Consider the following 131,156-nt stretch of genomic DNA (forward strand, 5'->3'; position numbering starts at 1 on the left):
AAAGGCCGTCGGCCACAGAGCACTCGTGGGTTGGTGTATCGATGCTGGCAAGCGCGCTCTCTATGCATAACATCTGCATGTGTTCCTCCAAAAACAGGTCCTGGATCGTAGTGTAAATAGCAGCGTAGTCTTGTAAATAATGCTCCCTACCGGCTGTATGTGTAGTTTGAGAATTCTTTCCGCAATTCGGTTATCCTGTGGGTGTGTTTCTGTGAGGAGAAGGGTGCAACGTCGCAGGGGGACATATTTACTCATTTGTGAATATCTGTAAAACTGTCGCACTCAGGGTAGAGTTAATAGTAGAGGGAACTACATTGCGTGCCACACTAAAGTAGGTAAAAATTTATCGGGTCGGGACGCCCCGAGGGTAGAGAAGGGTGCAATGTTGCGAATATGGAATTTGGCCTCCATATCCGCTTGTAAATATTCCCCTATTTCCCCAATACTCCCCAACTATCCCCAATCCCCCATTCCCTAGTCCCATTGTCTGTAAACAACAATCAGTAGAGCCGACCTTCCCCTTATTCCCCCATTAAATGTCGTGCCCAGGTCCACCGCACCACACGTAGACAACTTTCGGACATCTTGCTAGTTATTCTTAGTCTATGTCAGTTAAGGCCTCGTTTCCATTAATTATGACTCTTCGTTGCACCAGAATGTGATTATATGGCATCAGTAGTGAGTTTAGGACCTTTCCCATACCTCCTTCCATCTTCTTCCCCAACAATTACAACAACAACAGAGGAGATGGCGGCGGCGCGGGGGAGGATGCGTCCTCACACCGGCTCGATTAGCGCCATTGACCACGCGCTCCACGGGGTTACCACGGAGGGGCTGGCTGTCAGCTCCTCCTCAAGGGCGGAGCCTGGTAACCCCCCGCACCCAATCAGAAGGGCGGACCGATTCCATCTGGGGCGGCGCTAGCGAGCCGAGGGCGTGTCACTCCCCGCCGGATATACGTGGCGACTTAGCGGACGTGACGAGAGATGCGCCCCCAGCTGGAGAAAGAACGTTGCCTGCGATCGCTGAGAGGAAGAGAACCCGCCTGAGAAAGAACGTCCCCTCCGAGCGCTGTGACCTCCCCGCATCTTTGGACCGGACTGTACCCTGCTTTGAGCCAAGAGTGCACCTTGAGCCATCGCTATCTGCCTTTCCTTGCCGTGTGAGTCAGCCGTTGTCCCGTTTACCTGTCGTCTGTCCGGGGTTAATATAAGAGTGTGTCTAAGTGCTTGTCTTCCTGTGATATACCTCTAGCCCCTGTAATCTAACCTTTCCTTACGAATATAATTGAGAATCGAAACATTGGTGTCTGTCATTATAACCCAGCCAGGTGTCTTCTTTTTCCTTATTGAGCCAGCGTGGCGCGGCTTCGTCAACGTTCGGGTACAATCGGGTAATTTGTGCGGACACGACGGCCATTCCGCTCGGCCCACCTTAACATCAAAGTCGTGTCTGTAACATTTCAGCGAGGCATATTATAAGCATAAGCGCATTTCAGCGAGGCATATTATACACGGAATCTGACCGGTGGCAGAGCAGCGCGCTGATTCGCTCAGAGCGATCACGTGATGTTCCATTCCCGCCGCCAGACCATTGAACATAAAACACAGTTTGTGTGTGTGTAATGTTACCGATAGACTCCTAAACGGAGAGGCTCACGTACTTGATATTTGGCACAGACATGGCCTACCTAAAAATATTTGACGAGATCCATATTTTTTATTCATATTTACCTCAGCGCATTTCAGCGAGGAATATTATACACGGAATCTGACCTGGTGGCAGAGCAGCGCGCTGATTCGCTCAGAGCGATCACGTGATGTTCCATCCCCGCCGCCAGACCATTGAACATAAAACACAGTTTGTGTGTGTGTAATGTTGTAATGTGTGTAATGTACGGGTCTCCCTTCCCCCGCCCGGCAACGCCGGTACTGGAGGGCGTCACAGGATCGGTGAGTCTCCAAAATCCGCTTCGTGCTGTTGCGAAGATGCAGGACGATGTCGCGATTGTTGTGCTACTCTCCGACCATGATAACTGCAACGTCATTGTTGACTGGCCCTCCCCGGCCCTCCCCTTCCCTCCCCCTTTCCCCTCCCCCCACTGTCCTCCCCTCCCCCTCCCTTCCCCCCTCCACCCTACCCTCTCCCCTTCTCCCCTCCCCCTCCCCCTCCCTTTTCCCCCTCCCCTTCTCCCCCTCACCCTCCCCCTCCCCCTCCCTTTTCCCCCTCCCCCTACTCCTCCCTTTTCCCCCTCCCCCTCCCTTTTCCCCCTCCCCCTTCCCCTCCCTCCTACCCTTCCCCCTCCCCCCTCCTCCCCCTCCCCCTAAGCCCCACATTCCCCTATATATATATATCTTACTATAATTCACCAAATGTCCGTCTGTCTGTCTGTCTGTCCATCCGTCTGTATGTCTGTCTGTTCCCAGGTACCACAAAAACGGCTGAACCGATCGCAACAAAATTTTGGGTGGGTAATCCTGGGACCGCCTGGAGTAAAATAGGCTATATTGTTTTTCCAATTTCAGCTTTGGTATCCAGAATTTTCAGGTTTGGACTCCCGCCTAACGTTATTGTCCCGGGTACCGCAAAAACGGCTGCACCGATCGCAACGATACACCTCCATGCCCATGGGATTCCCACGGGTGACCCCACTAGTATATATAATGCACTCCCTATAAGTTTTCCCTTCAGTGTAAAACGACCAATGCGACAGTTAAAAAAGGATTTCGAGCCGATAGGCGTCACAGGCCTTGTGAAGATAGGTGTCAGCCATCAAGGCAGTCGTCTGTTGTCTATACACCACCCAAATAACTATGTGTCATTCCCTCAAACAGGGCTTTGACTGCGGAGGTTGAAGGCTTGGAGTGAGGAAGGGATTGACGTATTAGGGTTTGTTGGTGGGTGGGGGAAGAGTTGAGGACCTGAAGTGACATTTTTCATTGTGTGGATGTTCCACGGGTCCCTGCTAGTAAGAAATAAAATACGTTAAATGGTAATTTATCTGCTGTGAATAAAAGTGAAGTTGGTTCGGGAATTACCCCTTCGTCAGAGCAAAAGTGAACCAACTCCTGGCTGAATACAAAAACTTTTGAACATTGTACCAACAAGAGTGATACTGATAGTATTGAAACAATAAATAAACCAGGTATCTTGAAATTCATAATTAAGAACACATTAGAGTGAGTTTGCTTATACCAATCTTACAAGACTATCACATCGTAGGAACACTTCCAAATTCTTCAGCTACAGCTACAGTCGAGTGATCATTCAGTGGACTCAAACTGATGAAGAATCTTCTTCACTCCACAATGACTGGAGAATGGATTTGTGGGCTGCCATTATAGAAACGGATCTTGCATCAAGAGATTAGTCATCGGTGATTGACAGGTTTGCCCGAATACGCAAAATGTGCAAATGTTTCATGTCAAGGTCAGTTAAAAAAAAAAAAAATTTTTATTATTATTTTTTGTATACTGAATCGAGGCTCGTGAAAGAGCTGACATTTACTTCACAAACAAATCAACCAGACAAACAAAATATATAAAAAGAGGGAGCGGAAGACAAGAGAATGGGAAGCACGCAAACACTTGAGAGCACACAACATTTAAGAGCAGGGAGATGTGTGGGAGGGAGAGGGCTTGGGGGGAGGAGGCGTGGGAAGGGGGGGGTGGGGGGTGGGAGAAGTGATACATCTTTCATCCATATGATACATCTTTAGATTGTTCAGACGTATAAAATTTAGAGATACAAACAAACGGACAGACAGGGGTGCAAACATAACCTCCGTCCACCACTAGAGAGTTCATCGAACACTATACCCCACGCAGTGTCAGGTATATACTTCAACTTTAATAAAATAATGATTTTAAGGATCCTTTTAAAAATCCGGAAGTTTAGTGATACTGAAGTAGTCTTATACACCACCCTTATAAACTGCAATAAGATGACATCGAGTCACAGTTTAGGAGATGGAGGATTTATTGATCACCATCATACATTCATACATAGCCATAATCGACGGCCTCTTCTTCACCTTCTCACATACCACGCCCACTTCCCATTCGCTGCACGTGACAGCTCCCATTACATACACCACCCTATACAACTTGTCCAAGTATTGCAAAACTGAAGGTTCTTGGAAGTATTATGAAGGCAATTGTGTTCTGCAGTGTTTAAGTATATAAATACATCTAAATAAAGGTTTAAAGAAGTTTAAACGTGCATAAATAAATTAATTCCTTTTCTTTTACCGTCGTTTTCCCCTATCTAACACATCACATTAGTAATTCGTGCCCGTTGTTTGTGTCTATTATGACATCCTTAAAAACAGCGAGTTTCCTGTTTGGAATTATTTTCAATTCAGTTTGACTGCCAGACAGGTAGATAGACCAAAGAAAACAAAAAAAAAACTCACTCCTCTGCGCATCGGGACAAATTATGACCCAAACGACAGCAAAAGGGCAAACATGTCTTCCTATTCATGTTCAAAATCTAACATTAAGTTTAAATAAGTTGTTCCTCGATCATAAACGTGCAATCCAGACAGACAGACATGAATCGATTGTTTAACCCCGCTTTTTGTTCAGGTGCAATTGACCTCATACGTTCAGGTGCAACAATAGTTTTGTTCGGATTGACACAAAGTTTGTTACCTTCTGTGTGACTGCTCATACACATTATTTTTTTTAAATCTCCATTTATCAGGTTGTCCACAAGCATCGATACGTGTACTAAACATTAGCGACCGAGGAACAGGACTAAATCGTGCGCTCCATGGGAATAGCAGAATATAATAAGAAAATGAAACCGCTTACGCTGAAATAGTTGAGCTTCAGTGCAAATCCTTATTCAATACTCCAATTACTTTTACTTCTTGTTGTTGTTGTTTTGTATGAAGCCTGTGCCTGCTGGTTGCATCATTAGCTCACCTGGAATGAAGTATGTGATGGTGCGTTGTCCGTCCGTCAGTCCGTCAGTCTGTAAACACTTGCAACTTCTTCTCTGAAACCGCTGATGGGATTGCGACCAAATTTGGCACAAATAATATTTGTTATGTTGTGACTAAAGTTTGTTCACGGCATTTAAAAAATCCGGTTCTAAGGGGTCTACCGGGGGTCAAAGTGCATCCAGGTTTGACCCCCAAAATAGGACTTTGCTTTTTTATCTGAAAGTACAGACACTGTTTTGATGAAACTTTACCTCAACATTCATCACCTGTGATGTACCGAAGTTTGTTAACGGCACGAAGAAAATCGAAGTTTAAAAGGGTCTATGGGGGGTCAAAGTGGGTCCAGGTTTGACCCCCCCAAAATAGATATTTGCTTTCTTCTCTGAAACTACACACTATTTCAATGAAACTTGACCACAACCATCACCACCCATGATGTACCAAAGTTTGTTCACGGCATAAATTTTTAAAAAACAGGCATGAGGGGTCTACTTGGGGGTTGCCCCACAAAATAGGTATTTGCTCTTTTCTCTGAAACTACATACACAATTTCAATGAAACTTCACAACCTTCATCACCTGTGATGTACCAAGGTTTGTTCAAGTAATTAGAAAAATTGGGGTCTGAGGAGGTACACGGGATGGGAGTGGGAGGGGTTGGATTGCCCCCCAAAATCGGTATTTTTTTTTTTGAAGTCTTATGATTATGTTAGTATGATTCTACATGCTGCACTGTCTTCTAGAAACCATTCAAATTGGTTTAAAATACCCTTAGTTAGTGCAGTATACTGTTTATTCTACCAGGTGAGTGCCAGGGGTATTGCCCCTATGTTTCTGGATGTGAGGCTGTGCCACTGATGCATGCCCGTTACCACTAAGCTGGTACTCATTTTTCCGACCTCAGAAGAATGACAGGTTGAATCAACCCACCTGGTGTTGTTTCAACGGCACGACAGGGGCTTGAACTCAAGACTTGAAGATCATAAGCCAGCCACCTTAACCGTTAAGCCAGCACCAGGTTTATTAGTTTTGCTGTGTGAGTCCCATACATTACCAAATACAATCCGTTAACTGTGCTTTCACTTCCGTTAACTGTGTTCACTAACATTTCCGTTTGGTGAAGATACAATCGTTGAAGCTGAAGGGAAAGGTGTATGCTGCATGTGTGAGAAGTGTTATGATTTATGGGAGCGAGACATGGGTCATGAACGTAGAGCAGCAACGAAGGCTGGAAAGGGTGGAAATGCGAATGGTTCGGTGGATGTGCGGAGTATCGTTGAGAGAGAGGAAGACAAATGATGAATTGTGAAAGATGATGGGAATAGAGCCTGTGATGGATGCTGTGAAGAGGAACAGGTTGAGATGGTTTGGTCATGTGTTGAGGAAGTATGAAAGTGACTGGTTGAGAAGAGTGATGGAAATGAATGTAGAAGGAAGTAGAGGACGGGGAAGACCGAGAAAGACTTGGCTAAAGATGGTGGAAGAAGAAATGCGGGCAAGGGGGTTAACAAGGGGAGATGCAGAAAATAGGGCAAAATGTAGAAGATTGTCATGGGGACCGCAAGGCTAACCCCCGCTCTAGCAGGGAAAATGGCCTTAAAATGCCTGTTGTTTGTTGTTGTTTGAAGATGCAATCTTAAAGTGTGTCCAAACATGAAATAAGATACAATCTATCATCTGTTAGAATCACAAATTTTATTCTTATATTGCAACCGACATGAAAAATAAACAAAAACAATAATTTTAGACTTAAGCGAACAAAACTGTGGACAAAAAACATTGAAACTGACAATCGAAGTTGAACAGATGTCCATATTGTGGAATTCCATCAAACGTAAAATTTGAGTGATTTAAAAAAAAAATTTACATTCAAAAGTTTTCACTCCGGTAGGGAATAAGAGGTTCGTGTGATAATCCATCCATTTTCGTTTGAGAAGTCACGATGAAACCTGCAAGGAGCATGGCGGAAAACACCACCAACGCAAACTTGTTACAACCTCAAATTAACAAGCAGATGAAAAGGTACAAATCTTCTGGCCACTCGTGTTTGCTTTAAATTCACATCCATCACTTGTGGAGTAATATATTGATGAATCGCAACTTTCACAAAAGGAGATTGCTAACTGTAGGCAAATTCATTACAGGGCCATGCGTGATATACAAATCTTTATAAATAATAAATAAACTACAACAGCACTCGGTAGGGCGCATACCCCCGCCAGGCCGAACAGTTGATGTTTTGTATCCCACTGATAGGCCGGATCTGGATTCGGACCTGAACCAAAATCGAATCGATTCGTTCTTGTCACACACACTACATCTCTGCCAAATTTCGTCCGAATCCGTCCACAACTTTTTGAGATATCTTGTTCACAGACATACAGACAAACAAACAAACAGACAGACAGGGGTGAAAACATAACCTCCATCCACTTTCGGTGGCGGAGGTTACAAGTCTATTCAGGTGGACAGAAGCAAGATGATACAATGCAGTATTTTAGATTTTCAACTTGTAAAACAACTGTAGCGTCCATCAAAGTGTCATACATTAGCTTCTCAATGATAAAATGTGGATATTATTTTGGCTTTTCTCCGGCATGGGGATTAAATAGATGTGGAAGAGGGTTAACAGGAAGCAGCAGAAGCAGCATGATGTGAATTCCTTCCTGTAAACGTACTATTCATAATTACATCGTTTGTTGTTGTTTGTAGGTCACACCTCTTACATAAATGTTCAGTCCTGTTTTCTTTGGCCTGCTAGTCTGCGTTGCCATTCTCACAAGCTGGTGTGATTATTGTTGAGTAAACAACATCTCAGCCCATCTCACCTGCCCATTGCTTGTGCACTCAGGTTACACAAATCATGGAGTCCAGCAGTACTTCATATGTGGGGATGGAATGGGGGGAAAAATGGCCGCCCCATCAAACGTGCACATAATGATGCGTTGAAAAGCGGTCATAAGACTTTCAAATCCATACCTATTATTCATGCAGATCGAATGAGACTGATGAAGACACCCGCCAGAATACCTCACTAAAGTACCAGACCGGGAGATCGCAAAGTCGCCAAATTGTAATTCTTTCTTTTCTCATCAATTTCGGCAGACATCCCAGAACAATGATGGCTGAAGCGATTACAACGACTCTAACGGTTATTTCATCAATACCGTAGCAACAACACAAAATTTGGATGAAATAAAGACAACGCAACCACAATACAGCACACGCTGTGGAACGCCACTTACACATGCGCAGACTGAGAAACAATCGTAAAACATTCTCCTTATAAAACCCACTTTCTGCTGTTTGCATCATTTTCTGGAAGGGCAGCTGTGCCACTGTTACCAGGAAGCTGGTACTCATTTTGCCGATCTCAGAAGGAAGACAGGTTGAATCAACGCACCTGGTGTTATTTCAACGGCACGACAGAGGCTCAAACCAGCCACATTAACGGTCAAGCCAACACCAGGACTATTTTCTGCCCGGATTCAAGATGGCCGTTCCTCACCACCTCAGATCATCCCCACCCATACTCTTGATCTTTTCCCCCCTCATCAACTCTCCCTAAACCCACCATTTCCTTTTCAGGTTATTGTGATGTCTCCCTTCTCCCTCACCATTCTTTAATTATTTTTTTTTCAATTCCGTTTCCTCTCCAGTTTTCACTTCTTCTTCTTCTTCTTGTTGCTGTGTTTGAGCTTGTTTGTATCCAACTTGTCCAACTCCTGTGTCCCCCTCCTTCCCTTTCTGCTTCAAGTATGACCCTATGCACATTCTTCCTTCAACTGCCCATCTGTTGTGTTCCTCTAACCTGCTGTTGATGTGTTTCCCCCTTTTTCAATTACGTTCCTTTAATTTTGTTAAGTTCTGCTACGTTCTGTATTCTAACCTTTCCACACATCTCAACTTTATTTACAAAAATAAGAACATTTAGATCAGACTATAATAAATCTGCAATTCACTTCTGAGAATACATTCTAAACTTGCAAACTTTAAATGCCCGGAAGTTCTCAATTCCACCTCCAGCAACGAATACACGAATACTTCCGAGATCAAAACACCAATAAGGAAAATCTCACATGTAAAATGCACCAAGGATGAGTCTATCCCCATCCAAGGTGCCTGCGGTGCCAAGAGGTTGGTGCTTTCGCCTGTACAGCACTTGTACATGCTTCAGCTGTTCGCCAGGTTTCAGCATCTGCGACATGAAGAGGAAGCGAATCCACACAGAGGCAAACTTCCCACCTGCAGTCGACAGAATGCATGATAAGGTGTGCTGGCCCTGAACGAAGATTGTTTATCTGTCCATAGCGACACGGGAAAGGTGAACTACCTTTCAAAAGAAAGTCAAATTAAATCAGTGAAAGTTTACAATTGAAAAAGCTGGATTTAACAAAAGGTATGTACATGACACTTTTGTAGTTATAAAGAAGTGTGAACAACCCCTAGGGTCGGGGTCAAAAGCATTCTTAACCATAATCGATCATCGATTCCTGTCTTCTTCAACGGACCTGAAGTGCTTCCTTCTCCTATTGATAAAAGTCAAACTTTTCACTGAGCATTTCGCTGCAAACTCCACACTTTAAGACCACGGACATCCGTTGCCTGTTTGTCCTTTCCGTCTTGACACCAGGCTTTCCACTATCATCGGCACACCCTGGAAAGTTGCTAAGATTATTCAAGGGCTTGACATTTCAAAATCAACAAGAAAGAGCAATCAGAGATTGCAGACCCTCGCCAGAATGTGTTTTCAGTGTTTTTTTAAGGCTTTTGTAGTAAAACAAATATGGTGGCCGAAACCACGTGACCGACAACGTCATCATTTTTTCTCTCCACCAATTTATTCCTAGATTATGCTCAAGAAATTTCATCTTTATCGGATGAAGTGTTGTACTTGTCGAATTATGACGTCATACTGGAGGCACCTACGACATCATCATTAACAAATTTTATTCCCCATGGAGAGTTCTTTACAATGAGCCATGTCTCAATTTTTTTCTATGCAGCGTTTTCAGAGATATAGAGGTGCAAAATTTTTCGGTTTTTCCAAGATGGCGGCCGAACCACGTGACCGATGATGTCATTATTATCTTTTTCTCCACCAATGTATGCCTACATGATGCTCAAGAAATTTCATCTTGATCGGATGAAGTGTTGTACTTGTCGAATTATGACGTCATAATGGAGGCACCTATGACATCATCATTAACATATTTTATTCCCCATGGACAGTTCTTTACAATGAGCCATGTCTCAATTTTTTCTATTCAGCACTTCGGAGATATCAAGGTGCAAAGTTGGTCGGTTTTTCAAGATGGTGCCCATACCACGTGACCTATGACGTCATAATTATCATTAAAAATTATACAGGTGGAGGTGCACCTATGGTGAAAATTTCCTGTCAATCGGACCAACGGTTGAGGAGAAAATCATATTTATTCTGTGCGGACAAACAAACAAACGGACAAAGAAAGAAAGAAAGAAACAACAACAACATGCATTTTAAAGGCCATTTTCCCTGCTAGAGCGGGGGTTAGCCTTGCGGTCCCCATGACAATCTTCTCCATTTTGCCCTATTTTCTGGATCTCTCCTTGTTAACCCCCTTGCCCGCATTTCTTCTTCCACCATCTTTAGCCAAGTCTTTCTCGGTCTTCCCCGTGCTCTACTTCCTTCTACATTCATTTCCATCACTCTTCTCAACCAGTCACTTTCATCCTTCCTCAACACATGACCAAACCATCTCAACCTGTTCCTCTTCACAGCATCAATCACAGGCTCGATTCCCATCATCTTTTGCAATTCATCATTTGTCTTCCTCTCTCTCAACGATACTCCGCACATCCACCGAACCATTCGCATTTCCACCCTTTCCAACCTTCGTTGCTGCTCTACGTTCATTACCCATGTCTCGCTCCCATAAAGAAAGAAAGAAAGAAAAAGAAAAACAAACGGACTCAAATGCAATACCCTCTCCTCTGGCGAGGGTAACTAGACCAGATATAATTCCTGCAAACCGTCTTCTGTTCTCTCAAAACTGTATTGCTTGTGTATGTCAAAGTCTGTGTTTCCACTTCGCTACAAGCAGGCCTCTGTAGTCTGTGTCTTTAAAGGCTCCAGTGAGAAATCAGATACTTCTAACTATCGACCTGTTAGTCTTTTACCTGTTATAAGCAAAGTGTTTGAATCCTTCATTAAAAAAACAACTGACTAATCTGGAAACCCACAACCTCCTAGCTGATGTTCAGTATGGCTTCCGGCAGTCAAGGCCTACAGGTGATGTTCTATCCCTAATCACTGAACATGTGACTAGGGCTTTGGATCATCGTGGAGAAGCCAGGGTTATTGCTCTCGATATCTCGAAGGCTAAAATTATATGGCATTTCTGGAAAATTGCTTGATACAATCTCTGACTTCTTTGCAAATCGTCAAATATCTGTGGTGGACAACGAACAGTCATCCCCTGTCCATAATACGAATGCTGGTGTTCCTCAGAGGTCTGTATTGTGTCCAATATTGTTCTTGTTATGCATCAATAATTTCCCTGATAGTATTTTTTCAATTAAGCATTTAAGGAAATGACAACACTGTATACTGCCTACCCAGGAACCTTCTCTCATCCTACCCATGACCATGTGAGTACCACTCTCAATCAGCACCTAGAGAGTGTGATGAACTGGGGAAAAGACTGGCTTCGTACTTTCAACTAAAAAAAGACCACCTTGTTGTCTGTGTCTAGTTCAAGATCACCTTGTTCTCCGACCCTGTCTATGGATTATTAACCTTTGCATGAAATCAACCGAAACCTCAGCTGGGAAACGTACATCTCTGGTATCGCTAAAAGAGCCTCCCAGGGCCTCGGCTGCTTATTTCGTGCTCGGCGATACCTTTCTCAATCCGCTATGCTCCATCTATACAAGGTAACTATATGTCCTGTCATGGATAATCATTGCCATATTTGGGTTGGTGCTACGGCCTGTCACCTATCTCGTCTTGACAGAATCCAGCGACGTGCTGCCATTCTGGTGGGACAGGAGTTGGCATCATCCCTGGAACCTCTCTCGGTCCGCCGCTCTGTTGCTTCCTTGAGCCTTCTTGCAGATATCACCACAGGATGTGCTCTGAGGGTCCATGACAGGTTGTTCCACCTGAGCATACTTTCAGTCGCTCTACACTTTTGGTAGTTTCTTCCCAAGGAATAAGACGATGAGGTGTTCTTCTCGTTTTTTTTCTCAGTATGGCATCACTCCGGAACAGTTTACCTGCATCCTGCTTTCCCCTCTATCCCAACCTACCTCAATTCAAGAGGAATGTCAATAGATTCCTCCTTTCTGATGAATATCTAACCTTTCCTTTTGTAGCCCCCACCTTGAGTGGCATTGAAGGCCTTGTGGCGGGTGATATCTCGTTTAAAAAAAACCCAAAAACATTGGAGGACGCCCGAAATATGTAACGGTTTTTCGATTTGACTCCCGGTTCATGGCCCAGGGGTAGGGAGTCCAAGGGCTACGGGGTCAAACCGAGGAAAAACGTTTTTGACCTCTAAATTTGATGTTGGGTCATTCCTGGTGCAACCTCTTGCTATCTTTCACCATTGCTTAAGGGGGGAACCATGGGGATTTGCGATGACACGCCATCGACTTCGCTCTAGTTTGAAATTTGAGATTTGTATTTACAGTGTCGAAGGCTGAGTACACATAGAGTAGAAAAGAGAAAATTAAAACATATCGGTGATTTATAAAGGGCTCACAGGATGGTATACAGGTACGCACGCTTGCATCTAAGCTTGGGTTGGAATCCCGACCTAGCTATAAACGGTCATCCCGGTTTTTCACAGGTAAGGCGATTCATAAATGTGCCTGCCGTCCAATCGGATGGACGTTAAACGGGCGTTCCAAAATGCCAGGTTTCGTTGGTGGACGTAAAAGATCCCAAGGTGTCATTAGTGAAGAGTAGGCGATCTATCGCCGGCACAATGGAAAAATTGCAAATTCCTAGCCTAACCAGCAGAGGTCATCGTCTCAGCGGCACAGCCGCACCCTCGGCCAATGACGCCACCCCGCAGCCTTATGCTGCATATGGATGGAGAAGAAGTGGTTTATAATTATTAATAATAATAATAATAATAATAATACATTTATTTTATATCGCGCTTTTCAAGAAGCCCAAAGACGCTTTGACAGAGTACAAAAAAACAAGTGCGAAAAGACAAAAATAAACAGGTAAATAATCAAAGCAAAAGGAAGGAGAAGGAGAAGAGATAGTCAGGGGTTAAATGCTGTGGGTTAAATGTTAAATGCAGTGTTGAACAGGTGGGTCTTGAGTGATGTTTTGAATGTGGTGAGTGAGGAGTCTCTGATGGTGTGAGGTAGCGAGTTCCAGAGGGTGGGAGCAGCGATGGAGAAGGCCCTGTCCCCCCAGGATCTAAATTTGGTCCGGATGGGGGGGGTCAGGAGGTTGGTACCAGCAGAGCGGAGGTTGCGGGTGGGAGTGTGTCTGGAGAGGAGGTCAGCCAGGTAGGATGGGGCCAGGTTATGGAGGGCTTTGTAGGTCAAGAGGAGGATTTTGTACTGGATTTTCTGGGGGATGGGGAGCCAGTGAAGCTTATAAAGGACGGGGGTGATGTGATCACGGGTCCGGGAATGGGTGAGTAGATGGGCAGCGTTATTAGGTGTTAATAAATATACAGCATCAGGATAAATAATGCCGATTCTTCGATCCCCTCACCCAAATGGCACACCAGGATCTATTCCAACCCACACACGGGAAATATCCAAATTAAAATAGGATACGGGATTTGAATCGGGAATCCCAGCACCACGAGCTACTCAAATGGGAATGACAAACAAGCCAATGCAGAGGAATACTGAACTGAACGGGCAAAAAACATATTTTAGAGTTTTACTCAAGAGTCATTTCCAAGGGAGATGTGTTTGTGTGTTGATTAGATTTACAAATGAGCCCTTATTTAAATTCATAGAGAAAGCCCTGGTGTAACTGATATTTTTTTTCAGTCATACCTTTGTCATCAAACCAAACTCCAATGTCCATGGCGTTGATGTTGGCAATGTCCTTCGTAGTGATTGCCAGGTGTCGACGACTTGATTGTGGCATTGCTTCGTATTTTGTGCACATAACTGCTAACGCCTTTCAAGATGGTCAGGGCAAGGAAGGGTGAGGGGAGAAAGACATCTTACACACCAATCATTTCAGAACATTCCTGCATCAAAGCTATCCATCACATCGTATAGACTTTTAGAATCCGGAAATTGGAATTCGATTCTATATTAAGAACATTTCAGCTGTCGTTGTCGCTCCCGTTTCAAGATGCGATATTGTTACTGTTGGTACGGAGACCCGTTTTACGTTTCCCGCATGAGCCGGACACTCAGACGTGTCGCAGCACAGCTGTAATAGCAAGTGGAAGATGGAAAAGGGGAAAAGGGGAAGATGAAAAATGGAAAAGGGGAAAAGGGGAAGATGAAAAATGGAAAAGGGGAAAAGGGGAAGATGAAAAATGGAAAAGGGGAAACACCAAACGCAGAACAGAAGTGAGAGTGAGATCAAGGGAATGGGGATAAGGACAAATGGGGGTGAACAAGCTGCACACAAGCTGAATGAAAGACTGGAAGAAGAGGAAGGGGAAAGTGGGAATGAAACAGAAAAGGAACCAGAAACTAACAAACTAAAGGGGACGAGGGAGAAAAATCACAGTAATCTTGAAAAAGGGAGTGCCTGGAAATGAGGTCATTTGGGGTAGAAGAGTTTTGAGTATCGATGGGAGATTGGGTCTTGAAGCCCTTGAGGTAAGAATGGGACTGAACACACTGGTGATGTTTGGCCCTCGTGTGTGTCACTGGTTGTTATTAGTCCCCTACCGGTGTGCACCGGAGGGGACTATAGGTTTGCACTCCGTCCCTCCGTCTGTCCGTCTGTCTGTCCGTCCGTCCGTCAGTCAGTCAGTCGGTCACGCAAATAGTTTTCCGGACTTTTTTTTTCTAAACTCTTAATGCTAATGATTTCAAACTTGGTACATGGTTTCCTCATGATAAGTTACAGATCAAGTTCGAACTTCACGACGTTTCGATCATTTTTGACAAAGTTATGGCACTTTGAACTTTGGTAATTTCCCCAACAGTTTTCCGGACGACAGACTGCCGGTAGGGGACATGTATTGCAGCGCAATACACAGAATGCTTGTTTCCATATGTAGGTTTCAGAAGGTAGAACAGAGTCCTCCCTGGTCTTGAAGTATCCACCCCCCATTTGGGTAAAGGATCATGATTCATGATGCATCAAACCATGAAGTTTTCTTGTTCAGAGTTTTGTTCCGAGGGCTCTCTTCAGGATTGCCACTGAACCCCGGACAGCTTCCAACTGTAGTTCGTTTGCAGTAATATTCCCAGGGATGGTTTTTAATATCTCCATGAGGTTTTTCTTCATCATCAAGATGGCTTCAACTATCCCTGGTGCAATTTTGGCATTCTTCAGCTTCAATTATATTTTTACTTCATTTTTGGTCATTTAATTGCTTTATGCGTTGTTTAGGCCAACATCGCTGGGAACTGAAACCTCAATTAGAAATCCCTCCAGGGAAAAGAACGAACACACCGTTATGACCTTGCGACACAAACACAGACAGAGGAGATAACAGTCGGAACGAAAGAAAATGATGAATGCAATAATCAAGAAGAAGAATAGCAGGGAGACGAGGGAAATCAGCAGAATAGAGGACAGGAGAAAGATGACGATGATGCAGAACAAAACAACCTGGAAGAAGAACCAGCAAACAAAACAGAAGAGAAAAGAATTTAACCTTTCGGGGAAAGGCCAAAACTACACAGAATACAAAACAACAAATAAAGAGAATGTTTAAAATGTTTACACAGCCAACTGCCTCCATCCATGAAAATAACATGCTCACATTTGCCTCTCAACAAAAAACAACTCTTCTTCTGCCAAGTTGAACAAAGTGGAACTCTTCATATGTGCATGAGCCAGAAACATTGGTATTCAAATCGCGGAGTTTGTCACGCAAAATGACAATAACCAATGGAAGGTAAACTACAGTGAACTGATCACTGAGGCGGACACCGTGTCATGAGACGTGCTGTAGCATAAGAAATGCATCACAGACCAATGGCAAAAGTGTTTGTCAGCAACAAACAAGAACTTTGTCCTAGATGACGCTTGTGATGAGGACAATGAAAGAGGTAACAACTTCATTGCTGCAGAAATGCAGTTTACAGTCGACCGAAGGAATAAAAATATATTCTGGAGAATTTTGTCCCATTGGTGAAGCAGAGAGAAAGACGAAGGTGATGGCAAGTGGTAAAGCATGTGGTGAGCTGGAAAGAACTGGGAAGTGGCCGTGTGCTGTGTGCAGGAAGGGTGTCGGAGTGAACTCCATTCAATGTACAATGTGCGCTGAGTGGGTTCATCAAAAATGTAGTGGTCTGAGAGGGTCATTAACCAGTGTGGCAGCTACATTCAAATGTAAGGTGTGCACAGAGGGAGCTGCAGATGGAGGAAATGTTGAGTTGGATCTTGGAGACGGCGTGAAGCTGGAAGGTGTGAAAACATTTTGCTACCTCGGAGACATGCTGAATGGAGAAGGTGGATCAGACTCGGCAACGGTTGCTAGAGTGAGATGTGCATGGAAGAAGTTTCGGGAACTGAGTGGCGTGCTGATGAGGAGGGGAGTGTCGTTGAAGCTGAAGGGAAAGGTGTATGCTGCATGTGTGAGAAGTGTTATGATTTACGGGAGCGAGACATGGGTAATGAACGTAGAACAGCAACGAAGGCTGGAAAGGGTGGAAATGCGAATGGTTCGGTGGATGTGCGGAGTATCGTTGAGAGAGAGGAAGACAAATGATGAATTGCGAAAGATGATGGGAATAGAGCCTGTGATTGATGCTGTGAAGAGGAACAGGTTGAGATGGTTTGGTCATGTGTTGAGGAAGGATGAAAGTGACTGGTTGAGAAGAGTGATGGAAATGAATGTAGAAGGAAGTAGAGGACGGGGAAGACCGAGAAAGACTTGGCTAAAGATGGTGGAAGAAGAAATGTGGGCAAGGGGGTTAACAAGGAGAGATGCAGAAAATAGGGCCCACCTGCCCTATTTGGGGACCGCAAGGCTAACCCCCACTCTAGCAGGGAAAATGGCCTTAAAATGCATGTTGTTGTTGTTGTTGTTGTTGTTGTTGGTGAAGCAGAGAAACGAAACATTTTAGGAAGATCATAAAAATAAAAAAAAATAAAGATGTGTGCTTGCACGACCATATTGACAGAATCTTCTTCACCCCGATACTATCCTTCTCATGCTATACATCAATATATCTAGCATGGTTTTTGGAAGTATTATGAAGGCGATTTGTGATATACAGTCTTTAACCCAAATGTCTGTTACATCACCTTATCTAACACGTTATATTAGTTATTATTGCCTGCTCTTTGTGTCCTTTATAACATCCTCAAAAAGAGCTTCCTATTTGACAAAGCTTCCTAATTCCTATCAACAAAGCTTCCTATTTGGAATTTTTTTCAATATTGTTTGTTGTTATAGGTAATACAAGTTGTTAAGACAAACAGACAAGTTATTCCTCGATCATAAACTGATAAGATAGACAGACCTGAACCAATTGCTTAACCGTAATTTCCCTTCCTGTGTGCATGGTAATAACAGACTATCTGATCATTACGCTCACATTTATGGCCTATACAAGTCCAAAAATCATAGTTTCATTTTCCAAAAAAACCCAATGGCTCCAATGAGTACTTCCGTAGGTATTCACAAGAGTGATTGAAGATTTAAAATCAGCCCAATATGTGTGTCATATTCTATGGAAAGTACAACATGGTGGGTTAAACACAAACGTACCTCGTCAGAAACGAGTCCTTTTAAATCTTCGTATCTGGACTGAGACAGGTACGTGGAAACCAGGATGAAAGCCTGCATGGAAATCGAGCATGAAAATACAAATATGTATACACACAAACAAAATCAATACGAATATAAAATAACTATTTGGACATTGTCACAATGAACCAACACCAACACAAACTTCTTCCTGGACTTCCTGGACTCCTTCCTGCATCAGATAAACGGTGCAGGGTACACCAGAGGGGAAGAGAAGTTGTTTTGTCAGGTCAGTCTATTGGGACTGACACTGGTAACATGTAATCCAGTGCTACCTGCCGCATGGTCGGCTTGTCGGTGACTAAACCGACACCCCTCACTGGCTTAGCTCGTGGGTAGGGTGACTGTGACACCCTACCAGGACAAAAAATAACACCTGGCAAAGGGCGGATGAGCTCCTGTAGGGAGCCAACTGCCATCCAGTAAGGACATGGTGTCTCCTAAAAAATACCCCTCCGGTTTGGACCGGTTTGAGTCATACCAAAGACTTTTAAAATGGTACGTGCTGCTTCCTTGCTTGAAAAGGATAGAGCACAGACAATCACCGTCGGTTGGCACCATCAATGATCTCTCTGACTCTCTTGAAAATCCTCTCTATCTCTTTGCTGACGACTCTACTCTCTGTCGCTCCATTCCTCATCCCTCAGATCGGCAGTCTGCAGCCTCCTCACACTCTGCAGACCTGGACAAAATCAGAGACTGGTCAAAAAAGTGGAACATGTCTTTCAATCCTGACAAATCTCACACTCTTACGATGTCTCTCCGAAAAGACCGACTGGACAACCCTCCCATCCACTTTCTGAATAATCCTCTCCAAGAAGTTCTGTCGCTCAACCTTTTGGGTCTCACTATCTGCCATGATCTTTCCTGGGAAAACCACATTTCCAAGCTGGCCTCCAAAGCCAGTCGCCGACTGGGCATCCTCCGTCGTGCGAAGTCCTTCCTTGGCACACCCGAGCTCCTCACCACATACAAGCCTTTCATCCGCAGCTCAATGGAATACTGTTCTCCCCTCTGGGCTGGTGCTCCTGCCTCACACCTAGCTCGTCTTCACGCTGATGAAACCAAACCTTTCAGAATCATTGGAATCTCCCGTGATGAAGCTAACTCCGAGGGCCTTTCATTCACTCACCGCAGGTAGGTCGGTGGTCTTTCTGTCTTCTACCGACTCCTATCCGGCCTAGCTCCCCCAGCTCTATCTGTGCTCTGTCCCCCAAATATTCCTGCAGGATACACAAGATCTGCCAGCAACCCTCTTCTGGTGAAACTGCCAAAATCAAGACTCTATGCTCACCTTCACTCCTCTTTACTCCCGCCTCTGGAACAAACTCCCTCACTCTCTTCAATCCCACGCCTCCCTCCAGGTCTTTAAAACAGCTGTTCACCACCATCTCTTATCTTCCCCCATCCAAAACCTTGATCTCTTCTACCCCCGTTAATTCACCCCCAGATCCACTTTTTTGGAAATACCGACTTCTTTCCTGGAAGTTCTAGCAGTGTCCATGTGTTTTATACCTCTCCCACCCCTGCCCCCCACCTTCCCATGCCCCCCCCCAAGCCCTCTCCCTCCCACAGATCTTCCGATGTCCCTGTTCTCTGCTGTTGTACTTGTGTGCTACCCTCTCTCTCTCCCCATCTTGTCTCCCACTCCCTTTGTTGTGTTTTGTGTGGCCGTTTTTTTTTGTTTTTTTTTGTGATTGATGTTAGCTCTTACACGAGCCTCGATCTTGTATACAAAAAAAACTACAAAAACCCCCCCCAAAAAAACATGCAAGTAATTTAAACACAAGCTGAGGTTACTAACCAGTCTCATGTACATATTATGTTCAAGTAGGTACACTTGATACGAGACATAAATTTTACATAAATTTTTTTTTTCTGGGAACAAAATAAAATATGTCCACTTTGTGAAGCCGACAAATAAAAACTTGTGTTGAACAAATTTTCAGAACATACATTGCAATAAATGAAGCCGTGTGTTAATTCCTTGATAGCTCATACTCCGAGGTTTATAAGTAAATGTGGGACTTGACAAGTTTAAGTAATACTACGGTGATGTGAGACTTGTCCTCAAAGACATGAGACTTGGCACGAGTCACATCACTGGAGGCTGCTGCCTGTCTCTCTGAAGAATGAGGGACGTCACGGCAGAGCGTGGAGTCATCAGCAAAGAGATAATAAGGATGTTCCAGAAAGTGGAAGAGATTGTTGATGAATATCAGGAATAATATGGAGCCCAGAACACTGCCTTAGGGTACTCAAGCCTTAACAGGGAGAGGAGATGAAAGGGTTCCGTTGAGAGCCACACCTGGGCTACGAGAGTAGAGAAAGTCAGGAAGTCATGTGTGGAGTTGGCCTTGGATGCCAAGGGCAGAGCTTGGAGAGAAAGGCGGGAAGACAGACTGTATCACAAGCACGAGATATGTCCAGAGAGACGGCCCTGATCTCATGTATCTGACATTGAGGACCTCCATCCATTGTTGGAAGAGTAGAAGCAGAATGTCCAAGGTAGAGTGACCAAGTCTGAATCCGAATTGATGATCTGAGATGAGGTCATCGGTGAAAAGGAATGATTTTATGTCAAATGCGATGATAGATTCGATGGCCTTGTTGATGATTGGAAGTAGGCTAATTAGTCCGTAGTTTAGAGGATCCCCTTTAGTACCGTTTTATGTGGTGATGTGATGTTGGCTGATTTCCAAGCAGTTCGAAGATGACGTACTTAGGGTAAATGACAGGGTGAAAAGGGCAGAGAGTGGATGTGCAAGAGCAGCAGAGCAGGTTTTTTTTGAACAAGTGAGCAGATGTGGTCCGGTGCATTTGCAGAATGAATCGAAGGATGATTGAAACTTCACCTTCTCAGGTGTAAAAGACAGTTCAAGAGTAGTTGAGTGCGACTGGGAAGGGTCAGTACAGAGAGGAAGTTGTTGGGGACATAAGATCTGCAAGCAAACAGAATTGAGGCATTTGGCCTTTTCTCGAGTGGAGTCGGCCATGGTGCCATTTGAAGTGAATGAAGGGATGGAGGGGGACCATGCACCAGAGAAAACTTGAGAAGGCACCACCAGGTTTGAGGGAGACCAGATTGAAAGCGCATTCTTGAGATTGGACAAATGTTTTCTGGCTCTCCTGAGAGGAGACACACTTGTTGTGAGGCTTTGTGGAATTGATCTGAAGTTCCCTTTGGGGGGATTTGCCTTCCAGAAGGAGAATACAAGTTGATTCAAGGCAACAGCATCACCAACATGACTTAGAGTACCAAGGATGGGAGAATGGATGTGATAATTGAAGACGAGATGGGATGAATCCGTGCAAAAGGGAGAGCAGATTTCTGTGGAAGAATTTCCTGTCCGAGTTAATATCGAGCAAAGAAGGGGGCCAGGGGAGAGTGTAGTGGAATGCTGTGATATAGGAGACCAACCTGGAAGAGAGATGGCTACTTTCAGTCCAGTCTACCTGAGTGAATAGCCAGAGTCGCCGGCACGAGTCTGTTCTCTGAGAATAGCTGGAGAGATGTTGGCCTTCCCGAGCACGTGATCATATAAACTGATTGGAGCAGAGGAAGAGGAGGAGGCATTAATGGGGAAGTTGGACAAAAACAGAGATGGGAGAGGGGGGAGGGAGGATTTAGCTAAGAGCAATCGTTCCAATTGGAATTACTGCATCAAAATCCAGGGAGTGTGCTTGCCAGGATTTCAATTGAATTGTGATTGTGAATTGTGATTGATGTGATTGAGGATTTAATTTTTATTTTTTTCTTGTATCCGTATTCGGATCTTCACCAAAATCGAATGAGTTCGTCCTTGTCACACATCCAATCTGTCCACCAAGTTTCTTCCAAATCCATCCACAACATTTTTAAATATCATGCTATATATCGTTTTTGGCCCTATCTCTCAATGGTGAAGAATCACTTTCAGAATTCTCAGATCCAGATCTTCATCAAAATCTAATCATTTCGTACTTGTCACATGCCCGACCTCTCCACCAAATTTCGTCCGAATCCGTCCACAACCTTTTAATATATCCTGCTCAAAGATAGACAGATAGGGGCAAAAACAATCTCCATCCACCTATGGTAGTGGAGGTAATCTGTTTTTTTGTTTTTGTTTTTTTAACCTCCACCACCTAAGGTGGATGGAGGGTTATGTTTTCACCCCTGTCTGTCTGTTTGTCCATTTGTGAACAAGATATCTCAAAAAGTTGTGGATGGATTTGGACGAAATGTGGCAGAGATGTAGCGTATGTGACGAGGACGAAATTATCAGATTTTGGTGAAGATCCGGAATCTGATCCGGCTAGTACAATTTTTAAAGCGATTCTTCACTTTTGGGAGATGGGGCCAAAAACGATAAATAGCAGGATATCTCAAAAAGCTATGAATGGATTTGGATGAAACTTGTTGGACATGTTGTGTGTGACAAGGAAGAATTGATTCGATTTTGGTGAAGATACGGATTCGGATCCAGCTAGTAGAATTTTTAAAGTGATTCTTCACCATTGGGAGACAGGACCAAAAACGATATAGGGTAGGATATCTCAAAAAGTTGTGGACAGACGATTTGGATTCAAAAAAAAAAAAAAATAACCACCTTTAGAGGCCATTTTTCCCCGCAAGCGGGGGTTGGCCTTTTTTGGGAACCATGGTTGTTGTTGTTTTTTGGTCCCCTTTTTGAAGCAATGTTTTACGGCCGGATGCCCTTCCTGACGCCAACCCTTTTTGCCGCCTTTAAACGACAAACAGGGAATTACCAGTGAACTGGTACTCAATTAGCCGACCTCGGAGGGATGACAGGCTGAGTCAACCCCCCTGGCGTTAATTCAGCGATCGACCGGGATTCGAACCCAGGATCCTAGGATCCTAAGCCGGCACCCTAGCCGCTAGCCCAACACCAGGGTTTGGATTTGGATTCAATGTGATTTTCTGGTCTACTCTGGGATACGAAACGTAAACTGTTCACCTGGCGGCGGTATGCTCTCGACCGCCGTTCTTGTTTTTACATGATCCACTGGCTGGTGTCTCGGAATGACTTGCTCAGAAAGGCTCTTGTCGACTCTAAAAGGTTGAAGGTGCACAGGTCGCAGGTGTTGAAAGATCATTGCATTTGGAAGTAATTCCGTTGTGTGAAAACTTGCAGTCAGGTGTTCTGCACATCCCTCGTGCCAGGGAGGTACTCAAAATGAAACCTGGAACAGTTCTTCAACCTCTACATGATCAATTCTACACATTTGGTTTTTGTTTTATGACAGAGCATAGGTGGCAAACACTTGCTCGTCTCGGTTTATTTGTCACTGTGGGGTACCTGCTTTGCACCGATTAGAAAGGCGTCCAAAGTGAACGTGGGATCCATAGAGGTGCGAATGACGTAACAGCCGATTTTCTTGCGAAGCCATCGGATGGGCGACGGCGGCGATATGAACAGGTGCACCTGGTGGGGTTGCTTATCGTCTTGTTCTGGGTGCTCATGGTCGCCGCGGCTCGTTGTTTCACTCCCGAAAGTTCGGCACTGCGGCCTGTTCGCGGGGAGCACACACCGCGCTCGACTAGTACTACTACCAGTAGTAATAGTAGTAGTGGTAGGCGCGCGCAATCTGAGGGTAGAGGGGCCTGCCAGACCCAGAACTCGAGTCGGTAGCCGCGTGGGGCGGAATCTCACAACACCAAAACACCGACCGATCGACAGCACTTTCTCTAGGACAGTGAAGGCGCTTGAAGAGGCCATTCTGTCCTGGCGTCAGGTATCCCGGTACCGATACACTGGTAACCTATTGAACTACCATGGATAATCGCTGCTTCGTATCGAAGGGAACAACATACATGGACAAGTTGTGGAATTAAAAACTTCACACTCTTCACTGTGTAATCAAATTAATTAAAAGGTGTGCGCGTGTACATTCATTATGTGTACAAGTTATCGTTTCACCACGACTTCTTGAATCTAATTTACAGTGAAAAAAAATCAAATAACTTCCTGTACTGTACATATGCCCACGTTACCTATACACCGCCTCATAAAGCGTACTCCGATTTTTTGTTCCTTTAACGATCAGTGCGAATATATATTTAATTTTTATTTTAGAAAAATCGATGTACATTATTTTAAAATCCATTTTTGTGTTGTTGCGTGAACACGAGATAAAGTTGTTAGTGCAATTCGATCTCCGTGGCCATATTTCCTCACGTCTTCTGAGAGCAGTGAACACTTCCTTTGACACCAATGGAGAAGGTTTCTTGTCATTCCTTTCGTCTGGAAGCCAAACCTTAACGGTATGACATGTTTCTCTTGGGTCGTGCAGTAAGAACCTCCTCTCCCTCTCAATTGTCAGATTTTATTTTGATTTATGCACTTTTGTTGTGTTTTAAGATTGTTTATTCAGTTTCTTTTTACACGTACAGTATGACTAAGCATCCATTGGAGGATTTCATCGCGTTGTCCCCTCGTAATATTTAAACAACAACAACAACGATGTGCGCATTGTGAATGAAACCGCACTGTACGCGCAGCATACAGTACAGAAGCTTTGGGTGTTGTAAACACGTCTACACGTTGAAATGACGTTTGATCCTTGGTGACGGTGACCGAACGTCGCCATTCACATCGTGGAATCGTCCAAATGAAACGAAGAAGAAACGAGCTTCGTCTTGAGGAGAAGATCCAGGTGATCCAGGCGAGCGAAAGAGGTAAAAAATCGCGGGAATTGGGCGCCGAGTTTGCAATCGGAAAATCTCAAGTGAATAATATTTTACGACGAAAAGATGAATATATGCACCTGTTCTACACCAAGAGCTCTCTGAAGTGCTGTCGGAAAGTGACGAAAACCGTCAACGAAGAGGTGAATCGGCTTACGTACGAATGGTTCAAGCTGGCAAAGGCCCGGCACCTGCCGCTCACAGGTACCATCCTGCAGGCAAAAGCGAGGGAGTTTGCGGCGCAGATCGGCATCGACACGTTCACCGCCTCCAATGGCTGGCTGCAGTCGTTCCGCAAACGGCATCAGATCGTCGGTCGGATCTTTCCAGCAGGTAAAGCCGGGGAGGCGCGCCCGGGACCGGCCCAGGTACCGTGGATTCGTTCTGACGTCAAACTCGAGGAGCAACAGAGCGCTGCGGACGAGTCTGTACGTCACAGCGACCTGTCCTTGTGTTGTTACGAACGTGACGTCGAACAGCGACCCGTGCTGGGACTTCTTTGCGACATTCAGTGCGTTAAGGTATTTATTTGTTTTGCCGAATGTCACCTCTTTTAGTTTATTTATACTTCACGGAATTTATAATGACGTCATCAGTCACGTGGTTCGGCAGCCATGTTGGATTGAACATAAATGTATGTCATCAATAAACCACACAAACACAACAGCTAATAAACACCACACAAACTACAGACTTGGCATTTAATATGGAATATATTTTTTTTCTTGACTTGGGGTTACTTTCTGAACTCAGTATATAAATCTGGTGAGTTTATTTTACCCTTCGGTGATGTCTTTGTTGAAAGAACCATGTCACTGATTGTCTTTCGCAGCAAGAAGTCAATAACAGGATTATATCACGGGAGCGGCAAGAAGGGTCATTCCTCTTTGTGGTATATAGATTGCAGTCGATCGATGCTCGGGTCTCAAGAACATTGGGTGTGTTCGATTACCAAGTTTCTTGTGGAGAGATCGCCAAGTGGTTTAAGCATTTGAGCAAACATTCCATTCATAACCGTTAAGGAACGACTGGCTTGGCAATCACAAGCTAACTGCTTGGTAAATGAGCACACCCCGGTCTTCGTCCCTTTCAGTTTCATGTTAAACAGCAGTAGCGAGTTTCAAAAGTTCGCTATGAAAAACGCCACGTTGACGGCAGGAAGTGCCATGTTATAAACCCAACCTTTGTGGGGTATATAGATTACAGTAGATCTTCGCTCAGTTCTGTAAGTAAACCTTACCTCACGGATGTCGGGATTCCTCCAAATTTCTTCATTTCGTGTTATTAACAGCATTAGCGACTGTTTAAAAAGCTAATCATACATGTTTGTGGTTCATAATATTCATTACTGTTGATTAATGTTCGTTACTTCTGGTAGAGGCCGTTGCTCCCACGAAAACGCCATGATAAGCTATTTATATACGTTGACTCACCGGAAAAACCCTTTGGGGAGGTGGGATATTATTGGTATTAATATTGTTTTGTAATAACATTAATATTATGCTATTACCGTTAGTTTTGTTATTCGAAGCGATGTTGGAAAAACGCCACGATAAAGTTAACTTAATATGGCTATACACCTCAACACGCAACCCATTGATGGCAATGGTGGGAAAATTACGCTCGGGGGAGAAAACCCCCTTGGGGAGGAGGGCAAATGAATGCGCTACAACCTTCATTATGTAACCCTCGGTCATTCTGCCAAGTTTGGTTGAGATTGGATAAGTAACGACAGAATGTATTGGCGTCAAGAATTCATCAGCCAGACACAAATGGCGTATTTTAGTATGATAATCGCCAGAACTTGCACATTCTAAATAAATTGCTCTCTCTGGTACTGGTGGTGTGTGCAGCGATAGACCGTGGGCCGAGCCCCCGTTTTGTAGTTTTGTGACACATCACGCGTTTCTACCTGTTTCTGTGCTATGTGGTGTAACGATATTGCAGGACTAATATCTGAAACTCGTCAAGCACAGAATATGCACGATGCTTCAAAATATGGAGAAAAAAAATCAGGAAAAGTGACAACATTTTAAAAACAAGAAAGACATCGTGCAAAGCACTTGCAAAATACACCCCCATTTCCCCCCCAAAAAATTAAGTTGCCATGGATACATTAAATTGTCCATTTCATTAAGATTTTAATTGACAATATAAATCGAAGTTTGGTTCAATTGGATTAGAATTGATGATTTTTCAGATGAAAATTGATGGTTTTAGAAGTTTGACCTTGAGTTGACCTTTTGACCTCAAAAATGGTTGGTTTCCCAATTTAGTGACGATATACAAATGCTGTTAAACTTTCAAGTTGATGAGATGAAAAATGCCAATTTTAGAAATTTGACCTGAAGATGACCTTTGACCTCAAAATCTATAGGCCTCTTCCTTATGACCAATTTTACCATTTGGTGAAGTTTCGTGAAGATCAGTTTAAAATTGTGACGTGTAGGCGATAGACAGACAGACTCAAACACAGACAGGCACAAACACAGACAGACAGACAGAATAACGCACAAGTCCAACCAATATACTTGCTAAATCTTCAATTTTTCAAGAAATAAATATTCTCCAATCGCAGCTATTTGACTTTCATTACGAGCACTGACGCGGATGCATCGACCAATCGCATGCTTCGTTGCAGACTGACTGTCACTAGCCATCATGGTGGCAAACATTATGTCAGATGCTCGTGTGGCTGAGGCTTCAGGAGAATTTTCACGGTTTTGTTGCATGCATGTCATTGACACGCACAGTGGAGTTATTCGCTTTGGTGAGAAAAGTGCTCAGAGGTATCAAGAATGTGCTGCCAAGTGGAAAGAAGTAGAAGGAAGCCCCAAAAGTAAGGTCGCAGCATGGGCAGTCAGCGGTGATGAAGAAACTGGAGCACCTGGAGCTGGCAAGTCGGGTCTCCATTAATTTTATGAATTATCGACTGAATCCTTCTGATCGTGCTTTATAGTCAGAGAGCCTACTACACTCTATTTCAACCCATAGCATACAAAAGGTTTGACCCCCTAGAGTTGTTGGGGGTATCAAGCTGAGTAAAAAAAAGTATGTAAGATTGACCCCCCCTGCTGGAACTAGTCACCAGACCCCCCTAAAATGACCCCAATAATGGGTTATTTCAACCCATCTCATACATGGACCAAATTTGGTTACAATATAGTGTCATGTCAGGACATTACAAAAATGTCAAACCTAACAACTTACCCTGCTGGAAAGGTGATGTTAGACCCCCCGCAAAGTACCCCCCAAAATGGGTTATTTCAACCCATCTCATACATGGACCAAATTTGGTCACAATATAGTGTCATGTTAGGACATTACAAAAACATCAAATCTAACAACTTACCCTGCTGGAAAGGTGATGTTAGACCCCCGCAAAGTGCCCCCCCCTAAAAACGGGTTATTTCAACCCATCTCATACATGGACCAAATTTGGTCACAATATAGTGTCATGTTAGGACATTACAAAAACATCAAATCTAACAACTTACCCTGCTGGGTAGGTGATGTTAGACCCCCCCCCCCCCCCGGCCCCAAAGTACCCCTGTTTCAAGCCATCGTTTACATGAACCAACTTCGGTCACAATCATGTCATCAGGATATTACAAATTATCAAATGTAACAACTTAACAGCTTAAGACATGTCTGTACATTGACATACATCATCATTTAATGCCCCTAGTTTAGTAAAAGTATGCAAATGACCTTGCTAGGCCCTCCTTGGTAATATTTTTTGTAAACTACGGAAGCCAATAGAGGACAACCAAAATATTGTTGATGCACTTATAATAGCATGACATGATCAAATATAATATAATAATAGAAGCCTGAATGAAACCAATCAGAGATGATTGACTTGTAGGCATACTATCCTAAATTTCATGAGCATTATATGGTCAAATAGCAAATACATTTTGTATTTAACTTTCACAGATACTGAACGAGCCCCTCCTTGAGGAACTGCATATTCTAGATTTTCCAGTTTTTAAGCAACATGCTTTCATATAGTAAGTATGGAAACTTAATCTGAAGAATTTATGTTTTCCTCTTGACATTCCCCTCTTCTTTTGGTTAATAATGATAACAAAGTTGATATTTGTTCCACATTAGAGGATATTAAAATGTTTAACAATCAAACATTATTTGAAATGCATTGGTTTGATAATTTAAAATGTTTAATCTTATTACAAAGATTAACTAATAAAGCTCAGAAGCCTCTTACAATGGAGATTAATAGTTAAATCAAACTTCTATACTTGTAGTTGTAACTTGTAGTGTGTATGCTGATTTCATTAACCAACACTTGTAGTGTATGCTGACTTTATTTGATTTGTGATATTAATTTTCAGATACAGATGGACTCTGACAGAGATACCACAATGGATACAGTAAAAAAGAATGTACAAGGTACAAAATTACATCCCTTATATTTTAAGAATTTGATGATGCACATTGGCCCGTTTGAAATTTGATGTTGCAATGATGCTGGTGTGAAAGGAATGCAAGTCACTCTGAAATATAAGTCCACCCTCCTATCCTTGATTTAAAAGTAAGCTTGATGCTCAGTATTGCATAGAGATGACTCCCTTAATCTCACCACGCAAGGTTTACCTATTTCATGTATATTCCGGGGGGGGGGGGGCTTTTATTCCTTCCACACAGGTTCAAATTATGACAAATTGAACATGACCAACACAAGCCTCAACAAATTTGCTTACCATATATTTCTTTTGTTTTCTTTTGTTTTCCTTAATTATTTTGTGTTAATGCAGGTCCCATTTGTTCACTGCACGGGGAAGGGACAAGCAAAGCTGTAGATCATGGTGCTATTATTCTCTTCACACCCGACACTTTAAAGAGATGCACAAATATTCTAGAAGTACGAAAGCGTTGTTCTCTAAAGTATGCAGATAGTGTGTTACCTGAAGAGGTAGATGGTATGCATGGATATCATAGAAGCTGCTACCAAAAATTCATCGCTTTGTCTAAAGCACATCGAGATGCGATCAGTAAGGGTACGCCCCCAGACACCGAAAATATGCCATCCAGCAGTGTGAATAGAATGACCAGGTCAAATATCCAAACCCCTAAACCTACAGATAGGACAGGTATATTCCCTGAAGTATGTATTTTCTGCAGTCGTGCAAGAAAGATGGTGAACAGGAAAGAGCTAACGTTAGTGAATGTCACAACAGCCAACTTTGAAGATAACATACGTACATTTGCGGGTTGGAAACAAGACAACCGAATGCTTACTCTGATAAGTGGAGCTGACTTCACAGCAAAAGAAGTGAAATATCATGCCATTTGCCGATCAAAGTATCAACAGGAAGCACAAGCTACAAAACTTGCCATGGATGAAATGAAAAAGGATGGAAATAAAGCTAAAACAAGTGGTTGGCATCAAGAGAGAGATGTACATGCTACAGCATTTGGTGTCATTATCAGCTACATTGAAGACACAATCATCAGAAACAAAATGGTAATGCTTACATAACAGTTTTGGAGTTCTATTTTAACATCAGAAATGTGTAAAATTGTACACAAGCTGTGTAAACATTTCTCTCTGTGTAGCCTTAATAAACTTAATAAACCACGCTGATGATGATGCTGATGACCACACCAATGACCTATTCCTGTATCATTTATTGTTTTAAATGAATTTTAAAACAACGATAAATCATGATGTCTTCCCTAAAATAAGAGCTCTGTTGCTGACAGGAAGTCATGTTTCGTTTATGTTTGAGTCTTGTGATAATAAATAGTAATCCTCATTGACTGATGGTGAGTTTATATATTTGAAGTATCATGTATTTTGTGTGTAGATTGTTTTGAGGAAGGGTCTAACATCACCCACCTTTTCCAGAAGGGTAACGTTAGATTTGTTATATTTGTACATCGTGACCAAATTTGGTTCGTATATGCAATAGGAGATTGCGGGGGGTCTAACATCACCTACCCAGCAGGGTAAGTTGTTAGATTTGATGTTTGTGTAATGTCCTGACATGACACTATATTGTAACCAAATTTGGTCCATGTATGAGATGGGTTGAAATAACCCGTTTTTAGGGGGGGGCACTTTGCAGGGGGTCTAACATCACCTTTCCAGCAGGGTAAGTTGTTAGATTTGATGTTTTTGTAATGTCCTAACATGACACTATATTGTGACCAAATTTGGTCCATGTATGAGATGGGTTGAAATAACCCATTTTGGGGGGTACTTTGCGGGGGGTCTAACATCACCTTTCCAGCAGGGTAAGTTGTTAGATTTGACATTTTTGTAATGTCCTGACATGACACTATATTGTAACCAAATTTGGTCCATGTATGAGATGGGTTGAAATAACCCATTATTGGGGTCATTTTAGGGGGGTCTGGTGACTAGTTCCAGCAGGGGGGGTCAATCTTACATACTTTTTTTTACTCAGCTTGATACCCCCAACAACTCTAGGGGGTCAAACCTTTTGTATGCTATGGGTTGAAATAGAGTGTAGTAGGCTCTCTGACTAACGAGTCCGATAAAGACGCAAACAGCTCACCTTGTTATCCACTGATGTGTTAACCTCGGCGGCCATTGCGCGGGAAACGAACTGGAAAGAGAATCGGAAACAAACCCGGACAACTAGAGCGCAAACTCCGTGGAGGAAGGTGAAACTTCACCTTGAATGAAGAAGAAGAATAACTGATTCCCAACCTTTGACGTCTCCTTATATACACGCCGAACAAGCACGCGTGATCTTCTGACGTCGCACCAGCGTCACGACGTGGCGAAACGCCACCGCTAAATTTTTGATGTTGCTGTTGCTCACCTGGATGAATGTGACAATAAGCTCCTCCAATGTTGACATTTTATTATTATGAGAAGCGAAATTATTTTCTTACAAAATAATATTCCTCTGTTGGAGGTGTATTTGGCAAACCTGAGGTGTTTTCAGTTACCAGGTTTCCTGTAGAGTGCTCGCCAAGCGGCTTAAGCACTCAAGCAAGCACTCCATTCGAGACGATTGATAAGGAACGGCTCGCTTGGCAAGCGCTATGCTTACCTGCTTGGTAACCTGCTTGGTAACCTGAACACACCTGCAAACGTGAAAAACGGGCAAATGTTGTGTGAAGGTAAGGACTTTACACGGAATTGGGGAAGTGGTTGTGGGGGGCGGAGTCTGAAGATAAAGAAAACATTTGATTGGAGTCACCATGGAAACACAATAAGCATTGTTGGAGTCCGTATCTTGAATTGAGGATTTCGACATCAACTGGATTAATGCCACAAAATGAGTACAAATGGTCGTTTTGTCATCACAGGTTTAACATTCGCATGTTTATCAGTCACCGATACCATAAAGAGTGTAAAGTTGTAAACGTGCCTTCTAAACGTGCCTTATAATTAAGCCTCCCCCTATATAGGCCCACAGGCCGTGGGCCTAGATCTGTAGGAGGCAAAATTAGTTTTGTGACAAATTATTGGAGGCAACTTGCAAATTACCTTCATTACATTATTTGAATACTCTGAATTCAAAAATGCAATGTTCCCACTGATTAGATTGCGCATTAATTAGTTATGATGTCATCAAATTTGCAAACACAGCCACAATTGGTAACAAGAAAGAGCAATCGGATTGCAGACTCTCGCCAGGATGTGATTTTAGTGGTTTTTAAGGCTTTTGTGTTAAAACAAATATGGCGGCGGAACCACGTGACCGACAACGTCATCATTATTTTTTATCCACCCATTTATCCCTAGATGACGCTCAAGAAATTTCATCTTGAACGGATGAAGTTTTGTACTTGTCAAATTATGACGTCATAATGGAGGCACCTATATACCAGAAACAATACCAGAAACAATACCAGAAAGAAGGTGGTGGAAGTCAGAGAGATCACCGACCTGTCTACAATGGTGAAGTGATAGACCCATAGACTGAGCTTCATCGTTGGAGATTCCAATAATCTTGAAGACCTGGCAAGGGCTCAAACTCAGGAGCCTAAGATCTCATGCCACCTTAACAGTTAAGCCAACCAACACCTGGCTTCATGTTTCGATATTTGATCAATAAAGAAAAAGAAGCAAATTGCACACGCACATCTCCGTTTAGAGGACGTGACGTGTCAAGCAGCAAATAAAACATGCAGCATCATGTGGGCGTCGACTGTGCACAAAACAACCATCATGGAAGTCATCGAAGCAGGTCACCCACAAAGAAATTGCAAGAGTAGTTTGGAAGATTTATTACAGAAGAAGGCAGGCAACGGTGAGCTCAGATTTTGCGATTTATTAATTTGAGTTTTTTGTTGCACAAGTTTTACTAAGATATGCGTCAAAAATGGCAACACCTGTGTAAATGAGAGACACCAAGTATAATAAATAAAAAAAATGGCTTCCACAAAGGTGTGGCCCATGTGTTAATGAAGCAAATCCCATCCAAGCATGCCTAGAGTCATGTATAAAAATGCTGCACAGGCCTGATTTCCTATAATGATGGCGAGCATGGCTGCAAGAGGAGACCTCTGTGACTTTTTGCAAGACGGGCGATTGTTCCGGTGTGTTTGGCAGGAGCTTCTGAGATAAAGGTAGCTCAATTTGCTGATGTTTCACGAGCAAAGGTGTCTTAGCTGATGTCGGCATGGAACTCCGAGGGAAAGACATCATCAGTAAAGGGCAACAGTTGGCAGAAGCGTATACTCCAGGATTGGTGCATTAATTTGACACGCAAGGCAAAGTAGTGCACAAACTGCTTATCACACCTGGCAAGCATGTTTGTGATCCAGTGGTGCAAAGAGCACAGGTAATGGACTACCGAGCAGTGGATAAATGTGATATGGTCAGATGAATCATCCTTCGCCGTGTTCTCGACAAACGGATGAGTGCACGTGTGGCGCCACCTAAATAACTTTACAACCCTGAGTGCCTGGTCATCAGTGAAGGGTTCTGGGGGTTCTGTAATGTTGTGGTGTGAATTTTCCTGCCATGGTTTGGGTGCAGTCATTCCCTACGAAGGCAAGGTCAATGCCAATCGCTACCTAATGGTCTTGAGTGATCATCTTCACCCCATTGCAGCATTTAATTCCTGCCAGGAAGGGTGTTTTCCAGGATGACAATGCCCCCATCCACAGAGCACGTGTGGTCGCCCTATGGTTTGATGAGCATGATACTGATGTTATCAATATGTCATGGCCTTCTCAGTCACCAGATCTGAACCCAATGAAGCATTTATGGGATATTCTGAAATGACGCCTGAGACAGCATTTTCCACCTCCATCAAACAGGTGCGAGTTGATTGACTTTCTCGTGGAAGAATGGTGGCGCATCCCTCCTGTACACCTGAACGTACTGGCCTGGGCGCACATGGTGACCCAACACCCCATTAAGTGACTTTACATTGGTGTTTCCCTGTTTTTGTCCACCAGCTGTAGATTAAAGCTTTTGTGGAATCTGTACTTTAGCAACAGCAGATAAACATGTGCAGTTCGGCCCAAACATTAAAACAAATCCATATTATATTGTTGTGTGACTACCCTGCGTGGTGAACACCGCAGGGTGACACGGAAGACCAAGCGAGCTTTAACTCCGAGGCGTTCAATTCAATACGGCGGTATTCGTTACATGCGAGGGAAAAGGGGATGACGAACTTACCTGTACGGCTTCCACCCGACTTCTCCACACCTGGATAAATTAAATCAAACTAAGACGGAATTAAAATGTACAAATAAACAGGTTTAATGGAAGAAATGCCGGTAACAAGGAAAGCACGATAAAAATAAATTCCTAACTGGAGCGCTCCCACACAGACCCGTAAACAGACAAAGGATAAAATAATTGGAAAATAAATATGTGTGGTTTGTGGCACTTAGCTCTAAGCTGCTGGTGTATCTCATCAGGAATCATCAAAAATCGTCTAGGGCCTTGGCGGTAAAATGCGTTCGTGGGCGAGAACTAGGCCTCACGCACGGTCCACTCACTCCTGGCTCCGTGTGCAAGGAGAACGGCCTTGGCGTGCAGCTCGCTCTTCCAGCTGCGCCTGTCCTCACGATCTCTGTACGGAAAACCGCAGTTCCCGGCCTGCAGTTCTGCCTCCTCACAACCATTATCAAGATGTCGGAATACGACCGCCCGCGATGAATCCTCCTTACACAAGAGAGCAAAGTGCGACCATTCGCTATGGGGTCCAGAACGAGAAGAACCAAGAGGACGTCGATGCTGAGAGAGATAAATGTCAATGCTCAGAGAGAGCTTTTGGGCAACCGTTCACCAACAAAGTCCGGATCCAAGAGAGAAAATGTCCCCCATTCCACCTATTTTGTACTTGAGGCTCTGACGTCATCCCACGACGTCTCCGTCTCTGCTCCTATCAGCGAGCCTCATCTTACCAATCTCTGTGCCAATCAAATCCCTGCTAATCACTGCTCTTCGGGGCGTGGCTTTCCGGACCTTTTGTGCCTCTGCGCTCACCAAGTCGGTGTTATCAGCAATAGTGCTTGATGCCTGGTTTCTGGTTGGTTTTTAATTAGTTTGGTTAATGGCCGATTTCTTACTAGGTGTCTGTAGTGCGGTATAATAAGGAGCACAGGAATATGTTACAGAGCCAATTACATACAGGGGATTAATTACCCATAATCCCTCGCTAATTAACAAACCCCACCCCTCTCACGTGGACGATGATAATTATAGTAGTCTGCACAAATTTCCTACTTATGATACATTGAGGTTTCTTATTCTTCATGACAGTCGGAGCACACTAATCTATACAATTCTATTTGGACGAAGGTATTGCCTACCCCCTATAAACGTAACACTACGTTTTTTTTCCATCCATAAATGTGTTACATTTCTTACATCCATTGGTTGGACAATTTGCCTGATGCTACCCAGAACCTGAAAAATCATACGGCCGCCATATTGTTGCTTACAGCATTGCGAAATCAGAGATCTTTGGGGCTGTTGTATTCACAATCGCCATGTGTAGAAGCTTTACAAAGGGTAATTGTCATTTCTGTCCAATCCTGAACAAGAGAAAGCAAAAAGCCTTATGGGTAGTTGATCACGAGGGAAAGTGAACTGCATTCTGGGTCCAGCTGCAATTGCTATTGTGTCTTACTTGCTGACCTGTGGGTTTGTGGGCTTTTATGTGACCTTCATGCTGATTGGACGAAGAACCGTTCTGGGTTGGGATTTGCTTTGTTACGAGGGAAGATTTGGGGTGGAGTTAATGGAACCATGGCTGATTGGATTAGGGCATTTGCTGAACTTTTCAACTCTGTTTATGCAAGGAGGTGGGGAGGGGTCATTTCCAGGAGTTGAATTGCCACGTCGCCAACCCACATCCTTATCAGGAAAGCTCACATGCTGTGTGTTCCTTTCAACATTTTCCTGGCTGGGTATAAATACCACTGATTCGACACTCGACTTTTAGAGATTTGTAGGGATACTTCATGTATTCTCATTTTATATGATTACATTTCTCTCCGTGCACGTACTCAATAAATTTCATTGTTACAGTCTGAAGTCGTTGGTGATCCATTTCGTGGTTGGAGTGGGCACCACAACACTCCCTATAAGCGATATATCTACAGTCACGTGAAAAAGTAAGTACACCCCATGTAAAGTTTTGACTTTTTCAACATATTTCAACAAACAGCTACTTGATCTTCATTTCAACAATATCGATAGATAAAGGTGATATAATATAACAAATATCATGAAACATTTACATTTTGTAGTCCATTGTATAATTTATATAAACATAAATGCAAATTTTGCATGTGGAAAAGTAAGTACCCCCCTACATTTATCACTACTTCAAATACCTAAAATTAGAATCAGGTGCACCAGCTCAGGTGCATATGATTAGAACATCGTAAGAGAGGATCTTGGAGGAACCTGTCTTATTTAAACCTCAGACATTTAGTTTGGTTTGCTCTTTGTTGTTGAAGTTTGCAGCGTCACCATGCCTAGATCAAAAGAGCTCTCTGAGGCCTTCACAAAGAAGGTTATAGATGCCTACGAGTCTGGGAAGGGATTTAAAAAGATCTCCAAACAATTTGAAATCAATCATTCGACTGTCCGGAAGATCATCTATAAGTGGAGAAGTTTCCAAACAACTGCCAACTTGTTCAGGCCAGGCCGCCCCAGCAAGTTCAGCCCGAGAGCAGACCGCAAGATGCTGAAAGAAGTCGCTAAGAACCCCAGAATGTCATCACGGGACCTACAGGTAGCTCTTGCCACTGTTGATGTCAAAGTGCACGAGTCTACCATTAGAAAGAGGCTGCACAAATTTGATCTACATGGGAGGTGTGCCAGGAGGAAACCTTTGCTGTCCAGAAAGAACATCAGGGCAAGAATAAAGTTTGCCAATGAACACCTAGGCAAAGACCAGCACTTCTGGAACAATGTGCTCTGGACAGATGAGTCAAAGGTAGAGCTATTTGGCCACAGTACCAGAAGACATGTTTGGCGAAAACCAAAGACAGCATTTGACCACAAGAACCTGATACCAACTGTAAAGCATGGTGGTGGAAATATTATGGTTTGGGGCAGCTTTGCTGCATCAGGGCCTGGGCAGCTCACCATCATAGAATCCACTATGAATTCTTCATTGTACCAGAGGGTGCTTGACCATAATGTGAGGCCATCTGTCAGAAAGTTGAAGCTCAACCGAAGGTGGACCTTGCAACATGACAATGACCTTAAACATACCAGTAAATCCACCAAGGAATGGCTGAAAAGAAAGAAATGGAGGGTTCTGGAATGGCCAAGTCAAAGCCCGGATCTAAATCCCATCGAGATGTTGTGGGGGGATTTGAAACGAGCTGTGCATGCAAGAAACCCCTCAAACATCGCACAGTTGAAAGAATTCTGCTTGGAGGAGTGGGCAAAAATTTCACCCAGTCGATGCCAGAGACTGGTAGACAGTTTTAAGAAACGCCTACTTGAGGTTGTTTCTGCCAAAGGGGGCAATACCACCTATTAGAGCCAAGGGTGTACTTACTTTTCCACATGCGAAATTTGCATTTATGTTTATTTAAATTATACAATGGAGTACAAAATGTAAATGTTTCATGATATTTTTTATATTATATCACCTTTATCTATCAATTTTGTTGAAATGAAGATCAAATAGCTGTATGTTGAAATATGTTGAAAAAGTCAAAACTTTACATGGGGTGTACTTACTTTTTCACGTGACTGTATATATATAAAAGAAAGTTTTTGTTTGTTTGTTTGTCTGCACGAGCTAATCTCCCGAATGGTGAAAGATAGGAGGAAACCTCTAAAACAAAAAATGTCGGGATGGGCCCCGGGAAGGTTATAGGCTCGGTGGCGAGGCCCACCTCAGCCGGGCTGGGCCCATTTCGCAATTAAAAGCTGAGCTGAGTTATAGTAGTCAATCTACTATGGCCGCGAGTAAAAGCTGAATTATAGTACTAAATTCATTCAAAAAGAACTAAAAATGTCGGGACGGGCCCGGGAAGGTTGTAGGCTAGGTGGCGAGGCCGGTCGAGGCCACTTCGGCCGGGCTGGGCCCATTTCGCAATTAAAAGCTGAGCTGAATTATAGTAGTCAATCTTCTACAGCCGTGAGTAAAAGCTGAATTATAGTAGTAAATTCATTCAACAAGAACCTGGGCAATGCCGGGTGCTTTCGGCTGGTATTATATATATATATATATATTATGGTGGGCTTCAAAAAATCAAAATGCAGATGTTCTCCGGGCCATGGTCTATTTTTGTTCCTTTTGGTGTCAAAGGAAACCACACCAAATTTGAATGGAATCCAATAATATTGTTACAGACGCGGCTTTTAGATGTTATATTGACCGAGCGGTGGTGTATTTAACCGCGTCCGAACAGTTACTCCCCGATTAAAACCCGATTTCACCCGACGTTGACCAGATCGCCCCACGGATATTCAATCGGGAAATCTCTAAAGCGATCGCAAGAGAATGAAAAAGAAGAAGAAGAATACGGAGGAAGAACAGATTTATTATACACACACAAGCAAAGGATGGAAGAAACAGTGACACAGCGAATCCTTAACTTACACTATTCATTTTTACTTAGCCCCAAGACAAACGAGCAGGACAGGACGTTCACACTTACACAGGGGATAATGCAGGCAGGTAAGGCTTGAGATGGAGGCAAGGTCGGGAGGCCGCCGTTCGCAATTCCTCGCGGTTTTGGCGGGAAACCCTCCGTCGCGTATCCACTGCGGGAGACGCCACGCGCTGGTTCGGCACACCTGCTCCTTTTCTTGGGGTGGGGCCGTCTCTCTCCTTTCAGCGCGTCTCTCCAAAGCTGGTTTCCTTGCCGAGTACCTCTCCTCTTTGGCTTGGAGCGTTTCGCATCTCACCGCCTCTCTTTGGTGCAGCCTCTTTGCTCCTCTCCCAGGGTCATCTCCAGCTCATCTCCAGTCATCTCGCAAAGCAGTCCCTTACAGTCGCTTTTATCACCTCGGCCGAAATCAAGCCGCCGGCTCCGAGGGCACGCCTACCGGGTCGATCACCGCGGTGTTGATTGGCTGTTAGGGCCGGTTCACTCCTTCCCTCTTCTGACGAGGTGGAGACACGCCTTTCTTCTCCAACCTTACCTCGTGGCCAAAGGTGGTTGAAGAGAAAAACCGACCAAAATGCGGAAGGCAAATGGAAGGGAGGTTTTGGGGAAATTGGAAGGGCCTACGCTTATTTTGTTTGATACAATGCAAAGTCAATCTAGTGGGAAAACACATACTTAGCCTACATGGAATAAGGAAATACACTATTTAAAAGATATATCGTGGCCTGCGTGTACTTTTCATGCAATTTAACTAGGACGCTGACTGCGACCATTATTTACATTACAGGGTGGTACCGTACGTTTGTAACGTTCACATTGTAACGTTTCCACTTCGTTACACTTCCTCCAAAATTGTTACACTTCTCAAATTCGTTACACACTTCTCAAATTCGTTACACACTTCTCAAAATCGTTACAATATTTTGGGGTGCCACCTAGCCTAATATCAGTGATGAATTTTCCCCCATGCAAAAATAGGAATTCCCATTTTTTGGGCTGTATATACACAAAATAAATACATAATTATATATATATACATTAAATATAATATTAAAAATAAATATATAGTAAATATACATTAAATAATACATATACATAAATACACATTATACATTATATATATACAATATATTATACATACAGTTTTGAGACTTCCTATGATCACTATCTGGGCAATTTTCATGCATGTTTTGTACAGGTTCCCGGGGTCAGGGGTACGCTTTTTTAGTGTGTAATATGTAGGCCTAACTTATTGACTGTGGCTCTTTTGTAGAGAGTGACCCTGTGGAGTAAGAATTAACAGGATTTTACCCACATTCTTGCTTATTTTGCAGATATGGCATGTGCTAGTACCAGTGTTTCATTGAAAACTCGGGCTCAGGATAATGTGTATCTCATTGGGTCCACTTCTGGAGATGCCATCAAAGGTGCCAAGCTCCCGACTGTGCATCAATCTCTTGTCCTGTTTTTCCATCACCTGAAGAAGGAGAATCGCACTGCCCGGGAGAGTGCAACCCTCACCATTGAAGAGGTTGTGAAGTTCTGGGAAAAAGCTCACCTACCTACAACGACGAAGCAGCACTGCATCCATCGTTTGGAGAGGCTATATGAAGAATGGAGGAGCCTCCAAAAAGGTGCAAAGCGGGGTGGTGCGACCCAAGAGAAAAAGGAAGCATCCTTCAAGGCCTCCTTGGAGAAGACGTTTGATCTTAGGCATGCAGATTCGGAGGCCATAATCACCAACCCCGAGGACAGGAAGTTTCTTCACGATCAATTCTCAGAGAGGAAGGCTTCAATGGGATCTGTAGACACTGTGTTGGAAGCAAAAACGTTCTTGTGTGTTTGAAAGATCAGCAGCCACGAGATGATTATCGTGAACTCCTAGAACTGACTGTCATCTACATGGGAGGAATCCCACCTCGTGGAATCCGGATCATGGCTCCAGGAGCAATGCACAGAGCCAGATGGATGGCAAAAGCACTATATTCACTACAGGTGTTCATGTTTCGGTCAGAGTTCCACTTGACACTTCGAGAGGCGAGAGAACTCCGAGCCTTCAACATTTTTGTCTGCCTTGTGTATGTACAGGCTTGGTTTCGGGCTCCACAAGCTATTGAGGCTCCCCTGAATGACATTAACCTCTTCAAGAAGTTGGAAAAGTTTGAACAAATCAATCAGAAGATGGCTCAGGCAGCCTTGAAGGCACTTGGCCGCCACACGTGGTACATGAGCCCAGTACTAGTGGCATTTGCATTCTTTGACACCAGAATTGACAAAGAAAGCAAGATCAATATGATTGAAGCATTGAAAAATGACGGTGAAAACCCCTCTCCAAAGAGACCAGCTATCAAACGAGGAACCGCCCTGTCAATCGCTGGCCTCATAACAAAACACACCAAGCATTTCTTCAGCATCCTAGGGACCCCAACTGATTGGATGGATAAGGATCCTGGTTCATGGGAGCAAGAAACCAGCTTTCAGGAAGCAAAGAAAGCCACCAGTGGCGTAGTCGTGGTGAACGACAGGGCAGAAAGGGGTGTCGCATTGATACAAGACTACAATAAGCTCCTTACAAAGGATGAAGAGCAAAAGCAAGCTCTGCTCCAAGTTGTTGCTGCTCACAGGAAGATGTACCCCGATGCCAAGAAGGCAACAGTGGTGAAACAGGCCCAGAAATAGGAGTTACATTTCTCATTATATTTGGGTTTTTTAATATTATGTGATATGGTGTCTCTTCATTTTATGAACTGAACATTTGGATTGTTATCATTGAATTTGAGTTTTCATAGCAATATAGTGCTATTTGTGCAGCTATTTTGCTAACTTGTATTTGTGTAACTTGTGTTTGCTAGAATACAAAGAAAGTGAGTGGAGGGTGGATTTTCATAAAACAAACTTCTGGTTTTGCTTTCGATCCATATATAGAAAAGTTTTGTAGACACCTTTAGTTTGAAGGCTGATGTGGCACCCCTAAATAAAATCAGATTGCTTTCATATTTGGTGTCTTTTCATTTTGGAACAAAAGGAACAACATAAAGCCATGTCCCAGTAAATAATTTAAAAAATTATTTTGAGCACCACCCTAATATATATTGTTACAGACGCGACTTTTAGATGTTATATTGACCGAGCGGTGGTGTATTTAACCGCGTCCGAACAGTTACTCCCCGATTAAAACCCGATTCCACCCGACGTTGACCAGATCGCCCCACAGATATTCAATCGGGAAATCTCTAAAGCGACCGAAAGAGAATGAAAAAGAAGAAGAAGAAGAATACGGAGGAAGAACAGATTTTATTATACACACACAAGCAATGGATGGAAGAAGCAGTAACACAGCGAATCGTTAACTTACACTATTCATTTTTACTTAACCCCAAGACAATGAGTAGGACAGGACGTTCACACTTACACAGGGGATAATGCAGGCAGGTAAGGCTTGAGGTGGATTGCTTGAGAGGGAGGCAAAGTCGGGAGGCCGCAGTTCGCAATTCCTCGCGGTTTTGGCGGGAAACCCTCCGTCATGTCTCCACTGCGGTAGACGTCACGCGCTGGTTCGGCACACCTGCTCCTCTTCTTAGGGTGGGGCCGTCTCCCTCCTTTCAGCGCGTCTCTCCAAAGCTGGTTTCCTTGCCGAGTACCTCTCCTCTTTGGCTTGGAGCGTTTCGCATCTCACCGCCTCTTTTTGGTGCAGCCTCTTTGCTCCTCTCCCAGGGTCATCTCTCAAAGCAGTCCCTTACAGTCCCTTTTATCACCTCGGGCGAAATCAAGCCGCCGGCTCCGAGGGCACGCCTACCGGGTCACTCACCGCGGTGCTGATTGGCTGTTTAGGGCTGGTTCACTCCTTCCCTCTTATGATGAGGTGGAGACACGCCTTTCTTCTCCGACTCAAAGCACATGGGCAATGGCGGCCTGCGGGATTGAAAACAACTCCCACCCTTTTGAAAGGAACTTTGGAGAGCGGAGATGTTTGGGGAAATTGGAAGGGCCTACGCTTATTTTGTTTGATACAATGCAAAGTCAATCTAGTGGGAAACACATACTTAGCCTACATGGAATAAGGAAATACACTATTTAAAAGATATATCGTGACCTGCGTGTAAGTTTCATGGAATTAACTAGGAGGCCGACTGCGACCATTATTTACATTAACAGGGTGTTACCGTACTTTTGTAACGTTCACATTGTAACGTTTTCACATTCGTTACACTTCCTCCAAAATTGTTACACTTCTCAAAAACCGTTACACTTCTCAAATTCGTTACACACTTCTCAAAATCGTTACACTGCACCCTCCTTTCTTCAGGCCCGTGCTCGGGCCTATTAAACTTTAACTTAGTGTGACACGTAGGTGTAATTCCCTCTACAATTAACCTGACCCTGAGTGTGACAATCTTAAAACACAAATAAGTATGTCCCCCTATTGCATTGCACCCTGTCTAACAGACTCAAGCCCACAGCTAACCGAATTACGGAATTATTCTCAAACTATACATTTACGGTGGGGAGCATTATTTACAATGACGTGATTTCTTATTTACAACGCAACCCAGGACCTGTGTTTTTCTTTTCTTTTTTCTTTTTAGGGAACAAGAGAAAGAAATTCCTGTTGGGAGGGAGGAGACAGCACGCATTGCATCGATGCACCAGTACCAGTACCACCAAAGCACCCAAAAGCACCAAACACCACAAAGCACCACAAAGCACCATCCGGTGCGCAGTCACCATGGTTCATAATAAACACAACAAAACAACTGGTGGTGGTCTTCTCTTTCTCTGCTGGGCCGATGTTCTTCCCGACGTCTTCTGGCTTCATGCGGCCTAGTTGGAAATAATAAAAAGCACAACTTGTGTCCATTTTTATTTAGGGCCGCAGGGGCCAACTAAGGGTGGTCCACCTGTTTGGCATAGGTGCCACCTTACCGAGGTCCGCAAGCAAGATTCCCTGGCCACTATGGCCGGTCTCCAACAGAGGTGCCCTGCCCCAGAACCTGGGGTCCATCAAGTGGTACTTGGCCGCAGAACAGCGGTCCATACAGTGGTACATCAACGCAATGCATGCTGGTTCTGGGAATCTCGGGCGCACAATGGCCACCTCACGCACGCTCCCCTCGGCACCCAATGGCGCACAGGTCATGTGGGAGACAAAAGAAAGACAATTGAGCGAGGGGTAAGGTCACAAGGGTGCACGTCAATAAGGCAATGCAAGGCGAAATGCGTACGGAGGGCGAAGTGAGAAAGCTCGTCACTACCGTACGTCACCCCCCTGTCACCTACCCTACCCTTACCCCATTTGTACAAAAAATATACCCATTTACAAATTCGTCACTACTGTCACGTCTCCCCCATATTTCCCCTATACCAAATTCGTCTCCACAATCCCTTTACTTCAAAATTTGCCATCACCAATTCATCATCAATCCTCATAAGGAGGGAGAGATGGAATTACGCACAATGTCACACCCACGTCATGATGCGTCTCACAATCCAAACATTTGCATCATAAAAAATAATCAAAACATGGCATGGTGTGGAGTACCTGTCACCTCAGGTGAGTGGATGCAGATGGTGCGAGGAGATCCTTCATCCTAACTATTTTCTAAATGACTTTAACACACTTTACACTACCCGGGGTCTTTCCCTGCCAATCCATTGGCCAACTTACACTATGGGTTCTAATAACCAATTCCCATTGACCAACTGTGGTGCTTCTCAATTTGGGGTCTCACTCCCCCGATTCATCTCCCGGTGCTCTCGCACAATTTCTGGGCTGCGACGTCTAGCTCTCCCAACAGGTCTACCCACCTGCACACCTCCACCACTGTAGTTGCCACCCGAGCTTACCTAGCTCCTCACCCTAACCTAACTAACTGGGGACAGCCCCTCTCCTGGCTCTGTCACCCCATGGTGCCCTCTGGCACTGGGCCACCCGGGTCCGGCCTCCGGATCCTCAGGCCCCATCCACAACAACTACTACCGGCTCCCAGAGCCCACCTGCGGCCTCACCTGGCCGACATCCTCACAGTGGTGGAGTGCCCAAACCAACTACACACACTAACAGGCTACACGCCCAGCCATTTCCACAACACTAATGCACCCATCCACATACCATTCTGCATCCGCACCACAGATGCCAATATCCAACCACAATTTACCTGTACCCTCTACCTAACACTTACACTACCCGCCCCGGGTATCCGTGATGGGGGTCCACTCTTCCCCCATTCACACCTTCGCACCATCCACTCCACTCCACAATTTCCACCATTCTCACTCCACGACCATCCATTCCAATACTCCAGATATTCCACACTACCATTGATTCCACACAGCCACATACACCTGTTGTTGCACACCTGTGCCCTCACACCTGGTGCCACCTGCACCCTCCTTTCTTCCTGGACCATTTGGTCAACACAACACGCAATCACCACTACTCCCTCATACACTGCTCCACACACCTGTTCAGTTGCACACCTGTGCAATCACACCTGTTCCATTCTCACCTGTTCAATCCTCACACACACAGCATCATCTCAGCTAACTACTCCCCTCTGAAACTTGCGCTTCCCAGTCGTCCCTTTAAACTATTGCGCTCCCACGTCATTATAATCCACACTAATCTACCTGCGTCCCCACTACAGGTATCAGTCACTAACTAAACTTAACGTTACCTAATGTCATCTTCGCTAGATCCCTATCAATATCCTAACCCACCCGGGCTAGTTTTCACTGCCATACACCCCATAAGCTATTGCGCATTTGCCCCACCTGTGAGGGATGGTGGATTTGCCATCCCACCACATCGGGGGTCTCTCACTATCAATTTTGTTCGTCCAGATTCCAACCAATTCAAAAATTTTCCATTTACTGCCAATTCTACTCACTTTTCGAAATTTCGTATCAATTCACTATCACTATTACCATCACCCGTCTACTTATTACATCCTCTCGGTGCGCCAATTCACGTCTACAGCCCGGCTTCGTACAGCCGAGCAATGAACGCGGATTCTTTTGTGCCGGCGGCTGGATGCGTCCCGCATTCGGGGCAGGGGCGGGGGCTTACCCGGGCCGAGATCCCACGCACCACCTCGGCGTGGAGCCATCCAATGTCCCGATCTCGACCTGCCGGCACGTCTCAACAAAACCTGGTCGCCATAACGACCCTTCCTATCCAGCTGCCCGCTCCGCCTAGTGGAGCCCGGCCGCGGCCGTTCCAAGCGAGGCACAGCGTGGGTCGCGTACGGCGGTTCTTTCGAAACCGCCGTGGTTCGGATCCCCGCTGGTCCTCGCGGCACGCGAAGCTGCCCGACGCGCACCGAGGGCCCGATTCGGCTATAAGTCGCCCTAACCGCTAAACCGGTTACCGTCGACGCTTCACCTGGACGCTTACATGCATACGCTACCCCTTTCTTGCTCATACATGCAGCTGTTCCCATTCTCCTCGTACCTTTCCTTACACACTTCGGTACACTCATTCCGCTCGCCGACTTGGTCACACACCTGACCACGGAACACTTTGGCACACATTCGTTGGTCGCACACCTCACCAACACACCTCTTCGCGCCCCCTCCTCGGTCACTTCCTCTGTGACAATCACAGGTGTGCTCTCATTCGCACACCCAACCACGTGCCTCACTACCAACTCAAATGTGCCTTCCCACACACGCTCTACCATTCCAGGTGTGCATCCTTCCATTCCAGGTGTACATCCTTGCTCACCTGTCACAACCAACTCACGCTCCGTTTCACTCTCACTACTCTCACCTCCACTCTTGACAGCGCACTCACCCTTACTCTCGACGGCACACTCTTTCCTCATGCACCCGTCCGTTACACACCTTTCTCGCGCACACCCTCCCGTTACATCCTCTGTAACACTCACCACAGGCGTACACTTCCTCGTTACATCCTCTGTAACACTCACCACAGGTGTACACTCTCTCGTTACATCCTCTGTAACACTCGCCACAGGTGTACACTCTCTCGTTACTTCCTCCGTAACACTCACCACACCGCGCTTCCATGTACCCCCTCGCACACGCGCTTCGACCAACTCACTCTTGACGGCACACTCACTCCTCGGCGTGCACTTTTTCCTCACACACCCCCTGGTCGGACATTCTCGCACACCTCTTTTTTCGCACACCTGACCTGTCACACACTTCACCAACGGCCTTTCACGAACACCCGGATCCAAACCAATCCCCAAGCCGACTGAAGCTTTCCTCACATCATATACATTGCCACTCACCTCCGTACTTCGTCTCCGCACCTCCTTTGCCACCTGCAAACTCTTTATTTGGTTAGTGAGCATCACATTATGAGTTGAGCACCGACCTTGCACATATTCCGCTATCTCTTCCTTTATTTCTCTCTTAGTTTCTGTCCGTCTCTTCTTAATTTCACTCACCTCTTCTTCCACTTCCTCTAATTTTTGTTTAACCTCTTTTATTTCTCGGTGCGTCTCCTCAAGTTCGTCCTCTCAGGCTACCTTAACCGTTTCGATGTGCGTCCTCACCTCTCGGTCCTTCGTCTCCATCACTTCTGTCACCTCCTCCACCCTCATTGTCAGTTCCTCCCGTACCATCTGACATTGCCTCTGTGTCGCTATTAATTCGTTTTTAATTTCTTTTTGTGTCGCCTTTAACCCTCCGAGTACTGCAGTGTTCCTTTGAACCTGCTCCACTAACTTCGTTTGTCCCTCTGTCAGCTGTTCTACTCCCTTCGTCAGATCTTCTATTCCCCCTTGTAACTTAGCCGTATTATTTCTCACCTCTTTCTCCATACGCTTCTCACCTCGCTTTACCTCCTCGCGCAGCCCCGAAACCTCCTCACTTACCCCTCGTCGTATTTCCTCCATCTCTTTTGTAGATGCCACCCTCATCTGTCCCAATTCATCCCTCTGAGCATCCAGTTTGGTTTCTACCCCGATTTTCACCTCCTCTATCTGCTCTCCCATTTGTTTGATTTCCCTGGCAGATTGTTCCCCTATTTCCCGCAATTTGTCCTCCATCCTATTTTCTAACCCCATTAACCCATTTTTCACCCCCTCTAACTGATTCTCCTGGGCAGCCATTCTGTTTTCCACCCCCGTTAACCCATTCTTTACCTCTTTTATCCCGTTGTCTAACCCCTCAAAATTATTGTCGAACTTCCCAAATTTCTTGTCTAAATCCTCACCGGTACCCCTCGCTTCGTCCCTCATTACCCCCATTTGGTTTCCCATTACCCCCATTTGGCCCTCCAATCGCTCACCCTGAGCATCCATCCGGTTTCCCATTACCCCCATTTGGCCCTCCAATCGCTCACCCTGAGCATCCATCCGGTTCCCCATTACCCCTAATTGGTTTCCCATTACCCTCATTTCCTCCCTCATTTTCTCGCTATTCTGGGCCATAAGGGCCTTCATTTGTATGAAAAAAAGGTCCAAATCTACCAGCGGCGCTACTACGGTCGCGGGCGTGGACGCCGTGGCCATGTGCGAGGCGCCATTTTGTGCGTCTGATACCCCCTCAACCGCCTCCTCATTGCTCTCCTCCTCCCTTTCTTTCCCTAAGTCCTGGGTTACCCCTAACCCGTCTATTTCCCCCACCGACATCCGATCGCCTTGATTGTCCATGGCGCGATCTCAAAATTCGGGTTTTATATTTTTGTAAAACAAAATCAAATTTCGCCGTTATAATTTCGAGCGCGTTAAACGCGCTCCGGATCGAATTCTACTTCCCAACACCAATTGTTACCCTAATGGTACAATTGGTGTTCCAAAATTTGGGCCTAACAAATTTAGTCCCAGGTCCGAATCCAACTCCTCGACACCAAATGTTACAGACGCAGCTTTTAGATGTTATATTGACCGAGCGGTGGTGTATTTAACCGCGTCCGAACAGTTACTCCCCGATTAAAACCCGATTCCACCCGACGTTGACCAGATCGCCCCACAGATATTCAATCGGGAAATCTCTAAAGCGACCGAAAGAGAATGAAAAAGAAGAAGAAGAAGAATACGGAGGAAGAACAGATTTTATTATACACACACAAGCAATGGATGGAAGAAGCAGTAACACAGCGAATCGTTAACTTACACTATTCATTTTTACTTAACTCCAAGACAATGAGTAGGACAGGACGTTCACACTTACACAGGGGATAATGCAGGCAGGTAAGGCTTGAGGTGGATTGCTTGAGAGGGAGGCAAAGTCGGGAGGCCGCAGTTCGCAATTCCTCGCGGTTTTGGCGGGAAACCCTCCGTCGTGTCTCCACTGCGGTAGACGTCACGCGCTGGTTCGGCACACCTGCTCCTCTTCTTGGGGTGGGGCCGTCTCCCTCCTTTCAGCGCGTCTCTCCAAAGCTGGTTTCCTTGCCGAGTACCTCTCCTCTTTGGCTTGGAGCGTTTCGCATCTCACCGCCTCTTTTTGGTGCAGCCTCTTTGCTCCTCTCCCAGGGTCATCTCTCAAAGCAGTCCCTTACAGTCCCTTTTATCACCTCGGGCGAAATCAAGCCGCCGGCTCCGAGGGCACGCCTACCGGGTCACTCACCGCGGTGCTGATTGGCTGTTTAGGGCTGGTTCACTCCTTCCCTCTTATGACGAGGTGGAGACACGCCTTTCTTCTCCGACTCAAAGCACATGGGCAATGGCGGCCTGCGGGATTGAAAACAACTCCCACCCTTTTGAAAGGAACTTTGGAGAGCGGAGATGTTTGGGGAAATTGGAAGGGCCTACGCTTATTTTGTTTGATACAATGCAAAGTCAATCTAGTGGGAAACACATACTTAGCCTACATGGAATAAGGAAATACACTATTTAAAAGATATATCGTGACCTGCGTGTAAGTTTCATGGAATTAACTAGGAGGCCGACTGCGACCATTATTTACATTAACAGGGTGTTACCGTACTTTTGTAACGTTCACATTGTAACGTTTTCACATTCGTTACACTTCCTCCAAAATTGTTACACTTCTCAAAAACCGTTACACTTCTCAAATTCGTTACACACTTCTCAAAATCGTTACAATATATATATATACAGTGCGTATCAAAACAAAAGGTAATCCGAATTCAAGGGGTTATTATGGAAAGGTTATTTATTTTGACAATTTACATGTGGTTTACTAATTAAGAGGAGATCCTCAGCTTTCCATTGATACCTTCCATGCATCATTGTTGTCACACATGACCGAGTACATGTTCATTGAAAATGACAAGTTCAAATCACATTTTTACAAGTTTGGCTAATCGATGCAAGTCAGGATAATTGGTGCAAAATGAACATCAGATGTGAACTTTTCTCAGGAATGATTGGCCTTTATGCACCCACACCTTCAACATGTCCACCTCCCATTTCAACACAAAGCTCACAGCGGCGGAGCATGCCCTGAACTGTTCGTCTCACCATAGCCGGGTCATTGCGCAAAGCATCCACTTCATGTCGAATACGGCCCTGCAATTCGTCAAGATCACGGGGAGGAGTTAGGAACTCCTTGTTCTTTAAATGTCCCCAAAGGAAATAATCACATGGTGTGAGGTCAGGTGATCTTGGCGGCCATTCCACTGATGGTTGAGGGCGATGACTCGGTCTCCAAAGATTTCCCTCAGTCGAACTCGGACAGTGATAAGACGATGTGCTGGGGCGCCATCTTGGGCCCACCAGAGATATCTGAAGACACCACGAACCTGTCGCTCAAAGTTCTCCTCCAGCTGCGGTAAAACTTCATCATTGATCATCTGCAGATACCTGTTACCATTGACATTCCTTTGAAAGAAAAATACTCCGATCGCCTGACCACTTCCACAAAGTCCCAACCAAACAGTCCACTTTTGTCGATTCATGTTGGTGTCAAAATTAGATTCCGGGGGTTTTCCTGTCAGTGCATATTCAAAAACATTAAGGGTATTGACCTTGCCGTCCATGGTGAAAGCAGCTTCGTTGCCGATAATGAGATAATATATATAAAAATAACCACATTTAGAGGCCATTTTTCCCCGCAAAGCGGGGGTTGGCCTTTTTCGGGAACCGTGGTTGTTGTTGTTTTTCGGTCCCCTTTTTGAAGCAATGTTTTACGGCCGGATGCCCTTCCTGACGCCAACCCTTTTTGCCGCCTTTAACGACAAACAGGGAATTACCAGTGAACTGGTACTCAATTAGCCGACCTCGGAAGGATGACAGGCTGAGTCAACCCCCCTGGCGTTAATTCAGCGATCGACCGGGATTCGAACCCAGGATCGTAGGATCCTAAGCCGGCACCCTAGCCGCTAGCCCAACACCCAACATAGCACGTTGCCGATTATGAGATACCACAGGAAATTGACATCTGCTTCGCAACGTGCTATCAACCATCTGGCAAGCACCAGCCTCCTGGCAAAATCCCCTGGCATAAGTTGATGCCGGATGTGAATCCGATGTGGATGTTGGTGGAGGTCCAGTCTTGTGATTCGGTTGAATGTTGCCGAAGGCAATCCCATCCCATTTCCTCTTGCGCTGGTGTCCCTAGGATGCTTCAAAACTTGCTGTCTTACTGCTGCAATGTTCATTTCCGATTGCCCAGTGCGCCTCCTACCAGAATTCTCCTTGTTGTGGTTGAGGCTAGTGCCATGCTTTTGGTATTTTCTAACATTCGCCCAGATGGTTTTGGCTGCTGGAGGCTCCCGTTCTGGGAAACGTTCCCTGAACGCATCACGAGTTCACTGCAAACTTCCAGTTTGGTGAAAGGTTATAACCACAAAGGTCCGCTGTTCAGTCGTAAGTTGAACCATATTTTCAATGACTCAGACTGTCTCTAAACCCATACACTGGAGGCCCATCTTAAATACCCATCTTAAACAAAGGATGACGCAACCGACGATTACCAGACCAGCTTAATAATTTTACATAATCAACATGGCAGTCGACAAGTAATGCGTCCATTTAAAACTGTCTTGCACCGATTAGCCAAACTTGTAAAAATGCGATTTGAACTTCTCATTTTCAATGAACATGTACTCGGTCATGTGTGACAGCAATGATGCATGAAAGGCATCAATGGAAAGCTGAGGATCTCCTCATAATTGGTAAACCACATGTAAATTGTCAAACTAAATAACCTTTGCATATTAACCCCTTGAATCCGGATTAACTTTTTTTTGATACGCCCTGTGTATATATATATATATATATACATATATATATATATATATATATATATATATATATATATATATATATATATATATATATATATATATATATATATATATATATATATATATATATATATATATATATATATATATATATATATATATATATATATATATATATATATATATATATATATATATATATATATATATATAGATATATATATATAGATAGATATATATATATATATATATATATATATATATATATATATATATATATATATATATATATAAAACACAGTTTGTGTGTGTGTGTGTGTGTGTGTGTAATGTTACCGATTGACTCCTAAACGGAGAGGCTCACGTGCTTGATATTTGGCATAGACATGGCCATTGAGCCTGGGAAGAACATGGCCGACCTCTAAAAAAAATTATTTCATAATATTTTTTTCCCATATTTTTACCTCAGCGCATTTCAGCGAGGAATATTATGCACGGAATCTGAATCAGTGGCAGAGCAGCGCGCTGATTCTCTCAGAGCGATCACGTGATGTTCCTTGCTGCCATAAACTCACAGTTACGTGTTCGCATGTAATTCAGAGCGAAAAGCGATTGTGTTTTTTCACATTTCAGCGAGGAACATTGCCATCACACCACATAGGTTTTTCTTTCTTTCATCTTTAGATCCATATTTTTTTTCAGCGAGGAATATTATACACGGAATCTGAGGCGGTGGCAGAGCAGCGCGCTGATTCGCTCAGAGCGATCACGTGATGTTCATTGCCGCCATAAACTCACAGCAAGTAGCATAGATTTTAGCATGATTAGCATTTAGCATGATTTAGCATGATTTAGCATAGATAGTAGCATGTTTCACATAGATTTTTTTCAGCGAGGAATATTATACACGGAATCTTAGCCGGTGGCAGAGCAGCGCGCTGATTCGCTCAGAGCGATCACGTGATGTTCCATCCCCGCCGCCAGACCATCTATATATATATTGTTACAGACACGACTTTGATGTTAAGGTGGGCCGAGCGGAATGGCCGTCGTGTCCGCACAAATTACCCGATTGTACTCGAACGTTGACGAAGCCGCGCCACGCTGGCTCAATAAGGAAAAAGAAGACACACGGCTGAATTATAATGACAGACACCAGGGATACGGTTCTCAAGACCTCCGGAGGAGATTATATTAGTGCGGAAGGTCAGATTACAGGGACGAGAGGTACAACATAGAAAGACAAGCACTTAGACACAATCTTATATTATTCCCCAACAGACGACAGGCAAACGGGACAAGGCTGACTCACACGGGGGTTGATGGAAAGGACAGCGGGTATCGATGGCTCAAGGTGCACTCTTGGCTCAAGGACAGGGTCGACCCGGTCCGGTCCAGAGATGCGGAAGGTTGCACAGCGCTCGAGGTGGTAACGTTCTTTCACAGGCGGGTTCTCTTCCTCTCAGCGATCGCAGGCAACGTTCTTTCTCCAGCTGGGGGCGCATCTGACGTCACGTCCGCTACGTGGCCGCGTATATCCGGCGGGGAGTGACACGCCCTCGGCTCGTTAGCTCCGCCTCGTGGAATCGGCACGTTGCTTCTCATTGGGTGCGTGCGGGGGGTTTACCAGGCTCCGCCCTTGACGAGGAGCTGACAAGGAGCCCCTTCGTGGTAACCCCGTGGAGCGCATGGTCTGGAGCGCATCGTCTGGAGCGCATTGTCGATGGCGGCGAACCGAGCCGGTGGGAGGACGCACACTCCCCCCCGCGCAGCGCCGTGCCCCTCTGTTGTTGTAGACGGGGAAGAAGATGGGAGGAGGTATGGGAAAGGTCCTAAACTCACTACTGGTGCCATATAATCACATTCTGGTGCAACGAAGAGTCATAATTAATGGAAACGAGGCCTTAACTGACATAGACTAAGAATAACTAGGAAGATGTCCGAAAGTTGTCTACGTGTGGTGCGGTGGACCTGGGCACGACATTTAATGGGGGAATAAGGGGAAGGTCGGCTCTACTGATTGTTATTTACATGCAATGGGACTAGGAAATGGGGGATTGGGGAAAGTTGGGGAGTATTGGAGAAAATAGGGGAATATTTACAAGCGGATATGGAGGCCAAATTCCATATTCGCAACATTGCACCCTTCTCTACCCTCGGGGCGTCCCGACCCGATAAATTTTTACCTACTTTAGTGTGGCACGCAATGTAGTTCCCTCTACTATTAACTCTACCCTGAGTGCGACAGTTTTACAGATATTCACGAATGAGTAAATATGTCCCCCTGCGACGTTGCACCCTTCTCCTCACAGAAACACACCCACAGGATAACCGAATCCAGAAAGAATTCTCAAACTAAACATACAGCCGGTAGGGAGCATTATTTACAAGATTACGCTGATATCTACACTACGATCCAGGACCTGTTTTTGGAGGAACACATGCAGATGTTATGCATAGAGAGAGCGCGCTTGCCAGCATCGATACACCAACCCACGAGTGCTCTGTGGCCGACGGCCTTTAATAACGTGCAGAGCACCCCGTCCCGAGCATCAAAAGCACCACCCCACCACCAATCGGTGCAGTCACCATTGTTCATTGGAATAAAAATAAATTCGACAACCCCTAACCCTGCAGGTGTCTCTTGCTCTTCTTGTGGTGCACTTGGTGTTAACTAAAAGTGGTTCACCTGTATGGCATAGGTGCCACGTTGACCCATAGGTCCATCCCCGGGTGGTGCTTGGCCGCAAACGAACTGCGGTCCATTGTGGGTGGCCTCAAACATTGCGGTCCATATGGTGTATCGATCCCGGCAGCAAACAGCGAAAGTGCAGGCCCACAACTGCGCAGCCAGCACCTCTCTCTCCTCTCTCTCTACCCCAAAGCCAGATCCTCGGAGGTGGGAGACAAAAGAAGCAGACAAGTGAGTAAGGTGGTAAGGGCGCAAAAGTGCACGCAATGTAAGGTGATGCACACTGGGGGCACATGGGAACCAGGTGAGACAGGTACGTTCCTATCGTACGCCCCCCCCCCCACCAGGTAACCTACATGGCCCCTCCCTTACCCCTTACTGTATCCACAAAACACAACACTACCCATAAACATCTACTTTACAAATCAACAAACATCCCTACTGTCTTCCCCGTTCCTCCCATATACCAAATTCGTCTTCTCTCCCTCCTAACCAATCAAATTTGCCATTTTCAACTCTCATCAAAATTTGCCATCTCCAACTCAACATCATAATTTGCCATTACCAATTCATCATCAGTCCCTCCTAGGGAGGGAGAGATGGAATCACCCCAACGTCTCATCCACGTCGTGATGCGTCTCACAAATCCACAGCAATCTCATTTCCTGCAACAAAACAAAGAAAACACAGGTGTGGAGTCATCATCATCACCACAGGTAAGTGGCTGCGTATGGTGCGACAGGTTCTTCAATCCTAACTATTTCCTAAATGACTTTAACAACTTTACACTACCCGGGGTCTTTCTCCGGCCAAACCATTGGCCCTCTTACTCTATGGGTTCTAAAAACCAATTCCCATTGGCCAACCTGTGGTGCTTTTCAATTTGGGGTCTCACTCCCCCGATTCATCTCCCGGTGCCCTCGCACAATTTCTGGGCTGCGGCGTGTACCTCTCCCAGTGGGTCTACCCACCTGCACACCTCCACCACTGCAGTTGCCTCCGAGCTTACCTGCTCCTCACCCTAACCTAACTACCTGGGGAAGGCCCTCTGGCACTCTCCCCACTCGGTGCCCTCTCTGGCACTGGGCTGCCCGATCCACACCCGGGATCCTCAGGCACCCACTCACAACTACCGGCTCCCAGAGCCCACCTGCGGCCCCACCTGGCCGACATCCTCACAGTGGTGGAGTGCCCAACCAACTACACACACTAACAGGCTACACGCCCAGCCATTTCCACAACACTAATGCACCCATTCACAACACCATTCTGCAACCGCACCACAAATGCCAATATCCAACCACAATTTACCTGTACCCTCTACCTAACACTTACACTACCCGCCCCGGGTACTCGTGAAAGGGGTCCACTCTTCCCCCATCCACACCTTCGCACCATGCACACCACTCCGTACTACTTACTCCAACTCTCTCCACACACCTGTACTTGCACACCTGTGCTCTCACACCTGGTGCCACCTGCACCCTTCTCTCCCCGAGCGCATTCGCGCTGATCCACACACTCACTACTCATACACTGCTCCACACACCTGTCCAGTTGCACACCTGTGCAATCACACCTGTTCAATTCTCACACACACGGCATCATCTCAGCTAACTGCTCCCTTCTGAAACTTGCGCTTCCCAGTCGTCCCTTTTAAACTATTGCGCTCCCACGTCATTATCATCCACCCTAATCTACCTGCGTCCCCACTACAGGTATCAGTCACTAACTAAACTTAACGTTACCTAATGTCATCTTCTAGATCCCTACACACAATATCCTAACCCACCCGGGCTAGTTTTCACTGCCATACACCCCATAAGCTATTGCTCCTTTGCCCCCTCATGGGAAGGATGGTGGATTTGCCATCCCACCACATCGGGGGTCTCTCACTACCAATTTTGCACATCAAATTTCAACAAATTAAAAATTTGCCAATCACTGCCCATCATCTGCCAATCACTACTGCCAATCCTTTGCCAATCATCAAATTTTATTTTTCTCTAATTTTGGGGCCAAAACACTAACCTCATCACCCAGTCGACTCACTAATGCCTCTCGGTGCGCCAATCCCTGTCCAAAGCCCGGCTTCGTAAAGCCAAGCAATGGATGCTGGTTGTTTTGTGCCAGCAGCTGGATGCGTCCGGCACTCGGTGCAGGGACGGGGGCTTACCCGGGCCGAGATCCCACGCATCACCTCGGCGTGGAACCATCCCATGTCCCGATCTCGACCTGCCAGCACGTCTCAACAAAACGTGGTCGCCATAACGACCCTTCCTATCGGGCTGCCCGCTCCGCCTAGTGGAGCACGGACGCGGCCGTTCAAAGCGAGGCCCGGCACGCACCGAGGGCCCGATTCGGCTATAAGTCGTTCTAAACTCTACCCCGTCTAACGTCGATGCTTCACCTGGACGCTTACACCCCGCAGCCCGTTCCTTGCTCACACATCCAGCCGTCTCCATGCTCCTCGTCGTACCTTTCCTTACACACCCAGGTACTCTCATTCCACTCACAGCCTTGGTCACACACCTGACCACCGAACACTGTGGCACACATTCGTTGCTCGCACACCTCACCAATACACCTCTTCGCACCCCCTCCTCGGTCACCTCCTCTGTGACAATCACAGGTGTGCCCTCATTCGCACACCCAACCACGTGCCTCACCACCAACTCCAGCGTGCATTCCCACTCACGCTCTACCATTCCAGGTGTGCATCCTTCCATCCCAGGTGTACATCCTCGCTCACCTGTCACAACTAACTCACGCTCCATGTCACTCTCACTACTTTCACCTCCATTCCTGACAGCGCACTCACCCTTACTCTTGACAGCGCACTCTTTCCTCATGCACCTGTCCGTCACACACCTTTCTCGCGCACACTCTCCCGTTACACCCTCTGTAACACTCACCACAGGTGGACACTCTTCCTTACTTCTGACAGCGCACTCTTTCCCCATGCACCTGTCCGTCACACACCTTTCTCGCGCACACTCTCCAGTTACACCCTCTGTAACACTCACCACAGGTGTGCATTCTTCCTTGCCTTTGACAGCGCACTCTTTCCCCATGCACCTGTCCGTCACACACCTTCCTCGCGCACACTCTCCCGTCACACCCTCTGTAACACTCACCACAGCACGCTTCCATGTGCTCCCTCGCACACGCGCTACGACCGACTCATTCTCGCCAACACCCTCACTCCTTGGCACACACTTTTTCCTCACACACCCCAGAGTCGGACTTTCTCGCACACCTCCTCTTTCGCACACCAGACCTGTCACACACTTCACCAGTGGCCTCTCACGAACACCCGGGTCTATTTCGACCCCCAAGCTCATTAAATCCCCTGGCGCATCATACGCACGACCATATTGGTCACCACTTACACCGGGTCCTCTTCCTCTTCGCTTCTCCTCCATCACCTGCGAATCCCTCATCCGGTTAATGAGCACATCATCACGATCCAAACACAGACTTTGGACCAATTCTTTTATCTCCTCTTTTATCTCTTTGTTATCCCCTCTCCGTCGCTTCTTAATTTCGCTCACCCCTTCTTCCACTTCTTCTAATTTCTGCTTCACCTCTTTTATTCCCCGGTATGTCTCCTCAAGCTCGTCCTCCAAGGCTACCTTGACCGTTTCCATGTGCGTCCTTACCTGTCGGTCCTTCGTCTCCATTACCTCTATCACCTCGTCCAGCCTTGTTGTCAGTCCCTCACGTACCATCTGACATTCCCTCTTTGTCGCTATTAAGTCGTTTTTTATGTCGTTTTGTGTCGCTTTCAAACCTCCTAATACCGCAGTGTTCCTTTGAACCTGCTCCGTTAGTTCTTTTTGTCCCTCCGTCAGCTGTTCCACCTCCTGCGTCAGGACCTCTATGCCCCCCTGTAACTTTACAGTCCCCTTTCTCACCTCCTTCTCCATGTGCTCCTTACAGTGCCTCACCTCCTCGCGCACTCCTCCGACCTCCTCACTCACACCTCTTCTGATCTCTTCTCCCATCACTTGCATCTCCTGCCCAGATGCCACCCTCATCTGCTCCATTTCCTCCCTGTGAGCATCCAGTTTGGTTTCTACCCCCATTCTGACCCCCTCTATCTGCTGCTCCATTTGTTTAACTTCCCTTTCCGCTTGGTCCCTCATGTCCCTCAATTTGCCTTCCATACTGTTTTCTAACCCCTCTAACCCATTTTTCACTCCCTCTATCTGATTCTCCTGGGCAGCCATTCTATTTTCTACCCCCGTTAACCCATGTTTCACCTCTTTTATCCCGTTGTCTAACCCCTCAAATTTCTTTTCTAATCCCTCACCGGTACCCCTCGCTTCGTCCCTCATTACCCCCATTTGGCCCTCTAATCGCCCACTATCAACCCTCATTTGCTCACTCTGAGCATCCATCCGGTTCCCCATTACCCCCAATTGGTTACTCTGCAGTTTGAGGGACGCCTGCATTTGCGCCATAAATTGCTCCATGAGGACCTGCATCTGGGCCATCCCTCCCACTTGTGCAGCGGGTGTGGCCGCCGTAGCTATGTGCGAGGCGCCATTTCGCGCGTCTGCTACCCCCGCTGTTTCGCTCTCCTCACGTGTCTCAATTTGGTCCTGGACCGACCCTGCTTCACTCTCCCCTACCGGACCCCAGCCGTCTTGATCCGCCATAGCGCGACTTTCAAAATTCGAGTTTCGTAACACAAATCCAAATTTTGCTGTTATAATTTCGTCGAGCGCAGTAACCGCGGGACCGCGCTCCGGATCGATTTTCCCTCCCCAAAATTTGGGCCTAACTAATTTAGTCCCGGGTCCGAATCTCACTCCTCGACACCAATTGTTACAGTACTAACACAATTGGTGTCCAAAATTTGGGCTAAATAAATTTAGTCCCAGGTTCGAATCCAACTCCTGACAACCAATTGTTACAGACACGACTTTGATGTTAAGGTGGGCCGAGCGGAATGGCCGTCGTGTCCGCACAAATTACCCGATTGTACTCGAACGTTGACGAAGCCGCGCCACGCTGGCTCAATAAGGAAAAAGAAGACACACGGCTGAATTATAATGACAGACACCAGGGATACGGTTCTCAAGACCTCCGGAGGAGATTATATTCGTGCGGAAGGTCAGATTACAGGGACGAGAGGTACAACATAGAAAGACAAGCACTTAGACACAATCTTATATTATTCCCCAACAGACGACAGGCAAACGGGACAAGGCTGACTCACACGGGGGTTGATGGAAAGGACAGCGGGTATCGATGGCTCAAGGTGCACTCTTGGCTCAAGGACAGGGTCGACCCGGTCCGGTCCAGAGATGCGGAAGGTTGCACAGCGCTCGAGGTGGTAACGTTCTTTCACAGGCGGGTTCTCTTCCTCTCAGCGATCGCAGGCAACGTTCTTTCTCCAGCTGGGGGCGCATCTGACGTCACGTCCGCTACGTGGCCGCGTATATCCGGCGGGGAGTGACACGCCCTCGGCTCGTTAGCTCCGCCTCGTGGAATCGGCACGTTGCTTCTCATTGGGTGCGTGCGGGGGGTTTACCAGGCTCCGCCCTTGACGAGGAGCTGACAAGGAGCCCCTTCGTGGTAACCCCGTGGAGCGCATGGTCTGGAGCGCATCGTCTGGAGCGCATTGTCGATGGCGGCGAACCGAGCCGGTGGGAGGACGCACACTCCCCCCCGCGCAGCGCCGTGCCCCTCTGTTGTTGTAGACGGGGAAGAAGATGGGAGGAGGTATGGGAAAGGTCCTAAACTCACTACTGGTGCCATATAATCACATTCTGGTGCAACGAAGAGTCATAATTAATGGAAACGAGGCCTTAACTGACATAGACTAAGAATAACTAGGAAGATGTCCGAAAGTTGTCTACGTGTGGTGCGGTGGACCTGGGCACGACATTTAATGGGGGAATAAGGGGAAGGTCGGCTCTACTGATTGTTATTTACATGCAATGGGACTAGGGAATGGGGGATTGGGGAAAGTTGGGGAGTATTGGAGAAAATAGGGGAATATTTACAAGCGGATATGGAGGCCAAATTCCATATTCGCAACAATATATATAAAACACAGTGTGTGTGTGTGTGTGTGTGTGTGTGTGTGTGTGTGTGTGTGTGTGTGTGTGTGTGTGTGTGTGTGTGTGTGTGTGTGTGTGTGTGTGTGTGTGTGTGTGTGTGTGTGTGTGTGTGTGTGTGTGTGTGTGTGTGTGTGTAATGTTACCGATTGACTCCTAAATGGAGAGGCTCACGTACTTGATATTTGGCACAGACATGGCCATTGAGCCTGGGAAGGACATGGCCTACCTAAAAATATTTGACGAGATCCATATTTTTTATTCATATTTACCTCAGCGCATTTCAGCGAGGCATATTATACATGGAATCTGACTGGTGGCAGAGCAGCGCGCTGATTCGCTCAGAGCGATCACGTGATGTTCCATTCCCGCCGCCAGACCATTGAACATAAAACACAGTTTGTGTGTGTGTAATGTTACCGATAGACTCCTAAACGGAGAGGCTCACGTACTTGCTATTTGGCACAGACATGGCCTACCTAAAAATATTTGACGAGATCCATATTTTTTATTCATATTTACCTCAGCGCATTTCAGCGAGGAATATTATACACGGAATCTGACCTGGTGGCAGAGCAGCGCGCTGATTCGCTCAGAGCGATCACGTGATGTTCCAGCCCCGCCGCCAGACCATTGAACATAAAACACAGTTTGTGTGTGTGTGTAATGTTGTAATGTGTGTAATGTACGGGTCTCCCTTCCCCGCCCGGCAATGCCGGTACTGGAGGGCGTCACAGGATCAGTGAGTCTCCAAAATCCGCTTCGTGCTGTTGCGAAGATGCAGGACGATGTCGCGATTGTTGTGCTGCTCTCCGACCATGAGAACTGCAACGTCATTGTTGACTGGCCCTCCCCTTTCCCCTCCCCCTCTGTCCTCCCCTCCCCATCCCTTCCCCCTCCACCCTACCCCCTCCCCTTCTCCCCTCACCCTCCCCTTCTCCCCTCCCCCTCCCCCTCCCTTTTCCCCCTCCCCCTCCCCCTCGCTTTTCCCCCTCCCCTCCCTTTTCCCCTTCCCCATTCCCCTCCCCCATACCCTTCCCCTTCCCCCTCCCCCTAGCCACCTCCCTCTCCCCTATATATATATATCTTACTATAATTCACCAAATGTCCGTCTGTCTGTCTGTCTGTCCATCCGTCTGTCTGTCTGTCTGTTCCCAGGTACCGCAAAAACGGCTGAACCGATCGCAACAAAATTTTGGGTGGGTAATCCTGGGACCCCCTGGAGTAAAATAGGCTATATTGTTTTTCCAATTTCAGCTTTGGTATCCAGCATTTTCAGGTTTGGACTCCCGCCTAACGTTATTGTCCCGGGTACCGCAAAAACGGCTGCACCGATCGCAACGATACACCTCCAATCCTCCATGCCCATGGGATTCCCACGGGTGACCCCACTAGTATATATAATGCACTCCCTATAAGTTTTCCCTTCAGTGTAAAACGACCAATGCGACAGTTAAAAAAGGATTTCGAGCCAAAAGGCGTCACAGGCCTTGTGAAGATAGGTGTCAGCCATCAAGGCAGTCGTCTGTTGTCTATACACCACCCAAATAACTATGTGTCATTCCCTCAAACAGGGCTTTGACTGTGGAGGTTGAAGGCTTGGAGTGAGGAAGGGATTGACGTATTAGGGTTTGTTGGTGGGTGGGGGAAGAGTTGAGGACCTGAAGTGACATTTTTCATTGTGTGGATGTTCCACGGGTCCCTGCTAGTAAGAAATAAAATACGTTAAATGGTAATTTATCTGCTGTGAATAAAAGTGAAGTTGGTTCGGGAATTACCCTTCGTCAGAGCAAAAGTGAACCAACTCCTGGCTGAATACAAAAACTTTTGAACATTGTACCAACAAGAGTGATACTGATAGTATTGAAACAATAAATAAACCAGGTATCTTGAAGTTCATAATTAAGAACACATTAGAGTGAGTTTGCTTATACCAATCTTACAAGACTATCACATCGTAGGAACACTACCAATTTCTTCAGCTACAGCTACAGCCGAGTGATCATTCAGTGGACTCAAACTGATGAAGAATCTTCTTCACTCCACAATGACTGGAGAATGGATTTGTGGGCTGCCATTATAGAAACGGATCTTGCATCAAGAGATTAGTCATCGGTGATTGACAGGTTTGCCCGAATACGCAAAATGTGCAAATGTTTCATGTCAAGGTCAGTTTAAAAATTTTATTTTTTTATTATTATTTTTTGTATACTGAATCGAGGCTCGTGAAAGAGCTGACATTTACTTCACAAACAAATCAACCAGACAAACAAAATATATAAAAAGAGGGAGCGGAAGACAAGAGAATGGGAAGCACGCAAACACTTGAGAGCACACAACATTTAAGAGCAGGGAGATGTGTGGGAGGGAGAGGGCTTGGGGGGAGGAGGCGTGGGAAGGGGGGGGGGGTGGGAGAAGTGATACATCTTTCATCCATATGATACATCTTTAGATTGTTCAGACGTATAAAATTTAGAGATACAAACAAACGGACAGACAGGGGTGCAAACATAACCTCCGTCCACCACTAGAGAGTTCATCGAACACTATACCCCACGCAGTGTCAGGTATATACTTCAACTTTAATAAAATAATGATTTTAAGGATCCTTTTAAAAATCCGGAAGTTTAGTGATACTGAAGTAGTCTTATCCACCACCCTTATAAACTGCAATAAGATGACATCGAGTCACAGTTTAGGAGATGGAGGATTTATTGATCACCATCATACATAGCCATAATCGACGGCCTCTTCTTCACCTTCTCACATACCACGCCCACTTCCCATTCGCTGCACGTGACAGCTCCCATTACATACACCACCCTATACAACTTGTCTGAGTATTGCAAAACTGAAGGTTCTTGGAAGTATTATGAAGGCAATTTGTGTTCTGCAGTGTTTAAGTATATAAATACATCTAAATAAAGGTTTAAAGAAGTTTAAACGTGCATAAATAAATTAATTCCTTTTCTTTTACCGTCGTTTTCCCCTATCTAACACATCACATTAGTAATTCGTGCCCGTTGTTTGTGTCTATTATGACATCCTTAAAAACAGTGAGTTTCCTGTTTGGAATTATTTTCAATTCAGTTTGACTGCCAGACAGGTAGACAGACCAAAGAAAACAAAAAAAAAACTCACTCCTCTGCGCATCGCGACAAATTATGACCCAAACGACAGCAAAACGGCAAACATGTCTTCCTATTCATGTTCAAAATCTAACATTAAGTTTAAATAAGTTGTTCCTCGATCATAAACGTGCAATCCAGACAGACAGACAGACAGACATGAATCAATTGTTTAACCCCGCTTTTTGTTCAGGTGCAATTGACCTCATACGTTCAGGTGCAACAATAGTTTTGTTCGGATTGACACAAAGTTTGTTACCTTCTGTGTGACTGCTCATACACATTATTTTTTTTAAATCTCCATTTATCAGGTTGTCCACAAGCATCGATACGTGTACTAAACATTAGCGACCGAGGAACAGGACTAAATCGTGCGCTCCATGGGAATAGCAGAATATAATAAGAAAATGAAACCGTTTACGCTGAAATAGTTGAGCTTCAGTGCAAATCCTTATTCCATACTCCAATTACTTTTACTTCTTGTTGTTGTTGTTTTGTATGAAGCCTGTGCCTGCTGGTTGCATCATTAGCTCACCTGGAATGAAGTATGTGATGGCGCGTTGTCCGTCCGTCAGTCCGTCAGTCTGTAAACACTTGCAACTTCTTCTCTGAAACCGCTGATGGGATTGCGACCAAATTTGGCACAAATAATATTTGTTATGTTGTGACTAAAGTTTGTTCACGGCATTTAAAAAATCCGGTTCTAAGGGGTCTACCGGGGGTCAAAGTGCATCCAGGTTTGACCCCCAAAATAGGACTTTGCTTTTTTATCTGAAAGTACAGACACTGTTTTGATGAAACTTTACCTCAACATTCATCACCTGTGATGTACCGAAGTTTGTTAACGGCACGAAGAAAATCGAAGTTTAAAAGGGTCTATGGGGGGTCAAAGTGGGTCCAGGTTTGACCCCCCCAAAATAGATATTTGCTTTCTTCTCTGAAACTACACACTATTTCAATGAAACTTGACCACAACCATCACCACCCATGATGTACCAAAGTTTGTTCACGGCATAAATTTTTAAAAAACAGGCATGAGGGGTCTACTTGGGGGTTGCCCCACAAAATAGGTATTTGCGCTTTTCTCTGAAACTACATACACAATTTCAATGAAACTTCACAACCTTCATCACCTGTGATGTACCAAGGTTTGTTCAAGTAATTAGAAAAATTGGGGTCTGAGGAGGTACACGGGATGGGAGTGGGAGGGGTTGGGTTGCCCCCCAAAATCGGTATATATTTTTTTGAAGTCTTATGATTATGTTAGTATGATTCTACATGCTGCACTGTCTTCTAGAAACCATTCAAATTGGTTTAAAATACCCTTAGTTAGTGCAGTATACTGTTTATTCTACCAGGTGAGTGCCAGGGGTATTGCCCCTATGTTTCTGGATGTGAGGCTGTGCCACTGATGCATGCCCGTTACCACTAAGCTGGTACTCATTTTTCCGACCTCAGAAGAATGACAGGTTGAATCAACCCACCTGGTGTTGTTTCAACGGCACGATAGGGGCTTGAACTCAAGACCTAAAGATCATAAGCCAGCCACCTTAACCGTTAAGCCAGCACCAGGTTTATTAGTTTTGCTGTGTGAGTCCCATACATTACCAAATACAATCCGTTAACTGTGCTTTCACTTCCGTTAACTGTGTTCACTAACATTTCCGTTTGGTGAAGATACAATCGTTGAAGCTGATGGGAAAGGTGTATGCTGCATGTGTGAGAAGTGTTATGATTTATGGGAGCGAGACATGGGTCATGAACGTAGAGCAGCAACGAAGGCTGGAAAGGGTGGAAATGCGAATGGTTCGGTGGATGTGTGGAGTATCGTTGAGAGAGAGGAAGACAAATGATGAATTGCGAAAGATGATGGGAATGGAGCCTGTGATGGATGCTGTGAAGAGGAACAGGTTGAGATGGTTTGGTCATGTGTTGAGGAAGTATGAAAGTGACTGGTTGAGAAGAGTGATGGAAATGAATGTAGAAGGAAGTCGAGGACGGGGAAGACCGAGAAAGACTTGGCTAAAGATGGTGGAAGAAGAAATGCGGGCAAGGGGGTTAACAAGGGGAGATGCAGAAAATAGGGCAAAATGTAGAAGATTGTCATGGGGACCACAAGGCTAACCCCCGCTCTAGCAGGGAAAATGGCCTTAAAATGCCTGTTGTTTGTTGTTGTTTGAAGATGCAATCTTAAAGTGTGTCCAAGCATGAAATAAGATACAATCTATCATCTGTTAGAATCACAAATTTTATTCTTATATTGCAACCGACATGAAAAATAAACAAAAGCAATAATTTTAGACTTAAGCGAACAAAACTGTGGACAAAAAACATTGAAACTGACAATCGAAGTTGAACAGATGTCCATATTGTGGAATTCCATCAAATGTAAAATTTGAGTGATTTAAAAAAAAAATTTACATTCAAAAGTTTTCACTCCGGTAGGGAATAAGAGGTTCGTGTGATAATCCATCCATTTTCGTTTGAGAAGTCACGATGAAACCTGCAAGGAGCATGGCGGAAAACACCACCAACGCAAACTTGTTACAACCTCAAATTAACAAGCAGATGAAAAGGTACAAATCTTCTGGCCACTCGTGTTTGCTTTAAAATTCACATCCATCACTTGTGGAGTAATATATTGATGAATCGCAACTTTCACAAAAGGAGATTGCTAACTGTAGGCAAATTCATTACAGGGCCATGCGTGATATACAAATCTTTATAAATAATAAATAAACTACAACAGCACTCGGTAGGGCGCATACCCCCGCCAGGCCGAACAGTTGATGTTTTGTATCCCACTGATAGGCCGGATCTGGATTCGGACCTGAACCAAAATCGAATCGGCTTGTTCTTGTCACCAAACCAACTCGTCCACAACTTTTTAAAATATGTTATTTATCGCTCTTTGCCCGATTTCTCAATGGTGAAGAATCACTTTAAAAATTAAATAATTATCGTATCCGAATCCATATTCAGATCGTCACCAAAATCGAATCGATTCGTTCTTGTCACACACACTACATCTCTGCCAAATTTCGTCCGAATCCGTCCACAACTTTTTGAGATATCTTGTTCACAGACATACAGACAAACAAACAGACAGACAGGGGTGAGAACATAACCTCCATCCACTTTCGGTGGCGGAGGTTACAAGTCTATTCAGGTGGACAGAAGCAAGATGATACAATGCAGTATTTTAGATTTTCAACTTGTAAAACAACTGTAGCGTCCATCAAAGTGTCATACATTAGCTTCTCAATGATAAAATGTGGATATTATTTTGGCTTTTCTCCGGCATGGGGATTAAATAGATGTGGAAGAGGGTTAACAGGAAGCAGCAGAAGCAGCATGATGTGAATTCCTTCCTGTAAACGTACTATTCATAATTACATCGTTTGTTGTTGTTTGTAGGTCACACCTCTTACATAAATGTTCAGTCCTGTTTTCTTTGGCCTGCTAGTCTGCGTTGCCATTCTCACAAGCTGGTGTGATTATTGTTGAGTAAACAACATCTCAGCCCATCTCACCTGCCCATTGCTTGTGCACTCAGGTTACACAAATCATGGAGTACAGCAGTACTTCATATGTGGGGATGGAATGGGGGGAAAAATGGCCGCCCCATCAAACGTGCACATAATGATGCGTTGAAAAGCGGTCATAAGACTTTCAAATCCATACCTATTATTCATGCAGATCGAATGAGACTGATGAAGACACCCGCCAGAATACCTCACTAAAGTACCAGACCGGGAGATCGCAAAGTCGCCAAATTGTAATTCTTTCTTTTCTCATCAATTTCGGCAGACATCCCAGAACAATGATGGCTGAAGCGATTACAACGACTCTAACGTTTATTTCATCAATACCGTAGCAACGACACAAAATTTGGATGAAATAAAGACAACGCAACCACAATACAGCACACGCTGTGGAACGCCACTTACACATGCGCAGACTGAGAAACAATCGTAAAACATTCTCCTTATAAAACCCACTTTCTGCTGTTTGCATCATTTTCTGGAAGGGCAGCTGTGCCACTGTTACCAGGAAGCTGGTACTCATTTTGCCGATCTCAGAAGGAAGACAGGTTGAATCAACGCACCTGGTGTTATTTCAACGGCACGACAGAGGCTCAAACCAGCCACATTAACGGTCAAGCCAACACTAGGACTATTTTCTGCCCGGATTCAAGATGGCCGTTCCTCACCACCTCAGATCATCCCCACCCATACTCATGATCTTTTCCCCTCTCATCAACTCTCCCTAAACCCACCATTTCCTTTTCAGGTTATTGTGATGTCTCCCTTCTCCCTCACCATTCTTTAATTTTTTTTTTTTCAATTCCGTTTCCTCTCCAGTTTTCACTTCTTCTTCTTCTTCTTGTTGCTGTGTTTGAGCTTGTTTGTATCCAACTTGTCCAACTCCTGTGTCCCCCTCCTTCCCTTTCTGCTTCAAGTATGACCCTATGCACATTCTTCCTTCAACTGCCCATCTGTTGTGTTCCTCTAACCTGCTGTTGATGTGTTTCCCCCTTTTTCAATTACGTTCCTTTAATTTTGTTAAGTTCTGCTACGTTCTGTATTCTAACCTTTCCACACATCTCAACTTTATTTACAAAAATAAGAACATTTACATCAGACTATAATAAATCTGCAATTCACTTCTGAGAATACATTCTAAACTTGCAAACTTTAAATGCCCGGAAGTTCTCAATTCCACCTCCAGTAATGAATAAACGAATACTTCCGAGATCAAAACACCAATAAGGAAAATCTCACATGTAAAATGCACCAAGGATGAGTCTATCCCCATCCAAGGTGCCTGCGGTGCCAAGAGGTTGGTGCTTTCGCCTGTACAGCACTTGTACATGCTTCAGCTGTTCGCCAGGTTTCAGCATCTGCGACATGAAGAGGAAGCGAATCCACACAGAGGCAAACTTCCCACCTGCAGTCGACAGAATGCATGATAAGGTGTGCTGGCCCTGAACGAAGATTGTTTATCTGTCCATAGCGACACGGGAAAGGTGAACTACCTTTCAAAAGAAAGTCAAATTAAATCAGTGAAAGTTTACAATTGAAAAAGCTGGATTTAACAAAAGGTATGTACATGACACTTTTGTAGTTATAAAGAAGTGTGAACAACCCCTAGGGTCGGGGTCAAAAGCATTCTTAACCATAATCGATCATCGATTCCTGTCTTCTTCAACGGACCTGAAGTGCTTCCTTCTCCTATTGATAAAAGTCAAACTTTTCACTGAGCATTTCGCTGCAAACTCCACACTTTAAGACCACGGACATCCGTTGCCTGTTTGTCCTTTCCGTCTTGACACCAGGCTTTCCACTATCATCGGCACACCCTGGAAAGTTGCTAAGATTATTCAAGGGCTTGACATTTCAAAATCAACAAGAAAGAGCAATCAGAGATTGCAGACCCTCGCCAGAATGTGTTTTCAGTGTTTTTTTAAGGCTTTTGTAGTAAAACAAATATGGTGGCCGAAACCACGTGACCGACAACGTCATCATTTTTTCTCTCCACCAATTTATTCCTAGATTATGCTCAAGAAATTTCATCTTTATCGGATGAAGTGTTGTACTTGTCGAATTATGACGTCATACTGGAGGCACCTACGACATCATCATTAACAAATTTTATTCCCCATGGAGAGTTCTTTACAATGAGCCATGTCTCAATTTTTTTCTATGCAGCGTTTTCAGAGATATAGAGGTGCAAAGTTTTTCGGTTTTTCCAAGATGGCGGCCGAACCACGTGACCGATGATGTCATTATTATTTTTTTCTCCACCAATGTATGCCTACATGATGCTCAAGAAATTTCATCTTGATCGGATGAAGTGTTGTACTTGTCGAATTATGACGTCATAATGGAGGCACCTACGACATCATCATTAACATATTTTATTCCCCATGGAGAGTTCTTTACAATGAGCCATGTCTCAATTTTTTCTATTCAGCACTTCGGAGATATCAAGGTGCAAAGTTGGTCGGTTTTTCAAGATGGCGCCCATACCACGTGACCTATGACGTCATAATTATCATTAAAAATTATACAGGTGGAGGTGCACCTATGGTGAAAATTTCCTGTCAATCGGACCAACGGTTGAAGAGAAAATCATATTTATTCTGTGCGGACAAACAAACAAACGGACAAAGAAAGAAAGAAAGAAAGAAAGAAACAACAACAACATGCATTTTAAAGGCCATTTTCCCTGCTAGAGCGGGGGTTAGCCTTGCGGTCCCCATGACAATCTTCTCCATCTTGCCCTATTTTCTGGATCTCCCCTTGTTAACCCCCTTGCCTGCTTTTTTCTTCCACCATCTTTAGCCAAGTCTTTCTCGGTCTTCCCCGTGCTCTACTTCCTTCTACATTCTCACTCTTCTCAACCAGTCACTTTCATCCTTCCTCAACACATGACCAAACCATCTCAGCCTGTTCCTCTTTACAGCATCAATCACAGGCTCTATTCCCATCATCTTTCGCAATTCATCATTTGTCTTCCTCTCTCTCAACGATACTCCGCACATCCACCGAACCATTCGCATTTCCACCCTTTCCAACCTTCGTTGCTGCTCTACGTTCATTACCCATGTCTCGCTCCCATAAAGAAAGAAAGAAAGAAAAAGAAAAACAAACGGACTCAAATGCAATACCCTCTCCTCTGGCGAGGGTAACTAGACCAGATATAATTCCTGCAAACCGTCTTCTGTTCTCTCAAAACTGTATTGCTTGTGTATGTCAAAGTCTGTGTTTCCACTTCGCTACAAGCAGGCCTCTGTAGTCTGTGTCTTTAAAGGCTCCAGTGAGAAATCAGATACTTCTAACTATCGACCTGTTAGCCTTCTACCTGTTATAAGCAAAGTGTTTGAATCCTTCATAAAAAAAACAACTCATGACTAATCTGGAAACCCACAACCTCCTAGCTGATGTTCAGTATGGCTTCCGGCAGTCAAGGCCTACAGGTGATGTTCTATCCCTAATCACTGAACATGAGACTAGGGCTTTGGATCATCGTGGAGAGGCCAGGGTTATTGCTCTCGATATCTCGAAGGCTAAAATTATATGGCATTTCTGGAAAATTGCTTGATACAATCTCTGACTTCTTTGCAAATCGTCAAATATCTGTGGTGGACAACGAACAGTCATCCCCTGTCCATAATACGAATGCTGGTGTTCCTCAGAGGTCTGTATTGTGTCCAATATTGTTCTTGTTATACATCAATAATTTTCCTGATAGTATTTTTTCAATTAAGCATTTAAGGAAATGACAACACTGTATACTGCCTACCCAGGAACCTTCTCTCATCCTACCCATGACCATGTGAGTACCACTCTCAATCAGCACCTAGAGAGTGTGATGAACTGGGGAAAAGACTGGCTTCGTACTTTCAACTAAAAAAAGACCACCTTGTTGTCTGTGTCTAGTTCAAGATCACCTTGTTCTCCGACCCTGTCTATGGATTATTAACCTTTGCATGAAATCAACCGAAACCTCAGCTGGGAAACGTACATCTCTGGTATCGCTAAAAGAGCCTCCCAGGGCCTCGGCTGCTTATTTCGTGCTCGGTGATACCTTTCTCAATCCGCTATGCTCCATCTATACAAGGTAACTATATGTCCTGTCATGGATAATCATTGCCATATTTGGGTTGGTGCTACGGCCTGTCACCTATCTCGTCTTGACAGAATCCAGCGACGTGCTGCCATTCTGGTGGGACAGGAGTTGGCATCATCCCTGGAACCTCTCTCGGTCCGCCGCTCTGTTGCTTCCTTGAGCCTTCTTGCAGATATCACCACAGGATGTGCTCTGAGGGTCCATGACAGGTTGTTCCACCTGAGCATACTTTCAGTCGCTCTACACTTTTGGTAGTTTCTTCCCAAGGAATAAGACGATGAGGTGTTCTTCTCGTTTTTTTTCTCAGTATGGCATCACTCCGGAACAGTTTACCTGCATCCTGCTTTCCCCTCTATCCCAACCTACCTCAATTCAAGAGGAATGTCAATAGATTCCTCCTTTCTGATGAATATCTAACCTTTCCTTTTGTAGCCCCCACCTTGAGTGGCATTGAAGGCCTTGTGGCGGGTGATATCTCGTTTAAAAAAAACCCAAAAACATTGGAGGACGCCCGAAATATGTAACGGTTTTTCGATTTGACTCCCGGTTCATGGCCCAGGGGTAGGGAGTCCAAGGGCTACGGGGTCAAACCGAGGAAAAACGTTTTTAACCTCTAAATTTGATGTTGGGTCATTCCTGGTGCAACCTCTTGCTATCTTTCACCATTGCTTAAGGGGGGAACCATGGGGATTTGCGATGACACGCCATCGACTTCGCTCTAGTTTGAAATTTGAGATTTGTATTTACAGTGTCGAAGGCTGAGTACACATAGAGTAGAAAAGAGAAAATTAAAACATATCGGTGATTTATAAAGGGCTCACAGGATGGTATACAGGTACGCACGCTTGCATCTAAGCTTGGGTTGGAATCCCGACCTAGCTATAAACGGTCATCCCGGTTTTTCACAGGTAAGGCGATTCATAAATGTGCCTGCCGTCCAATCGGATGGACGTTAAACGGGCGTTCCAAAATGCCAGGTTTCGTTGGTGGACGTAAAAGATCCCAAGGTGTCATTAGTGAAGAGTAGGCGAGCTATCGCCGGCACAATGGAAAAATTGCAAATTCCTAGCCTAACCAGCAGAGGTCATCGTCTCAGCGGCACAGCCGCACCCTCGGCCAATGACGCCACCCCGCAGCCTTATGCTGCATATGGATGGAGAAGAAGTGGTTTATAATTATTAATAATAATAATAATAATAATACATTTATTTTATATAGCGCTTTTCAAGAAGCCCAAAGACGCTTTGACAGAGTACAAAAAACAAGTGTGAAAAGACAAAAATAAATAGGTAAATAATCAAAGCAAAAGGAAGGAGAAGGAGAAGAGATAGTCAGGGGTTAAATGCTGTGGGTTGAATGTTGAATGCAGTGTTGAACAGGTGGGTCTTGAGTGATGTTTTGAATGTGGTGAGTGAGGAGTCTCTGATGGTGTGAGGTAGTGAGTTCCAGAGGGTGGGAGCAGCGATGGAGAAGGCCCTGTCCCCCCAGGATCTGAATTTGGTCCGGATGGGGGGGGGGGGGGGGGGTCAGGAGGTTGGTACCAGCAGAGCGGAGGTTGCGGGGTGGGAGTGTGTCTGCAGAGGAGGTCAGTCAGGTAGGATGGGGCCAGGTTATGGAGGGCTTTGTAGGTCAAGAGGAGGATTTTGTACTGGATTTTCTGGGGGATGGGGAGCCAGTGAAGCTTATAAAGGACGGGGGTGATGTGATCACGGGTCCGGGAATGGGTGAGTAGATGGGCAGCGTTATTAGGTGTTAATAAATATACAGCATCAGGATAAATAATGCCGATTCTTCGATCCCCTCACCCAAATGGCACACCAGGATCTATTCCAACCCACACACGGGAAATATCCAAATTAAAATAGGATACGGGATTTGAATCGGGAATCCCAGCACCACGAGCTACTCAAATGGGAATGACAAACAAGCCAATGCAGAGGAATACTGAACTGAACGGGCAAAAAACATATTTTAGAGTTTTACTCAAGAGTCATTTCCAAGGGAGATGTGTTTGTGTGTTGATTAGATTTACAAATGAGCCCTTATTTAAATTCATAGAGAAAGCCCTGGTGTAACTGATATTTTTTTTCAGTCATACCTTTGTCATCAAACCAAACTCCAATGTCCATGGCGTTGATGTTGGCAATGTCCTTCGTAGTGATTGCCAGGTGTCGACGACTTGATTGTGGCATTGCTTCGTATTTTGTGCACATAACTGCTAACGCCTTTCAAGATGGTCAGGGCAAGGAAGGGTGAGGGGAGAAAGACATCTTACACACCAATCATTTCAGAACATTCCTGCATCAAAGCTATCCATCACATCGTATAGACTTTTAGAATCCGGAAATTGGAATTCGATTCTATATTAAGAACATTTCAGCTGTCGTTGTCGCTCCCGTTTCAAGATGCGATATTGTTACTGTTGGTACGGAGACCCGTTTTACGTTTCCCGCATGAGCCGGACACTCAGACGTGTCGCAGCACAGCTGTAATAGCAAGTGGAAGATGGAAAAGGGGAAAAGGGGAAGATGAAAAATGGAAAAGGGGAAAAGGGGAAACACCAAACGCAGAACAGAAGTGAGAGTGAGATCAAGGGAATGGGGATAAGGACAAATGGGGGTGAACAAGCTGCACACAAGCTGAATGAAAGACTGGAAGAAGAGGAAGGGGAAAGTGGGAATGAAACAGAAAAGGAACCAGAAACTAACAAACTAAAGGGGACGAGGGAGAAAAATCACAGTAATCTTGAAAAAGGGAGTGCCTGGAAATGAGGTCATTTGGGGTAGAAGAGTTTTGAGTATCAATGGGAGATTGGGTCTTGAAGCCCTTGAGGTAAGAATGGGACTGAACACACTGGTGATGTTTGGCCCTCGTGTGTGTCACTGGTTGTTATTAGTCCCTTACCGGTGTGCACCGGAGGGGACTATAGGTTTGCACTCCGTCCCTCCGTCTGTCCGTCTGTCTGTCCGTCCGTCCGTCAGTCAGTCAGTCGGTCACGCAAATAGTTTTCCGGACTTTTTTTCTTCTAAACTCTTAATGCTAATGATTTCAAACTTGGTACATGGTTTCCTCATGATAAGTTACAGATCAAGTTCGAACTTCACGACGTTTCGATCATTTTTGACAAAGTTATGGCACTTTGAACTTTGGTAATTTCCCCAACAGTTTTCCGGACGACAGACTGCCGGTAGGGGACATGTATTGCAGCGCAATACTCAGAATGCTTGTTTCCATATGTAGGTTTCAGAAGGTAGAACAGAGTCCTCCCTGGTCTTGAAGTATCCACCCCCCATTTGGGTAAAGGATCATGATTCATGATGCATCAAACCATGAAGTTTTCTTGTTCAGAGTTTTGTTCCGAGGGCTCTCTTCAGGATTGCCACTGAACCCCGGACAGCTTCCAACTGTAGTTCGTTTGCAGTAATATTCCCAGGGATGGGCCAACATCGCTGGGAACTGAAACCTCAATTAGAAATCCCTCCAGGAAAAAGAACGAACACACCGTTATGACCTTGCGACACAAACACAGACAGAGGAGATAACAGTCGGAACGAAAGAAAATGATGAATGCAATAATCAAGAAGAAGAATAGCAGGGAGACGAGGGAAATCAGCAGAATAGAGGACAGGAGAAAGATGACGATGATGCAGAACAAAACAACCTGGAAGAAGAACCAGCAAACAAAACAGAAGAGAAGAGAATTTAACCTTTCGGGGAAAGGCCAAAACTACACAGAATACAAAACAACAAATAAAGAGAATGTTTAAAATGTTTACACAGCCAACTGCCTCCATCCATGAAAATAACATGCTCACATTTGCCTCTCAACAAAAAACAACTCTTCTTCTGCCAAGTTGAACAAAGTGGAACTCTTCATATGTGCATGAGCCAGAAACATTGGTATTCAAATCGCGGAGTTTGTCACGCAAAATGACAATAACCAATGGAAGGTAAACTACAGTGAACTGATCACTGAGGCGGACACCGTGTCATGAGACGTGCTGTAGCATAAGAAATGCATCACAGACCAATGGCAAAAGTGTTTGTCAGCAACAAACAAGAACTTTGTCCTAGATGACGCTTGTGATGAGGACAATGAAAGAGGTAACAACTTCATTGCTGCAGAAATGCAGTTTACAGTCGACCGAAGGAATAAAAATATATTCTGGAGAATTTTGTCCCATTGGTGAAGCAGAGAGAAAGACGAAGGTGATGGCAAGTGGTAAAGCATGTGGTGAGGTGGAAAGAACTGGGAAGTGGCCGTGTGCTGTGTGCAGGAAGGGTGTCGGAGTGAACTCCATTCAATGTACAATGTGCGCTGAGTGGGTTCATCAAAAATGTAGTGGTCTGAGAGGGTCATTAACCAGTGTGGCAGCTACATTCAAATGTAAGGTGTGCACAGAGGGAGCTGCAGATGGAGGAAATGTTGAGTTGGATCTTGGAGACGGCGTGAAGCTGGAAGGTGTGAAAACATTTTGCTACCTCGGAGACATGCTGAATGGAGAAGGTGGATCAGACTCGGCAACGGTTGCTGGAGTGAGATGTGCATGGAAGAAGTTTCGGGAACTGAGTGGCGTGCTGATGAGGAGGGGAGTGTCGTTGAAGCTGAAGGGAAAGGTGTATGCTGCATGTGTGAGAAGTGTTATGATTTACGGGAGCGAGACATGGGTAATGAACGTAGAACAGCAACGAAGGCTGGAAAGGGTGGAAATGCGAATGGTTCGGTGGATGTGCGGAGTATCGTTGAGAGAGAGGAAAACAAATGATGAATTGCGAAAGATGATGGGAATAGAGCCTGTGATTGATGCTGTGAAGAGGAACAGGTTGAGATGGTTTGGTCATGTGTTGAGGAAGGATGAAAGTGACTGGTTGAGAAGAGTGATGGAAATGAATGTAGAAGGAAGTAGAGGACGGGGAAGACCGAGAAAGACTTGGCTAAAGATGGTGGAAGAAGAAATGTGGGCAAGGGGGTTAACAAGGAGAGATGCAGAAAATAGGGCCCACCTGCCCTATTTGGGGACCGCAAGGCTAACCCCCACTCTAGCAGGGAAAATGGCCTTAAAATGCATGTTGTTGTTGTTGTTGTTGTTGTTGTTGGTGAAGCAGAGAAACGAAACATTTTAGGAAGATCATAAAAAAAATAAAAAAATAAAGATGTGTGCTTGCACGACCATATTGACAGAATCTTCTTCACCCCGATACTATCCTTCTCATGCTATACATCAATATATCTAGCATGGTTTTTGGAAGTATTATGAAGGCGATTTGTGATATACAGTCTTTAACCCAAATGTCTGTTACATCACCTTATCTAACACGTTATATTAGTTATTATTGCCTGCTCTTTGTGTCCTTTATAACATCCTCAAAAAGAGCTTCCTATTTGACAAAGCTTCCTAATTCCTATCAACAAAGCTTCCTATTTGGAATTTTTTTCAATATTGTTTGTTGTTATAGGTAATACAAGTTGTAAAGACAAACAGACAAGTTATTCCTCGATCATAAACTGATAAGATAGACAGACCTGAACCAATTGCTTAACCGTAATTTTCCTTCCTGTGTGCATGGTAATAACAGACTATCTGATCATTACGCTCACATTTATGGCCTATACAAGTCCAAAAATCATAGTTTCATTTTCCAAAAAAACCCAATGGCTCCAATGAGTACTTCCGTAGGTATTCACAAGAGTGATTGAAGATTTAAAATCAGCCCAATATGTGTGTCATATTCTATGGAAAGTACAACATGGTGGGTTAAACACAAACGTACCTCGTCAGAAACGAGTCCTTTTAAATCTTCGTATCTGGACTGAGACAGGTACGTGGAAACCAGGATGAAAGCCTGCATGGAAATCGAGCATGAAAATACAAATATGTATACACACAAACAAAATCAATACGAATATAAAATAACTATTTGGACATTGTCACAATGAACCAACACCAACACAAACTTCTTCCTGGACTTCCTGGACTCCTTCCTGCATCAGATAAACGGTGCAGGGTACACCAGAGGGGAAGAGAAGTTGTTTTGTCAGGTCAGTCTATTGGGACTGACACTGGTAACATGTAATCCAGTGCTACCTGCCGCATGGTCGGCTTGTCGGTGACTAAACCGACACCCCTCACTGGCTTAGCTCATGGGTAGGGTGACTGTGACACCCTACCAGGACAAAAAATAACACCTGGCAAAGGGCGGATGAGCTCCTGTAGGGAGCCAACTGCCATCCAGTAAGGACATGGTGTCTCCTAAAAAATACCCCTCCGGTTTGGACCAGTTTGAGTCATACCAAAGACTTTTAAAATGGTACGTGCTGCTTCCTTGCTTGAAAAGGATAGAGCACAGACAATCACCGTCGGTTGGCACCATCGATGATCTCTCTGACTCTCTTGAAAATCCTCTCTATCTCTTTGCTGACGACTCTACTCTCTGTCGCTCCATTCCTCATCCCTCAGATCGGCAGTCTGCAGCCTCCTCACACTCTGCAGACCTGGACAAAATCACAGACTGGTCAAACAAGTGGAACATGTCTTTCAATCCTGACAAATCTCACACTCTTACGATGTCTCTCCGAAAAGACCGACTGGACAACCCTCCCATCCACTTTCTGAATAATCCTCTCCAAGAAGTTCTGTCGCTCAACCTTTTGGGTCTCACTATCTGCCATGATCTTTCCTGGGAAAACCACATTTCCAAGCTGGCCTCCAAAGCCAGTCGCCGACTGGGCATCCTCCGTCGTGCGAAGTCCTTCCTTGGCACACCCGAGCTCCTCACCACATACAAGCCTTTCATCCGCAGCTCAATGGAATACTGTTCTCCCCTCTGGGCTGGTGCTCCTGCCTCACACCTAGCTCGTCTTCACGCTGACGAAACCAAACCTTTCAGAATCATTGGAATCTCCCGTGATGAAGCTAACTCCGAGGGCCTTTCATTCACTCACCGCAGGTAGGTCGGTGGTCTTTCTGTCTTCTACCGACTCCTATCCGGCCTAGCTCCCCCAGCTCTATCTGTGCTGTCCCCCAAATATTCCTGCAGGATACACAAGATCTGCCAGCAACCCTCTTCTGGTGAAACTGCCAAAATCAAGACTCTATGCTCACCTTCACTCCTCTTTACTCCCGCCTCTGGAACAAACTCCCTCACTCTCTTCAATCCCACGCCTCCCTCCAGGTCTTTAAAACAGCTGTTCACCACCATCTCCTATCTTCCCCCATCCACAACCTTGATCTCTTCTACCCCCGTTAATTCACCCCCAGATCCACTTTTTTGGAAATACCGACTTCTTTCCTGGAAGTTCTAGCAGTGTCCATGTGTTTTATACCTCTCCCACCCCTGCCCCCCACCTTCCCATGCCCCCCCCCAAGCCCTCTCCCTCCCACAGATCTTCCGATGTCCCTGTTCTCTGCTGTTGTACTTGTGTGCTACCCTCTCTCTCTCCCCATCTTGTCTCCCACTCCCTTTGTTGTGTTTTGTGTGGCCGTTTTTTTTTTTTTTTTTTTTGTGATTGATGTTAGCTCTTACACGAGCCTCGATCTTGTATACAAAAAAAACTACAAAAACCCCCCCCAAAAAAACATGCAAGTAATTTAAACACAAGCTGAGGTTACTAACCAGTCTCATGTACATATTATGTTCAAGTAGGTACACTTGATACGAGACATAAATTTTACATAATTTTTTTTTTCTGGGAACAAAATAAAATATGTCCACTTTGTGAAGCCGACAAATAAAAACTTGTGTTGAACAAATTTTCAGAACATACATTGCAATAAATGAAGCCGTGTGTTAATTCCTTGATAGCTCATACTCCGAGGTTCATAAGTAAATGTGGGACTTGACAAGTTTAAGTAATACTACGGTGACATGAGACTTGTCCTCAAAGACATGAGACTTGGCACGAGTCACATCACTGGAGGCTGCTGCCTGTCACTCTGAAGAATGAGGGACGTCACGGCAGAGCGTGGAGTCATCAGCAAAGAGATAATAAGGATGTTCCAGAAAGTGGAGGAGATTGTTGATGAATATCAGGAATAAGATGGAGTCCAGAACACTGCCTTAGGGTACTCAAGCCTTAACAGGGAGAGGAGATGAAAGGGTTCCGTTGAGAGCCACACCTGGGCTACGAGAGTAGAGAAAGTCAGGAAGTCATGTGTGGAGTTGGCCTTGGATGCCAAGGGCAGAGCTTGGAGAGAAAGGCGGGAAGACAGACTGTATCACAAGCACGAGATATGTCCAGAGAGACGGCCCTGATCTCATGTATCTGACATTGAGGACCTCCATCCATTGTTGGAAGAGTAGAAGCAGAATGTCCAAGGTAGAGTGACCAAGTCTGAATCCGAATTGATGATCTGAGATGAGGTCATCGGTGAAAAGGAATGATTTTATGTCAAATGCGATGATAGATTCGATGGCCTTGTTGATGATTGGAAGTAGGCTAATTAGTCCGTAGTTTAGAGGATCCCCTTTAGTACCGTTTTATGTGGTGATGTGATGTTGGCTGATTTCCAAGCAGTTCGAAGATGACGTACTTAGGGTAAATGACAGGGTGAAAAGGGCAGAGAGTGGATGTGCAAGAGCAGCAGAGCAGGTTTTTTTTGAACAAGTGAGCAGATGTGGTCCGGTGCATTTGCAGAATGAATCGAAGGATGATTGAAACTTCACCTTCTCAGGTGTAAAAGACAGTTCAAGAGTAGTTGAGTGCGACTGGGAAGGGTCAGTACAGAGAGGAAGTTGTTGGGGACATAAGATCTGCAAGCAAACAGAATTGAGGCATTTGGCCTTTTCTCGAGTGGAGTCGGCCATGGTGCCATTTGAAGTGAATGAAGGGATGGAGGGGGACCATGCACCAGAGAAAACTTGAGAAGGCACCACCAGGTTTGAGGGAGACCAGATTGAAAGCGCATTCTTGAGATTGGACAAATGTTTTCTGGCTCTCCTGAGAGGAGACACACTTGTTGTGAGGCTTTGTGGAATTGATCTGAAGTTCCCTTTGGGGGGATTTGCCTTCCAGAAGGAGAATACAAGTTGATTCAAGGCAACAGCATCACCAACATGACTTAGAGTACCAAGGATGGGAGAATGGATGTGATAATTGAAGACGAGATGGGATGAATCCGTGCAAAAGGGAGAGCAGATTTCTGTGGAAGAATTTCCTGTCCGAGTTAATATCGAGCAAAGAAGGGGGCCAGGGGAGAGTGTAGTGGAATGCTGTGATATAGGAGACCAACCTGGAAGAGAGATGGCTACTTTCCGTCCAGTCTACCTGAGTGAATAGCCAGAGTCGCCGGCACGAGTCTATTCTCTGAGAATAGCTGGAGAGATGTTGGCCTTCCCGAGCACGTGATCATATAAACTGATTGGAGCAGAGGAAGAGGAGGAGGCATTAATGGGGAAGTTGGACAAAAACAGAGATGGGAGAGGGGGAGGGAGGATTTACCTAAGAGCAATCGTTCCAATTGGAATTACTGCATCAAAATCCAGGGAGTGTGCTTGCCAGGATTGTGATTGTGAATTGTGATTGATGTGATTGAGGAATTAATTTTTATTTTTTTCTTGGATCCGTATTCGGATCTTCACCAAAATCGAATGAGTTCTTCCTTGTCACACATCCAATCTGTCCACCAAGTTTCTTCCAAATCCATCCACAACATTTTTAAATATCATGCTATATATCGTTTTTGGCCCTATCTCTCAATGGTGAAGAATCACTTTCAGAATTCTCAGATCCAGATCTTCATCAAAATCTAATCATTTCGTACTTGTCACATGCCCGACCTCTCCACCAAATTTCGTCCGAATCCGTCCACAACCTTTTAATATATCCTGCTCAAAGATAGACAGATAGGGGCAAAAACAATCTCCATCCACCTATGGTAGTGGAGGTAATCTGTTTTTTTGTTTTTGTTTTTTTAACCTCCACCACCTAAGGTGGATGGAGGGTTATGTTTTCACCCCTGTCTGTCTGTTTGTCCATTTGTGAACAAGATATCTCAAAAAGTTGTGGATGGATTTGGACGAAATGTGGCAGAGATGTAGCGTATGTGACGAGGACGAAATTATCAGATTTTGGTGAAGATCCGGAATCTGATCCGGCTAGTACAATTTTTAAAGCGATTCTTCACTTTTGGGAGATGGGGCCAAAAACGATAAATAGCAGGATATCTCAAAAAGCTATGAATGGATTTGGATGAAACTTGTTGGACATGTTGTGTGTGACAAGGAAGAATTGATTCGATTTTGGTGAAGATACGGATTCGGATCCACCTAGTAGAATTTTTAAAGTGATTCTTCACCATTGGGAGACAGGACCAAAAACGATATAGGGTAGGATATCTCAAAAAGTTGTGGACAGACGATTTGGATTCAATAAAATAAAAAAATAACCACCTTTAGAGGCCATTTTTCCCCGCAAGCGGGGGTTGGCCTTTTTTGGGAACCGTGGTTGTTGTTGTTTTTTGGTCCCCTTTTTGAAGCAATGTTTTACGGCCGGATGCCCTTCCTGACGCCAACCCTTTTTGCCGCCTTTAACGACAAACAGGGAATTACCAGTGAACTGGTACTCAATTAGCCGACCTCGGAGGGATGACAGGCTGAGTCAACCCCCCTGGCATTAATTCAGCGATCGACCGGGATTCGAACCCAGGATCCTAGGATCCTAAGCCGGCACCCTAGTCGCTAGCCCAACACCAGGGTTTGGATTTGGATTCAATGTGATTCTGTATTGTGATTTTCTGGTCTACTCTGGGATACGAAACGTAAACTGTTCACTGGCGGCGGTATGCTCTCGACCGCCGTTCTTGTTTTTACATGATCCACTGGCTGGTGTCTCGGAATGACTTGCTCAGAAAGGCTCTTGTCGACTCTAAAAGGTTGAAGGTGCACAGGTCGCAGGTGTTGAAAGATCATTGCATTTGGAAGTAATTCCGTTGTGTGAAAACTTGCAGTCAGGTGTTCTGCACATCCCTCGTGCGAGGGAGGTACTCAAAATGAAACCTGGAACAGTTCTTCAACCTCTACATGATCAATTCTACACATTTGGTTTTTGTTTTATGGCAGAGCATAGGTGGCAAACACTTGCTCGTCTCGGTTTATTTGTCACTGTGGGGTACCTGCTTTGCACCGATTAGAAAGGCGTCCAAAGTGAACGTGGGATCCATAGAGGTGCGAATGACGTAACAGCCGATTTTCTTGCGAAGCCATCGGATGGGCGACGGCGGCGATATGAACAGGTGCACCTGGTGGGGTTGCTTATCGTCTTGTTCTGGGTGCTCATGGTCGCCGCGGCTCGTTGTTTCACTCCCGAAAGTTCTGCACTGCGGCCTGTTCGCGGGGAGCACACACCGCGCTCGACTAGTACTAGTAGTAGTAGTAGTAGTGGTGGTGGTGGTAGGCGCGCGCAATCTGAGGGTAGAGGGGCCTGCCAGACCCAGAACTCGAGGCGGTAGCCGCATGGGGCGGAATCTCACAACACCAAAACACCGACCGATCGACAGCACTTTCTCTAGGACAGTGAAGGCGCTTGAAGAGGCCATTCTGTCCTGGCGTCTGGTATCCCGGTACCGATACACTGGTAACCTATTGAACTACCAGGGATAATCGCTGCTTCGTATCGAAGGGAACTACATGGACAAGTTGTGGAATTAAAAACTTCACACTCTTCACAGTGTAATCAAATTAATTAAAAGGTGTGCGCGGGTACATTAATTATGTGTGTCCAAGTTATCGTTTCACCACGACTTCTTGAATCTAATTTACAGTGAAAAAAAATCAAATAACTTCCTGTACTGTCCATATGCCCACGTTACCTATACACCGCCTCATAAAGCGTACTCCGATTTTTTGTTCCTTTAACGATCAGTGCGAATATATATTTAATTTTTATTTTAGAAAAATCGATGTACATTATTTTAAAATCCATTTTTGTGTTGTTGCGTGAACACGAGATAAAGTTGTTAGTGCAATTCGATCTCCGTGGCCATATTTCCTCACGTCTTCTGAGAGCAGTGAACACTTCCTTTGACACCAATGGAGAAGGTTTCTTGTCATTCCTTTCGTCTGGAAGCCAAACCTTAACGGTATGACATGTTTCTCTTGGGTCGTGCAGTAAGAACCTCCTCTCCCTCTCAATTGTCAGATTTTATTTTGATTTATGCACTTTTGTTGTGTTTTAAGATTGTTTATTCAGTTTATTTTTACACGTACAGTATGACTAAGCATCCATTGGAGGATTTCATCGCGTTGTCCCCTCGTAATATTTAAACAACAACAACAACGATGTGCGCATTGTGAATGAAACCGCACTGTACGCGCAGCATACAGTACAGAAGCTTTGGGTGTTGTAAACACGTCTACACGTTGAAATGACGTTTGATCCTTGGTGACGGTGACCGAACGTCGCCATTCACATCGTGGAATCGTCCAAATGAAACGAAGAAGAAACGAGCTTCGTCTTGAGGAGAAGATCCAGGTGATCCAGGCGAGCGAAAGAGGTAAAAAATCGCGGGAATTGGGCGCCGAGTTTGCAATCGGAAAATCTCAAGTGAATAATATTTTACGACGAAAAGATGAATATATGCACCTGTTCTACACCAAGAGCTCTCTGAAGTGCTGTCGGAAAGTGACGAAAACCGTCAACGAAGAGGTGAATCGGCTTACGTACGAATGGTTCAAGCTGGCAAAGGCCCGGCACCTGCCGCTCACAGGTACCATCCTGCAGGCAAAAGCGAGGGAGTTTGCGGCGCAGATCGGCATCGACACGTTCACCGCCTCCAATGGCTGGCTGCAGTCGTTCCGCAAACGGCATCAGATCGTCGGTCGGATCTTTCCAGCAGGTAAAGCCGGGGAGGCGCGCCCGGGACCGGCCCAGGTACCGTGGATTCGTTCTGACGTCAAACTCGAGGAGCAACAGAGCGCTGCGGACGAGTCTGTACGTCACAGCGACCTGTCCTTGTGTTGTTACGAACGTGACGTCGAACAGCGACCCATGCTGGGACTTCTTTGCGATATTCAGTGCGTTAAGGTATTTATTTGTTTTGCCGAATGTCACCTCTTTTAGTTTATTTATACTTCACGGAATTTATAATGACGTCATCAGTCACGTGGTTCGGCAGCCATGTTGGATTGAACATAAATGTATGTCATCAATAAACCACACAAACACAACAGCTAATAAACACCACACAAACTACAGACTTGGCATTTAATATGGAATATATATTTTTTCTTGACTTGGGGTTACTTTCTGAACTCAGTATATAAATCTGGTGAGTTTATTTTACCCTTCGGTGATGTCTTTGTTGAAAGAACCATGTCACTGATTGTCTTTCGCAGCAAGAAGTCAATAACAGGATTATATCACGGGAGCGGCAAGAAGGGTCATTCCTCTTTGTGGTATATAGATTGCAGTCGATCGATGCTCGGGTCTCAAGAACATTGGGTGTGTTCGATTACCAAGTTTCTTGTGGAGAGATCGCCAAGTGGTTTAAGCATTTGAGCAAACATTCCATTCATAACCGTTAAGGAACGACTGGCTTGGCAATCGCAAGCTAGCTGCTTGGTAAATGAGCACACCCCGGTCTTCGTCCCTTTCAGTTTCATGTTAAACAGCAGTAGCGAGTTTCAAAAGTTCGCTATGAAAAACGCCACGTTGACGGCAGGAAGTGCCATGTTATAAACCCAACCTTTGTGGGGTATATAGATTACAGTAGATCTTCGCTCAGTTCTGTAAGTAAACCTTACCTCACGGATGTCGGGATTCCTCCAAATTTCTTCATTTAGTGTTATAAACAGCATTAGCGACTGTTTAAAAAGCTAATCATACATGTTTGTGGTTCATAATATTCATTACTGTTGATTAATGTTCGTTACTTCTGGTAGAGGCCGTTGCTCCCACGAAAACGCCATGATAAGCTATTTATATACGTTGACTCACCGGAAAAACCCCTTGGGGAGGTGGGATATTATTGGTATTAATATTGTTTTGTAATAACATTAATATTATGCTATTACCGTTAGTTTTGTTATTCGAAGCGATGTTGGAAAAACGCCACGATAAAGTTAACTTAATATGGCTATACAGCTCAACACGCAACCCATTGACGGCAATGGTGGGAAAACTACGCTCAGGGGAGAAAACCCCTTTGGGGAGGAGGGCAAATGAATGCGCTACAACCTTCATTATGTAACCCTCGGTCATTCTGCCAAGTTTGGTTGAGATTGGATAAGTAACGACAGAATGTATTGGCGTCAAGAATTCATCAGCCAGACACAAATGGCGTATTTTAGTATGATAATCGCCAGAACTTGCACATTCTAAATAAATTGCTCTCTCTGGTACTGGTGGTGTGTGCAGCGATAGACCGTGGGCCGAGCCCCCGTTTTGTAGTTTTGTGACACATCACGCGTTTCTACCTGTTTCTGTGCTATGTGGTGTAACAATATTGCAGGACTAATATCTGAAACTCGTCAAGCACAGAATATGCACATTGCTTCAAAATATGGAGAAAAAAAATCAGGAAAAGTGACAACATTTTAAAAACAAGAAAGACGTCGTGCAAAGCACTTGCAAAATACACCCCCATTTCCCCCCCAAAAAATTAAGTTGCCATGGATACATTAAATTGTCCATTTCATTAAGATTTTAATTGACAATATAAATCGAAGTTTGGTTCAATTGGATTAGAATTGATGATTTTTCAGATGAAAATTGATGATTTTAGAAGTTTGACCTTGAGTTGACCTTTTGACCTCAAAAATGGTTGGTTTCCCAATTTAGTGACGATATACAAATGCTGTTAAACTTTCATCTCATTTTTTCATCCAGTCATTTTTTCATCTCATCAACTTGAAAGTTTAACAGCATTTGTATATATAACCTCTAAAGGTGGTTATATATACAAATGCTGTTAAACTTTCAAGTTGATGAGATGAAAAATGCCAATTTTAGAAATTTGACCTGAAGATGACCTTTGACCTCAAAATCTATAGGCCTCTTCCTTATGACCAACTTTACCATTTGGTGAAGTTTCGTGAAGATCGGTTTAAAATTGTGACGTGTAGGCGATAGACAGACAGACTCAAACACAGACAGGCACAAACACAGACAGACAGACAGAATAACGCATAAGTCCAACCAATATACTTGCTAAATCTTCAATTTTTCAAGAAATAAATATTCTCCAATCGCAGCTATTTGACTTTCATTACGAGCACTGACGCGGATGCATCGACCAATCGCATGCTTCGTTGCAGACTGACTGTCACTAGCCATCATGGTGGCAAACATTATGTCAGATGCTCGTGTGGCTGAGGCTTCAGGAGAATTTTCACGGTTTTGTTGCATGCATGTCATTGACACGCACAGTGGAGTTATTCGCTTTAGTGAGAAAAGTGCTCAGAGGTATCAAGAATGTGCTGCCAAGTGGAAAGAAGTAGAAGGAAGCCCCAAAAGTAAGGTCGCAGCACGGGCAGTCAGCGGTGATGAAGAAACTGGAGCACCTGGAGCTGGCAAGTCAGGTCTCCATTAATTTTATGAATTATCGACTGAATCCTTCTGATCGTGCTTTAGTTAACAGACCAGTCCATATACGGCCAAAGTTGTTCATGACATCATGTGCGCTGTGCATGACGAAATAATTTCTCACTCTAAGATGCTTCGCTTGTCCGGCATTGCATTGTACAGGGGGAGCATGCGCGATTGCGCGTTCCATTACTCGAGTCTATGGACTTACTCCTTGCGATCACTGGAACACGTGCGATCCTGCTCCATGCAGTTTGCTTGATTTCACATAATGTCCCGCTTATAGGGGTGGGGGTGGAGTTGGAGATTACCTTAGAAGAGATAGACTTGTATAGAGTAGGATAGTGCATGTGTGAGTAGGAAGCAAATCTCGATGTAAGGAAGTAGGGACCTGTCAAGCTTAAGGATTGTGTATGAATGTGCACGATATGGAGGGTCGTGCTTGTGGTGGATAGAGAGAGATTAAAGTTAATTAACTGTATGTAAACCTCCCTGTAACCATCCGCCGGGAGCACTGGAGTAGAGTTTGCATGAGCACAGGGGAATTGAGCGGAAAGCAATGGGACTCTGCCAGGCAGTGAGGGAGGGCGGTGGAGCTATGATCGTCTCCTGAGGGGGGTGGAGCTCAATGCCTGGAGGGGTGGAGGGTTGCCCATAGAGACGAGGGAGGAGCTCTGTTTTGTGAGGAAAACTGCATGACATCTGAGGAGAGCTTGCTTGTTGTGAGAGTACTGAAATGAATATTTTGCTTGTAGTTTCGCTCTTGTATTTCACTTTTATAATTCCACACTTTCACCATTCTTGGAAAGTTTCCAAACATTTAATGCACAGATTAACACATTTACAACTAGATGGTATTCTTAGAATACTTACCCTGCGCAGTCAACTTGTTGTGAGCCAACTCTTCTGTTTTTGAATGTTTTTTTTCTTTCTTTGGTCCAATATGGCTGCCAGACCACGTGAGCTATGACATCATAAATTTATATTCTCTAATATAATTGTTGCATAGATCACGCTCAATACATTTCAAACTGATCAGACTAAGCGTTGTCCCTGTCGAATTATGACGTCATAATTATGGCACCAATGACGTCATCGTTAACAACACCTATTCCCCATATGGAGTTCTTTACAATGAGCCATGTTTCAATTTTTTCCATGCAGCGGTTTTGGAGATATAGAGGTGCAACATTTTTCAGTTTTTCCAAGATGGCACCTGTAACACATGACCTATGACGTCATGATTATCATTAAAATATTCTAAAGGAGGACGAGCTCCTATGGTGAAAATTTTGTGTCCATCAAACCAAAAGTTGCTGAAATTTTTTGTCATAATGATCGGATAAATGTTGCACTTGTCGAATTGTGACGTCATAATGAAGGCACCTATAACATCATCATTAACATATTTTATTCCCCATGGAGAGTTCTTTACAATGAGCCATGTCTCAATTTTTTCCATGGAGTGGTTTCAGAGATATAGAGGTGCGAAGTTTTTCCAAGATGGCGCCTGTACCATGTGACATAATAATCATAATAATCAGTGTCATAATAATCATTAAAATATTCTACAGGAGGAGGCAAACTTTATTTCATGTCAGTGAAAATGGAGAATGGTGAAAATTTCATGTCAATCGGACCAACGGTTGCCGAGAAAATGAATTTTTAAAATGCAGGCATGTACGGCACACACATGTACTTACGTAACTGAATGCTTATCCCCACTTTTCGCTTCGTGAGTGCAGGGTAATAAAATGCACAATGAGATTCAAATGCATTTGACACAAGAATCATTTTATTCCTCCTCCATCTACAAACACATGTTCCCCATGCAACATATAACAAGTGTCATTTAAAATTACATGTTCATTTTGTGTTCTTGCTTTTGGACACCTCTTCCTATCTTAAATCTGATTGGTTGCCTGGCATAGCAACGGTTCCTAAGGATTTCCTTACCTTTAAGGGAATCCTTTTTTTTTTTCTTGTATACAGAACCGAGGCTCGTCTAAGAACTAACGCATTGAACATTAAAAACATGCACAGACACACAAAACATGCAAGAAGGGAGCGGGAGACGAGGGGGAGAGAGGGAGGCACACAAGCACAACAACAGAAGAGAATAGGGATGTCAGTAGATCTGTGGAAGGGGGAGGGCTGGGGGAGGGCTGGGGGAGGTGGGAGGGGTACACGGTACAAAGCAAATGAACACTTCTAGGAACCCCAGGAAAGAAGCTGGGTATTCAAAGAGGCGGATTGGGGGCATTTTAACGGGGGTAGAAAAGATCAAGGTTTTGGATGGGGGAGGATAAGAGATGGTGGTGAACAGTTGTTTTAAAGACCTGGAGGGAGGAGAGGGATTGAAGAGAGTGTGGGAGTTTCTTCCAGAGGCGGGAGAAAAGAGGTATGAAGGAGTGAAGGTGAGCAGAGAGTCTTTATTTTGGCAGTTTCACCAGAAGAGGGTTGCTTGCAGATCTTGTGTGTCCTGCAGGAATATTTGGGGAACAGAGCACAGACAGAGCAGGGGGAGCAAGGCCGGAGAGGAGTCGATTGAAGACAGAAAGACCACCTTACCTGCCTGCGGTGAGAGAGAGAGAAAGGCCCTCAGAAACGGCTTCATCGCGGGAGATTCCAATGATTCTGAATGCTTTGGTTTCAACCGCGTGAAGTTGAGCTCGGTGTGAGGCAGGAGCACCAGCCCAGAGGGGAGAGCAGTATTCCATTGAGCTGCGGATGAAAGCTTTGTATGTGGTGAGGAGCTCAGAAGTCCCCAGAAAGGACTTGATCCTTCAGGTTATCCTTAATAGAAAGGACTTGATCCTTATCCTTAAGGGTTGTGTATGCAACAGCACTTAAGGAAATCCTTAGCTAAGGAATTACTGCGTACCTTAAGGGAAATCTTTCCTTAAGGTTAAGTGTGTCTTATGTAACTGGGCCACTAGCTTGAGATATCAGGCTCCTGAGTTCAAGCCCTTTTAAGCTGTTGATTTAACACCAGGTGGATTGACTCGGCCTGTAATCATTCCGAGGTCGGAAAAATTGAGAGGGGGAGGGGCGGGGTGTGTTTGAAGGCTTGGTTGAGTGGAGAGGGGTTTGACACCTTAGAGTTGGGAGGGTAGGATGAGTTAAAGTCCCTGTATACGAGGAGTAGCGACATGGCGTATCTCGGAAAATTCTGGTCACGTCGATCATGGGCACCTTCAACAGCTCATCATTCTTTTTAAAATGACTATGTTGTGCCATTGGATGCACCACTCAATCAGAGAAGGGTTTCAAAATCTATAGATTCCCTGCAGATGCCAGAAGTTAAAAAATTTGGGAAAATAAAGTTTGTCATCTGAGATGGAAACAGACTTCAGGGTCGTTTCTGTGCCAGTTAAATCCCGTGTGTGTAAATGTATGTGTGGTGCTGTATTCATGCTGTAGTTGGCAACAACAACAACAATAACAACAGACATTTTAAGGCCATTTTCCCTGCAAGAGCGGGGGTTAGCCCTACGGTCCCCATGACTATTGCGGTCCCAATGCTGTAGTTGGCAGTGGGTATAATTTGGAAACGCACATAAATCATAATGGAAAGATCTATAAGACTAGAACGGCACTATGTAGAGCACATACCTCCTCCACGCTGAACAGTTTATGATTTGTATCCCACTGATAGGCCGGATCTGCATCCGGACCTGAACCAAAATCGAATCTGCTTATTGTCACCGAACCAACTCATCCCCCAAGTTTTGTCATAATCCTGCCATAACTTTTTGAAACATCATGCTATATAAAGTTTTTGGCCAGATCTCTCGATGGTGAAGAATAACTTAAAAAATAAAATATATATTGTATCCGGATCCAGATCTTCACCAAAATTGAATCAATTGGTCATTGTCACACACCCAACATTGTGCGCCATGTTTTGTCCGAATCCATCCATAACTTTTTGAGATATCCTGCGGACAAACGGGTGAATGCATAACCTTCGGTGGCGGAGGTAATGAAAGCTCATGCTTGATATTTACATTTGGCAAGTCGGTACTTGTTTGGTTCTTTCTTGCATGTAGTCTGGCCCGTGATTGGAATACAATTTTTTAATGAGCTGCATTCCAACGCATGTTATGTATGCAATAGTTTACATCATCTTCACTTGTAGGTATGTGTCGTGCAAATTTGTTTTGTGTTGAAGAAAAACATCGATTAAGATAAAAGTGCAGAATTCAATTGTAACTAATTTTACAGAAGGCCAGGGCGTGAAGTGCTGCTTGAATTTAACCTTTAATTTCAAGATACTGTATATCGTCAAATATATTATGTTCTTCAACGAGGTCACCTTTTCTGAAGTTAAAACTGCTGTCTGTGTGTGATGGAATACTAGTCTTCGTGAAGGCTCGCGTCGGTTTATATCAGCTGTTAAGAAATGGATTTCATCAATTCAAATCATCAACTCACTGTCTCACCACAGGCAGGTTGGTGGTCTTTCTGTCTTCTACCGACTCCTCTCCGGCCGAGCCCCCCCAGCTCTCTCTGTGCTCTGTCCCCCAAATATTCCTACAGGTCGCAAAAGAACTGCCAGCAACCCTCTTCTGGTGAAACTGCCAAAATCAAGACTCTCTGCTCACCTTCACTCTTTCATTCCTCTTTTCTCCCGCCTCTGGAACAAACTCCCTCACTCTCTTCAATCCCACTCCTCCCTCCAGGTATTTAAAACAGCTGTTCACCACCATATCTTATCTTTCCCTCACCCAAAACCTTGATCTTTTCTACCCCCGTTAATACTCCCCAAATCCACGTCTTTCAATCTCCAACTTCAATCCTGAAATTCCTGGTAGTGTCTATTTGTTTTATACTGTGTACGCCCCCGAACCCCCCACTCCCAACCCCCCCACCCCTACCACCCACCACCCTCTCCCTGCCACAGATCTCCCGATGTCCCTGTTCTCTACTGTTGTGCTTGTGTGCGTCCCTCTCTCTCCCAATCTTGTCTCCCGCTCCCTTTATTATATGTTGTATGTGCCCTTTATGTTTTTTGTGTTTAATGTGTTAGCTATTACACGAGCCTCAATCTTGTATGCAAAAAACTAAAAGAAAAATAAAGCAGACAGGAGTATGTTAACCACCATGGGAAGCCAGATGTGGCTGATTATGTGCACGTGTAGTTGAGCTTTTAATTAAAGATTGTTAATTTTGGATTCCATCATATGTGATTATCTGGGTACAATATACTATTTTCTGTACTTTTATTCTTGCTTTTAGCCTCCAATTCCAAGAGGCGCAGCAGCAATCGTCACTTCATTTATTCTTTTACCTCGTAAATATATTTACCTTGCATAAACCACTCTTCTCTTCCCTTCTAACACCTTGGAGTAGAGGCTTGCAAGATGGCCTTAGACCTTCAAGGTATGCTGCATCTGCTCACCTCAAAGTTGTCTCGCCTGGGTACGAAGGTCGGGCCGGCTATAAACGGTCATCCTGATGTTTCACAGGCAGCCTGATTCATCAATGTGTGTGCCGTCCCTCGGATGGATGTTAAACGGGCGTTACATATGCCGGCATTAGATGCTGGAGTTAAAGGTCCCACGGTGTCCCTTGTAAAGAGTTAAGCAAGTTATCACCGGCACCCTGAACAATTTCCATATTCATTCCAAATTTCTGCTCCAACCAACAGGGGAACTACATCCGCGGCACAGCCATCCCCCCAGCAATGATGCAACCAGCAGCGACAGGCTGCACATGAAATGAATTGGCCTTGGAGTAATGATTAATCTGAGTTGAACGAACTCCATTATGATGTGAGGCTTGCCAGGGTATGGATGGTAAAGTTGTCAGTCCTCTTTTTAATTGTGTTACTTTCTCTTGCAGATGACTGAATCGTGTAAAGTGCGAGTTGTTGAACCAGTTACCAGAGATATTTTCGTGCAAGATGTGCAACCGAAGGTTGGTAACTACTCAGTGCATGCATTCATAGTGAACAGTGCATGCATGAACACATGCACCTATGTCGTCTGGACCTGTTCCAGAATTGGAGTCTAGGTTTGTCAGAAACTTCTCCAGAAGTCCGGTCCATTTGTAGAGTCAGATTTGAGGGTTGAAATAACCTTCTCCAACTTCTCAGGTACAAAAGACAGAGTCCAGGAGCAGTTGGGTACGACAGGGAAGGGGGACACAAGATTTAGAAGCAAACACAGAATTGAGGCATTCAGCCTTCTCATGAGCGTAGTTGGCTGTGGTGCCGTTTGAGATGAGGGAACGGGTGGAAGAGGAGCATACTCCAGAGACAGGCGAAGGCACCACCAGGTTGTAGCAGAGGAATACGTGTTTGAAAGTTCAATCTTGAGGTTGGACAGATGTTGCTTTCTGTCTCCTGTGAGTGGAGACACTTGTGGAATCCAATTAGATTGCCTTTGGTTGGATTTGCCTTCCAGGAAGATAAGGCAAGTTTTCAGAGCAACTGCCTCAACACAGGATTCAGTGTACCTGGGTGGAAAGAAGGTTAGTATAATTGAAGATTAGATGGGATGAATCTGTATGAGAGAGCATGTTTGTGTGGAAGAGTTATCAGGCCGTGTCAGGGAAAGGACATATGGGAGACCAGGACTACAAGCAGCCAGAGATGGCTGCTTGTAGTCCCTGCCAATCTGCTTGAGTGAAATGCCAAACTCGCCGGCATTGAGGCAGCTCTCTAAGAATAGCCAGGGAATGTTGCCCAAGAACATGATCAGATGAACCAATTGGAGCACAGGAAGAGCAGGAGACAATTTTCAGGGAAGTTGGGCATCACCAAGTCCAGAAGGGAGGATTTGCCATTGGGAGAAATCTGGGTTGGAAAAATCATTGATTGAGTCAGTCCCATGGAGTCACAGAAGTCCTTTGCTGAAGTGCCATAGGTGGTGAGAGAGGGACCAACACCCAGCCAGGTTACATGGTGACAAATGAAACCATGCCACATATGAGGAAGGGAGTGTAGGTATGAGTGGTTAAACGTTTGTCCATGTTGTCTGAGATTGATGTGGATGGAGTCGTCACTGTTAGGAGTATGGGACAACACAGACAAACAAGACGTCGGAATGGAGGGGAAGTCGCAGCCAGAGGATTTCTGGGGGTTGAGAGGTGTAAGATCAGAACGAGGTCAGTGGGAAATTTAATTATTGATGTAAAGTACAAGTCCGCCGCTGGGGCGTGGTTCAGGCTTAACAAATTGGAGGAGACGGTAACTGGGGAGAGGCAAAGCAGTTGGGGATGTCCTGCAGGGAGGAAGAATTCTGTTAAGCAGATGATGTCTGGTTTATCAGTCGAGGCCTAGATCTGTCAGGTGGGACTGGATACCTCGGATGGTTGACATCCGCACAGCGAGGTTTAGGAGTGGAGGAAGTGATTTTGCGTGCAGGTGGAGAGGGTTTGGGTGGAAGACTTACAGGTGCAAGGTGAGAAGGAGGCTTTGAGAGGGTAAAGTGAGGGGTATGGTTTGAGTGCGTGGGGTATGGGGAAAGGCTTGCGTTTTTGGTTGTCGGGGAATGCTTTGTGTGTGTGGGGTGTCAGGGTAGGTTTACAGTGCATTCAGAAAGTATTCAGACCCCTTCACTTTTTTCACATTTTGTTATGTTGCAGCCTTATGCTGAAATCGTTTAAATTCATTTTTTCCCTCATCAATCTACACCCAATACCCCAGAATGACAAAGAGGAAACAGGATTTTAGAAAGTTTTGCAGATTTATGAAAAAGAAAAAACTGAAATATCACATTGACATAAGTATTCTCCCTTTGCTATGACACTTGAAATGTATGTGTAGGAAGATGGTGGGTGGACTAAGTTCTTCGCTGATAAACAGTTTTGGGAAATAATATTTTTGAAGAAGAAGAAGAAGAGAATTAGATGGGGATTCCATGGGTAGCATTCCAGAAGGAGATACAAGGGTGGAAAAACTTTTTAAAATGATTTTAAATGCTTTGAAAGGAAGAAGTGTTTATATTTAATGAAGATTCAGTTTGGAGATGCTGAGAAAAGAGGGGATAAGAACAATGTAGAGCAGGATGTACAGGCAGAAGCAAATTCAAGTAGAATGAGGTTGCTATGGAGTGGAGAAATAAATTTCTATTTTTTATTTTTTTTTGAAGCGAGGAGGGGAAACAGGGTGACGTTGAGGAGGTAGATGTAAGATATTTGGGACGAAGGAAGAAAAACGAGGAACACGGAAACAAATAATTTTCACACTTTCTATCTGAGGAGCGGCTGAGTTGGGCCTTGAACAATACGAAACAAATTCAACATGTAGCACAAAGTATATATATATATATATATAATTTTAAAAATCACCACCTTTAGAGGCCATTTATCCCCGCAAAGCGGGGGTTGGCCTTTTTCGGGAACCGTGGTTGTTGTTGTTTTTCGGTCCCCTTTTTGAAGCAATGTTTTACGGCCGGATGCCCTTCCTGACGCCAACCCTTTTTGCCGCCTTTAACGACAAACAGGGAATTACCAGTGAACTGGTACTCAATTTGCCGACCTCGGAATGATGACAGGCTGAGTCAAACCCCCCTGGCGTTAATTCAGCGATCGACCGGGATTCGAACCCAGGATCGTAGGATCCTAAGCCGGCACCCTAGCCGCTAGCCCAACACCAGGGTTTATGTATGATCATACAAAGTATGTATGATCTAATATGAAATATTGGACGGGATATCACAGCAGCACCTGGACGAAGACGTAATATAAAAACACGGCAAATCTGGTTCAGATAACTTGACTTTTATTTGGTGGAAACGGCAGCTGCAGATTTGATCAGCACGTGGAAAAATCCCCGAAGTAGAAGGAACTACTTAATTTCATTTATGAATTCTCATTTTGAACACTGTCGAACATAAATCGGAACTAAAAAACCTCCAGTTTAGCAGTACTTTGATAAAATATTACGCCATTTTATGCCATCTCAGCTAACCAAATTTGCCACTTCCGCTCTCAGCGTTTGGGAATATCGAGATTCAGACAAAATTGCGGCTCGTGGAAATATAGATCGTGCTCGGAAACACAAAGCAAGAGGTGAAAAGACCCTTGCCCTGTCCTTTTTTTTCTCAGTGTGTTCCATGAACTCTCTAGTCAAGGTAGAAATAATGCACAAGGTGGTAGTTTGCAGGTGGCATGAAGAATTGCTTTAGAGTCCAAATATCTTGACCAAAAAGCACCCAAATAAGAATATTACAATTTTGAATTTGCCGAAGCTTCCCAATGCTGATGTTCGGGTGAAACTATACAGAAGGCAACCAAACTCAAACGTGGGACCTCTATTTGCACTCAAATGCTCTAGCATTGTGCGATAAATAATATACCACATAGTTTCATTGATTCCTGAGTTCGTTCACACAACATTGTGGCAAGTGTTGCTAACGCAAAGTATCGCTGATTTCCTTCACCAGCAAAGGTTTTCATGGTTTTGTTTTCACCCCTGCCTGTTTGTCTGTTTGTCTGTGAGCAAGATATCTCAAAACGTTGTGGACGGATTCGGACAAAACTGGGTGGACAGATTGGGAGCGCAACAAAGATTACATTTTTATATTTTGGTGAAGATCCGAATCAGGATCTGGATCCGGATACAATAATTTTAAAGTGATTCTTCGTCATTGAGAGATGGTGCCAAAAACAATACACGGCGTGATATTCCAGAAACGTTTTGGACCGGTTTTAACAAAACTTGGTGTTTGAGTTAGTTAGGTGACAAGAACAAGCCAATCAGATTTTGGTTCAGATCCAGATGCAGATCCGGTGTATCGATGGGATACAAAACGTAAACTTTTCAGACTGGCGGAGGTATGCTCTCTACTGAGTGCTGTTCTACTTTATGGTGTTTCTACTTCTTATATTAAAGATTACGGTGTTATAGGAAATTTAGGGGGGGGGGGGGGGGAAGAGTTTGTCTAGATTTGTGAGTCCTCTTCCCCCTCCACCACACCCCCCCCCCCCCCACATTCCGCCCCCTCCCCTGCTACGGGTGACATTCATTTATCGGTGTGTTCCCAATAGCGACAGCCAGCAGTGTTGCGTGGCTTCGATCTGGGACTCTGCATGCAGTGCTGGAATGTTGACTATTTACGCGAGAAGGTTGGTGAGCGCCCAGTGAAAGTGCATGTGGCACCGAGTCCTTTCATGGATTTCTTGCACAAGAACTTTGCGTACAGGTAATTGCAATGTGGTTTTTATTTCCTTTCAATAATAATTCTAATGATCAGTTTTTGTTACAGCAAAACGTATTGTTACGTTTGTGGGGGTAGAGGATGGAATACCATAGTGGAGACAGGATTGTATAGGTGTAGCATGGACAGTGGATGCATAGGATACATCTCGATGTACAGTTGGGAAACTGGAGCTTAACGTTGTTTATGTATCTCCACACAGGGGGCAGAGCTATGTTAACTATGTAGAGATTAAAGTTAGTTTTCCCCAGTTTGTGATTGCTCCCTGTAGTTTTCCCTACGTTTATACAATTATAACAAGGCCGGCCATAAAAAACCCTTGTACAACAACAACAATAACAACAATCGTCCCCTGCAAGCAGGCAGAGCGGACCGACAACTAAACCCCACCTCCAAAGAATCCGAACCGACAGGCCACGCCCCGAAGTTCGTCATTGGTCAAGCAAGACCATGGGGCGATTCGACGGAGCTCGGCGATTGGACAGAGTGATATCAGAGCTAGAAGGTTCGAGCAGGGCAGGAAGAAGAAGTCTCTCTCTCTCTCTGGGTCTGGCTTTCGTCTGAGGCCCTCGCTTTTTGTCTCTGGCTTGGCTGTTCCTGGCTCGGGTGCGCTTGAGAAGAGAACTTTTCGGAGCTCGTGTGAACCTTTGCAGCGTTGGAGGAGGGGGTGTTGTTGGACTGTGGTGCTTTTCGGGGGAGCTGGAGCCACGTTGCGTTCGGTGGTGGAAGCGAGGAAGGACCATTTGACTTTGACTTTTTGCTTCGCGCCTGGGTGTTTTCAATGCGGGGTTTCGGAGCGATTGTCGGAGTGCTTCCTGCACGAGTGGCTGCACCGGCGGCGACGACCAACAAGCCCTTCAACACATTTTGGACTAGAGCCGAGTACCGGCCGACTCAACAAAGCAATTTATTTTATTTTATCATTCCCCTGTTGTGTATTTGTGTCTGAGTGGAGACGTCTCAAATTTGGATTTAGTTTACCTCACATTTCATTTTCACCTCTTTCGTATTGCATTTATTTTCATTAAATTATTGTGTTGCATATTATTTGTCGTGTATGCTTATTTGTTTGTGGGTCCGAGAATAAACCCGTGTGGCTCCATCCAGGTAAGCACTTTGGTTCCCACACTCGCCCGCAACGGACCAATCGCCAGTTTCGGCTACGTGCCTCGGAATTAAGGACCATTGTGGCTATTAGTCACCCAGCGGTGTTAACCGCCGGGCTGACAGAGTATTTTGTCATCAATCATCTGATCAAAGATTGGTGGCTGTATCATGAAAAGTCTTTAATTTGAGTGCCTTGTAATATGAAGCATTTCTATAGACCATTTGAGTTTACCTGTTTGTCATTCCTAACTGGCTACTTGCCAATCGCTCCTGGGACACCTGGTTTAAACCTTGTACATGATGTCCTCGCTTAACTGAGCTTCGTTATAACGTCTATAATAATGAGATTCAAGGCTTCAAAGACCATTGTGATTATTTACCCATAACTTGCTATCACGTCGCCGAGATAAATTTGTATCTTGTGAGATAAATTGATCCATTTAATGTCGTTTCACTTAACGTCGTGGTTTTCAAGAACGTAGCGACAACGTTAGCAGAGGACCAAGGTGTATGTTGCATTGACCGACCCATTGACTACTAAAGTCTTGGTAATTTATGTAAAGTTTGCTGATGTCTCCGAATGTGAATGTCTTGTATGTGATGCATGTACAGGCTCTTCATGATACTGAGACTGTAAAAATAAAAATAAAATTCTTATTTGGTTATTTGTAATCGTGGATTTAAAAGCCATATATGTAAGGGTATAGGGTGGGTGATAATTTGTTCCAAATCATTGAGAATGGGAAATGTAAGAGCTTTGACTCACCCAACATCTGTGTGGGAAGATTTCAACCACTCCCTGTGGTGTACATTGAAGTCTTCGAAATAGAGGAATTCTGCCTTAGTGTGTTCGGAGGTCATGGCCTCATGGCAGGAATTAAGATAGTCAAAGAAAGCTGTAGAGTTTGTAGAGTTGGGAGAGCAGTAAGTGAAAGTAAGGAGAATAGTAGTAATGTTTGGGAGAAAAATCTTAAGCCAGATTACATCAAAGTTTGGAGATTTGAGGTCCACAATTCGAGGAGGTACAGCAGGTGTGTTAATGTTAGAGTAGACACACTCCTCCTTTGAAGCGGAATCATGAGTGAAGGTTGTAGTTTGAAATGTTAATGGAGCTAACAATAACGTCCTGTGACAATTTTGTCTGAAAATGAATGAATGAATGATCGTTTTAAGGCCATTTTCCCCGCTAGAGCGGGGGTTAGCCTTGCGGGCCCCATGACAATCATGGTTCCCTGTTTGAGGCAATGTTTTTATGAAATGTATTTATGTTTATGTTTTTATGATGGTCTGAAAGAAGCAAGATATTAGGAAAGGTACTTGCTAGATGATGATCAACAAAGGAAACTTTCGAAGAAAGACCACGAATGTTGGTGATGTGAATTGTAAAAGAGTCGCATTGATTCAACAGGCAACGGTCTTGGGAGGGACCGATACCACTACTGCCTGAACCCACCCCTCTCGTAAGCAGCATAGACAGGCAGGTAACTGGAGATTCTTCACACCCCATAATGCCGGGAACTAGGGGCCATTGATTTTTCGGACTTTCATATTTAATTGGACGTTTTGAGGAAATGAGAGGAAAGAGAAGTAAAGGAGAGAGAATGTAAAGGTGAGGATCTCACACTCTTACTATGTCTCTCCGAAAAGATCGAATGGACAACCCTCCCATCTACTTTCTCAACAATCCTCTCCAAGAAGTTCTGTCGCTCAAGCTTTTGGGTCTCACTATCTGCCATGATCTTTCTTGGGAAAACCACATTTCCAAGCTGGCCTCCAAAGCCATTCGCCGACTGGGCATCCTCCGTCGTGCGAAGTCCTTCCTCGGCACACCTGAGCTCCTCACCACATACAAGGCTTTCATCCGCAGCTCAATGGAATACTGTTCTCCCCTATGGGCCGGTGCTCCTGCCTCACACCTAGCTCGGCTTCACGCTGTTGAAACCAAAGCTTTCAGAATTATTGGAATCTCCCGCGATGAAGCTATCTCTGAGGGCCTTTCACTCACTCACCGCAGGCAGGTAGGTGGTCTTTCTGTCTTCTACCGACTCCTCTCCGGCCTTGCACCCCCAGCTCTCTCTGTGCTCTGTCCCCCAAATATTCCTACAGGTCACACAAGATCTGCCAGCAACCCTCTGATGGTTAAACTGCCGAAATCTCGGCTCTCTGCTCACCTTCACTCTTTCATTCCTCTTTTCTCCCGCCTCTGGAACAAACTCCCTCACTCCCTTCAATCCCACTCATCCCTCCAGGTCTTTAAAACAGCTGTTCACCACCATCTCTTATCTTCCCCCATCCAAAACCTTGATCTTTTCTACCCCCGCTAATTCACCCCAGATCCACCTTGTTTGAAATTCCAACTTCTTTCCTGGAAGTCCTGGCCGTGTCCGTATGTTTTATACCTCTCCCACCCCCCCCCCCCCTTCCCATGCCCTCCCCCCCAAAGCCCTCGCCCTCTCTCAGATCTCTCGATGTCTCCATGTTTCTCGGTCCCTGCTCTCAAATGTTGTGTTTGTGTCCTTCCCCCTCTCTCCCCATCTTGTCTACCGCTCCCGATGTTATGTTTTTGTGTCGGTATGTCTTTCTGTGTGATTAATGTTCGCTCTTTCACGAGCCTCGATCTTGTGTACAAAAAAAAAAGAAGAAAAAAAAGTGAAATGAATGAATGATCGTTTTGAGGCCATTTTTCCTCGCTAAAGCGGGGGTTAGCCTTGCGGGCCCAATGGCCTCATGGTTCCCTTTTTGAGGCAGTTTTTATTTGATTTTATTTATTTTATTTATTTTATTTTTATTTGAGGCAGTTGAGTGAAAATGAGTATGAAAAGTTTGTTATGTTTGTTTGCAAGAAAGAGAGATTGAAGCTAGCCCGGTAACTATAGTTTGAGTGAAACAGAAAGTAAGACCAGCAATCCAGGCACGGAGAGTGTAAGATGGTTCTTGAATAGTAGTCTGAACGGTCATACTACCCTGAGCGGTTGCTGTCTACAACCTACTATCTAAAAAAACTGGTCCAACCGGATGGGTGTTTTTTAGGAGACACCGTCTCCTTACTGGATGGCTGTTGGCTCCCGGAGGAAGCTCATCCGCCCTTTATCAGGTTTTATTTTTAGTCCTGCAGGTGTCACAGTCACCCTCCCCACTGGCAAGCCAGTCAGGGAAGTCAGTTTAGTCGCTGACTGCCGATCATGCGGCAGGTAGCACTGGGTTACATGTTACCAGTGGCAGTCAAGAGACTGGATCTCAGATCAAAACCAATGCAATGTGCCCCTTGATTGATGATGATTCAAGTGAAAGCTGAAAGGTTAAACCTCACCTCTACAAACAACCTCCACACACATCACTGGTGAGTGTTATTAAATTTATATTTTTTTCATGTGGAAATTTATTTTAAAATGTTATTTCATTTGGGAATGTACAAGTACTATACATATAGAGTATTTCAACTTTGCTTTTTTTTTTTTCTGACGAGAAATGTTCAAAAGAACCTAACTCCAGCTTCTACATCCATTATTGTGGAAACAAGACCAAAAGTCTAACAATGACATAGCCAAGTTTGTTTGGTACTTCAGTTGAAGAGGATCGTATGACCTGGGTGGGGATGCCATTTAGCAAATAATGTAAGTATTATGAGCAGTAGGGTGCAAATAATGTAAGCAGTAGGACCAAGTCTATCAATGTTTATTTGCTGCAATAATTAGTCAGCTGCACTTTCAAGGTCTCAAATGATACATAGGAAAGCATTTACGAGTGATTTCTGCAATTGATGTCTGGAAACATCTAGTGTGGTTAGCATGTCAGATGCGCAGATAAACAAAATGGCAACTGTGTGCGTTCATTGTGCTATCTTCAAAATTTTCCAACAAATATAGCTTTTTACAAATGTTGGGACTTCTTTAACTTTAAACCTCCCTTTGCTACACCCATCCCATATCCCATGTTTAGAACATTGCCTTTCAATGAGCTCATGCAACGAGCAAGTGAAGAGAAACATGCAGACTTTTTCTTTAATGAGGTACTGTACTGTCTTTGTCGTTGGTATCATAACTTCTGGTACATTTTGGAGAACTCCAACAGACAATGACATACCTGAGGCGTCCATCTCAAGATTAATTATCGGCAATATGATTATGTGCCCAATATGCTTATTTGAGTTTTAAAATGACAACTTATTCTTGTTTTGAGGTGGTGTGTTCACACTAACCTCTCACCAGTTTCCATATTGACCATGTGTCAAGTCCAAATGCTTACATTATTCGTAAAATACTTGTTTTCAGGGAATATTTTTGTAAAATATAGAGCAGGTGAATGTCTCCCAAAGTCATTAACTATTGACACATTCCATATTCCATGTTTATTGTAAAATAAAAAGTTTTCCATAGATCATGGACCCGATGAAAATAAATCGCGGCAGTCTCTCTGTGTTAAATTATGTTATTTTCAAATAAACCACGATTTGTAATGTTTTGTCGGTTCCATTGTGTCATTTGTTAATGTATTTGCATAAATTAGACTTTGAGCTATCTTAGAACCAGGTAATGAGAGTTTTGTTTTTTGGAAGTTTTTAAAACTGAAAATGTTTTGTTTGTAATTTATTCATGAGTCCTTTGGGTAATTATTGGGACAGCCTGTTTTCTCTTGCTGATAAACTAAATACGTGACTTGATACAAGGACTTTCCCCCTTGTTTACTAGGATGAAAAGTATTATTTGAGGACTTTAGGGGATAACCCGAGGAAGGTAAGTTTATTTATTTATTTCTTCTTCTTCTTTTTTTTTCTGCACCCGGTTGTGTTATATATATATATATATATATATTTTTGTATACTGAATCGAGGCTCGTGAAAGAGCTAACATTTACTTCACAAACAAATCGACCAGACAAACAAAATACACAAAAAGAGGGAGTGGAAGACAAGATGGGGAGAAAAGGGGAAGCACACAAACACAACATCCGAGAGCAGGGAGATGTGTGGAAGGGAGAGGGCCCGGGGGGAGGAGGCATGGGAAGGGGGGGGGGGGGGAGGGAGAAGTATAAAGCGCAAGGACACCAAGGACTTCCAGGACAGAAGTTGGTATTTCAAAAAGGGGAATTGGGGTGAAATTAGCGGGGGTAGAAAAGATCAAGGTTTTGGATGGGGGAAGATAAGAGATGGTGGTGAACAGCTGTTTTAAAGACTTGGAGGGTGGAGTGGGATTGAAGAGAGTGAGGGAGTTTGTTCCAGAGGCGGGAGAAAAGAGGAATGAAGGAGTGAAGGTGAGCAGAGAGTCTTGATTTTGGCAGTTTAACCAAAAGAGGGTTGCAGGCAGATCTTGTGCGACCTGTAGGAATATTTGCGGGACAGAGCCCAGAGAGAGCTGGGGGGGGGGGGGGCAAGGCCAGAGAGGAGTCGGTAGAAGACGGAAAGACCACCAACCTGCCTGCGGTGAGTGAGTGAGAGGCCCTTGGAGTTAGCTTCATCGCGGGAGATTCCAATGATTCTGAATGCTTTGGTTTCAATAGCGCGAAGGCGAGCTAGGTGTGAGGCAGGAGCAGGAGTATACGTAGTGTCTGCAAACTGGCCACATTGTGGAAAAAAAAAAATCATTGGATTTCTCATATTCTACACTTCCAGAATAAGGGGATAAAATTATACAAAAGAACAATTGTCGTAACATTCTAATGCTTTCTTGCGTAAGTCGCCTCAGCTTTGGCTGTGAATTCCTCACATGTGTGTCTGTTGAACGCACTGTGATAACTACATGGAAAGAATGGAAACGTTTATACAAACTAAATAAAGCTGTACTTAATGTAGTTGATACTAGGTATACAGCAGGGCAAGTTGAAGAAAACAAAAGGCTGATACCCTAAGTCCGGTCTTTTTGGTGATTTGAGGAAAATGTGTTAACAATATGAAAGCCAAATCTTGAACGTTTTTTTGAAATATCGCATACACAAGCCGAGTTACCAAGATGGTTGCCATGGCAACATAATTCGGCCAATCACAGGTGTGATCTAATCAGGTTGAGATAATGTCACGAGGAATAGATATCTGCAATATGAAAGTTAAATGTTCAATGGTTTTTGAAATAACGCGTACACAAAAATACATGGACAGATGATCGGTCGGTCGGACAGAGCTCATTTTAATGTCCCTGTCCCCGACCATGTCATCTCCACTAAGTTTTATGAAACATAAGCACTACAATATACTTGAACAACCATGACATCCATTATAAAAGTGCCACTACATAGCAGCATCTCAAATTTGAAGTAAAGCGATCATTTTCTTTTTAATGCTGAAGTTTCTCTCACATAATACATTTTTACAGCTTTCACTCTTTGTTTTAATTGTTAAAAGTTGACAGGTATGTGTTTTGTAGTCTGCAGCCCTTTGTATGGCAGAATAAGATGGTTCCCATCCTCCTTATTTTTTGCATATTTTTGTGTGCAGTTTGAAGTTAAAAGAACGGTTTGGGATCAAAGTGATAGGAGATGAAGGTAAAATATTTCAGGTGAATAGTAATAGGGGTATGGTGCAGGCATGCTTAGCCAGTTGGCCTTTTCCTTGTGAGATACAGACGCTTTGAAGAAATGATCATTGTTTTAGGAAACCGCTATATTGACAGCCTGACTGTTTATTGGCAGGACGTGGCCGACCTCAAACAGCAATTCCCAGAGTTGGCTGGGGATGTGACGATTCCCGAATTGTTTCCAGCCGAGCAGTTTTTCTCCAGTGTTCTGCGGGTCAGCTCGGCAAGCCTCCACCTTTGGACACATTATGATGTATGAATGAATGACGTATCAGCTGTTATGCAGTGTTATGTTCGTATTGGAAATAATTATGGAAACGGAGTAAAAACTGGGTATATAATGCAAACATAGTCATGTGTTGATATAGAACACTGTCACTGGTGTTGGCTTAGTGGTTATGGTGCTGGCTTGGGATCCTAGGATCCTGGGTTTGAATCCCGGTCAATCGCTGAATTAACACTAGGGGGGTTGACTCAGCCTGTCATCCTTCCGAGGTCGGCAAATTGAGTACCAGTTCACTGGTAATTCCCTGTGTGTCACAAGAGGCGACGAACAGGGTTGGCGGCAGGAAGGGCAACCGGCCATAAAACATTGCTTCAAAAAAGGGGACCAAGGTGCCCAAAAAAGGCCAACCCCTGCTCTGTGGGGAAAAATGGCCTCTAAAGGTGGTTCTTTCTTTTTTTCAATCACAAAGTGCCACACCTGCAGAAAAAGTATAATCGGTGGTATTGTTACATTTGGAGTGTGGGGGTGGGTCAGATTAAGACCCGACATGCTGTGTATATTTCTGTGTACATTTAGAACTTGTCTTGTTGAAAGGGTTTGTATAAAGTAAGTAGTCAATGTAAAATGTTTCCCACGAAGGGGAATGGGAGGTTGTGCTTTTAGAAAGAGCAGGATTAGGTTGTCTCGTCTTGTGTTCTCTGTAAACTCAGGAAGTGAAGGAGTGAAGTGTTCCCTCTGGAGCCATTTGGAGAAGGAGGGAGCTGACTCTTATCAGTGCATCTGGCAGAGATTTGTGGATGCTCGTTGGGTGAAAATTGATGGGAGAGTTTGGGGCGGAGTGATGGTTGAAGGATTCTGCTGAAAAGGGAGGAAGAAGCTGACAGGGATGGAGGTGGCTATGGTTATTTGGGAGCATGTAAGAAGAATTGGATGAAGGTGTGTGTGTGTCGTGTCGTCACATGGGGGGTTTTATCTTGTCAATTGTTGTTTTTATTTCGTGTCTTTGTGCAAACAAATAATTATACATTTTAAGAACGGTGTACCTTCTGCTGTTGCCATTTTCTTGTGGTAATAATCTGGTTCGGTTGGGGTTTTTTCAGAATTAAATGATTGTAACTTTATTTGAAAAATGGTGCGAGAATAGATGACTTGAAGATTGCTGTTCATCATCGCTCCTCACGCAACTTGACTGAGCTTGAGCAGTTTTGTACAGAAGAATGGGTAAATATTGCCCAATAAAGGTGTGTAAAGTCGGTGGAGACCTATCCCAATAGACTCCCAGCTGTAATTGCTGTCAAAGGTGCTTCCACCAACTATTAACTCAGGGGGGGTGGACACTTATCCAACCAAGATATTCCAGTTTTGTTTTTTAAATTAATTTTCTGAAATTTGTAGAAGTTGTTTTCCACTTGGAAGGTGTGGGTTACGATGTGTAAACAAAGTCGGAAAAAGTCTGATTTACTACAATTTAAGTCCAGCAAAAAGGCAACAAAAGGTGAAAATGTTAAAAGGGGGTGTAGACTTTCTGTAGGCACTGTGGATATCATGTCGAGAAAATACCTCAAGTTATATAACATAATTTTGGAGTGTTTGGACTTTCTTCCTGACCGCTTTATTGCTGCGTGCGTGTGAAACAAAAAGCGGGGTTGATCAATTGGTTACGTGTTCTGTTTTTCCAATCACTGTGTTAGTACTGTATCTACACATGACAGTATTATGTGATTCTATAATGTTATTTGCCTTGCATAACCACTTTTTACTTTTTTTTTGTTCTTTTTGTCTTTTCTTTTTTCCCCCAAAATTATTTCCGATACTGTATTTGTACACCTACAACTCAGAAGATGATTGAAAAGATGTCAGAGACTGTAGCAGTTCTTATTTTCTTCTTCCTAGGTTATGGACAACCTGCTTATGCAGGTGACTGGCTACAAACGGGTTGTGCTTTTCAGCCCAGAAGATGTGGAGTTCCTTTATTTGAGGGGTAAATTTCTCTACTCGCTCTTCATTTCAGCTGGATCCTTTATTTTTTTCAGAATCATCACACATAGTGTGCAAACTTTAATTATGACACCTTTTAATGTCGTGTGTTCCTCATTGGTTGAATAATGTATTGGTAGCTTTTTAGCCAATTTGCTTGTGTTGAACTTGAATCAGTTACTAAAACAGTTATTACCTCAGCCAGAGGAGAGGGCATTGCATTTGCGTCTGTCTGCCCACACAGAACGTGAGGAGGTGTATTAATTACATTTGACCCTTTATAACTCCAAGTCCATTTAAGTCCCCAAAGACCCTTTCTAACCAAAATACCATGAAGACCCCTAAAATGCTTTGGATCCATAAAATCATTTGGACCCATTAAATCCTTTAGACCCTCAATATGCCTTAATATGCCTGTTACGTGTTCCTCCCCGACCTCCTGGTCTCGGTATACCTCCGAACCCCGAGAGGAGCCACGGCAGAAAAATATGTTATTCTGTGTCAGTAATCAATAGTGAAACCACACCAATGATTATAAACGAACAAATGTTGTATTGAAAATCACACACAAGAATAACGGTACAACCAATAGCAATCAAAAGTGCACTCAATACATCTTAAGATGGTACCATCAGCTAAAGTAAGATAACTCGCTGCGCTCCCAGTGAATGAAAAATAACACTCCTCAGTCTCTATAACTCAAAAGTGATCCCCTCCTGCGAGTAGTGATGAGGCGATGAGGCGAGTAATGAGGCGTAGGCAAAGCGTGGACAGTCACGTGGTCCAAACCAAAAGCACCCTGGCGGCGAAAAGGGAAATCCCAAAGGCGCGATCCAGACGTGCACGTTCACAGGTCAATCAGCGAACCGCAACGTAATCTTCAAACGCCGCTTTTGCGCACACACATCCCCGGCAGACAACCAGAGGGTGAGAAAAGCTGACGCGGAGCAAAACCTTTTTCGGTGAACGAAGCGCGAGGTTCAAAATGGCTGACGGCTCTTACTTGTCGAAGCGACCTGGCGAGGATTCTTCCGAACCTCCACGCCTAAACCTGACTACGCAGGTTTCTCAATCCTCCAGCGATGACACCTATCGCAGGAAATTCCTTTCAAGGAAACTCAAAGGTCACTCGCGACTTTCGTTCGATAACGCTCGCTACGGAGCTGGATGCCACACGTCTTCTCCCACTCTTCTCGCCACGCCTTCCTCTTCTTCTTCCTCTTCTTCCTCCTCGTCGTCGTCCGGTTCCGGTTTAATTTAAAACATTAATTCTTTTTACCCTTTGAAAACAGTTCATAAACAATAAACCTTTGGAAGACAATAATAGTACGTAGAATCAGAAATATTTCAAGTGGAGGAAAACCCCAACAAGGGAAGTGACGAATCCGTAACAATGCTCTAATACCCTTTAATACCCTTTATACCACATATATAGCTCTTAAAATCCTCAAGACCTCTAAGAACCTTTAGACCCCAAATACACCAAGACCCTTTGGACCCCTAATACCTTTTAAGACCCTGTAGACCCCTAAGGCCCACGAGACCCTGTTACACCCTTGTAAAACAAGTCCTGGCGAGGTTCCACAATCTCTGATTCTTGTTTTTATTTAGTAACTATCTCCACAGGTTTTCACCCCTGTCTGTTTGTGAACAAGATATTTACTCCCGCCAGGGAGTAATGCATTTGAGTGTGTGTGTGTGTGTGTGTGTGTGTGTGTGTGTGTGTGTGTGTGTGTGTGTGTGTGTGTGTGTGTGTGTGTGTGTGTGTGTGTGTGTGTGTGTGTGTATGTACGTGTGTGTGTACGTGTGTGTGTGTGTGTACGTGCGTATGTGTGTTCGTATGTTCGTGTGTTTGTGAACAAGATATCTGGAAAAGTTCTGAACGGATTTGGATGAAAGTTGGTGGGATGATTGCCCTTGGGATAAGGAAGAATTGATTAGTTTTTGGTGTAGCTCAGGATATTATTCCGGATCCAGGAATTTTTTGAAACATTTTTTACCATTGGAAGCTCACACCGCCAAACCAACACATCTGCCAAAGCAACACATCCGCCAAACCAACACATCCGCCAAACGAACACATCCGCCAAACCAGCACATCCGCCAAACCAGCACATCCGCCAAACCAGCACATCCGCCAAACCAGCACATCCGCCAAACCAGCACATCCGCCAAACGAACACATGCACCAAACTAGAACGCCACTCAGTAGAGCGCATACTCCCGCCTTGGGTCAAGTTGGAATAGTACGATTTCACAAAAGTTTGAGGGAGTAGTTCAGTGACAATACAATACAAGACAAGACAACACAAGACAGACACTGCACAGATATATATATATATATATACAGAATATATAGAAGATAATGTTAATAAAAAAAACAAGGCAATTTCACTTACATTTTCGGATTCAGTGTTCAATTCTATATAAGTGAATGTATTTTGAGGCGTGTGACTTCAAATAAAATTGTAAGCCAGGAAAAACGTTCGTTTCATTCCTTAGGGATACAACATGTAAAACTGGCCCAAACGTGAAAACAAACTCGCTCATTTTAAGTCGTACAAGCTAACGCGACCACTCATTCTTCTGGGAAGAATCCCGTGCACATACTGGTCACACTTATGTCACCTAAGTCTTTATAAGTTCATCAAATACTGACACCGCGATTGACATTCGCTGAGGTAAATGTTGATATCTCTTCTGAGGTTTAAAAAAAAAAAATTTTTTTAAGCATTATACGTATCAAACGATACATTTTATGAAACGGGGAAACGTAATACACACTTTGGTGGTTTTAAAATGACAGAATATGTCTTTATTAGAAAAAAAAAAAGAACATTGAAAACGATGCTGCTAAAAAATACACCGCTCTAACACATAACCACGAGTTTAAACGACATTTACAACAAATATGAAAACTATTTTCATATCACAATGTTAAATATAGAATATATAGAAGATAATGTAAAAAGAAAAATGAGCACTATCTTCCAGTGGTAAAAAATCCTTCAAAAAATTCCTGGATCCGGAATAATATCCTGAGCTTCACCAAAAACTAATCAATTCTTCCTTATCCCAAGGGCAATCATCCCACCAACTTTCATCCAAATCCGTTCAGGACTTTTCCAGATATCTTGTACACACACACACACACACACACACACACACACACACACACACACACACACACACACACACAAACGAATGCATTACTCCCTGGCGGGAGTAACAAACACATGCGCCAAACTAACACATGCGCCAAACAAACACATGCGCCAAACAAACACATGCGCCAAACAACTTGACCACGGGATTCCAACATGGCTCCAACTTGACCCACGGCGGGAGTATGCGCTCTACTGAGTGGCGTTCTAGTTTTAAAAGTTGTGGACAGATTCAGACGAAATTTGGTGGACAGGCTAGGTGTGTGAAAAAACCACCGTTTAGAGGCCATTTTTCCCCGCAAAGCAGGGGTTGGCCTTTTCGGGGACCGTGGTTGTTGTTGTTTTTTGGTCCCCTTTTTGAAGCAATGTTTTACGGCCGGATGCCCTTCCTGCCGCCAACCATGTTTGTCGCCTTTTTACGATAAACAGGGAATTACCAGTGTACTGGTACTCAATTTGCCGACCTCGGAAGGATGACAGGCTGAGTCAACCCCCCTGGCGTTAATTCAGCGATCGACCGGGATTCGAACCCAGGATCCTTGGATCCTAAGCTGGCACCCTAGCCGCTAGCCCAACACCAGGGACTAGGTTAGGTGTGTGACAAGGACAAAATTATTATATTTTGGTGAAGACCCAGATCCAGATCCAGACATGAGAATTTTAAAATATATTTTTTTGTGATTTTTTTTTCACCATTGAGAGGTGGGGCCAAAAACGACATATAGCACGATGTGGCGAAAATTTTGATTTTGGTTCAGGTCCGGATGCAGATCCGGCCTATCAGTGGGGTACAAAACGTAAACTGTTCAGTCTGGCAGAGGTATGCTTTCTACCAAGTGCTGTTCTTGGTCAAGATGGCTTCTGGTTTGCATTTTCCTTCCTCAAATAGTGAAGTTTTGGAATCGACAATTTTTGTTTTTTAATCTGAGCTGCTGACTTTCACTGCCCATTTGTTTTTACATTTATGCCACTGAGTGCCACTGTTAAAATGTGCATCATGAAAGTTGGAGCTCTTATCACTTGTATACTGTATATGCACAAATTAAAAAAACAAATCACATCACATCACATCAGTTGTGATGTTACCATTGTTATGGTGATTACATTGTCATGATGATTGCATTTTAAAGTGAATTTCCGATGTTTGTCTGTGAAAAGTATTCATCTAATCTCTTGTGTTCTACACGCACCACATATATACACACATACACAAGGACATACTAACGAGACAAACACTTAACATAGCCACTGAACTTGGGGGAAGTTCCACCACTACCGTCACTTCCTGGGATACTCTGGGTACCAGCAACGTCATTATAAGGCCTCCACTTTTCTCACTGTACTCAGCGGGGCATTTCCTCAAGAGGAATGTCCTCCTCCCCATGGATGCCAACCGATGGGGATTGTCTGTGCTCTATCCTTTTCAAGCAAGGAAGCAGCACGTACCATTTTAAAAGTCTTTGGTATGACGTGAAGCAGTCCAAACCAGAGGGGTGGTTTTTAGGAGACACCATCTCCTTACTGGATGGCAGTTGGCTCCCTGCTGGAGCTCATCCGCCCTATGCCAGGTGTTATTTTTTTGTCCTGCCAGGGTGTCAACGTAACCTTCCCTACCTTCTAGCAAAGCCAGTGAAGGGTGTCGGTTTAGTCTCCGACAACCCGACCATGCGGCAGGTAGCACTGGATTACATGCTACCAGTGGCAGTCCCAAAAGACTTGACTGACCTCAATGAAAACGGAAATCATTCAGTAAGAAAACGGCATTTGAAGGAGGTGGATAAACGGGGGTAGAAAAGGTAGGGGGAGAGGTGGGATTTGTGAGGGCTTGTGGAGCTGTCGGAAATGGTTCACCTGAAAGAAACACAAAGAAAGATTATGGAGGTAACTATTTGAAAATTATTAAATGGAGGAAAGGGGGTACGGTGGGAAGCTTTTAAGATACATTATGGTGGGGAAGGGTCAAGGTTATCGGTTCCAAAACATTTTTCGATACGTGCTCTATCTTCTTTCAGACAGAAACCACACACTTGTGCCAAATGTTTGTTAATGGCATAACTAGTCTATTCCCTCCTCCCCCCATCACCATCCCCGCAGCAATATTCATTAAGAATAAATGGATTCCATCTATGGACTATTTGTTTTCACAGGTCTGCCGTATCCATTTTTTCTTTCTTTATGCAGTTGTTTTCATTACTTTCAGGTGATAAGTCAGAAATTTTGGATATCGACTTTCCTGATCTGACACGGTTCCCCGAGTTCCCTCGTGCAACGCGCTACGAATGCAATCTGCAGCCTGGTGATACTCTCTACATCCCTGGTGAGTTGGATGAGTGCTGCTTGGACGTTGAAGTTGTGGTGGAGTTTACATGTGGTCTTGTGAACTGAGAAGCATTAGCCTATTTTGGTAATTCTAATGGATGCTGTCAGATTTGGTGACATGTGACTGTCACCATTGTCTCGCATTTCATTAGCATTGCTTCAAGTGCTGTCGTCACGTTTAAGCAAAATATGAAATTGTAAATAATTATATATGAGTGTAATCTCAAGTCATATATATTTGAGGTAAAACTGAAAGACAAGCTTTGGCGTTGTGATAAAGTGGTGTTTTGAAGTTACAGGCGTCTTTATCGCTTTCTTTTTTGTAAGGCTCGTGGAAGAGCTACAACCCAGAATGGATCAGGGCACAACATAACAAAAGGAACAGCAGAAAGGGAAGGGGGAAATGCCAAAAACAGGGCTAAGAGAGAAAATAGATGGAGACGGACAAACAAGGGACGCAGTTAACAGAACAGTGTTATTATTGGCCCCGTCCCCTGGAATGGGGTTTAAAGGTCAAATGCGGTAAAATACAATTGGGAACATTTTAAAGCATTTTAAACTAGAACGGCACTCGGTAGAGCGCATACCTCTGCCAGGCTGAACAGTTTATGTTTTGTATCGCACTGCTGGGCCGGATCTGGATTCGGACCTGAACCAAACTCTAATCGGCTAGTTTTTGTCACCTCACCAACTCGTCCATCTAGTTTTGTCATAATCCGTCCACAACCTTTTGGAACATCATGTTCTATATCATTTTTGGCCCTATCACTCTATGGTAAAGAATCACTTCAAACATTCTCGTATCCGGAACCGTATTTGGAGCTTCACCAAAATCAAATTGATTCGTCCTTCTCGCACAACCAACCTGCCTATCAAGTTTCTTACGAATCTGTCCACTACTTTTTGATATATCCTGGTCACAGGCACAGACAGGGGTGAAAACATAACATCCACCCACCTTCAGTCAGTGGTGGAGGTAATGAAACTGTATATGCAATAAACATCGGAAGACACATGAAATATGTATCGGTTTTTTATTTTCGGAATTAACCCCAGATTCATGTCCCAGGGGGTGGGGACTTAGAGTATTGGGGTCAAAACGGGGGAATTTTAAACTAAATTTGATATTGGGTCAATTCTGGTGGAACGTTTTGTCATCTTTCAACTTTGCTTTAGGTTTGAGTGTGGGGATTTGCCATAATGCGCCATCGACCGCTCCAGCAATGTATGTGATGTGCTTTGGTGTTTGGGTAGCTACATGTTACAAGGTAGAAGTGCAGAATCACCATTTCCTTCTGCCATATTTTAGACTTTTATTCCAGACAATTGAGTTTTTAAAACCTAAATTACCTTGAAGAAATGGCATTACACATAAGAAAGTAAACTCGGATACTAATTTGTTTCCCCCTCCCCCCAATGTCACCTATTCCTCCCCCAAAGCATTATGGATGCACAATGTTCTTGCACTGACTTTCAGCATTGGCATCAATGTTTTCTGGCGACACTTACCTGTGTCCTGCTACAACTCACGAGACAAATACGGAAACTGTGATGCCCCAGATGCCACTAGAGGTCTAAGTCTGCTGGAAAAGGCACTTGGGGCTTTGCGGGATCTACCAGCAGAGCACCGTGCATTCTACGCTCGTCGCATGGCCCATAGGGCACGAATGTGGGTGGCAGAAGACAGCAACAGTAGAGGAGAGGTAGTACAGGAAGATGAAGACTGTGAAGTCCAACATACAGGCTATGAGGGAAGTGCAGAATGAGATTCTTTTGTTTTCTAAAAGGTGGCGATTGAAGGAGGTGGAGGGAGTGGTGGAAGGCGCATAAAGGAAAAAGATCCATCCGCATTTACTACAAAGTGCTTGCTGGAAGCTTAAATTTTGGTCAACAAGTTCGGTGATACTGTTTCTCCATAATTTTTCAACTGAAAGTTAATAAAATTGTTTACCTCCATGGAGGATGAAGTGTGGATGGCATTTTGAGCATTATCCCTTTGAGCAAAATAAGTAAATGTGGATGGAGAGAAGATTATAAAACGTTTGATGTGGATCAAAGATAGAAGAGACTGCATCATCGATCAGTGGCCAAAGATCAAAGTGATATGATATTGTTATGTGTATGGGGGTAGGTAATAAAATACCTTAGTCGAGGTAGAATTGTATAGGTTTAGCGTGCTCCGTATGCGTGAAGCCACCTTGATGTATCTAAGTTAGGGCCGGATGTCCGGGTAAGCATTATGTGTCTCCATGTGAGGGGTGGAGCTATGCTAATTAGACAGGGCATAAGGATAAATTCCCAGTGTGTAATTGCCTCTGATTTTTCCCTTTGTTCTTTTAACCATTTACTCGGCCAGCCATGCACTCGGCACGTAATTACAAACAACGTAATTGCTGACGGTACCCAGACACTACTACTCCGCCCAGCTGAATGTTCTTGATGTGCGACAAGAATGGCAGTGAGGCCACGCCCTTGAGGAACGATGGGGTGATGCGACGGTGCTGCACGATTGGTTAGAGTGTGACATCATCATCGAACATTCTCGTGCTGTAGAAAAAGGCGAAGCGACCACCATTTTGCTCTCTCTCGTGCTGGGCTTCGCCACGAACAGTCGCATTTTGCTATCATTTCCTCGCTACATGAAAGGCGGACGCAACTTTTGCTCTCTTGGTGCTGGCTCGTGACGGTTGTGCTTTGTGCGGTGTGCACTTGAGAAACATCAGAGCTGTGTGGAGCGTGGAATGACCGGAGGAGTAAGGAGTTTGGCCGCCGCTCCGCGGGTTGGTGGCTGATACGGGCACGACCGCACCACCCTGAGCGTTCCTGTGCAAGGCCTTGGGGACCCAGTCGACGATCGCCAGGATTTGAAGGTCATGTGGGGAGACCAGAGCTGAGTACCGGCCAACGCACTGTCAGGGAACTTTCTTACTGAACCCTGAAGGTAATAATTTGAGACGAAACTCAGATACGAAAGAACTTGGTACGTCTCTTCAAGCCAAGGTTTATTCCGAATTAGGAGGGAAACTTGTTACACAAAATCGAACTAAGATATAACACGTTGCTGAAATATTCTCCCTTCTCGTCCTGCATCTTCAGATGATTCCGTATCCTCTCTCGGAGCATTGGTGCTTAAGTAGACCCTCGATCCTTTGATGTAGGAGATTGGAATTCAGAGATCAACGCAGAACTTAGCAGCCCGTCTTCCTGGCGCCAAGACCCATCTGCTCTGCATTATTAGTCACTCAAGGCATACCATAGGTAGCTATCAGAGAGCAGGGTCACTGTTTGGGCCGAAGAAGGGTCAACACTCTCTGGCAATTTAATCTCAGTCAGTTGCCTCTGGCTTATAACTCAGGGCTGAGTCAACACTCTTTCCTGAGCTTTTTCACTGAAGGACAAAGGTTATATGTCCCAGACGCCCCCTTATCGCTTTGGGTCCAGTCCCAAGGCTTTGCTCACGCTGCGAGCTTTGAAAGCACATGAGGGATTATTTAAATACTAATTTAGCAGTGGGCAACAGTGGGCAGCCTCTTCGGTTCCAAGACTTTGCCAGACTGCACGGTGAAACACATTCCATTTTACACAAGATCACATTGAGATGCAATTTAACTGTTTTTAGCAATTTTAACATATACCAATATATATATGAATATATATATTATTCCACAGCACCACACCACATTTTATTTTATTGATTTCTCCCTGTGTCTGTATATGCGTCCGTGTGGAGGGTCCCGCATTTAGGAATTGTAGCTTTACCTCACATTCATTTTAATTGTTTGCAATTCCTTCATTAAATCATTACTTGTCGAATCCTACTTTTCTTGTATTGTGGATTTTGCTGTCCTGGCTCTGTGTCTGTGGGGATTGGATAACCCCCCATGTGAAGTCCGTCCATGCAGGTAAGGACCTCGGTATCCTCCCCCCGCGCGTGCTAAAGAGATAACACCGCCAGCGATTCGGCTGAGACGCCTCGGAGTTGAAGCTCGGTTGGCCATCTGTCACCCAGGGGTCTTAACCCCGGGGACACGACAATATTTTATCATTTTGATCTTTGGCCTTGCTCTTTGATCTCACACCAACACTTTATTTTCCTCCTTCCACACACATCTCCTCTTTTTTTTTTTTTTATCTGAAGAAGGGCGAATGTTCGAAACGCAAGCTGCTTTTGTTCTATGTACATTTTTACAACCCTGTGCTTCAGAAATGCTTTATAACTTGGCAGGGATGCATGTGCACTTCTGCTGGATCTTCAACCAACATTTAGTTTGTCATGTTTATGCTGATCTTTGACAACAATGCATTCTGTGCATGATGTGGTCTTTTTAAAATGATCTTCTTTTCTGCTGCAAGAGCGAACCTCATGGAAGAGCAAGGTTAAAGATCATGGCTCAGGATTGGGGATGACATGAGAGCTCTGTGCACTGCCTACTTAAAACCCTGGAGGGAAGAGTGAGACAGAACAGCCTCTTCAAGGAGGTTCCATCGACGGAAGACGTGAGGAACAAAAGAGTTGAGGTGTGCAGTCTGGCCGATTTTTGGACGTTTATCCAGGAAGGGGTTAATGGAAGAACATGTGCATCCTGCTGTTACTGAGGAGGGTCTGAGCACAGAGAGTGTGGAGGGAGCTATATTGGAGAATGGACAGTATGACCTACCTGCGATGTAAAGCAAGAGATATTGTGCTTCGACCTCAATATGGGAGATTTCAATAGTTTTTTGAGCTTTTGCTTCTACAGAATCCAGGACAGACAGGAGCGTTGCTGCAGCACCAGCCCACAGAAATGAGCAGGAATCCATTGAGCTACAGACAATGGCCTTGTAGAGTAGTTCTGATTTTTTTCCAAGGATAAACTTGTATCGACAGAGGATTCCCAAACGGCGGCTGACTTTGGAGGCCAGGTTTGGTATGTGGTCAGCTAATTATAAAACATAAATAGAAGAGTGTGTGGCCCTGGCTTCATAAAGAAAAAAATTGCTGGGAAATCGATTGGCTATCGCCATGCTGCAGGCCTTTTCGAGCAGAACTGACCATGGCTACCGAGTAACAACAACCCAAAAATGGTCATGGCTGATGGTGAGGTCTTGAAGTCAGATACTGACTGACAACCTCTTCCAGTGGATGATCAAGGAAATAGGTGGATTCATTTGACGATCATTCTGGACAATAACGTGAGACTTATCCGGGATTGAAGGAAATGTTCCATTTATCAAACCAGAGTGTAATAATTTCCTGATAAGCATCTCCTGTCTGCATATCAGAGAGAATTCTGCCTATCAGATGGCATAATACGGAGTCATCTGCACAAAGGAAGAGCTTGTGTTTTCTAGAGCATCGGAGATGTCTTGTTTCATTGTTCAATTCGTTTTAAGGATATTTACCATTGTGAATGATGCAGATTGTTGTGGGTGTGCCCTCTGATTTAAAACTTTCTTATTTTCAGAAGAAAAACTATTTGTATTTGTACATCATGTCTGTTTAACGAAACGAACATTTCCCAGTGGAGAATATTTGGTTTTATTTGGCAGATTGTATTTATGTACAATAGTTTTTGATATGTCAGCTGATGGATCCATTCAAGTTATTGTTTTTTTCTTTTTCAATTAATAAAAGCTTCCATAGATTAGCAGGTTCCACATTTTGTGCAGCTAAATTGTGTGCTGTTATTGCATTTTTGTGTATTGGCTGGTGTGGGAGTCTGTTCACTTTTATCAAAATATGACGGACAACACTTTATAGATAAAGGATTATTTATTTTGTACGTACGGAGAGAAAAGAAAAGTTTTTCCTGTTCCTTTCTCTTTTTGGGGGATTTATTATAGCCTGATCTTGTCCTTTTGCCAAAATAATTGATTTAAGTCGATTGTTTTCGGTTGGAGGGTCGGGCATTAAATTTGCAAAACTTTTTTTTGACTACCTTTTTGATGCAACCATTGCAATATAACAACTGTAATGCTTTGTTACTTGCAAAATAGAAGATTTTTCAAGTATATTGGTTGGTCTTGTGTGTTTGTCTGTCTGTCTATTGTCAGTCTGTCTATCGCCTACAGGTCACAATTTAAAACCGATCTTCACGAAACTTCACCAGATGGTAGAGTTGGTCATAAGGAAGAAGCCTATTGATTTTGAGGTCAAAGGTCATCTTGAGGTCAAATTTTAAAAATTGCCATTTTTCATCCGATTGACTTGAAAATTGAATAGCATTTGCATATTGAGTCACTACATTGGGAAACCAACTATTTTTGAGGTCAAAGGTTCTCGATCCACTCCAGTCCTTCCTCCTGGCCCATTTCCTTCTGCTCTGCAATCATGTATCTTGTACTAGGTCACTTGCTCTCTTGCCTCCATACTTTGATCACTTGTGGTGTGTGACATTTTGGAAGACACGTTGAAATAGGACCCTCGGAATAATTACGTCACAATGGGTTTACCAAAGGGAATTTTGGAAATTATTTTTGGCTGGATACCCCATCTTTGTTTTCTTTCAGTTGAACCATACGAGCTCACTATAGGAAGATGATAGGGCAGCCAGCCAAGGAGGTGCTGCATGGCAACCATACCAGTACACAGCTGCAAACCAAACTGCATTTTAACAACCACAAGAACTGCCTCACTTTATTATTTAAAAAAATTATCAATCCCAAGTGCTGATGTTACAGGTGAGCTTCATTCAAAAGAAAAACATACTGACACAGTCCAAATGACAAGTGTGTCAAATGTGAAGATAAGATACATCACTGCGTTTGCTGTAGAAATATCATTGCATATATATACTATCGTGTCCCCGGGGTTAAGACCCCAAGAGAACGAATGGCCAAAACGAGCTTAACTCCGAGGCATATACCCAACTTGGCGGTATTATCTTTTCACATGCGTGGGAAGGTTTGAGGCCTTATCTGATCGGAACACATGCAGGGGTTAATCCGAACCCACAAACACGAAGACGGGACAGCAAAATCCACAACACACGAAAAGAAAAATTCGACAAATAATGATTTAATGAAAATAAATGCAACAATCAAAGGTGAGGTAAACTTAAAATTCCTAAATGAGACGTCTCCAATCAGACTCGTATACAAACACGGGGAAAACGAAAGTAAAAGAAAATAAATTGTTTTTTATAGTGCTGGCACTTAGCATTGTTGTTCAAGTGAGGCCGTCGAATGCAGTCGGCAGCACAAAAGGGCTCGCAGCTGCACGCGTGAAAGATGCTCCTCTCCGTCTCATCACGGACGTGAAGGGATTGCGTGTGGCCGGTCCTCTCCCGCTCTTGTCTTCTTCCGACCGACGCGCCAAGAGCTCCGGAATGTCTCCACAGGCGCACACGAGGCCAAACACCGACCATTTGCTTGCGTGACCGAGGCAAGAGAATTAGAAAGGGCGAGACATCTTCCTCTTCCTTCTCCCTCCACTATCCAAAGCTTCACGAACGGACACGGCCCGAGACATAGCCATTTTCCAGCGCGACCAAGACAAAGGGAAAGAGCGAGCGAAGTGACCGTCTCTCATGCAAAGCCAGAACTAGAAGATAAAGCAAGATGGCGTGACCGCATCTTTTCCCCTTCACTCTCGAATGTTCCACGATGACGTCACACTCTGCCCAATCACCAAGCGCTACTCAATCATGAAGGCCAGGGCGTGGCCTCCCCATTACGATTCGTCGGGGGGCGGAGTCCAATCTCTTTTGGGAATGTTCGGATGACGTTGAAGGGAGTGAGGCGGGGCCTGCGTGCTGATCGGCAAATGTGCTGGGTGTTGGTTAGCCCTGGCGACGTTGTGAGCGAATGAGTCAATTTACAGTGCGACCGTTGTAGTTATTGTAATGGCGGCCCTTTTTGATGCAATAACAACGAAGGGAAAAATCACAGAACAATTACACACTGGGGTTTATCCTTAAGCTCTACCTAATTGGAATAGCTCCACCCCTCGTATGGAGACACATACGATCTTATTCTAAATATATTCCCTACTTAGTTGCATCGAGATGGGCTTCTTTGCATCAATCGGAGCATACTAAAACTTACACATTCCTAACTTTCCTATGAGATTCATCATCTACCCCCACACACATAACAATACATACACTCTCTGGATCTGCTTCAACCTTCATATTGATAGCTCTTGAGAGGCTGATGGAAAGAAAGTATTACAACAATGCTGTGCAACAACGAGGGACCTTTTGGCTGGACTCTTACTGTGATATGCTTCCTGGAATCTTCATGGCTTGCTGACCTGAGCCTCTACGGTTTTCTCCCAAGGCCCTCTGTGGTTAGCTCCCAAGAGACCTCTGCAGATCAGAGAGCTCTAAGGCTCTCTGGCCAGAGTCCACCACGGATCGCTACCCAGAGACCCACCACGGCTCTCTGCCGAAGACCTACGCGGCTCGCCATCCTGAGACCTCCACGGATCGCTGCCCAGAGATTTCCACGGCTCTCTTCCCGGAACCTCCGCGGATCGCTGCCCGGGACCTCCGCGGATCGCTGCCCAGAGACCTCCGTGGATCGCTGGCCAGAGACCTCCGCGGATCGCTGGCCAGAGACCTCCACGGATCGCTGCCCAGAGACCTCCGCGGATCGCTGCCCAGAGACCTCCGCGGATCGCTGCCCAGAGACCTCCGCGGATCGCTGCCCAGAGACCTCCGCGGATCGCTGCCCAGAGACCTCCGCGGATCGCTGCCCAGAGACCTCCGCGGATCGCTGCCCAGAGACCTCCGCGGATCGCTGCCCAGAGACCTCCGCGGATCGCTGCCCAGAGACCTCCGCGGATCGCTGCCCAGAGACCTCCGCGGATCGCTGCCCAGAGACCTCCGCGGATCGCTGCCCAGAGACCTCCGTGGATCGCTGCCCAGAGACCTCCGCGGATCGCTGCCCAGAGACCTCCGCGGATCGACGGACAGAGACCTCCGCGGATCGACGGACAGGATATCGAAGACCCCTCACATTGTTTATACCCCTTGAGACCCTTAGACTCTTTCAGACCTTTTCGACAAGGGATTCCCGAACCCAGGGTCGCCATCCAAACCTGAAAGGAAACCCCATAAAATCCCCGTTTTTGAGGGGGGTTTTCAATCGAAAGCGTTTTCTCTGACAATTTTTAATCGTAGGTACCAGTACCAAGTTGGAAGGCATACTGTTACCATTTGGGAAGCCTACTGTTGTGGACTACAAAGTTTGGGAACCACTGATTTAGACCCTTTTGAATATTTAGACCCTTTTGATTAGACGTTTAAAACCCCTTGCAAACATTATAGACTCCTATGGACTAACACTGACCATTTAGACGATTACACCCTTTAAAAAAAACATTCCTTTCATGCCATGAGGTGCATAGAGCTGCCAGGGCAGTTTCATTTGGCTAAGGTGTACCATTCAGGATGGGTCGCCACTCCGATGCAGGATACTCAAATGGCTTATTACCCCAGTAAATGGGATACTTTTGTGATTTTATTATTGCGAAACCTCAGGAATTTTTCAAGATATCGGATTTAAACTTAGCTTATTTGTACACATGTGTAGTATCTAATATATAAAGCTCTTCCTAACCACTCACTGATATTGATGTTTGATACCATCTGGGTGTCGTTGAAAGCTAAAATTTCGCATGCCGACGGACAGGATATCGAAGCCGGTACACTGGGAAAAATCAAAGAACCGTCGGAAAGCGTCCGTAAATGAAAATTTTAGTAAAAAACTGTAAACACGTACGTAAAAAAACAAACAAAAAAAAACTCGATCAATATCTAGCATTTGAAAATTGTAATTTCTATAACTGAAAACTGTGAAATCAAAGTCTCAATGGAAATGTACGTGAAAACTGTGAAATAAATAAATAAACCTAAATTTATATCAAGCCGCCGATTGGTCGGTGATGCTTGCCCATAATTATAAAGCTTCTGTTTCCATGGCAACTATTGTTTTTGGATTTCACAAATGCCGTGCTATGCACCACATATGATCTGTCGCCACCGCACGCCGCCATGTTGCTAGGCCCAGTGAATGATTCCCTGCGGCTCGCGTTGCTTTTTGTTTACATGAGGAACTGTTCACATCGACTTTGACTTTCAACTCAAAATTAACATTCAATATTCAAGTCACAAATGTTTTAGTTTTTTTGAATTTGAAAGACCTTATTTATACAGTTTGAAGTTGGTTCAGATTTCTTATTTACAATGTCTACAAATCATTACGTCGTTTAATTGTCACATATGGGACTAAGCGGGAAGCCCGAGCACAAAGCCAAATCTCATCTCCGCGAGTCGAAATACATTTCTGCTTTGAGTGGGCCTCCCAAGATGGCGACTGCATGTCTGTGGGACCGCTTGATGACGTCGAGTGGCCTCCCAAGATGGCGACTACGTGTCTGTGGGACCGCTTGATAGCTTCGAGTGGGCCTCCCAAGATGGCGACTGCATGGGAATAGAATTGAGACATAAGAAATGAATACAGAACATAATAAATGAAATACAATAATAAATTAAATAATAAATAAATGAAATGAATACAATAACGTGGGAATAGAAACATAAGAGGGAGTGAATTGCCAATCTAAACAAGCTGAGAGATTTTATCAATCCACATAGCCATTTGTACAGGTGAACTGAAGGGTATGCATTGTTACGTATAATAAACTACACCAGGGGTTCTTAACCTTTTTCCTTGTCAAGACCCCCAACGGATTGCCCAAGATGTCCCCATACCCCCTTCGCCAGACTGTTGACTGACCAAGGTGCACCGAAAGTGCGCATAGCTAGGGGGTACTGGGGGCATGTCCCCCTAGAATTTTTTTGATTTCTAGGTGCTCTGTGGTGCATTCTGAGAGGTGTTTTTACTTTAATTGCCTATTTTTTGGATGAAAATTGGTAACTTTTTACCCGGAAAATGGGCCAAGTTCGGGGACCCACGCCTGATTACCAGTCCCATTAGGTTCCAGTGTGACTTCAAAATATCTCAATAGCTTAGTTATACATATGAATATTTAGAACCAGAACAGGAAAGAAAATCATTCGGATTTTATCCCTATTTATTTCTTTGCTTGTTAACAAAGAAACAAAACAAACTAAACTAAAACATGCAAGTTTTACGCAAGCCGTTTTACTAATCTAGTGAGATTGTTGCTGCTGTTTTCGTGCAATCAGAATATGGAATCGTGGCACAGTTCGTGACGCCACTCGCATATCATCGGACACATCAAGTCGATTTCTGCACTTTGATTTCAGGTTCAATAATGCAGAGAAACCTGTTTCATAGAGATACGTAGTTGTGAAGGGAACCAACACATTCATTGCCCTCTTCGCCAAGCTAGGGTAAGCTGCTATCTGCTCACACCAAAACTGCTTAAAATCCAGCCCAGCCTTTCCGAAATCAGCTTTCTTTCTTTGATCTTCTTGGAACTCGATCAAATCATCCTTCACCAAATCGTTGTCACTCAACGTAGAAATATCAAACGAGAAAGGGTTCTGGATCCAAACGGATTCCGTGCTAAGATCATCAATATCTGAGAAGTAAACCTCAAAATTGGTACTTAGGACTTTCAAATGGTCCTTGACTTCTTGAAGTATTTCCCCAGGCAAGGCCTTTTCATCTTCTCCATCAAGAAGGATATCGCCAAGGATTGGAAAGTTCGCCATGTTTCCACTTTCAACACGGCGACTGCAAATAGGTAATTTCTTCGTGAATGCCACTAACTTTCCCCTGGCTTGAATAATGTCCACATCCCTTCCCTGCTATGTAAACGTTTTCGTTGTCATGTCAATCATACATTGTAATCGCATGCATATGCCTGGGGCGTATAGTTGATTTATTCGAATTTTATTAGAAAATTGAATTTATATTTGTTTGAAATATAATTATACAAATATAATTTGTTTTGAAATATATACTGTATATTTATATTTAAATATATATTTATTATATATCTAAAGTTGATATTTCATTGACTTTATTGCAATTTATTATTATTATTTATTACGAGTCCCATACCCCAGATTTTGGTCCCCATACCCCCAAGGGGTATGGATACCCCAGGTTAAGAACCTCAGAACTACACGATGTCTTCTTTTTTAGTATAGTCGTACACGTTTTAGTTAAGACAATGAATGTGTGCAAAATGTATAAACATGTAGCAATGAGAACCAAAGGAAAACATTTATGTACACTATTAATCTATATTTACAGTCGTGGTCAAAAACGATTGGCATCTTCGTAATGCTTTTAAATAACTCACAATTTTCATGAAACATAAGTTACAATTGAGAAAAGTATTTGGTTTACACAATTGTTTATTTCATTGTTAATATGACAGAATGTTTGTTTTTGATTCACAACTTAATGTATCATTTTACATCGTAAAATAAAAACAAATGGCATTGGCAAAATTATTCACACCCTCGAGTAGATATTTGGTCGTGCAGACTTCACACAAAAACTACAGTCAAGTGCTTCCTATAGCCATGAATGACCTTCCTACACCTATATTGCCAGTTTAGTCCACTTTTCTTGTTTCAACTGCTCCAGTTCTCCCAGGTCTCTGGAGATCTCAGACTGTCCATGACACCAATAGCGACACCTTCACATAATTAATTACATGACGATACATACTGCCTACTTACTACATGCTTTATGTTGCATTTGTTGTGCATATTTGGTAATAAATATTTCTATTCTATTCTATGAAACCTTCCAGCATATTTAAAGTGACCTTGTTGTTAATATGCACATTAATTAAAAATACGGTACAGCAAATTATGTAAGTGTACAAAATATATGGACACAATAATTGAATAAAACGCATTGCAATATAATCAACAATGCTGTATTAAATTATATCATTTTGTGTGGTCAATAGGCACTGGTGAATTACAAATGTACACTACTTGGTATCCCTATAATAATCCATGACAAAGGTGTACAATGTCCTTTCAACTTCATCATGGAAATATTGTTTTTCCTTCCATGTAATTGCATGTACTCCATACTTTGTTCCTTATGTCATTTGTAATGACTGTGCAAATTTACCGAATAATGATTTTACAGATGTCACACATCATTATGAAGTGTCTAAAAAAAAAAGTCTTATTTTCATGGTGTCTGGTTTTTTAATTTTTATGATTTTTTTTTGTTTTGTTTTTTTGAAAAAAAAAATTTTTTAATGAAGTTTCTGAAGGACGATAACTTGGAGGCGTCCGTGCAGCGATATCATGCGTGACGGCACCAGCATGATTTCATTGACTCGTCTGCGTAGCATCAAATGCCAGAATTCGACCTTTATGATGGCCCAGGTGAAGTGTACGTGTGTATTTTCAACGGAATTATAATTAACAGTGCCATATTACTACTCAGAATGACATGTAAACCTTATAGCGTAATAAAGCATGACGTCACATTTATCACAGCAAATGGTGTTTTGCAACCTTCAAGGAAATCATTATTATGCATATTTTAAAACTGCTCCCATCAGTAATGTTGACAATTTAACACCCTATCAAATAATGAGGATTATTATTATTATTATTTTTTTGGATACAAGATCGAGGCTCGTGAAAGAGCTAACTAACATTAATCACACAAAAAGTCAAACCGACACATAAAACACAAAATAAGGGGAGCGGTAGACAAGATGGGGAGAGAGGGGGACACAAACACAACATTTGAGAGCAGGGACATCGAGAGAAATGTGGGAGGGAGAGGGCTTCGGGGGAGGTGGGAGAGGTATAAAACATATGGACACTGCAAGGACTTCCAGGAAAGAAGTTGGAATTTCAAAAAAGTGTATCTAGGGTGAATTAGCGGGGGTAGAAAAGATCAAGGTTTTGGATGGGTGAAGATAAGAGATGGTGGTGAACAGCTGTTTTAAAGACCTGGAGGGAGGAGTGGGATTGAAGGGAGTGAGGGAGTTTGTTCCAGAGGTTTTTTTTTGTTTTTTTTGTATACTGAATCGAGGCTCGTGAAAAAGCTAACATTTATTTCACAAACAAATCGACCAGACAAACAAAATATATAAAAAGAGGGAGCGGAAGACAAGATGGGGAGAGAAGGGGAAGCACACAACCACAACATTTGAGAGCAGGGAGAAGTGTGGGAGGGAGAGGGCGTGGGAAGGGGGGGGGGGGGGGAAGAGGTATAAAACACAAGGGGACCGAAATTAGCGGGGGTAGAAAAGATCAAGGTTTTGGATGGGGGAGGATAAGAGATGGTGGTGAACAGCTGTTTTAAAGACCTGGAGGGTGGAGTTTGATTGAAGAGAGTGAGGGAGTTTGTTCCAGAGGTGGGAGAAAAGAGGAGTGAAGGTGAGCAGAAAGTCTTGATTTTGGCAGTTTAACCATAAGAGGGTTGCATTGTGCGACCTGTAGGAATATTTGGGGGACAGAGCCCAGAGAGAGCTGGGGGGGGCAAGGCCAGAGAGGAGTCGGTAGAAGACGGAAAGACCACCAACCTGCCTGCGGTGAGTGAGTGAAAGGCCCTTGGAGTTAGCTTCATCGCGGGAGATTCCAATGATTCTGAACGCTTTGGTTTCAACATCGTGAAGACGAGCTAGGTGTGAGGCAGGAGCACCAGACCAGAGGGGAGAGCAGTATTCCATAGAGCTGCGGATGAAAGCCTTGTATGTGGTGAGGAGCTCAGGTGTGCCAAGGAAGGACTTCGCACGATGGAGGATGCCCAGTCGGCGACTGGCTTTGGAGGCCAGATTTGAAATGTGGTTTTCCCAGGAAAGATCATGGCAAATAGTGAGACCCAAAAGCTTGAGTGACAGAACTTCTTGGAGAGGATTATTCAGAAAGTGAATGGGAGGGTTGTCCAGTCGGTCTTTTCGGAGAGACATCGTAAGAGTGTGAGATTTATCAGGATTGAAAGACATGTTCCATTTGTTTGCCCAGTCTGTGATTTTGTCCAGGTCTGCAGAGAGTGAGGAGGCTGCAGACTGCCGATCTGAGGGATGAGGAATGGAGCGACAGAGAGTAGAGTCGTCAGCAAAGAGATAGAGAGGATTTTCAAGAGAGTCAGAGAGATCATTGATGAAGACCAGAAAAAGCACAGGGCCCAGAACACTACCTTGGGGGAACTCCAGCCTGAACAGGAAGAGGAGATGAGAGAAACCCATTCAGGGCCACACGTTGACTATGACCAGAGAGGAATTCCGCCAGCCATGCGTGGAGATTTCCATGGATACCAAAGGAGGAGAGTTTGGTGAGCAGAGCAGGGTGCCGGACCGTATCGAAGGCACGTGAAATGTCAAGGGAGACGGCTCTAATTTCCTGTTTGGTGTTGAGGACCTCCATCCATTGTTGAGAAAGCAGAAGCAGCAAGTCCAGAGTCGAGTGACCAGGTCTGAAACCAAATTGATGAACAGAGATCAAGCCATTGGAGAAAAGGAAAGATTTCATATCTGAAGCAATGATGGATTCCATGACTTTGCTGATAATTGGGAGAAGGCTGATTGGTCTGTAGTTGCTAGGATCTGTTTTTGCACCTTTTTTGTGCAAAGCGGTGATGTTGGCTGATTTCCAAGCAGATGGCAGATGACCTTGAGCAAAAGAGAGGGTGAAGAGAACAGAAAGAGGGAGTGAAAGAGTGGAAGAACATGATTTTAGGACCCGTGGGCTGATGCCGTCAGGACCAGTTGCAGAATCAGAGTCGAGGGTTGACAGAAACTTTTCCACCTTGTCAGGAGGAAAGGACACAGAGTCCAGGAGCAGCTGGGTTCGACTGGGTATGGTGGGTACAGAGAGGGGTGGGTTTGGGACACAAGATTTAGAGGCAAACACAGAGTTGAGGCATTCAGCTTTTTCACGTGCGGAGGTGGGAGAAAAGGGAAATGAAAGAGTGAAGGTGAGCAGAGAGCCAAGATTTTGGCAGTTTAACCATAAGAGGGTTGCAGGCAGATCTTGTGTGACCTGTAGGAATATTTGGGGGACAGAGCCCAGAGCGAGCTGGGGGGGCAATGCCAGAGAGGAGTCGGTAGAAGACGGAAAGACCACCAACCTGCCTGCAGTGAGTGAGTGAAAGGCCCTCGGAGTTAGCTTCATCGCAGGAGATTCCAATGATTCTGAAAGCTTTGGTTTCAACAGCGTGAAGCCGAGCTAGGTGTGAGGCAGGAGCACCAGCCCAGAGGGGAGAACAGTATTCCATTGAGCTGCGGATGAAAGCTTTGTATGTGGTGAGGAGCTCAGGTGTGCCAAAGAAGGACTTCGCACGACAGAGGATGCCCAGTCGGCGACTGGCTTTGGAGGCCAGCTTGGAAATGTGGTTTTCCCAAGAAAGATCATGGCAGATAGTGAGACCCAAAAGCTTGAGCGTCAGAACTTCTTGGAGAGGATTGTTGAGAAAGTAGATGGCAGGGTTTTCCAGTCGGTCTCTTCGAAGAGACATTGTAAGAATGTGAGATTTGTCAAGATTGAAAGACATGTTCCACTTGTTGGACCAGTCTGTGATTTTGTCCAGGTCTGCAGAGAGTGAGGAGGCAGCAGACTGCCGAGCTGAGGGATGAGGAATGGAGCGGCAGAGACTGGAGTCATCAGCAAAGAGATAGATAGGATTTTCCAGAGAGTCGGAAACTTTGCTGATAATTGGGAGCAGGCTGATTGGTCTGTAGTTGCAAGGATCTGTTTTTGCACTTTTTTTGTGTAAAGCGGTAATGTTTGCCGATTTCCAAGATGCTGGCAGATGACCTTGAGCAAAAGAGGGTGAAGAGAACAGAGAGAGGGTGAGATAGAGCGGCAGAGCAGGATTTTAGGACCCTTGGGCTGATGCCGTCTGGGCCAGTTGCAGAATCAGAGTCGACGTTTGACAACAACTTCTCCACCTTGTCAGGAGAGAAGGACACAGAGTCCAGGAGCAGTTGGGTTCGACTGGGTAAGGTGGGAACAGAGAGAGATGAGTTTGCGACACAAGATTTTGAGGCAAACACAGAGTTGAGGCATTCAGGCTTTGTCACGTGCGGTGTCAACTGTGTAGCCATTTGAGGTAAGGGAGGGGATGGAGGGGGAACAAACACCAGAAACTGATTTGACCAGGCGCCACCAGGATTTGGAGGAAGGAGACAGGCTTGAGAGTTCATTCTTGAGTGTGGAGAGATACTGCTTCCTGGCACTCCTGAGGGTAGACACACACTTTTTCCGAGCTTGGTGGAAAGAACTGAGATTGCCTTCAGTTGGATTTGCCTTCCAAGAGGCAAAGGCAAGTTGTTTCAGGGCAACTGCTTCACCACAAGATTCAGTGTACCATGGACGGGAGGAGGGGTAAGACAACTGAAGACGAGATGGGATAAATCTGTGCATGAGAGAGAGCAGTTTGCTTTGGAAGAATTCCCAGGAAGAATTGATGTCAGAGGCAGTGGAGATGGGGGACCAGTTCAGATGATTGATGGCTGCTTGCAGACCATGCCAGTCGGCCTGTGTGAAATGCCAGACTCGTCGGCGCTGAGGAGGCTCTCTGAGAATGGCCAGAGAGATGTCCACTTTAACAAGCACATGATCAGAAGAACCGATTGGAGCAAAAGAAGAGCAGCAGACATTTGCAGGGAAGTTTGTCATCACCAAGTCTAGAAGAGAAGATACTCCATTGACTGAGATCCGGGTCGGGAAATTGACAGATTGTGTCAGTCCCAATGAGTTGCAGAAGTCCTTTGCTGAGGTGCCATGGCTGGTGAGAGAGGAACCCACACCCAGCCAGCTGGCATGATGACAGTTGAAGTCGCCACATATGAGGAAGAGAGAGTTTGGATGAGTTGATAGAAGTTGGTCCATGTTGTCAGACAGTGAAATGTTAATGGAGTCATCACTGTTTGGAGGACGGTACAGAACACACATGAACAAAAGGTGGGAGCGGAGAGGAAGCCATAGCCAGAGGTACTCCTGGGGGTGGGGTGAAGAGAGGGCAGTGCAAGGAGAGTGAGGAAGAGAGTTTTTGATAAAGATAGCAACCCCACCACCAGGACGAGGCTCAGGTCTATCATACCTATCTATCTATCATGAGGCTCAGGTCTATCTATCATACGGAGGAGGGAGTAACCAGGAAGAGATATTTGGAATCAGAGACATCTTGAAGGAGGAAAGTTTCTGTTAAGCAGATCTAGTCTGGATTGTCAGAAGCAACCTGAATGGAGAGATCAATCAGGTTTGAGCGAAGGCCCCGGATGTTTGAGGTTCATACTGTTGAAAAGCTGTTGCTCTAAGTTGCCCGCCCACTGCACTTGCATGGCTGGGTAAGGCTGGTTAAAAAAAATTCCTGTTTATCATCACTTTTTTTCTGTTTATCATCACTTTTTTTCCTGTTTATCATCACTTTTTTTTCCTGTTTATCATCACTTTTTTCCTGTTTATCATCACTTTTTTTTCAAAAAAGTGGGTAGGGAGGGAGGGGTTTTTTTTTTTGTTTTTTTTCAGAGTGAAATTTTAATGGGTTATTCAACGCACAATATTTTTGTTTTTTTTATATACTTGATCGGACATACATGATGAATCATGTTATGATTTCTAAACTAGTAAACCTTCGTATGTACGCACTGGTGCGATTCAAATGAAGAAACCTATGTCACATTGAGTTCTGTTTACTTTTAATATTTGCTAATACATATAACAATGGTAGACCAAAACTTCGGCTTTTAAGAATAATGGCCGGTTGCCATGCATGTATCTATCAGCAGCTATTGCCATAGCATTCAAACATATTTGACTAGAATTCCTCGCCACGAAATATCACTTCATGGTACCGGTACATGCATATTGAGCAGTTTGGTAGACATGGAAGAGGACATTAACCACATCAAAAGGATGTCTGGTTCGCGTTTATACATCTATCTATCAGCAGCTACTACTATTATAGCACTCATAGATGTATATATCTATCAGCAGCTACTACTATTATAGCACTCATAGATGTATCTCTCTATCAGCAGCTACTACTATTATAGCACTC

The 131,156-nt window shown here is 44.4% G+C and overlaps 4 protein-coding genes across 10 annotated transcripts; 2 read left to right on the plus strand and 2 right to left on the minus strand.

The window, feature by feature from the left end:
- Positions 1-6,625: 6,625 nt before the first annotated feature.
- MAIP1 (matrix AAA peptidase interacting protein 1) lies at positions 6,626-24,994 on the minus strand. 4 transcript variants are annotated; one of them, XM_078783887.1, is made up of 5 exons: positions 24,717-24,994; positions 17,826-17,897; positions 13,966-14,092; positions 9,027-9,192; positions 6,626-6,896 (listed from the first exon to the last, which is right to left on the minus strand). In XM_078783887.1, exons 1-5 carry the CDS (start codon positions 24,858-24,860, stop codon positions 6,827-6,829), a joined length of 579 nt encoding a protein of 192 aa, XP_078640013.1. In that variant the 5' UTR covers positions 24,861-24,994; the 3' UTR covers positions 6,626-6,826. The 4 variants fall into 4 exon arrangements, with proteins under 4 accessions (XP_078640013.1, XP_078640012.1, XP_078640014.1 ...); XM_078783886.1 differs by having other exon boundaries at positions 24,636-24,941; XM_078783888.1 differs by having other exon boundaries at positions 24,713-24,800.
- Positions 24,051-41,600, plus strand: LOC144893348 (uncharacterized). Its single transcript, XM_078783890.1, has 3 exons — positions 24,051-24,132; positions 28,911-28,968; positions 39,942-41,600. The coding sequence occupies exons 2-3, from the start codon at positions 28,917-28,919 to the stop codon at positions 40,451-40,453; spliced, it is 564 nt and encodes a 187-aa protein (XP_078640016.1). The 5' UTR covers positions 24,051-24,132; positions 28,911-28,916; the 3' UTR covers positions 40,454-41,600.
- A 24,253-nt stretch (positions 41,601-65,853) lies between these two features.
- On the minus strand, positions 65,854-83,016 carry LOC137433039 (m-AAA protease-interacting protein 1, mitochondrial). The gene is made up of 5 exons (XM_078783891.1): positions 82,368-83,016; positions 77,029-77,100; positions 73,355-73,481; positions 68,406-68,571; positions 65,854-66,124 (listed from the first exon to the last, which is right to left on the minus strand). The coding sequence occupies exons 1-5, from the start codon at positions 82,788-82,790 to the stop codon at positions 66,055-66,057; spliced, it is 858 nt and encodes a 285-aa protein (XP_078640017.1). The 5' UTR covers positions 82,791-83,016; the 3' UTR covers positions 65,854-66,054.
- Positions 83,017-83,138: 122 nt separating this feature from the next.
- TYW5 (tRNA-yW synthesizing protein 5) lies at positions 83,139-117,871 on the plus strand. Of its 4 annotated transcripts, none has more exons than XM_068125445.2 (9): positions 83,139-83,333; positions 92,624-92,698; positions 96,776-96,930; positions 101,992-102,061; positions 102,741-102,785; positions 104,674-104,811; positions 106,678-106,765; positions 112,126-112,242; positions 113,685-117,871. In XM_068125445.2, exons 1-9 carry the CDS (start codon positions 83,154-83,156, stop codon positions 114,008-114,010), a joined length of 1,194 nt encoding a protein of 397 aa, XP_067981546.2. In that variant the 5' UTR covers positions 83,139-83,153; the 3' UTR covers positions 114,011-117,871. The 4 variants fall into 4 exon arrangements, with proteins under 4 accessions (XP_067981546.2, XP_067981545.2, XP_067981548.2 ...); XM_068125444.2 differs by having other exon boundaries at positions 83,310-84,277; XM_068125447.2 differs by lacking the exon at positions 83,139-83,333 and adding an exon at positions 83,535-83,747.
- The last annotated feature ends 13,285 nt before the right edge of the window (positions 117,872-131,156 follow it).

Source organism: Myxine glutinosa, chromosome 8 (assembly GCF_964187855.1).
Source record: "Myxine glutinosa chromosome 8, kmMyxGlut1.1, whole genome shotgun sequence".
Taxonomy (NCBI): domain Eukaryota; kingdom Metazoa; phylum Chordata; class Myxini; order Myxiniformes; family Myxinidae; genus Myxine; species Myxine glutinosa.

Bases quoted from the DNA above. Each gene is read 5' to 3' on its own strand.
- MAIP1 (XM_078783889.1), bottom strand. From the start codon at position 23,587: ATGGCCTCTTCAAGCGCCTTCACTGTCCTAGAGAAAGTGCTGTCGATC. The intron at 14,093-17,825 runs GTACGTTTGTGT...CCATCTTGAAAG, and splicing joins AAGGACTCGTTTCTGACGAG to GCGTTAGCAGTTATGTGCAC. The intron at 6,897-9,026 runs GTGAGATTTTCC...TGCTCCTTGCAG, and splicing joins ATCCTTGGTGCATTTTACAT to GTTTCATCGTGACTTCTCAA.
- LOC144893348 (XM_078783890.1), top strand. From the start codon at position 28,917: ATGGACTCTGACAGAGATACCACAATGGATACAGTAAAAAAGAATGTA. The intron at 28,969-39,941 runs GTACAAAATTAC...CTTATTTTGCAG, and splicing joins AGTAAAAAAGAATGTACAAG to ATATGGCATGTGCTAGTACC.
- LOC137433039 (XM_078783891.1), bottom strand. From the start codon at position 82,790: ATGGCCTCTTCAAGCGCCTTCACTGTCCTAGAGAAAGTGCTGTCGATC. The intron at 77,101-82,367 runs GTACCCCACAGT...ATTTCCATGCAG, and splicing joins TTCTAATCGGTGCAAAGCAG to GCTTTCATCCTGGTTTCCAC. The intron at 66,125-68,405 runs GTGAGATTTTCC...TGCTCCTTGCAG, and splicing joins ATCCTTGGTGCATTTTACAT to GTTTCATCGTGACTTCTCAA.
- TYW5 (XM_068125444.2), top strand. From the start codon at position 83,681: ATGAAACGAAGAAGAAACGAGCTTCGTCTTGAGGAGAAGATCCAGGTG. The intron at 84,278-92,623 runs GTATTTATTTGT...TTTCTCTTGCAG, and splicing joins GCGATATTCAGTGCGTTAAG to ATGACTGAATCGTGTAAAGT. The intron at 106,766-112,125 runs GTAAATTTCTCT...CATTACTTTCAG, and splicing joins GGAGTTCCTTTATTTGAGGG to GTGATAAGTCAGAAATTTTG.